Below are 144,179 nucleotides of genomic sequence, written 5' to 3'. Positions count from 1 at the left end.
CTTTAAGCTCTCAAAGCCTGCCTCCAGTGACATACTTCCTTCAGCAACTCTGCACTTCCTAAACAACCTCCCCAAAGTGCCATCAACTGAAAATCAAATAGTCACATGCCTGAGTTGATGGAGGGCATTTCTCATTCAAAACACCACGCCATAATAAAATATTCTGACAAAAGCAACTTAAATGAGGAAGGGTTTATTCAACTCATAATCCCAGGGTATAATGCATCAGTGTGGGGATATCAAGGCAGTAGGAATTTGGAGAACTAGCTATATTATATCCATAGTCAAAAACAAAGAGCCATCAATTAAAGCATGCATGCCAGTGCTCAGCTCATTTTCTTCACTCTTCAATATTTTAGAGTTCACTGGCCAGGGAACGGTGCCACCCAGAGTGGGGAGGTGTTCTCATCCCAATTAATATGAAATAATTCCCCACAGATATGTCTATAGGCCAACTCAATCTAGATTGTGAATTCCTTCCCAGGTGGTTCTAGAGTATGTCAAGTTGATAATTAAAAATTAACCAACAGATTTATTTAAGAACCAAGCTGTTGATATCTTCTCAGCTCACTTTGATCCTTATCAATAAACAGGTTAAGCTCTGTGTGTTTAAAATAAAATCTACTTTATTTACATTGAGTCATATCTTTGAGATTACAGATTTTGTATTTAAGATTGCTTAATGATATTTAAATAAAAGTTCTGAAGAGTAGTTTAAAGCTGGCAAAAATTTAAAATTTACATTATTGGGCAGATAGATTTCTCAGGGTTTAAGAGCACTAGCTGCTCTTCCATTGACCCTGGGTTCAACTCTCAGCATCCATGTGGTGGCTCACAATTGTCTGTTCCATGGGATCCGGTGTCATTTTCTGATCTCCAGAGGCACCATGCCTTCACTTGGTACACACGGATACCTGCAGGCAAAACGCATATATACACAAAATGAAATAAAATATTAAAAAAAAACTTCAGTATTTTTAAAATATAGATTTATGTATGACTGTGTATATACATTATTTACAAGTGTATATATTTTAAATTTTTTTATATAGTACCAAATTGGCATATAACACATATGTAAATTAAAGCTGTTAAATTAGCCCCAATTCTTTTTAGTCAACTATATAATTGGAGTTTAAAGGAAAAAGCTACAGCTCCAACAGTCCCAAGAGCCCTATGAGATTAACTTGACCGTAAGTTTCAAAATGCATTCAAAGAGCTGCTGAAGGAAAGAAAAAAGAAATTTAATTGATGTGGTGACATTAGGGGAAGCAATTAGCAGACCCAACACTCTGAAGTCTGTCTGTCTTGGGATAAAGACATGGCTTTTAAAGTTAAGTAAGTAATCAAAACAAGGCACAAGACATGTAGGCCTAGATAAGAGGTGGTCTATTTGACAGTTTTCTTATTTCTAGTTCTACAAGATGGTCCAAAGAAATCCCTGCTTTTAAAGAATTGACTGGTTCTTAGAAAATGTTTGATCCTATTCTTGGGCAAAAAATTGTCCTCATGGATAATTATCCTCATCTGGGAGATGGTCATGCTAAGTTCTACTGTTCTTAGAATCCAGGAATTGGCTCAGTGACTTACTTTTTGTCTTTTTAATGTTCCTTGAGTAATTAATATGTTTGCCTATATGGTACACAAGCATATCAAAAAAGGAGAGAGACACAAAAATAAGAATAGAGATGTCTGAGGCTTATTTTACTTTGAATATCTCATCACTCTAAATGAAAAGCAAATGATCTTTAGCAAAGAAAAACTTTCTAAATATTTGTTATAATAAGGTTCATATTTTTAACAATTTGGAAAATTTGAACTTATTGCTTTAAAAAAAAAACTTCAGGTCTGTTAACACATTTTACCTGTGCTTCAGATACTATTTCCTGTGTTTCATTAAAATATAAAGTTTTATTAAGTATAAAATATTTTCTAAATTTTATCAAGAAAAAAGGTAGACAAAAGGAAACTGTGAAGTAATAAAGGAGATACAAAATGTTTCAAATACAAAAGGAGGGGAGGGAGAAATGAGAAATAAGTAGCACGAAGTTTAGTTAAAAATCCATAGAGAAACATTATTTTATAAATCTATTTAAAACACACACAGTTTAAGTGGAGTCATTTCTCTTGGGGTGATACTGTTCCCCCATAAAAACTTGAGTGCAAGGCATGGGAAACATCCCCTTGTATTGTTGGTCAAAAAAGTCAAACTGACTCCCAAAAGCATAAAGTCTATTACCATTGCCCTTAGTTGTATCCCAGAACTTGAAGGCAAGACTCCATTGCTGAGATACCATATGCTTTGGACACAGGACCCAGAGGAATACAAATGAACTCACCTGGAAGCCTGAACCATGAAGACTAGCTCTCACTGTATTGGAAGATGTTCTGCAAGCTGCCATGGGAGAAAGGCAATCAGTAGTCCTAGCCAGCTGTAAAGCCTGAATCACAACAAATGGTCACGTTGGCAAGATAACACTAGCTGTGCCACGGTGGTACTTTTATTTTAGGATTAACCAACATCTGTTTAATTGGACTCAATATCTGTTCTATAGGAGTGAATTTGTGCCTGGTACTATAAACCTAACCACTGGCTGGAGAGGTCATGGGCCCTAGATGAGAACCTACTACTGTCACTTTCCTAAACTAATATAATTTCTAACTGAATTCTAAATACTTTTTGTCACACCCACAGGTAAGCATTGCTGTCATCTTCATCACAGAAGCTTCTTTTTGTAACAGATAGAGACTATTACACAGGCCTATAACTGGTCAAACTCAAAGAATAAACGAACATGAGGAACCCCAGAGATCCAGCAGGTGGTTTATAGCTGTAAGGGAAGGCAGGTGTTTAGCCATACCCCTTGGGCCCCTGGCTCTGTCCCAGCAACCACCTCACAGCCCCTTGCAGAGAGGTGTGTGGCCATCAGTCAAGCAGGAATAGCACCAAGCCCTCCCACATGCAAATAAGGTATCCCCAAGCTCTCAGAGAAAGGCAATGGGGAGTACCTGCTGTCAGACCCTGAACCACTCCAAAACCTGTATATAAGAATCCTATACAGGGCTGGAAAGAGGACTCCGACTGCTCTTCCGAAGGCCATGAGTTCAAACCCCAGCTCACAACCATCTATAAAGAGATCTGATGCCCTCTTCTGGGCTGTCTGAAGACAGCTATAGCAAGTGAGCAGGGCCAGAATGAGAAGAAAATGTTTCTTTTTTTCTTTTCTTTATTTTTGACTTAAGAAGGTTGTTTATATATATTCTTTACCTACATTTCAAATGATATCCCCTTTCCTGGATCACCCCTCCCGAAAAGTCCCATAAGCCCTCTTCCCTCCCCCTGTTCCCCAATCCACCCCTTCCCACTTCACTGTCCTGGTATTTCCCTACACTGTTGCACTGAGCCTTTCCTGGACCAGGGGCCTCTCCTTCCTTCTTCTTGGGCATCATTTGATATGTGAATTGTTTCTTGGGTATTCCTCACTTCTGGGCCAATATCAGCTTATCAGTGAGTGGATACCATGTGTGTTCTTTTGTGATTGAGTCCCCTCACTCAGGATGACATTCTTTAGTTCCACCCACTTGCCAAAGATTTTCATGAATTCATTGTTTATAATAGCTGAATAGTATTCCATTGTGTTTATATACCACAGTTTCTGTATCCATTCCCATGTTGAGGGACAACTGGGTTCTTTCCAGCTTCTGGCTATTATAAATAAGGTTGTTATGAACATAGTGCAGCATGTGTCCTTATTGCATGCCAGGGAATCCTCTGGATATATGCCCAGGAGTTGTATAGTAGGTTTTCCAGTAGTATCATGCCCAGGTTTCTGAGGAACTGCCAGACTGATTTCCAGAGTGGTTGTCCCAGCTGGTAATCACACCAGCAGTGAAGGAGTGCTCCTCTTTCTCCACATCCTTTCCAGCACCTGTTTTCTCCTGAGTTTTTGATCTTAGACATTCTGACTGGAGTGAAGTGAAATCTCAGGGTTGTTTTGATTTGCATTTCCCTGATGACTAAAGAATCTCAACAATAAAAGAACTTCTGGGGGAATCAGTATCCCTGACCTCAAACAGAATTACAGAACAATAGTGTTAAAAACTGCATGGTATTGGTACTGTGACAGGCAGGCAGATCAATGGAAAAGAATCAAAGACCCAGAAATGAATCCATACTCCTATGGTCACTTGATTTTCAACAAAGGAGTGGAAAACATCCAGTGGAAAAAAGATACCCTTTTCAACAAATGGTGCTGGTTCAACTGGAAGTCAACATGCAAAAGAATGCAAATTGATCCATTCTTATCTCCTTGCACTAAGCTCAACTCCAAGTGGATCTAGGACCTCCACATAAAGCCAGACACACTGAAGCTAATAGAAAAGCAACAGGGGAAGAGCCTTGAGCACATGGGCACAGGGGGAAATATCCTGAACAGAACACCAAAATCTTATGCTCTAAGATCAAGAATTGACAAATGGGACCTCATAAAATTACAAAGTTTCTGTAAGACAAAGGACAGTGTCAAAGGGACAAAACGACAACCAACAAATTGGGAAGAGATTTTTATCAAGCCTACATCTTACAGAGGGCTAATATCCAAGATATACAAAGAACTCAAGAAGGTAGACTCTAGACAGCCAAATAACCCTACTAAAAAGTGGGGTACAGAGCTAAACAAAGAATTTTCACTTGAGGAATATCGAATGGCTGAGAAGTGCCTAAAGAAGAAAAACTTTCTAAAGATAGTTACAATGTATTTACATATAATAAATGAATAAATCTATTTAAAAAAAGATCCTATCCAGATTGAAGGTTTGGGAGAACTACTCTGTTGTCTGAGAGCTTCTGTCTGTAACACTTGGGAAGCGGTCTGCTCTCCTGAAGCTCCACCTGAAGCTCTGCCTCACTCCCAACTCCTAGCAAGGAAACATGGAGCAACTGAGAGGGCATAGCTGTGGGAGACAGAGGTGGAGACAGAGGTGGAGCCAACTGTGGTAGCAGAAGAGGTTCAAACAGCTCCCCCTTCCTGCTTGCTCTCTCTCTCTCCCCCTCTCCCTCTCCCTCTCCTTCCCTCCCTCTCTCTCTCCCCCCTCCTTTGCTGGAACCTTGCTCCTGGCCAGGCCAGAGATCTCTGTGGAAAGCCTCTGGTACACATGCCCACAGATCACAGTCATGAAACAGGGAGAGTGAACTAGAAATGGTGCAAGGCTTTTAATCTCAAAGACTACTCCTGGTGACATACTTCCTTCAGCAAGGATACACCTTTTACACCTCCCCCAAAAGTACTACCAATTAAGGACCAAGTGTTCAAATATCCTGTGGGGGAACATTCAAAACCACTACAGAAGGAGACTCAGTTTTCCCTAAGGAAAAGCTCCATGACACATTACCTAATACTGAAAGGATAGTAAATAATACAGCCTAACTCTAATGACCCCAAGAAGTCAGAAGTTTAAAATGCTATCTCGCTTTGTTAGAAACTAGGTAAAAGGTCACATTGCAGAGCCCGCCCTTTGTTTAGAGCTAGCAGAAAGGCCTTGAATAGGTGACCCTGGCCCCACAAGTTAACTGTAAATGGGCTAAGCTTATCTTGCTTCTGTAAATTGCTTATGCCATTATCCCTATGCAGGAGGAGTTCATACACCTATAGACATTCAAGAAAATAGGAAACTAATTGGTCCACTGAGCACGGGCTCCGATAATTTAAACTGATTGATCTAAAAACTATGGAGTGGTACAAATCAATTGGCTCGCATTTCGCTGGCTCTCCATGCTAAGAAATGATTGGTTTGTGATTCGTGGACTTTGTCGTAAATTTATAAAAGCTGTTGCAATTGGCACTCATGGTCCACAGTCCTCTAACCCTTCATGGTGTACGGCTGTGGAACCCAGGATTCTGGAATAAAGAAATCCTCATGTTATTGCATCGAGACCATTTCTCGCGATTGATTTGGGTGTCGCCTTCTGAGGTGTGGGGTGCTAGGGCACCCTCGGTTTTTTGGGGGGGTCTTACAATACGAAGTATTCAGCCCTAAACCCATGTACATATAACTAAGCCTAAGTGGACTCAGTAGGTTTTGTGTATGTGTATATATACATTTACATATATGTACCTATATACATGATAATATAATAGGAGATTATAAAGTTTAATGGGAGCATAGAAGACACATGTATGAAATTTTTAAAAAATAAAATTTAAATTTTCAATTATATAAAATTTAAATATAAAAAAATTTTTGGGAAGAAAAGTTTAAGGAAAAAAATCAAATACTTTTAGATGACAAAGGATTATTCTAAAATGGAAGATTTATGAAAGTTACATCTTGTAAATAGTATGGGCTTGCAAGAACTTATTTAAAGAACAGATCTTTTATCTTTTGTCAAATAACTGCTTATAGTTTTTCCTGAGTTTATCAGGCTTCTAAGTACAAAAACCTATCTTTTTCAAGATTTATTTGTTATATAGCAGGTAAAATTTAAGCCACATTTTGTTCTTCAGTACTGATGGAACTGAAGTTTTGTTGTTCAATAGTTGTACTTGGAAGCTAAAAGCAACCCTCTATTTTGGCCTTTTCTCCCAGGTCTGCTAGGTCTCACATGTGATGGGACACCTGTAAAAGCATCTTATAGCTCTGGTAAGTCACGTGTCACCCTGATTAGTGAAACCATGGAAATCCCAGAGGTTGGATTCTCACCAGTGCACATTCTACAAAGAGAAAGTTCATCACAGAGGGAAATTTTCTCAGTGCTTCCAAAAGAAGCTACATGTTTAGTAAGATCCTGGTTTACCCCAGCAGATGGCACAACAGATAGATGGAGATGAAAGGAATCCCAGGAATTTTCATAAGTCCCTAAAATTTGTTAGCAGGAATCTAGAAAAGGCTAAGGCTAGCAGGTGGATTTTCCTGAGATGTCCACCATTTTGCATAGACTGTAATTGATGAGCTCTGGAGGCAAGGGCCTAAGAGACTAATCTTAGGATTAATTATTGCTATGTGTGTGTGTGTGTGTGTGTGTGTGTGTGTGTGTGTGTGTGAGAGAGAGAGAGAGAGAGAGAGAGAGAGAGAGAGAGAGAGAGAGAGAGAGAGAGAGAGAAGGGCCTAAGAGACTAATCTTAGGATTGATTCTTGCTATATATGTGCCTTTCCTGTCATTACTAATTTAATATAACAAATCCACCATATTATGCAGATTTGCTGCAGATCAATGAAGATATACTATCTTGTAGCAATGTGATATAGACAAATAAGTGATTTTTTAATTACTAACGATGATCCTATAAGAATTTCTAAGTTTATACTAATAAATATTGAACCCTTTATTATAATAAGGGCTGCAATTAACTCCATTTGTGATATAAAAACTGCAATTAGAACTTTGACAGTCTTCATGTGTCATGAGCTAATTGCACTAGATGGAAAGCAGGCATACAGATTTACAATTTTAGGAATACATACTTTTAGGCCATAAAACCATTAACAATTTATTGTAGGTGCAAGGACAGAAGTTAAAATATTGGCTGGGTTTATCTATACAAAACTTTAATACTAGTTTGCCTTTTGACATACCATGTTATCTTAGACATGAGAATTATAATTTTAGACTCTCAATGACTGTGGAGGCAGTGATAGATAATGAATGTCTAGTTAGATAACTACTCTTAATGGAAGCACACGTAAACACCTCTGTTGTAACTCCTAGTTCAATTCGTGATTCAAACATATGTCTGAACATGTTGTGAACTTTTGGAATACCTGTGGTTTCCAAAACCACAGGTTTCATTTGTGTAATCTAAAAAGGCACAAAAAGAACCTAGGAATGATGACATTAAAGAAGCAGAGGGAGAACAAAAGCATTATAGAGACGAGGAGTTGAGCATATGAGGAGAGACATAGAAGAGAGCAGAATTAATGATGTAGAAGGAGAATAGAGGAGAAGCAGAGGAGAAACAAAATAGAAGTGGAAGAGATAGCAGAAACTAGCAACACAGAGCATAAGAGAGATGGAGACAAAGAAGGAGCTGCAGAGAGAGCAGAGAGGGCAGGCAGGCTTTGTAACACAAGACAGGTTCTTTTTTCCCCCTAGGTCCATAATTTATTGTACAAATTGAGAATTACATGATAAGTTCACTTCAGCTTCTTCAGTCATGGGACTTAACAGATGAGGTCAGGCATTTCAAAATCCATTTATGTTGCTTTCACAGCTCGGGTTTTTGTAGGACTTAACCTGAATTAAAAGACTAATGAAGCAATGCCTTGGTATGTGGCCAGGCCACAATTCATTCTACCTGTGAGAGTATAAAAGTTGAAATATTTTTTAATACCACTGATCTAGAATTGGCCATTGGCTGGTTTGTGGACCAGCGATGACTTCACTCTTTGCCCAAATCACAAACTCTGCAGCCGATGTCCTTCAACAAACTGGGACAGGTTCTTTCTTAACAGCAAGTTTCTTCTTATTGACAAAGGCAGGGCATTTTTACTAACAGAAATAAAGGGTAGACACTTTTGCTTTCTGTGAGCAATAAAGGTTGAAGTTTATTTTCTATCCAGAATGAGTGAGTTCTCTCTGTGCTGGCACTTGGGGTTTAGTCCCACCCACAAAATATATCTATACCATACATAAGTATATGTGTGTGTGTGTGTGTGTGTGTAAGTATGTAAGTTGATGAGACAGACTGCTGGTCCTGACAAGTAAGTATGTGATAATAAATGTGTATGTATGAATATGTGTATACATGTATGGTGTTTTTGCATATTTGCTTGTATAAAAGTTTTTCCTTTTGTGAGTGTGGCTTTCTTCTGGTTCCATAAAGTTAGTTGCTCTAAATCTCCCTCCTGCCTGTCCAGGGAGAGGCCAAACTTCTGGGCAAGAGGGAAAGAATCCCTAGCAATTAATTCTTTATTTAATCCCCCGCTGTTAAGCAACAGGCTGTAATTCACCAGATATCTGCAGCTTCTGGTCTCAGAGTAACTTGGGTTAAGACAGAATTATCAACCACAGAGAATTATTTTTTTTTTTATGAATGGGGAAGGAAATTGAGGATGACTAAAGAAATTGGGAGGATGAATAATCACCATCAACTTTAGCATCATACATACAATGGGTACATAAAAACATGCCTCTGGTGTGGAAACAGGTTCCCAGAAGAAAGATAAACAACACTGTTATCTGATAAATCCAAAGAATATTAGTGTGGACAGTCATTTAAATAATTTTGCAGTGTCCAACATAATTCCATGTATTTCCAGCACTATCCCAAAAAGGAGTATGACCTGCACAGGCAGCCCATGTCAATAGGGGCAAGGCAAACTGAAGATATTTATATCCTCTTGTTTGTATTGACAAAAAGCAGTGTCTGGGAGAGAGTCAGAGCACGAAAAATATTCTAGAGGCTTATAATTACATATTCACTTAAAATCAAGAAAATCTTATTCTGATATCCTTCTTTCTGACAACTGAGACCCCCTGCAGCACACACACACACACACTGATCTTCTTTCATAGCACACACATAGTACACAATATAAATACTGATGTTGGTAGACAGAATCAGAACTACATAAGGTTGGCAGTTCTTGTTCCTTTGCTCTTCCAGGAATTTTGGAGTTTTGCTTAAGAAACCATTCTTAGAAACTGGGGAGCTGGAGCTGTGAATGAAGTTCTTGTAAGTGTGAAGAACTAAGGTTCAATACCATCATCCATGTCAAAGCTGTACCAGACTTCATCAACAGTCCCAGTGCTTCTCATTTCAGATTGGAAGGAGATCCAGACAAATCTCCAGAAGCACAAAGCACAGCAACACCACTGTGCACATGACTATTACTAATAAGGAGCTTTGCCTCAAACAAGGTTGAGGGTGAAGGCCATGCCAGAGGATATCCTCTCACCAACACATAATTATTATGTGACTCTTATGACACAAATGCACCTACACTTGCATATACATCATATGCAATAAAACCTTGCTTGTCACCTATACTGCCCTTTCCAGATGATAATATTAAATATGCTATACATTTTTTATTCGATATATTTTTTATTTACATATCAAATGATTTCCCCTTTTCTAGCCCCCCCACTCCCAGAAAGTCCCATAAGCCCCCTTCTTTCCCCCTGTCCTCCCACCCACCGCTTCCCACTTCCCTGTTCTGGTTTTGCGGAATACTGCTTCATTGAGACTTTCCAGAACAAGGGGCCACTCTTCCTTTCTTCTTGTACCTCATTTGATGTGTAGATTATGTTCTGGGTATTCCAGGTTTCTAGGTTAATATCCACTTATTAGTGAGTGCATGCCAAGTATCACCTTTTGAGTTTGGGTTACTTCACTTAGTATGATGTTCTCTAGCTCCATCCATTTGCCTAAGAATTTCATGAATTCATTGTTTCTAATGGCTGAATAGTACTCCATTGTGTAGATATACCACATTTTTTGCATCCACTCTTCTGTTGAGGGATACCTGGGTTCTTTCCAGCATCTGGCAATTATAAATAGGGCTGCTATGAACATAGTAAAGCATGTATCCTTATTACATGGTGGGGAATCCTCTGGGTATATGCCCAGGAGTGGTATAGCAGGATCTTCTGGAAGTGAGGTGCCCAGTTTTCAGAGGAACCACCAGACTGATTTCCAGAGTGGTTGTACCAATTTGCAACCCCACCAGCAGTGGAGGAGTGTTCCTCTTTCTCCACACCCTCTCCAACACCTGCTATCTCCTGAATTTTTAATCTTAGCCATTCTGACTGGTGTAAGGTGAAATCTCAGGGTTGTTTTGATTTGCATTTCCCTAATGACTAATGAAGTTGAGCATTTTTTGAGATGCTTCTCCGCCATCCGAAGTTCTTCAGGTGAGAATTCTTTGTTTAACTCTATACCCCACTTTTTAATAGGGTTGTTTGGTTTTCTGGAGTCTAACTTCTTGAGTTCTTTATATATATTGGATATTAGCCCTCTATCTGATGTAGGATTGGTGAAGATCTTTTCCCAATTTGTTGGTTGCTGATTTGTCCTCTTGATGGTGTCCTTTGCCTTACAGAAACTTTGTAATTTTATGAGGTCCCATTTGTCAATTCTTGCTCTTAGAGCTTACACTATTGGTGTCCTGTTCAGAAACTTTCTCCCTGTACCGATGTCCTCAAGGGTCTTCCCCAGTTTCTTTTCTATTAACTTCAGAGTGTCTGGCTTTATGTGGAGGTCCTTGATCCATTTGGATTTGAGCTTAGTACAAGGAGACAAGGATGGATCAACTCGCATTCTTCTGCATGCTGCCCTCCGGTTGAACCAGCACCATTTGTTGAAAAGGCTATCTTTTTTCCATTGGATGTTTTCAGCCTCTTTGTCGAGGATCAAGTGGCCATAGGTGTGTGGGTTCATTTCTGGATCTTCAATCCTGTTCCATTGATCCTCCTGCCTGTCACTGTACCAATACCATGCAGTTTTTAACACTATTGCTCTGTAGTATTGCTTGAGGTCAGGGATACTGATTCCCCCAGATTTTCTTTTGTTGCTGAGAATAGTTTTAGCTATCCTGGGTTTTTTGTTATTCAAGATGAATTTGTTAATTGCTCTTTCTAACTCTGTGAAGAATTGAGTTGGGATTTTGATGGGTATTGCATTGAATCTGTAGATTACTTTTGGCAAAATGGCCATTTTAACTATATTGATTCTACTTATCCATGAGCATGGGAGGTTTTCCCATTTTTTGAGGTCTTCTTCCATTTCCTTCTTCAGAGTCTTGAAGTTCTTGTCATACAGATCTTTCACATGTTTGGTAAGAGTCACCCCAAGATACTTTATACTGTTTGTGGCTATTGTGAAGGGGGTCATTTCCCTAATTTCTTTCTCAGCCTGCTTATCCTTTGAGTATAGGAAGGCCACTGATTTGCTTGAGTTGATTTTATAACCTGCCACTTTGCTGAAGTTGTTTATCAGCTGTAGGAGTTCTCTAGTTGAGTTTTTTGGGTCACTTAGGTAGACTATCATGTCATCTGCAAATAATGATAGTTTGACTTCTTCCTGTCCAATTTGTATCCCTTTGACCTCCTTATGTTGTCGAATTGCCTGAGCTAGTACCTCAAGTACAATATTGAAAAGATAAGGAGAAAGGGGGCAGCCCTGTCTAGTCCCTGATTTGAGTGGGATTGCTTCAAGTTTCTCTCCATTTAGTTTGATGCTGGCTACCGGTTTGCTGTTTATTGCTTTTACTATGTTTAGGTATGGGCCTTGAATCCTGTTCTTTCCAAGACTTTAAGCATGAAAGGATGCTGAATTTTGTCAAATGCTTTTTCAGCATCCAATGAAATGATCATGTGGTTTTTTTTTCTTTGAGTTTGTTTATGTAGTGGATTGCATTGATGGATTTCCATATATTGAAGCAACACTGCATCCCTGGGATAAAGCCTACTTGATCATGGTGGATGATCGTTTTGATGTGTTCTTGGATTCGGTTGGCAAGAATTTTATTGAGTATTTTTCCATCGATGTTCATAAGGGAAATTGGTCTGAAGTTCTCTTTCTTTGTTGGATCTTTGTGTGGTTTTGGTATCAGCGTAATTGTGGCTTCATAGAAGGAGTTGGGTAGTGTTCCTTCTGTTTCTATTTTGTGGAATAATTTGAAAAGTATTGGTGTTAACTCTTCTTTGAAGGTCTGATAGAATTCTGCACTGAAATCATCTGGTCCTGTGCTTTTTTTGGTTGGAAGACTTTCTATGACTCCTTCAATTTCTTTAGGCATTATGGGACTGTTTAGATGATCTATTTGGTCCTGATTTAATTTTGGTATTTGGTATCTGTCTAGGAAATTGTCCATTTCCTCCAGATTCTCCAGTTGTGTAGAGTACAGGCTCTTGTAGTAGGATCTGATGATTTTTTGGATTTCCTCAGTTTCCATTGTTATATCTCCCTTTTCATTTCTAAGTTTCTTAATTTGGATACTTTCTCTGTGCCCTTTGGTCAGTCTGGCTAAGGGTTTATCTATCTTGTTGATTTTCTCAAAGAACCAGCTCCTGGTTTTGTTGATTCTTTGTATGGTTCTCTTTGTTTCTACTTGATTGATTTCAGCCCTGAGTTTGATGATTTCCTGCCTTCTACTCCTCCTGGGTGAAATAGCTTCTTTTTGTTCCAGGGCTTTCAGGTATGTCATTAAGCTGGTAATGTATGCTCTCTCCATTTACTTTTTGGAGGCACTCAGGGCTATGAGTTTTCCTCTTAGCACTGCTTTCATTGTGTCCCATAGAATTGGGTATGTTGTGTCTTCATTTTCATTGTGTTTTAAAAAGTCTTTAATTTCTTTCTTTATTTCTTCCTTGACCAAGGTATCATTGAGTAGAATATTGTTCAATTTCCACGTGTATGTGGGTTTTCTGTTGTTTTTGTTGCTATTGAAGACCACTTTTACTCCATAGTGATCTGATAGGAGGCATGGGATTAGTTCGATCTTCTTATATTTGTTGAAGTCTGTCTTGTGACCAATTATATGTTCGATTTTGGAGAAGGTACCATGAGGTGCTGAGAAAAAGGTATATTCTTTTGCTTTAGGATAGAATGTTCTATATATATCTGTTAAATCTAATTGGTCCAAAGGTTCAATTAGTTTCATTATGTCCCTGTTTAGTTTCTGTTTTCCTGATCGGTCCATTGAGGAAAGTGCAGTGTTGAAGTCACCCACAATTATTGTGTTAGGTGCAATGTGTGCTTTGAGCTTTAATAAAGTTTCTTTTACAAAAGAGGGTGCCCTTGCATTTGGAGCATAGAAGTTCAGGATTGAGAGTTCTTCTTGTTGTATTTTTCCTTTGAACAACAAGAAGTGTCCCTCAGAGTCTCTTTTTTTTTTTTTTTGTCTTTTTTTTTTATTTGATATAATTTATTTACATTTCAAATGATTTCCCCTTTTCTAGCCCCCCCCCCACTCCCCGAAAGTCCCGTAAGCCCCCTTCTCTTCCCCTGTCCTCCCTCCCACCCCTTCCCAGTTCCCCGTTCTGGTTTTGCCAAATACTGTTTCACTGAGTCTTTCCAGAACCAGGGACCACTCCTGCTTTCTTCTTGTATCTCATTTGATGTGTGGATTATGTTTTGGGTATTCCAGTTTTCTAGGTTAATAACCACTTATTAGTGAGTGCATACCATGATTCACCTTTTGAGTCTGGGTTACCTCACTTAGTATGATGTTCTCTAGCTCCATCCATTTGCCTAAGAATTTCATGAATTCATTGTTTCTAATGGCTGAATAGTACTCCATTGTGTAGATATACCACATTTTTTGTATCCACTCTTCTGTTGAGGGATACCTGGGTTCTTTCCAGCATCTGGCAATTATAAATAGGGCTGCTATGAACATAGTAGAGCATGTATCCTTATTACATGGTGGGGAATCCTCTGGGTATATGCCCAGGAGTGGTATAGCAGGATCTTCTGGAAGTGAGGTGCCCAGTTTTCGGAGGAACCGCCAGACTGCTTTCCAGAGTGGTTGTACCAATTTGCAACCCCACCAGCAGTGGAGGAGTGTTCCTCTTTCTCCGCACCCTCTCCAACACCTGCTGTCTCCTGAATTTTTAATCATAGCCATTCTGACTGGTGTAAGATGAAATCTTAGGGTTGTTTTGATTTGCATTTCCCTAATGACTAATGAAGTGGAGCATTTTTTAAGATGCTTCTCCGCCATCCGAAGTTCTTCAGGTGAGAATTCTTTGTTTAACTCTGTACCCCATTTTTTAATAGGGTTGTTCGGTTTTCTGGAGTCTAACTTCTTGAGTTCTTTATATATATTGGATATTAGCCCTCTATCTGATGTAGGATTGGTGAAGATCTTTTCCCAATTTGTTGGTTGCCGATCTGTCCTCTTGATGGTGTCCTTTGCCTTACAGAAACTCTGTAACCTTATGAGGTCCCATTTGTCAATTCTTGCTCTTAGAGCATACGCTATTGGTGTTCTGTTCAGAAACTTTCTCCCTGTACCGATGTCCTCAAGGGTCTTCCCCAGTTTCTTTTCTATTAGCTTCAGAGTGTCTGGCTTTATGTGGAGGTCCTTGATCCATTTGGATTTGAGCTTAGTACAAGGAGACAAGGATGGATCAATTCGCATTCTTCTGCATGCTGACCTCCAGTTGAACCAGCACCATTTGTTGAAAAGGCTATCTTTTTTCCATTGGATGTTTTCAGCCTCTTTGTCGAGGATCAAGTGGCCATAGGTGTGTGGGTTCATTTCTGGATCTTCAATCCTGTTCCATTGATCCTCCTGCCTGTCACTGTACCAATACCATGCAGTTTTTAACACTATTGCTCTGTAGTATTGCTTGAGGTTAGGGATACTGATTCCCCCAGATTTTCTTTTGTTGCTGAGAATAGTTTTAGCTATCCTGGGTTTTTTGTTGTTCCAGATGAATTTGATAATTGCTCTTTCTAACTCTGTGAAGAATTGAGTTGGGATTTTGATGGGTATTGCATTGAATCTGTATAGTGCTTTAGGCAAAATGGCCATTTTAACTATATTGATTCTACTTATCCATGAGCATGGGAGGTTTTCCCATTTTTTGAGGTCTTCTTCCATTTCCTTCTTCAGAGTCTTGAAGTTCTTGCCATACAGATCTTTCGCATGTTTGGTAAGAGTCACCCCAAGATACTTTATACTGTTTATGGCTATTGTGAAGGGGGTCATTTCCCTAATTTCTTTCTCAGCCTGCTTATCCTTTGAGTATAGGAAGGCCACTGATTTGCTTGAGTTGATTTTGTAACCTGCCACTTTGCTGAAGTTGTTTATCAGCTGTAGGAGCTCTCTAGTGGAGTTCTTTGGGTCACTTAGGTAGACGATCATGTCGTCTGCAAATAATGATAGTTTGACTTCCTCCCTTCCAATTTGTATCCCTTTGACCTCCTTATGTTGTCGAATTGCCCGAGCTAGTACCTCAAGTACCATGTTGAAAAGATAAGGAGAAAGGGGGCAGCCTTGTCTGGTCCCTGATTTCAGTGGGATTGCTTCAAGTTTCTCTCCGTTTAGTTTGATGCTGGCTACCGGTTTGCTGTATATTGCTTTTATTATGTTTAGGTATGGGCCTTGAATTCCTGTTCTCTCCAAAACTTTAAGCATGAAAGGATGCTGAATTTTGTCAAATGCTTTTTCAGCATCCAATGAAATGACCATGTGGTTTTGTTCTTTGAGTTTGTTTATGTAGTGGATTGTATTGATGGATTTCCGTATATTGAACCAACCCTGCATTCCCGGGATAAAGCCTACTTGATCATGGTGGATGATCGTTTTGATGTGTTCTTGGATTCGGTTGGCAAGAATTTTGTTGAGTATTTTTGCATCGATGTTCATAAGGGAAATTGGTCTGAAGTTCTCTTTCTTTGTTGGATCTTTGTGTGGCTTTGGTATCAGCGTAATTGTGGCTTCGTAGAAGGAATTGGGTAGTGTTCCTTCTGTTTCTATTTTGTGGAATAGTTTGAAGAGTATTGGTGTTAACTCTTCTTTGAAGGTCTGGTAGAATTCTGCACTGAAACCATCTGGTCCTGTGCTTTTTTTGGTTGGAAGACTTTCTATGACTCCTTCTATTTCTTTAGGCTTTATGGGACTGTTTAGATGGTCTAGTTGGTCCTGATTTAATTTTGGTATTTGGTATCTGTCAAGGAAATTGTCCATTTCCTCCAGATTCTCCAGTTGTGTTGAGTACAGGCTCTTGTAGTAGGATCTGATGATTTTTTGGATTTCCTCAGTTTCCGTTGTTATGTCTCCCTTTTCATTTCTAAGTTTGTTAATTTGGATACTTTCTCTGTGCCCTTTTGTCAGTCTGGCTAAGGGTTTATCTATCTTGTTGATTTTCTCAAAGAACCAGCTCCTAGTTTTGTTGATTTTTTGTATGGTTCTCTTTGTTTCTACTTGATTGATTTCGGCCCTGAGTTTGATGATTTCCTGCCTTCTACTCCTCCTGGGCGAAATAGCTTCTTTTTGTTCCAGGGCTTTCAGGTGTGCCATTAAGCTGGTAATGTATGCTCTCTCCATTTTCTTTTTGGAGGCACTCAGGGCTATGAGTTTTCCTCTTAGCACTGCTTTCATTGTGTCCCATAGATTTGGGTATGTTGTGTTTTCATTTTCATTGTGTTCTAAAAAGTCTTTAATTTCTTTCTTTATTTCTTCCTTGACCAAGGTATCATTGAGTAGAGTATTGTTCAGTTTCCACGTGTATGTGGGCTTTCTGTTGTTTCTGTTGCTATTGAAGACCACTTTTACTCCATAGTGATCAGATAGGAGGCATGGGATTAGTTCGATCTTCTTATATTTGTTGAGGTCTGTCTTGTGACCAATTATATGGTCGATTTTGGAGAAGGTACCATGAGGTGCTGAGAAAAAGGTATATTCTTTTGTTTTAGGATAGAATGTTCTATATATATCTGTTAAATCTAATTGGTCCAAAGGTTCAGTTAGTTTCATTATGTCCCTGTTTAGTTTCTGTTTTCCTGATCGGTCCATTGAGGAAAGTGCAGTGTTGAAGTCGCCCACAATTATTGTGTTAGGTGCAATGTGTGCTTTGAGCTTTATTAAAGTTTCTTTTACAAAAGAGGGTGCCCTTACATTTGGAGCATAGAAGTTCAGGATTGAGAGTTCTTCTTGTTGTATTTTTCCTTTGACCAGCAAGAAGTGTCCCTCAGAGTCTCTTTTAATGACTTTGGGTTGAAAGTCAATTTTGTCTGATATTAAAATGGCTACTCCAGCTTGTTTCCTGAGACCATTTGCTTGTAAAATTGTCTTCCAGCCTTTTACTCTAAGGTAGTGTTTGTCTTTGACCCTTAGGTGTGTTTCCTGTAAGCAGCAAAATGTAGGGTACTGTTTACTTATCCAGTCAGTTAGTCTGTGTCTTTTTATTGGGGCATTGAGTCCATTGATATTAAGAGATATTAAGGAATAGTGATTGTTACTTCCTGTCATTTTTGACGTTATTTTTTAAATTTGATTGATTAACTTCTTTTGGGTTTGGTGAAAGGTTACTCTCTTGCTTTTTCCAGGGTGAAGTTTCCCTCCTTATATTGGTGTTTTCCTCCTATTATCCTTTGTAGGGCTGGGTTTGTGGATAGATATTGGGTAAACTTGGTTTTGTCATGGAATATCCTAGTTTCTCCATCTATGGTGATTGAGAATTTTGCTGGATATAGTAGTTTTGGCTGGCATTTGTGTTCTCTTAGAGTCTGCATGAGATCAGCCCAGGATCTTCTATCCTTCATAGTCTCAGGTGAAAAGTCTGCTGTGATTCTGATAGGTCTTCCTTTATATGTTACTTGGCCTTTTTCTCTTACTGCCTTTAATATTCTTTCTTTGTTTAGTACATTTGGTGTTTTGATTATTATGTGACGGGAAGAATTTCTGTTCTTGTCCAGTCTGTTTGGAGTTCTGTAGGCTTCTTGTATATTCATGGACACCTCTCTCTTTAGGTTAGGGAAGTTTTCTTCCATAATTTTATTGAAGATATTTTCTGGCCCTTTAAGTTGTAAATCTTCACTCTCATCTATGCCTATAATCCTTAGGTTTGGTCTTCTCATTGTGTCCTGTATTTCCTGGATATTTTGGGTTACAACGTTTTTGCTTTTTGCATTTTCTTTAACTGTTGAGTCCATGGTTTCTATGGTATCTTCAGCATCTGAGATTCTTTCTTCTATTTCTTGTATTCTGTTGTTGATATTTGCATCTATGTCCCCTGATTTCTTCCCAAGGCTATCTATCTCCAAAGTTGTCTCCCTTTGAGTTTTCTTAGTTGTTTCTACTTCTGATTTTAGATCCTGGATGGTTTTGCTTAGCTCCTTCACTTGCTTGTTTGTGCTTTCCTGTAATTCTTTAAGAGATTTTTGTGTTTCCTCTTTCATGACCTCAGCCTGTTGACCAAAGTTCTCCTGTATTTCTTTAAGTGTTTTTTGTGTTTCCTCATTATTGGCTTTTGTATTCTCCTGGATTTCTTTCAATGATTTTTGTGTTTCCCTTGCAAGGGCTTCTAACTTTTGATCCATTTTCTCCTGAATTTTTTTAAGTATGTCCTTCATGTGTTCCTGTACCAGCATCATGACCAGTGATTTTAAATCCAAATCTTGTTTTACTGGTGTGATGGGGTATCCAGGACATGCTGGTAAAGGAGAATTGGGTTCAGATGTTGCCATATTGCCTTGATTTCTGTTAGTGACGTTCCTGTGTCTCCCTTTTGCCATCTAGTTCTCACTGGTGTTAGTTGGTGTTGTCAATGCTGGACTCACCAGTGCAAGCTGCCCCTTCCCAGGTGGCCTCTGGTGCACAGCTTACCTCCTGCACTGCCTGGAGACAGGCTGTTCAGACCCTGAAGCAGACACCTGAAGGCTCCTGTTGGGGCCTGCTGGATTCACCGGAGCACACCGACTTCTCCCCGCTGGCCGCTCGGAAGCCCCACTTGCCTCTTTCAGGACCTGGAGATGTGGTGTTGCTGCTCAGGCTGATCTGGATCCAGAAGCGGAGAGGTCTGAAGGCTACCGCCAGAGGCCTCAGGGACCATAGAGAATTATAAAGTAAGAGTTGAGTTTTCTAGTGCTAATAAAGCACAGATATTGATAAGCTAAATTACAGAAAGATAGAGTTAAGTTGCCTCAGCCTTTAATGAAACATAGAGCAGTAATAATGAGATAAGGTTTTTAGCACAGAGTAATATGAAACCATTAAGTCTCAAGAACTTGATGAAGTGCAGAACAACAAGAGTTACGTACTAAAATGTAGCATAGACGGTTATAGAGAAAAGAAGCCAGAGGTTTTAAGCCACAGGTTACGCAAACAACAACAACAACAACAACAAAAAGTTCAGATTTTTAGAAGCAGCAACTTCAGCACACAGCATAGAGTTAACACAGAGAGTTAAAAGTCTGGAGATCTTTCGATCTGTGTGCCCTTCGCCTACACCAGGCAGAGGCTTTCAGCAAAATGTTACCCATAAGGATCTTAAACTCACCCTAAAAATAAGAAAAAAAGAAAAAAGAAGAAAAGAAAAAAGTCATTGGTGGACTTCCTGCTCTTCCAGAGGACCTAAGTTTGGTTTCCCAATACCTGAGTTGGGTAGCTCACAACTATTCTGTCCTCCAGAGGTTCTGACACCTTTATCCTTTGCAGTTACTTGCACTCACAAGCACATAGATACACAGACATACACACACACACACACACACACACACACACACACACAGACACACAGACAAACACACACATACGTGCCCACATTTAAAAGTAATAATCTTTAAAAGGTGTTTTTGCTTTTGTTTTTGTTATTTGGTTTTCCTGCATGATCTATTGCCAAAGAAAAAAATCCTGATAATAATACAGAACGAAAAGAACCAGCTCTGGCTGGTCTGGAATTTGCTAATAGTTAACCTGGCCTCAATCTCACAGAAATCTGACTCCCTCTGCCTTTGAAACTGAACTTCTGGGATTAAAGTTATCCACCCTCACAGATTGTGAACGTTCTCTGATTTTTTGAATGCTGGTACATTTCATATTTGTTAAGACTTAATTTGTAGTTGAAAAGATGTGCTATTTAAAAGGATGTCCCAAAGGTTGTGAAGAAAAAAACATATTCTGCAACTTTTGGATAAAATTTTCTGCAGTAATCTATTAAATTAATTTGACCATATTATCAAGATTTTTTGTTGATTTTCTAGTCTGGATTGTCAATCAGTCAATGAGTGTGGAGTTCTAAAGTCACTCACTGCTACTGTATTTGCTCCTGTCTATCCCATTGTGTCCAGTGGTGTAGTGTTGCTGCTTTTTTATGAAATAAGGTATAAATACACTTGGTAAATATGTTTATAATTATTATATGTCCTTGACTAACTTTTCCCTTTATTAATATGTACTTAGTAATTTCTTTATCCAACCTAATTTGAGCTTGGAGTTAGTTTTGCGATTCAAAGCTCTTACAATATAAACTTCCATTTTTTTTCTTTTAGTTTGTGAATGTCTTTGCCAGTGTGGTGAATTTCTTGGAAATTGCTCACAGTTGGATCTTAGTTTTTAATCTCATTAGATGGTACTCATTAGTTAAGATCATTCAGATTTAGTATTATTATTGGAAAGTGTGTGCTTGTTTCTTCTTTATCTTAGAAATTTTCTAGTTTATATTACTGAATAATATTTGTTGGTTTCCTAATTCCATATATTCTTCTATTGACATGCATTTGGTCCTGAGTTCACAGGCTTATGTATCTTTCTGTTCTGTGTACAACATTCCTTTAAATGTCTAGCAATTCTGGATTAGAGGTTACAGATTCCTTTACTTTATACCTATCACAAATGTCTTCATTTGTTCCTTAATTTTAAAGCTAACTTTTCTGGACAAGCTATATTATTTGGCAGTTAGTTTAAGGTCTTGCAATACTTTGGTCCATGCTCTCCCAGCCTTTGGGTTTTGTGATGAGAGGTTTGCTATTATGCCTTTGTGAGTTACTTGGCTCCTCTCTTTCAGCTTTCAGTTTGTTTGACATTTTAAACATAACATAGAATGTCTATTTTGGGTTCTAGATTCCTCTTGTACTTGGATGTTCATTTCTTTCTTATTATTTAAAACCTTTTCTTATAAATGTCATTGAAATTTGAAATCAGTTTTAAATCCCTTTACAGTCTGTTTATTGGTTCTCCATTCTGCACTGGAAATTTATAGGTTTGTTCTTATGCCTCAGATGGCTTAAATGTGGTTAGGTATGACAGTGCTACACCCCCTTTTCCTACCCACATATAATAATCTTGTCTTCAAACCACTGATATTCCTTCATCTACCTGGTCAACTATATAAGTGATGGTTTAATATTAGTGGTTCTCATCCTGTGGGCCATGACTCCTTTGTGATAAAGCAATCATTTCACAGGAGTTTGAAATACTACATTCTAGTTTATAACAATGGCAAACTTACAGTTATGAAGTAACAACAAAAATTATTATAAGACTGGGGGTTGCTACAACATGAGTAATTGTATTAAAGGATCACAGCATTAGCAAAGTTGAGAATCACTGGATATTTTTATTTGGTTTATTGAGCTTTTATTTTTGTACATTTTTTTCTACTTCTTTCATCTGTTCGAATCCTCTTGCAGGTCTCTGATCAGATTTTAAAAGTGCCCTTTGTAGTAATATTAAATATCCCTGCCTGGGGTTTCTAACCCATCTGTGGTTATTGAGTTCCAGGAAGAAAGACACAAACACACACACATACACACACACACACACACACACACATGCACACAGACATACACACACACAAACACACACACAGCCTTTATATATATATTTTTAATGTGCCTTAGGGAGGACAATATCAGGGCAACTGCCTACTCTCCATGCTGTTAGAATTTACCTTCCTAATCATAACCCAAGCTATTACTATGTTTCATCTGGGCTGCTCTTAGCTCCACATGGCCATGTTTTTATGGCTCAGCTAATGCATGGTGGCTCTCTTTTCTCCTCCCCTTCTATTCCATGGCGTCTTTTTCCTGCCTCTTCTCTCCTCCTGGTGCTCTCTCTCCATCTCTATCTCCTTATCCCAGACTGTCAGGGGCTTTATCCACCAATGAGAATAAGCTTGGAGGCAGGATCCCAGGGGCTATGTGTAGATTTCTTAGAGGCCTGCACTTAGCATTACAATAGACAGTAACAGACAAACACTCAACACTTAATTTTTCCCCTCTGGCACTTTAAGCAGTTCAGTGTCTTTGAATTAGTCATTGAAGGGGTATAAACTTGGGGAGGAAACCTGTGGCCCTGCTTTTGCCATTTCTTTTGTTGCTATGTCAGAATTTGCATTTATGTTCCATGAATATCTGGTTTCCCAAGTGGATCTTCTTTGTGAGTCAATTTCCCTTGAGGGCTCAACACATACTACTAATGAGGAGAAAAGGAATGCTGTAACAGCACCACTGGTATTGTGGGGTATCCACCTGAGAAGTCATAGGTTTAAGTTAATAGAAAATCTTTATTAGCCAGCTAGAGACTACACAGGGTGTTCAGGATCCCTGTGTAGCCCTGAGAATTTCTTGGGGTGAGCTTTCAAACACAAAAATCATGTTCTGGGTTGACAAAACAGTTCTGCAAAAATCAGAAACTCCAAGAATCCAACAGCAAAGTTAGTTTAAAGTCTATCCCAGACCTATAGACTTTGCTAAATTAGGTCTTCATTTTTGTTTTGGCAGGTGGTACTCTCTAGGTGCAGAGTTTTCAGGCCTGAATGTTTCTTCAATCATGAAGTCAGTTGTGCTAAGGTCTGGGTGCCTACTAAGGTCTGGGGACTTGTATACTACCAAAATACATGAGACATAGGCATATAATAAAAACAACTACAATACCACCAATAACCAGAGAAAAGTGGCAAAACTGTAGAAATAAGTATGAACTTAAAAATTTACAAAGCTACAATGAAAAAATTAAACGAGAGGGCAGTCGGGGCTGGAGAAATAATTCAACAGTTAAGACCATGTATTGCTCTTGTGGAGGATCTGAGTTTGGTTCCTCCAGCATCCACATGCATGTTCACAACCACCACCAACTGCAGTTCCAGGGGATCTGAGTCTTCTTCTGGCATCTACAGGCTACTGCTAACACGTAGATATGTGATCTCCCACAAGCACACATATGTCACATGAAAATGAGGGTTGGAGGACCAGTGAGAGTAAAAAAAGTAAGATTCAATAACGAAAATGGAGAAGAGAACCAAGAAAGAGTTAGTGTTCAGTTATAAGGAGAGGAAGAGGAATAAAAAGAAAAACAAGATTTTTGAAAGTAACACTTTAAAGTACAGTAATATATATATATATTAAAAAATACTAAAACATTCTTGGGGGAAAAAACAAAGAATTAGACAGAAGTTTGTTTATGAAGTATCTAATATTGCACTCTACCATGTTGGTGGTGTGTGTAAGGGCCAGTGGATCATAAGTAGAATCAATTGTAGCTTTTATCAGTTCCCACCATGCAGGATAGTGCTATATTTTGGCTGAAAGTGTACGCTATTAGGCTCTGGCCATATTGATGTTAGAAGTACCCCTTCTTCGTATACTAGTTTAAGGGTTCGAAAATTACTGAAGGAAGACCCCAGACTCAGACACTATACAAAGACAAAGAACATTTATTCTGAAGACACAACCAGCATGTGGGGGTCAAGCATTCTCCAAAATGGTGATCCCAGACAAAGGCACACTAGTCTTTTGCTAGGAAACTGGGGGAATTCTTGATGGTTTGGAAATCTAAAATTTCACTGGTGGGTTCTGGGGAGTGGGTCACAGGTGGTCAGAGTTCTGCATTCCTATGTCATGAACATTTAATCATAGGATGAGATAATGCTGCCCAACAGAGAAGTCCCATCCTGAAACAAGATATTTCCCCATTTTTGTGATTATCCCTAGGCTGTTCTTTGGGAAGGGGTTTTGTGAACTTGTTTCTGGGTTTTATGGTCTATTCCTGGAGCTGGTGCATAAGGCCTAGTTGTTAGCATTCCTCCTAGGCTCTACCTAGCATTTACCTGGCAATAGCCAGGTAGGCCTGGCTTAGTATAAAAGGGGCTGTTTGCCTCCTCATTGCTCTCTTATTCTCTCTGACTCTTTTCTGTCCCTGACCCTTCTTTCTCTCCCCATTTCCCTCCTTCCTCTCACGCCACTTGTTCCTGGTCAGCTTCTCCTCTTGTCTTGTCTGTCTGTCTGCCTGTCTGCCTGTCTCTTTTTCTCTGTCTTTACTCCCTTCTCATCTTCTTTCCTGTGTCCTAAATAAACTCTATTCTAATCTATCTACACTATACCCATCACGTGGCTGGTACCTCCAGGGGAAGGTGTTGTGTTTAATAAAAAGATAAGGAAGAAAGAATATGTTTGGTGAAGGTACAGTATGATATGGGGAGGGGCGTGTCTCTGCAGGTCCATGCTGAGTGGGGCACCCCTTTCCTCCTGAGGTACCAGCCACACTGATAGTATAGTATAGAATAGAGTTTATTTGGGGCACAGAGTAGGGAGTTGAGAGAAAGGGAGAGAAGAAGAAAGAAGAAGAAGGCGGAGGCAGATGAAGAAGAAGGAAGAAGGAGAAGTAGAAGGAGAAGAAGAAGGAGGAGGAGAAGGAGAAGGAGAAGGAGGGGAGGAGGAGGAGGAAGAAGAAGAAGAGGAAGAAGAAGAGGAATGAGGAGGAGAAGTCAGCCATGAGCACATAGAGAGAGAAGGGGAAGGAGATTGGGGAGAAAGGGGAAAGACTGTAAGGGAGTAGAAGCAAGAGGAGAAGAAACTGGAGCAAGAGAGAGAAGGAGACAAACATCCCCTTGTATAGTAAGTCAGGCATACCTGGATGTTGCCAGGTAACTGCAGGGCAGAGTCTAGATAAAATGCCAACAATTTCCCATTTTGGCGTTAATTAAAAAATAAAAATTAGAAAGAGGTGACGGTGAAGCAGTAATAGGATCATTTAGATCTTTAGCTATTTCCTACTGACATTGGCGTGATATGTCTTTCGCAAACCTAAGAAAATGCGTATGGGAATGTTGGTCCAGCTTTAGCAGAGTTGGCTGTTGTCTTGTTCTCCAAGGTCTGTAGAACCATTTGTGAATAGATAGAAAGGAGCATGTCCAGTAGTAGAAGTGTCTGTGAAAGGAGATTGGAGCTTCTTTGGAGCTGTTCTGGCTATATACTAAATGCCTGCACATGACAGAATGCTGAAACACACACACACACAGACACACACACACAGACACAAACACATATGTAGAGGATAAAGTTAGGGAAGTTTGGGAGGAAAACTATTTCTTAGGTGAAGCATTAAAACCTTTAGGTCTTAGTGGTTATGGTGAGGGGAGTCCTACTCTCAAGGCTTAGGAAAGGAATCCCACCCTCTGGTATAAGTAGCAAGTGAGAACTTAGGGTATTGATTGGCAAGTATACTCATCTGCATGGAGTCTATTTGGTTCATGAGAGGTTAGGTCTAAGTGGGCTTCCTGTAGTTTATAAGTTTACAAAAGAAATAAATTTGTTAACATGTACAGTCTTTAAGATGAGCTTAGAGAAGACAAAAATATTTTGTGGAGCAGAAGGAGCAAGAAGGGCTCTTTTCTTCTGTCTTGGAGACTAAATATATTACATTTAGCAAAATGGGAAAAAGCCTTAAGTCCATAGTTGTAGTGGGAAATAATAGAAAATGGCATCATCTCACATTATACCCAGATACCCTCAGGCCCCAGTGACCCACGGCCTCCATGGCCAGCTCTATGCATCATGTTTCTCTTGCTCAGATTCTGCTTACATTCCCAGCCCTCCACCACTGTGGTCAGCAGTCCCAAATCCCAGTAACCCGGTAAGACCTCTAGAGTAACCCGGTAAAAACTCTAAAGGCATGTAATTTATAAGTCAGATTTATGTCAGTAAATTCTCACCCCACAAAATGCCCATACAATTTACTCAGAGCCAATTGATATTGCTATAAATTGCCAAACTAGATAAGACAAATTTCCCTGTAATTATCTGTCCCTTAATCCATAGCTACCTGTGGCTATTTAAAGCCATGCGGAATCTGGATTGTCTTTCTCTTCCTCCATCTTCCTTCTTTCCTCTCCTCCTCTCTTCCTGTCCCTGTCTCTGAAACCATTAGCTCCACCTCCCTTTTCCCTGTCCAATCACAGGCTTCTTGTATGAATATTTAAGTTAATCTGGGGAACATTCTGCTGCACACAGTTAAAAGACTACCAAGGGAAACTTATATTTGAGCATCGTAGCTTATCGTGTAGATTCCACACAAGAAACACTTTAAGTTTATCTTAAGGGCAATCAAAGGAAACCTATATTTGAACTTGTGATTAGTTGGATTGTATAGTGGAATATTTCATTAGGGTGATGCTAATTTATAAGAACTATACTGATTAATGTTAGGAGAATGGCATAGCAAGAAGAAGAAATTTAGTCACTGGAAACAGTTTAGCTAAAGAAGTAGCAGAAGGTTACATCTGTGAAAGCTTACATCTGAACTTGTGTATTCTTTATCTTGAAGCCTGTAGTACATCTGGCAGTCTTAGCTAGGTAACAAACTTATTAATGAACAAATATAGTGGTGGATTACCTTAGTGTATGAAGCTAGGTCTGTTTTCTAGCTATCAAGTTCCAGTTACCTCAGCTGTCAATGTAGTTAGAAATCTGGGAAGATTAAATGGTAATTTAGGAATCAAGTATGAATACAGATGACAGAGGTTGGTTTCTAGGCCACTGCGGTATCCATCACAACTTGGGTGGAGTCAGTTTGGCTGTCAGACCCAGAAGATGAAAGCTTTGCCTTTTTTTCTTGTGGAGTAGATCTCTGTGATATGAGAAATGATGCACCTTGACTTGGCAATGAGACATTTGACTCTCAGGGTGTCTTGTTTGTCCACTGTACAGCTCTGGCAGTGGGCAAGGCAATGGAGTGGCATTTCTCAGTGGTTATCATACCACAATCCAGGAAGTCTTGTCACTGTGCCCATTATCTTCTTGGAGACCTTGACAGATAACTGTTAGTCTTTGGGAATCTCTGTCTTTCATAAGCATAAACATTTAGCAGATTTTTGGCAAGATTGAGAGCAGTATCTACTGAGCATATCTGAGTTAAACAGCCTGTGTTTGTTTGTTTGTTTTAATTGTTTGAGAATGTATCTAGCAAATAGATAGCACAGTATAACTTAATGACAGTAGTAAACACAAGGCTAAACCTGCATAAGGCAGTGATCTTTAACCTTTATACTGTTTAGAAATCTGGCCTTGTGGCTATGTATCAGCAGAGAAAAACGCGTGAAGAGACAAACACAAAGAGATAAAGGGCTGAGTTTTGTCTAGAGTACACTTAGCTTAGAGTTGATGTGGACCAGGATGTTAACATATCAGGGCTGACAGTGGTGGCCACAGCTGTGAAGCCCCTTGGCTAAACTGAGTACTGGCCAAGGACAGAGTGTGCCCAGGTTGGTTTAGGCCCGTGCCATGGGCTGAGTGGGCAGGCGTGCATGCAGGCCCAATTCCCAGGGAGCTGACAGTGGCCTGCAGACCTGGCACTGGGTGGCAGCTCTGGTAGAACCAGTGCAAGCGAACAGGGTGGGGTGAGAGCTGGTGTCACAGGAATGTTCTCCTAGATTTCTAGCAACTCTGCTCAGGCAGTGTGAGAGAATTCCTGACCAGGCTGCTGGCAGTAGTGGCTGGTGACTGCTGGAAGGCAGACAGAGCAGGAGTGGGTGGGGCAGATGGTTAAGGGAAAGCAGCAACTCAGCAGAACAGGGGCCCAGGGAGAACCCTGAAGCACATCAGTGGAGTGGGGGTAAGATCTGCTTGTCCTTGTGGAAGAATCAAGAGGCAGGGTGGCGCCAGGCTCACAGGGCCAAGCTTCCTCCTCCCCATCAGAACATAGAAGCACAGGGAATGGGGGCAGGGTGATGGCTGCTTTTCCTGTGGGAGTGGCAGAGCCAAAGGGGCTTCAAACTAGGAGCAGAACAAGAGCATAGCAGGTGTTAAGAGAATGGGAGGGAGGAGGAAAAAGCCCATGGATCACCAGTGAGAGAATTGTTTTTAAAGTTTCAGTTAAGTGGTCATGTAGAGACACTGCTTGCTGGGTACTGTGCTTTAGACCTAGAGACATCCCAGTAAGTAGGGACAAGGTGGTGAAGACCAACTCTTTTGGTGAGAACAGAGTTATTAAAATGTTCCTACTGGGGTCCCGAGGACAAAATTAATAACAACCAAACCATACCGTGTCATTGCTCAGATGTTAATGGCTGTATGTGAAGGATTCACAGGAAAAACTGGTTTATCTAAGCTTAGGATTTTTTCTATGGCAGCAAGAGAAACCCACTTCAGATGAGATCAAGTGTGTTCAGGGATCGGCCCCCTCCCCCCCCCAGAGGGAGGGATCATGTAAACTGATTCTTATAAGGGGAAGGGGTCACCCAAGAGTTAGGGTTCCTAGAGCAAGCATCAGTGAAAAGACCAGTCATAAGGACTGATTGTCTCCATCCTCAAGAACAGCACAGAGGGTGGCTGTGAGCTCAATGGCCCTCTCTTGGGAGCAGGAGACATTTATAGTGACCAGAGATGGGAAGGAGCTTACCAGTTCTCCAAAGTTTGGGTAGATAAGTCTGGGGGAGGGTGTAAACCTTCGAATTTCTAAATCTAATGTTGTGTTTTATGAAAAGATAGGAAGAAGGAATATGGAATGAGGGGAGGGGGTGCCTCTGTGGGCTCATGCTGAGACATCTCTTCCCCCTGAGGGACCAGCCACATGACAGTATAGCATAGAATAGAGTTTATTCAGGGCATGGGGAGGTAGAGGAGAGGGAGAGGAGAGGAGGTCAACCATGTGTGCACATGGAGAGAATTGGGGAGGGGAATGAGGAGGAAAGAGACATATTGAATCAGGCACATTTAGCTGTTGCCAGGTAACTATGGGGCGGAGCCTATACAAAATGTCAACCAAAGGGATGCCTCAGCATGGGTCTGCAGAGGCACTCCCTTCCACCTCATCATACCTGGCACCACAAAACATATCCTGGTTCTATCTTTTTATATAACACCAAAAACTATTTCCTCATGGTCTGATCCTGGTGCTGGTGCCTTGTGGACAATCAGGCCTGGTCCTGAAATGGAGACAAATGAGATTTATATTGTCCTTTCATTAGGAGCTACTTTGTCTTTGAAAGGCTTTGCAGCCTGTAGGAGAGGCAAGTTGCCACTCTGTCCAGCACTCCCCAACTCTACTCAGGGGTGGCAAACATTCATGCTGATGTTTGACCATGTGGCTGAATGCACCAGACACTGGGGGAAGTAAACACAGCACAGACTTCTGAATTTGAGGGCAAGGCCCAATAAAACTGGGCACTGATGTCTTCCCTGCTCCACACATTTCTGATCCTATCTAGCAATAAGAAAATGGTATGTGCAAATTGAGCAATTGGCTAGACCTGGGATCAGAAATCACAGACCCACCTGACAACAAATGGAACATAGTGGGAATGCAGTTCTATGGCTGTGGAAGCACACATAGGCAGCACACATAGTTTTATATCCATAGTAATTTCAAGCAATAGGGCTTTCTACCACGCTAAGAAGGTAAGGCCCCTTTCCAATCTGAGTTTCCTTCTGCATCAACACTCATCCTTTCTATAACTGCCTTTTGCATCCTTCACCTGCCCAGAGATTGGCACATTGCCCTCTGCCTCCATGACTTACGACTGTTCCTTGTTTCAGGTCCCAGAGTAGCTCAGAATCAAATAGGTCCTCTCTCAAGACAGTGCTAGACTTTGAAGTATGGGAAATACTAGAATGGCTTGTTTCTTTTCTTATTCACTCATCTTCACTTCTTTTTCCTTTTTTGAGAGCTCTATTTATGTAACCATAGCTGGCATGGGACTTTTTCTATAGACTAGGCTGGCCTTGAACTCGGTAGAGATACACATTAGCAGAATTTTAACATAGCCATTGTATCTGGCTTGAATTCAGGAGTGAGAACATCAGGCCTGGAAGTAGCCTTTCTGTCAGGGATTGTTATCTGAGATTTTATGGGGCTGTCCTTTTAAAGGATTCTAAGTGCTCTTGCATAACTTAGAAGTGCCTGGTACTGGAAGACAATTTTACAAGCAAATGGTCTCAGGAAACAAGCCGGAGTAGCCATTCTAATATCAGATAAAGTTGACTTTCAACCTAAAGTCATCAAAAGAGACGCTAAGGGACACTTCTTGTTGTTCAAAGGAAAAATACAACAAGAAGAACTCTCAATCCTGAACATATATGCTCCAAATGCAAAGGCACCCTCATTCATAAAAGAAACTTTACTAAAGCATAAGCACATATTGCACCTAACACAATAATTGTGGGTGACTTCAACACTTCACTTTCCTCAATGGACCGATCAGGAAAACAGAAACTGATCAGGGACACAGTGAAACTAATTGAAGCTGTGGAACAATTAGATTTAACAGATATATATATATATATAGAACATTTCGCCCTAAAGCAAAAGAATATACCTTTTTCTCAGCACCTCATGGTACCTTCTCCAAAATTGACCATATAATGTGAGGTCACAAGACAGACCTCAGCAAATATAAGAAGATCAAACTAATCCCATGCCTCCTATCAGATCACTATGGAGTAAAAATGGTCTTCAATAGCAACAAAAACAACAGAAAGCCCACATACATATAGACACTGAACAATACTCTGCTCAATGATAACTTGGTCAACGAAGAAATAAAAAAAGAAATCAAATACTTTTTAGAATTTAATGAAAATGAAGACACAACATACCCAACTCTATGTGACACAATGAAAGTAGTGCTAAGAGGAAAACTCATAGCCCTGAGTGCCTCCAAAAAGAAAATGGAGAGAGCATACACTAGCAGCTTAAGGACACACCTGAAAGCCCTGAAGCAAAATGAAGTTAATTTACCCAGGAGGAGAAGAAGGCAGGAAATCATCAAACCCAGGGCTGAAATCAATCAAGTAGAAACTAATAGAACCATACAAAGAATCAAGAAAACAAGGAGCTGGTTCTTTGACAAAATCAACAAAATAGATAAACCCTTAGCCAGACTAACCAAAGGGCACAAGACTGTATCCAGATTAATAAAATTAGAAAAGAAAAGGGAGATATAACAACGTAAATTGAGGAAATTAAAAAAAATCATCAGATCTTACTACCAAAGCCTATACTCAACACAACTGGTGAATCTGGAGGAAATGGACAATTTCCTAAACAGATACCAAACAGGTATCAAATAGATCAGGACAAACTAGATCATCTAAACAGACCCATAACCCCTAAATAAATAGAAGGGTCATAGAAAGTCTCCCAACCAAAAAAAGCACGGGACCCGATGGCTTCAGTGCAGAATTCTATCAGACCTTCAAAGAAGACCTAACACCAGTACTCTTCAAACTATTCCACAAAATAGAAACAGAAGAAACACTACCCAACTCGTTCTATGAAGCTACAATTACACTGATACCTAAACCACACAAAGATCCAACAAAGAAAGAGAACTTCAGGCCAATTTCCCTTAGGAATATCGATGCAAAAATACTCAATAAAATTCTTGCCAACCGAATCCAAGAACACATCAAAAGGATCATCCACCACGATCAAGTGGGCTTCATCCCAGGGATACAGGGATGGTTGAATATAATGGAATCCATCAATGCAATCCACTACATAAACAAACTCAAAGAAAAAAACCATATGATCATTTCATTAGATGCTGAAAAATCACGTGACAAAATTCAGCATCCTTTCATGCTAAAAGTCTTGGAAAGAACAGGAATTCAAGGTCCATACCTGAACATAGTTAAAGCAATATAGAGCAAACCGGTAGCCAATATCAAAGTAAATGGAGAGAAACTTGAAGCAATCCCACTAAAATTAGGGACTAGACAAGACTGCCCTCTCTCTTCATATCTTTTCAATATAGTACTTGAAGTTCTAGCTAGAGCAATTAGACAACATAAAGAGGACAAGGGGATACCAATTGGAAAGGAAGAAGTAAAATTATCACTATTTGCAGATGACATGATAGTATACTTAAGTGACCCAAAAAACTCCACCAGATGACTCCTACAGCTGATAAACAACTTCAGCAAAGTGGCTGGTTATAAAACCAACTCAAGCAAATCAGTTGCCTTCCTATACTCAGGTTCGCACCCCTTTCCTTTTCCACAAACAACATCTTTTGCATCAGATCTCTTGTGTGCTTTAGTTTCTCAGGATATGTTACAGAAGAAGGAGAAGGAGGAGAAGGAGCAGGAGGAAGAGGATGAGGAGAAGAAGAGGAAGAGGAAGGAAGAGGAGGAGAAGATCAATCAGCATAAAGGTCTAGAAAATATTTCAAATGAAATAATAAATGAAACATCTTGTAAAGGAAAGAAGGTGCCTGTTAATTTACCAGAAGCATCAAAAATACCAAACAGACTGGGAAACGTCCCTTTGCCATGTAATAATCAAAACACATAACAATCAAGTTAAAGAAATACAAAATAATTAATCAGAAAAAAATAACAATCTAAACAAAACATAAAATTGTAATGTATGAAATCAGAAGTATTAGAATCACATCCATCTTCAATTTTTAAGTATTTAATTCATTACTTGTACAATGTTCTCCCTGCATGTATTCCTGCCGGCCAGAAGAGGGCACCAGATCCAATTACATATGGTTATGAGCCACAATGTGGTTGCTAAGAATTGACCTCCTGACCTGTGTAAGAACAGCCAGAGCTCTTAACCTCTGAGCCATCTTTCCAGCCATATTCCTGACTTCTTAATTTAAATTATAAAAGACAACAGGGTCTGTACACAGATGCTGCATAGTCACATACACACACACACACACACACACAAAAAAAAAAAAAAAAAAAAAAAAAAAAAAAAAAAACATGCTTCTAAAGGAAAGCAACTGGTCCAGATGTTTTGGGCAGATTCAGAATCAGTCATGATGGTGAAGTTATTCAGAGGTCACCAACTGATTTAGCCAGTAAGAAGCACAACTAGAAACTTGACAGGTGGACACATCTGGCTGATGCTTCCCATCCATTCCCAGAGAGGACCCACCACCCATGCGCCCACTGCTCAGCTGCATGTTCCTCTCCATTTTGGGCAGATATCCTGTGCTCACCATGTCTTGATTTCAGAGCTTCCTTGAGGCAGAGACTTGAAATACCATGATTGGTGGATACTTCTGTGATTCCCATGCAACTTGGAGAGACAAAATGGGTTAGGGATGAAAGACTGTGTAAGGGGGAATGGAGAGATGGGAGAAAGAAGACTTTAAATAAATAAATGATAAATGTGGAAAATGACCAAATAGTCCATTCCACTGAATCACACAATTTCTCCAAGTTCACTGTGCTTACGTTGGCACTGTGAATTAAGCCTATGTAAGAAAAGGTCAGAAGTTATCCATCCTATGAAGTTAAATTTAAAAAATATTGTGATTGTGTTGTTCTTTTTGGTTTTGTTTTTCTTTTTTTCTTTTTTTTTTTTTTTTGTTTTTTTGTTTTTTGAGAACTTAATTTTTATTCTCCACTTTGCCTTCAGGATCCTATAGACTTCAAATTTAGAATTTACCTGGGAAGGGAATATTTACTTCTCCTCTTTTAAAAAAAACACAAACAGCCAGACAGTGGTGGTGCTTGCCTTTAATCCCAAAACCCAGGAGGCAGATTTCAAAGGATCTCTGTGAGTGAGGACAGCCTGGTCTACAAAATGAGTTCCAGGACAGCCAGGGCTGCACAGAGAAACCCTGTTTTCAAAGTGAAGCTCCAATGTCAGAGGATCTGACAAAACACCAATGAACATATAATAATAATAATAATAATAATAATAATAATAATAATAATAATAATAATAAATTTTAAAAGGCAACAAACAAACAAACCACCAAACCAGCAAACCACCAAATAACTAGGCCTGTGGTGGTGCATGCCTTTAATTCTAGCACTTTCAAAGTATAGCAGGGGATCTCTGTGAGTTCGAGGTCAGCCTGGTCTACAAGGTCCTGCTGAGAGCTGCCCAGCCTGGTGGTAGTGTCAGAGTCACAGAGCAGGATTCTGGAGATAGCTTTAGAGTCTGGGGGTCTCAGGGCTTTCTAGCTCCCTAACTGTACTGAAATGCTGACACAACTTCTAAATCATCCTAAAACTTTCTCCTTCTTTCTGAGGGTGAAAGTCTGCTGGCTTAGGTGATTGACACCTGTAGCCTAGCAGGGGAGGACTGAGCAATGTGTGCTTTGTTCTACCTCAGCAGGAAGTGTCTCAGCCTGCTAGTTGGAAGTCACAGGAGGAAAAAGTGACACTTAGAGAAGTTATTACAGAGTGTATTACTAAGTTGTAAAAAGTTTCCTATAAATGAACCAAAGTGCAGAAAGGGGAGAAAGTGCAGAAAGGGGAAAATTCTAGCCTAAGTGACAAAAGATTTAAAAAAATCTACCCCTAAGTGGGGTAGGGGAAAAAAATTCTACTCTGTCTCTCATCTCTTTGTCCTTAGTACTTATATACATTTTTTTCAGAAGAAATGATCACGTTACATATTTCATCACAAGTTCACACAAAAAATCATATTATAAATTGAAATAGAAGTTTACAATAGAGAATAATTACATGACTTTCCATTAGTATTATTATCTAGCTAAAAGGCTATCACCTCTCTAGGCTCCACAGGATGAGTGAGGCTTTAAAACCCTAACTAAGCTATTAGTGAAGGTTTGTAGAGATAAACCCAGTCAATATTTTATCTTCTGTCCTAGCACCTATAATAAATCCTAGTTCCCATTTTATAACCTTTGGTTAATTGTTGTAAAATTAAGTATGAACTTAAAATTTTACAAAGCTACAATGAAAAAATTAAATGAGAGGGCAGTTGGGGCTGGAGAAATAATTCCACAGTTAAGACCATGTACTGCTCTTGTGGAGGATCTGAGTTTGGTTCCTCCAGCATCCACATGCATGTTCACAACCACCATCAACTGCAGTTCCAGGGGATCTGAGTCTTCTTCTGGCATCTACAGGCTACTGCTAACACGTAGATATGTGATCTCCCACAAGCACACATATGTCACATGAAAATGTGGGTTGGAGGAGCAGTGAGAGTAAAAAAAGTAAGATTCAAAAATTTAAGTATATAATACTTAAATATTCTTGGGGGAAAAAACAAAGAATTAGAGAGAAGTTTGTTTATGAAGTATCTAATATTGCACTCTACCATGTTTGTGGTGTGTGTAAGGGCCAGTGGACAATAAGTAGAATCAATTGTAGCTTTTAGAAATGATGTGCTCTTAATCCCAAAAATTATTGTAAAATGTAGAGCAGGATTTATAGACATTTGCTCCATAAAGAGAATAGGTCTTGTAGTCGAGTGCACCAAATCTTACTTAAACCTTTTGTCTTATGATAAATATCTAAAACCAAAAAAAAAAAAGAAAAACAAACAAACAAAAAACAAAAAACAATACTCCTCTCAGGGCCACATCAGTATACATAATGAAAATGAATGTTGTACCAAGAAGAAGGTGCATTGCACAAAATTACTACATAAGAACAGTGGAGCAAAATCATACCAGCACCTTTACATTGTACTTGAACATCTGAAAGAGAAACAAGGTAAGCAATCACTCCACAAACAAGGAGTTGACATTAAGAAATTATCAAATTGATGGCTAAAATCTATAGAGTAGGAAGAGAATCCCCAAAATAAATGAAACAAAGAGTTGGCTCTTTGAGCAAATCAACAAGATAGACAAACCATTATTAAATCTAACTAATAGATAAGAGAATAGCCAAAATATCCAATATATACAAAGAACTCAAGAAGTTGGACCCCAGGGAACCAAATAACCCTATTAAAAAATGGGGTTCAGATCTTAACAAAGAATTTTCACCTGAAGAAATTCTGATGGCCTAGAGGCACCAGCCTCTTTATCCACCAATGAGAATGAACTTGAGGCAGGATCCCAGGGGCTATGTGTTGATGTCTTAGAGGCCTGCACTTAGCATTACAATAGATAGTAACAGACAAAAACTCAACACTTAATTTTTTCCCCTCTGGCACTTTAAGCAGTTCAGTGTCTTTGAATTAGTTATTGAAGGGGTATAAACTTGGGGAGGAAACCTGTGGCCCTGCTTTTGCCATTTCTTTTGTTGCTAAGTCAGAATTTGGTTTTTTGATTTGGTATTTACTGAAAGTTATCTTTTGTTTTTTTGTTTCTTTGTTTTGGCGTTTTGAGACAGGGTATCTCTGTATAGCCCTGGCTGTCCTAGAACTCACTTTGTAAACCAGGCAAAGTTATCTTAAAGAAAATAAGTTACTATGTTTTAGCAAAATTAAAAACAAAACAAAAATGAAACCACACTTCACATCTCTTCCTATTACTAGTAAGAACAAGATGGGGGAGGTGGTGTCCAGCACAGCGCATATGTCTCACAATGTATAAGCCTGAGCACATAAATTCAATCCCTGAGAGAAAAAAAGAATGACCTTCTGAAAGGTATAGGTGCCTTTCTGATAGCCAAAGGTCTGCCATGGCACCTGTGTGTGTGTATGTGTGTGCGTGTGCCTGCAAGTACACTGTCCCCTGTCCCCATCAGATTTTTTGTTTGTTTGTTTTTAAACCAGGGTCTAAAGAAATGGACTTGCAGGGAGTGGGGACCAGAAAAGGGCAAAGGGGAAATCATTTGCAATGTAAATAAAAAATATATCAATAAAAAAATGCTAAAAAAAGAGGAAAAAAAAGATACAAGCAAGATCTAAAAAAAAAAAAAAAAAAAAAAAAAAAAAAAAAAAAACTGGGCCAGAAACAGAAAGCACGTTTCTATGAAGCAGACATAATTACACAAAATCATGAGTTTACTTTTATATTCTGAAATTTAACAAGCCACTGTCAAAAGTGAGGTGCTTTATGAATCAGACAAAATAAAACCATAATATTCCAATATATTTCTTAAAAATGTGTGTGTGTGTGTGTGTTTGTGTGTATGTGTGTGTGTGTGTGTATTAGATAGATAGTAATTTGATTAGTAGATAGGAAGGTTATACATATACTCTTCTATGAAGCTAAAAAATGCATGGAAAACAAGGAGAAATAAGGTAGATAAAAACATTTATATCTATGCATTAACTGAGAGGTAAATAACTTTGAAAGCATCACATGTGTTTTACCAAGTGAAAAAGAAAAAAACTTTTTGACTATACTAGTAACATGTTTAAATTTAATGATAAAAATTCACATGACTCAAACACTATACTTCACTAAAAGTACTTTGATAGTCTTATAATTCTTAAAAATACAGACAATTCAAATAAAATTCTTTTTTAAAAAGATTTATTTATTTATTATATGTAAGAACACTGTAGCTGCCTTCAGACACTCCAGAAGAGGGTGTCAGATCTCATTATGGATGGTTGTGGGCCACCATGTGGTTGTTGGGACTTGAAATCAGGACCTTCGGAAGAGCAGTCAGTGCTCTTAACTGCTGAGCCATGTCAACAGACCATCAAATAAAATACTAATAAACAAAATTAAAAATGTAAAAGCAAAGGTTTCCTATGAAGAGGAGGTGGTATTAATGGGGCATTTGAATATTGGTTCCTAGTTTGTGACACCAGGTGGGTAGGATTAGAAGGTATGGCCTTGCTGGAGGAAGTATGTCTCTTGGGTGGGCTTTGAGGTTTCAAAAGCTCCCTGTCATCATTATCTCAAAGTTAAGGTTTTCTCTCTCATCTATCTGCTGCTCCCCTTCTACTTTCTGGCTCCTCTTTATGGTTGGAGGTGGGTGCTTTCAGTTTTTCCTGCTAACATGCCTGTCTACTGCCATGTTGTGATATATTCTTATCCTTCTAGATCCACAATCCCAAAACAAACCCTTCTTTTTATAAGTTGCATTGGTTGTGACAAGACAGTAGTTAATGTCATTATTTATAGTCAATCACAATAAATGGAAATTTAACTTCAAAATTACATTAAATAAATAAAATAAATTACATATATACAATGTTAGCTAAAAACTGACAACTCATTTTCCCAGACCAAAAACAAAGAACTCAAATACAAAATAAATGGGAGGGCAACTCAATAATCAGGTAACAAAACCAAATACTGAAGGTTGGTTTTTTGTTTTGTTTTGTTTTCGAGACAGGGTTTCTCTGTGTAGCCATGAGTGTCCTGGAACTCACTCTGTAGACCAGGCTGGCCTTGAACTCAGAAATCTGCTTGCCTCTGCCTCCCAAATGCTGGGATTAAAGGTGTGCACCAGAACTTCCCGGCTACTGAAGGGTTTCTTTGCTCTCTTTTCAAGACACTAATCCAAAAACCTAAATGGTTACATATCCTCATATTTAACATTAAAATAGGAACGCATGCTTATAAAACCCGTAGAGTGCTAGAGTTTGTGTAATTTTAAGGTAATTATTGTAATGATTAATACTGATGAAGCTGTGAAAGGAAGCTCATAAACCACTAAGTGACTGTAGACAAATCAGTTAACCTCACTGTACATGAATTATAAATGAACATGGTACACAGGAAGTTCTAATGCCTTCTCACCCAACGGTTAGGAAGGATTTTCAGAATTTAAAAGGACCATGTGTATCCAAAAATTACAGTATAGAGACTAAGACAGGAAATGCTTACCTGAAGGTTTAGATTAATTTTTACCAAATATGAAAAAAAAAATACAGAAGAACATCTAAGACATCCTTCAATTACATACCTAATTGTTGTAAGACAGCTGTTTTTACTTGTGCAAAAAGGATTTCTGTCTGCAAAAAGTTGCTCATAAGCTTCTTTTGCAGAATGATACTTCCTCTAAAGAACAGACAAAGAAATTTAGAAAAATAAAATAAATATAAAAGCATTACAATATTAAGAATTATATAATACTTATTATGCTTTGGAACATTAAAAAAAACTAGCTAAAAGTAAGAAATTCTGATTATATTTCTGATAATTCTTTTTAACACCAGATAGATTCAATTAGGCATTTCCACTGTACATAATGCTAGTAATAACACCCACTGTAACAATGTATCATTAAAATATGACCCTTTAAGCATTTGCCAACACCCAATAGCTGAAATCATCTCAACTCATTTAATAATGTAAATTACCTCAATTTTACTCAATAATATTAATGACAGCAGAGTACTCTCCATCCAAATGTATAATTTGTCTGCTTAGCAAGTTCCCCAGAAACTTCATAATATAGACCCCCACCAAAAAATCTATAATAAAAATCACAGGTTCAAAAGTAATTAAAATTCGGTTATAAACACAATCTTCCCAGAATATAAAACATTATGAAATATTTATCATCTATAAATTTAAATAATAATAATAATAATAATAAAGAATGCCATAATTATAGTATTCAATGCTTACAATATTTTCAAGATACATAGGCGAATTTCTAAATGCAACCATTTACTCATAATACTGTCCACAAAGTTTTAACATGCTGCAAAGCTGTTACCACAAAAGTAATAAGGTTTAAAACACCTTCAAAGCAAAAATGTAGAAACCTTGCAAACATTGCTTTTAAATTACATTTCATAGAACAATATGTTGCAGTGGCTTTTATTCTTATTACTACTACCATGTAACTGCCTGGATAAAATAAATCTAGAGACTGTAGGGAGAAATAAAAAACTGGCTATATGAGCCACAGTTAAATCATGCACCTTACGATCTGACATCAACACATTCAATATTAAAGGTAATGTCTAATCAACCTATTGACTCATTCTACGTAACAAATGAAATTAATAAGCAGCATTGGAAACAACTAAGGAGCTAAATTATATAAATACATTATGAGGGAGCATTTTAGAGAACTGTGCACTGAGATTATATTAGTACTTCTTAACTATACTTCTGTTCATGAACTCAACTAATCCCTAAGACATTAATCTAATCTAGTCTACAAAAGTTAAAAGTCAAGTAGGATAAGGGCTAACATATTTAATCTAATTCCTTCAACCAAAATGATATTGTTGAACAGCTAACACATAACAGAAATGGTTGGGGCTACAAAGTAGCATGAAGACCAGAGACAGAAATAGAAAATATGGCCGGGCAGTGGTGGTGCACGCCTTTAATCCCAGCACTCTGGGAGGCAGAGGCAGGAGGATTTCTGAGTTCGAGGCCAGCCTGGTCTACAGATTGAGTTCCAGAACAGTAGGGGCTATACATAGAAACCCTGTCTCAAAAAAACCAAATATAAACAAACAAACAAACAAACAAATAAGAAATAGAAAATACGTCATGTTGTAAAAACAAGAAATACAAAACAGTGACATGCTTGGAAGTGTTTGCATCATAGAAAGAAACATGAAGTTGGCTTTTGCCTCATACCATGTACAAAACAATGATAACTGCATTAAAGGTTTAGTAATAAGAAATAAATACAAAGAAAAAATTGCAGGGGAATTCTTCCTTGAAATGGGAGTTCACTGAACATGGCAAATCAGCACCAATCACAAGTGAGAATAGAAAGTTGACAAAACAACTATAACCTTTGCCTGAGGATGCTAAGGTGGAAGGATAGTAAGCTGAAGGCAAACAATCAAAATAAATAAAACTTTAGAAAGAAAGCTAAGTGCCTATTGCTTTTGAAGAAGACTGTGGTTCTAGTCTCTGCACACATGCCAGGTGGTTTACAACTTCCCATCAATCCAAGGACACTTGCAAGCATGTGTACAAAAAGTCAGGCAGGCAGGCAGGCAGACAGACAGACAGACAGACAGATAGACACACTCAGATACACGGTGATTGATAAAAAAAAATCATTTAAAAACATCGTATTATAATAAGCATCTACAAGAGAATAAAGCATTCACCACCACAAAAGAAATAATAAATGCAACTACTAGAAATACCAAATCAAGTTTATAGGCAAGTCATAGGTGATTCTTCTCTGGATATATCAAGTTTCTTTTGTATCAACTCATGAAGCAACATTCTGACTAAACTTATGAGTATATATGTCTCTGACAATTCCCAAAATTGTATTAAATTCCCTGCACACACTTAATTTCATTGGTTAATGGTTATAAGTGATACTGTATAATTCTTTTTCACTTGGGTAAATTAAAATACTTACCTGGGTTTCATATAAGTGGGCAATGTGAAACTGAACTATAAAGAATGATAGAAAACAATAACAGGTCACTAATAGTACAGCAAGGTTTGGGGCAAATTAGGCAAGAACAAAATTAAAGAATACAAGCATAGCCTATATTACACAGATTTAAGTAATAGGAGAATAAATGTTAATTAATTTAATAAAAAAAAGTACAACCATAATGAAGAACAAATAGGATAATAAACCATATTAATCATTGTTGATCATCAAAAATGTGTTATTAATACTATTAACAGATATGGCAAATGAGTATATACTTTATATAAAGTTTAAAATGACAACATTAAGTAAATAGGGTGTACTGGCTAGTTAGGTGTGTCAACTTGACACAGGCTGGAGTTATCACAGAGAAAGGAGCTTCAGTTGGGGAAGTGCCTCCATGAGATCCAGCTGTGGGGCATTTTCTCAATTAGTGATCAAGTGGGGAGGGCCCATCATGGGTGGTGCCATCCCTGGGCTGGTGATCTTGGCTTCTATAAGAGAGCAGACTGAGCAAGCCAGGGGAAGCAAGCCAGTAAGGAACATCCCTCCATGGCCTCTGCATCAGCTCCTGATTCCTAACCTGCTTGAGTTCCAGTCCTGGCTTTCTTTAATGATGAACAGCAACATGGAAGTGTAAGCTGAATAAACCCTTTCCTCCCCAACTTGCTTCTTGGTCATGATGTTTGTGCAGGAATAGAAACCCTGACTAAGACAAATTGGTACCAGCATAGTGGGGTATTCCTGTGACAACCTGACCATGTTTTAGGGAGGACTATGGAAGGACTTTGGAACTTTCAGCTAGATGATCCATTCAATATTAAGAGCTCAGTGGAAAGTTCTGTAGGAGCTTGGAAGACAATGTTAAGAACAGTGCAGAAGATGGAGGCCTGGCTTGTGAAATTTCAGAGGGAAGATTAAAGACTCTTACAGTGGCCATGTTTTTGTTTTTTTTTGTTTTTTTTTTGTTTGTTTTTTTTTGTTTTTGTTTTTTTTGCGAAGATTCTGTGGTTTTGGTCAGCTGGGGCTTAAGAATCAGCTGTGATTAACAAGACACCAGAACCACTAAAGCAACCCTTTGTATTACTGGGACTATTGATGCTGGTTAGCTGGAGCTAAGAAATTAGCGGTGATTAAGAAGAGACCAGCATCACTGAGGTGAAATCTTCTTGGAAGTGTTTTCTGAGAACACAGAGTGTGTTCCAGAGATAGCCACAGTTGTATTTTGTGCTGTGGCTGGACTTGGTACTGTGTAAGAAGATGGTACTGGTTTTGAAGGCATGAAGGGGTCATGAAGAGCAGTTAAGGCTCTTGGCACAGTTAGAGGCCATGGAAGGCCATTGGTGAAGGTGCAGCCTCAGTTGCAATTGATGGCCCAGGACTTGAAGGAGTCATGCATAGGAGCAGAGGCTTGTCACCTTGAAGAGAGCCTATGAGAGGCTATTGGTGAAGCCTAATTACAGTAGAAGTCAACAGTGTTTTGGAGATGCCAGTGCCATGAGATGACCACCAAGAACAGCAGCAGCAGTGGAGTACAGGCAGCTGGAGCCTAGAAGACAAGCTGTGTGCTACTACAAAGGGCAGAGCTGGAGAAGTGACCCATGCCCTTGGAGGAGCCAGGAAGATTGTGAGTTGGATCCCAGACATTGAACCATTGGAGTTTGAGTTTTGCTTTTGGTTGTGATTGTGCCCTGAGATATTTCCCCCTTGAAGGAAGAAAGTATTTTAGTGGAGCCCACAGTTAAAAGACTTTGAATTTTTAAAGGACTTTGAATTTTAAAGATATTGGACATTTTAAGGTGATTGAACTTTTAATATGTAAAGCCTGTGGAACTTTTAAAGTAATTTAATCTTGGGGATGAATAAGAAAATATTGGTTGATGCTTAATAGTGATGTGTTTGTGTGTCAAGTTGACAAGAGGTCAATCGTACTGGCTAGTTTTATGTGTCAACTTGACACAGGCTGGAGTTATCACAGAGAAAGGAGCTTCAACTGGGGAAGTGCCTCCATGAGATCCAGCTGTGGGGCATTTTCTCAATTAGTGATCAAGTGGGGAGGGCCCCTTGTGGGTGGTATCACCTTTGGGCTGGTGCTCTTGGGTTCTATAAGAGAGCAGGCTGAGCAAGCCAGGGGAAGCAAGCCAGTAAGAAACATCCCTTCCGGATTAGGGTACACCCGAGGGTTGAGTGTTCTAACACGAGTATTAGCTGGAGAGGCAAATCTTAGCTCCAGAAAAGGTTGGCCAGATCCCTTCTGCAGTTAAGATTCCCTCCAGCCAGCCGAAGCACCTTACTGATTTAGCCGCTGGTGTTTGTTAAAGGTGTGCAATCTGATAGCTGGGAGCGTGGAACTGTTTGGTCTAGTGGCCCAGAGGCAACCCACGTGGCAAGCCATAGCTCTGTCTCAGGTGATGAAGCCCATGAGTCTCAGGATGCACAGCGGCGGGCGTCACCAGGACATTCAGTAATTTTAGTAAAACATGAAGTTCTTTTTTTTCCTGGATCCACAACACTGTCCCAAGCCCAAAAAAACCAATAAATGATATTGTACTATAGTGCATCATTAAGTTGTACCTGCTTATGTCAGCAAATTGACTCTAACAAATGATTCTTTGTTATATCTAAGCCTGATTATGTTGTTCCATGGTTATTGATCCATCTGTCCACCATGTAAGCCATTTAATTGAGGACCAGCTTATAAAAGTCCTTAGAGCCTTGCAGTACACTTCTATTTTGCATAGCCCATTTGTTTATCAGCTGCCTCACATAAGGGGAATGCATTCTGTATGTCCAGTTGTTGCTTCAGTTGTCTCAGATTTAGTACATCTGTATGTTTCCAAACAATAAGAACATAATTTTGATGATGTTGAGACAAATTATGAACACTTCCTTGTTCACCTGCTAAATGCAATATGGAACAAAGGCTAACAAACTATACCACATTTTCTGGGAAGACTAAGTTTAGTATACTAGAAAGGATTCAGAAGTGTAGAGCTAGTCTCAATTCTACAAAATGAGAGAATTGCCTGAAGGGAGAAGAGATTCCTTAAAAATAAAGCAATGGGGGTACAGAAAATTACTATTAATATTTTGGCATGTTCGTGGATTAAAAAACATAACCAAAGCTAACATGTGTTCACCATTTCTTATGTTAACTGGCCTTGTACTAAAGGTTTTACAAAGGGAAATTATAAAAGACCTACTAGAAATCTGCATTTATTATCTTATTCCACAGGGGAAGAAATGGAAACCTAGAGGTGTTGCTTACTTAAGGTCTATGAGATTGTAGTGCTCAGGAAGTGAACTTAAGACTATATAGTGCTGCATCCCTTATCTCAGGTGTCTGGTTGCACCAACTCCCACATCTGTGGTCTCAAAGAGCCCTAAAGTTTCTAAACACAGTTTCTCACTTAGGGCTTTATTGCTGTGCCATGACCATGGCAGTTCCTTTATATTTTAGTTAAATAATTTTACTACATCCATATGTATCCAAAAGGAATTCATTGTAGTCATAATTTATCATTCTAATTATACACACATACAATTTGCTTCTAATAAGCTGTTTGAAACAGTGCTCAGGAATACAACAGAGCAGCCCCTCATGTGTCACTTTCAGGTAATTAAATCTATTCATGCTTTCTATTTTTTTAATTTATTGATATATTTATTTACATTTCAAATGATTTCCCCTTTTCTGGACCCCCACTCCCCGAAAGTCCCATCAGTCCCTTTCCCTCCCCCTGTTTTCCCACCCAACCTTTCCCACTTCCCTGTTCTGGTTTTGCTGAATACTGTTTCACTGAGTCTTTCCAGAACAAGGGGCCACTCCTCCGTTCTTCTTGTACCTCATTTGATGTGTGGATTATGTTTTGGGTATTCCAGTTTTCTAGGTTAATATCCACTTATTAGTGAGTGCATACCATGATTCACCTTTTGAGTCTGGGTTACCTCACTTAGTATGATGTTCTCTAGCTCCATCCATTTGCCTAAGAATTTCATGAATTCATTGTTTCTAATGGCTGAATAGTAATCCATTGTGTAGATATACCACATTTTTTTGCATCCACTCTTCTGTTGAGGGATACCTGGGTTCTTTCCAGCATCTGGCAATTATAAATAGGGCTGCTATGAACATAGTAGAGCATGTATCCTTATTACATGGTTGGGAATCCTCTGGGTATATGCCCAGGAGTGGTATAGCAGGATCTTCTGGAAGTGAGGTGCCCAGTTTTCAGAGGTGCCGCCAGAATGCTTTCCAGAGTGATTGTACCAATTTGCAACCCCACCAGCAGTGGAGGAGTGTTCCTCTTTCTCCACATCCTCGCCAACATCTGCTGTCTCCTGAATTTTTAATCTTAGCCATTCTGACTGGTGTAAGGTGAAATCTCAGGGTTGTTTTGATTTGCATTTCCCTAATGACTAATGAAGTTGAGCATTTTTTTAAGGTGTTTCTCTGCCATCTGAAGTTCTTCAGGTGAGAATTCTTTGTTTAATTCTGTACCCCATTTTTTAATAGGGTTGTTTGGTTTTCTGGAGTCTAACTTCTTGAGTTCTTTATATATATTGGATATTAGCCCTCTATCTGATGTAGGATTGGTGAAGATCTTTTCCCAATTTGTTGGTTGCCGATTTGTGCTTTTGATGGTGTCCTTTGCCTTACAGAAACTTTGTAATTTTATGAGGTCCCATTTGTCAATTCTTGATCTTAGAGCATATGCTATTGGTGTTCTGTTCAGAAACTTTCTCCCTATACTGATGTCCTCAAGGGTCTTCCCCAGTTTCTTTTCTATTAGCTTCAGAGTATCTGGCTTTATGTGGAGGTCCTTGATCCATTTGGATTTGAGCTTAGTACAAGGAGACAAGGATGGATCAATTCGCATTCTTCTGCATGCTGACCTCCAGTTGAACCAGCACCATTTGTTGAAAAGGCTATCTTTTTTCCATTGGATGTTTTCAGCCCCTTTGTCGAGGATCAAGTGGCCATAGGTGTGTGGGTTCATTTCTGGATCTTCAATCCTGTTCCACTGATCTGCCTGCCGGTCACTGTACCAATACCATGCAATTTTTAACACTATTGCTCTGTATTGCTTGAGGTCAGGGATACTGATTCCCCCAGAATTTCTTTCGTTGCTGAGAATAGTTTAAGCTATCCTGGGTTTTTTGTTATTCCAGATGAACTTGAGAATTGCTCTTTCTAACTCTGTGAAGAATTGAGTTGGGATTTTGATGGGTATTGCATTGAATCTGCATATTGCTTTTGGCAAAATGGCCATTTTAACTATATTGATCCTGCAGATCCATGAGCATGGGAGGTTTTCCCATTTTTTGAGGTCTTCTTCCATTTCCTTCTTCAGAGTCTTGAAGTTCTTGTCATACAGATCTTTCAGATGTTTGGTAAGAGTCACCCCAAGGTACTTTATACTGTTTGTGGCTATTGTGAAGGGGGTCATTTCCCTAATTTCTTTCTCAGCCTGCTTAGCCTTTGAGTATAGGAAGGCCACTGATTTGCTTGAGTTGATTTTATAACCTGCTACTTTGCTGAAGTTGTTTATCAGCTGTAGGAGTTCTCTAGTGGAGTTTTTTGGGTCACTTAGGTAGACTATCATGTCATCTGCAAATAATGATAGTTTGACTTCTTCCTTTCCAATTTGTATCCCTTTGACCTCCTTATGTTGTCTAATTGCCCGAGCTAGTACCTCTAGTACAATATTGAAAAGATAAGGAGAAAGGGGGCAGCCCTGTCTAGTCCCTGATTTTAGTGGGATTGCTTCAAGTTTCTCTCCATTTAGTTTGATGCTGGCTACCGGTTTGCTGTATATTGCTTTTACTATGTTTAGGTATGGGCCTTGAATTCCTGTTCTTTCCAAGACTTTAAGCATGAAAGGATGCTGAATTTTGTCAAATGCTTTTTCAGCATCCAATGAAATGACCATGTGGTTTTTTTCTTTGAGTTTGTTTATGTAGTGGATTGCATTGATGGATTTCCATATATTGAACCAACCCTGCATCCCTGGGATAAAGCCTGCTTGATCATGGTGGATGATCGTTTTGATGTGTTCTTGGATTCGGTTGGCAAGAATTTTATTGATTATTTTTGCATCGATGTTCATAAGGGAGATTGGTCTGAAGTTTTCTTTCTTTGTTGGATCTTTGTGTGGTTTTGGTATCAGCGTAATTGTGGCTTTGTAGAAGGAACTGGGTAGGGTTCCTTCTGATTCTATTTTGTGGAATAGTTTGAAGAGTATTGGTGTTAGGTCTTCTTTGGAGGTCTGATAGAATTCTGCACTGAAACCATCTGGTCCTGTGCTTTTTTTGGTTGGAAGACTTTCTATGACCCCTTCTATTTCTTTAGGGGTTATGGGACTATTTAGATGATCTATTCGGTCCTGATTTAATTTTGGTATTTGGTATCTGTCTAGGAAATTGTCCATTTCCTCCAGATTCTCCAGTTGTGTTGAGAATAGGCATTTGTAGTAGAATCTGATGACTTTTGGATTTCCTCAGTTTCTGTTGTAATATCTCCCTTTTCATTTCTAATTTGGTTAATTTGGATACTTTCTCTGTGCCCTTTGGTCAGTCTGGCTAAGGGTTTATCTATCTTGTTGATTTTCTCAAAGAACCAGCTCCTGGATTTGTTGATTCTTTGTATGGTTCTTTTTGTTTCCACTTGATTGATTTCAGCCATGAGTTTGATGATTTCCTGTCTTCTACTCCTCCTGGGTGACTTGGCTTCTTTTTGTTCCAGGACTTTCAGGTGTGTCGTTAAGCTGCTAGTGTATGCTCTCTCCATTTTCCTTTTGGAGGCACTCAGGGCTATGAGTTTTCCTCTTAGCACTGCTTTCATTGTGTCCCAAAGATTTTGGTATGTTGTGCCTTCATTTTCATTAAATTCTAAAACGTCTCTGATTTCTTTCTTTATTTCTTCTTTGGCCAAGGTGTCATTGAGTAGAGTATTGTTCAGCCTCCATGTGTATGTGGGCTTTTTGTTGTTTTTGTTGCTATTGAAAACCACTCTTACACCATAGTCATCTGATAGGAGACATGAGAGTAGTTCAATCTTCTTGTATTTGTTGAGGTCTGTCTTGTGACCAATTATATGGTCGATTTTGGAGAAGGTACCATGAGGTGCTGAGAAAAAGGTATATTCTTTTGCTTTTGGGTGAAATGTTCTATAGATATCAGTCAAATCCAATTGGTCCAAAGCTTCAATTAATTTTACTGTGTCCCTGTTTAGTTTCTGTTTTCCTGATCGGTCCATTGAGGAGAGTGGAGGGTTGAAGTCCCCCACAATTATTGTGTTAGGTAAAATGTGTGCTTTGAGCTTTAGTAAAGTTTCTTTTACGAATGAGGGTGCCCTTGCATTTGGCGCATAGATGTTCAGAATTGAAAGTTCTTCTTGGTGGATTTTTCCTTTGACCAGCAAGAAGTGTCCCTTAGTGTCTCTTTTGATGACTTTAGGTTGAAAGTCAATTTTATCTGATATTAGAATGGCTACTCCGGCTCGTTTCCCGAGACCATTGGCTTGTAAAGTTGTCTTCCAGCCTTTTACTCTAAGGTAGTTTTTGTCTTTGACATTTAGGTGTGTTTCTTGTATGCAGCAAAATGTAGGGTCTTGTTTCCTTATCCAGTCTGTTAGTCTATGTCTTTTTATTGGGGAATTGAGTCCATTGATGTTAAGAGATATTAAGGAATAGAGATTATTACTTCCTGTCATTTTTGATGTTATTTTTATATTTGAGTGATTATCTTCTTTTGGGTTTGATGAAGGAAGGTTACTATCTTACTTTTTCCAGGGTGTAGTTTCCCTCCTTGTATTGGAGTTTTCCTCCTATTATTCTTTGTAGAGCTGGGTTTGTGGAAAGATATTGTGTAAATTTGGTTTTGTCATGGAATGTCTTGGTTTCTCCATCTTTTGTGATTGAGAGTTTTGCTGGGTATAGTAGTCTTGGCTGACATTTGTGTTCTCTTAGAGTCTGCATGAGATCTGCCCAGGATCTTCTAGCTTTCATGTTCTCTGGTGAGAAGTCTGGTGTGATTCTGATAGGTCTTCCTTTATATGTTACTTGGCCTTTTTCTCTTACTGCCTTTAATATTCTTTCTTTGTTTAGTGTATTTGGGGTTTTAATTATTATGTGGCGAGAGGTATTTCTGCTCAGATCCAGTCTGTTTGGAGTTCTGTAGGCTTCTTGTATATTCATAGGCATCTCTATCTTTAAGTTGGGAAAGTTTTCTTCCATAATTTTGTTACAGATATTTGCTGGCCCTTTCAGTTGTAAATCTTCACTCTCATCTATACCTATAATCCTTAGGTTTGGTCTTCTCATTGTATCCTGGATTTCCTGGATGTTCTGGGATACAATGCTTTCTATTTAATTTAATGATTTTTTTCCTTTTTTAAATATGATATATTTTTATTTATATTTTAAGTGATTTTTCCTTTCCTTAATACCCCATCCCCGAAAGTTCCATAAACCCTCTTCCCTCCCTCTGTTCCCCAATCCACCCCTTCCCACTTCCCTGTCTTTGTATTCCCCTACACTGCTGCACTGAGCCTTTCCAGGACCAGGAGCCACTCCTTCCTTCTTCTTGGACATCATTTGACCGGCAGACTGATTTTTGAGAGCAGTAGTACCAGCTTGCAACACCACCAGCAGGGGAGGAGTGTTCCTCTTCATCCACATCATAGCCAGCACCTCTTTTTTCCAGAGTTTTTGATCTTAGCCATTCTAACTGGTGTGAGGTGAAATCTCAGAGTTGTTTTGATTTGCATTTCCCTGATGACTAAGGATGTTCTACATTTCTTTAGGTCCTTCTCAGGCATTTGATATTCCTCTGGTGAAAATTCTTTTTTTAGCTCTGTACCCCATTTTTTAAGGAGGATATTTGGCTCTTGTGAGTCTAACGTCTTGAGTTTCTTGTATATATTGGATGTTAGCCCTCTGTGGGGTGTAGTGTTGGTAAAGATCTTTTCCCAATTTGTTGGTTACCATTTTATCCTTTTGACAATGTCCTGTGTCTTACAGAGACTTTGTAATTTTATGAGGTCCCATTTGTCAATTCTTGATCTTAGAACATAATCTGTTGGTGTTCTGTTCAGGAAATTTTTCCATGTGCTCATCTCTTCAAGGGTTTTTGCCAGTTTCTTTTCTATTAGTTTCAGTGTGTCTAGTTTTATGTGGAGGTTCTTGATCCACTTGGACTGGAGCTTAGTACAAGGAGATAAGAATGGATCAATTTGCATTCTTGTGCATGCTGACCTCCAGTTGAACCTGCACCATTTGTTGAAAAGGCTATCTTTTATGCACTGGATGGTTGTAGCACCTTTGTCAAAGATCAAGTGACCATAATTCTGGGGGTTCATTTCTGGGTCTTCAGTTATATTTGATTGATCTACTTGCCTGTCACTGTACCAATACCATGCAGTTTTTAACACAATTGCTTTCTAGAATTGCTTGAGGTCCATATACTGATTTCCCCAGAAGTTCTTTTACTATTGAGAATAGTTTTAGCTATCCTGGATTTTTTGTTATTCCAGATGAACTTGAGAATTGCCCTTTCTAAGTCTATGAAGAATTGAGTTGGGATTTTGATGGGGATTGCATTGAATCTGTCGATTGCTTTTGGCAAGATGGCCATTTTTACTATACTAATCCTGGAATTCAAGAACATGGAAGATTTTTCCATCTTCTGAGGTCTTTTTTGATTTCTTTTGTCAAAGACTTTAAGTTCCTGTCATACAGATCTCTCACTTGTTTAGTGAGAGTCACACTAAGATACTTTATATTGTTTGTGGCTATTGTGAAGGGTGTCATTTCCTTAATTTCTTTCTCAGCCTCTTTATCCTTTGAATATAGGAAGGGTACTGATTTGCTTGAGTTCATTTTATATCCAGACACTTTGCTGAAGTTGTTTATCAGCTGTAGGATTTCTCTGGTGGAGTTTTTTGGGTTGCTCAAGTATACTATCATATCATCTGCAAATAGTGATAGTTTGGCTTCTTCCTTACAATTTTTATCCCTTTGAGCTCCTTTTCTTATCTAATTGCTCTGGCTAGAACTTCAAGCACTATATTGAATAGATATTGAGTGAGAGAGGGCAGCCTTGTTTAGTCCGTGATTTTAGTGGGATTCAAGTTTCTCTCCATTTGATGTTGGCTACTGCTTTGCCATATATTGCTTTTATTGTGTTTAGGTATGGGTCTTGAATTCCTGTTCTTTCCAAGACCTTTGATATGGAAGGATGCTGAATTTTATCAAATGCTTTGTCAGCATCTAATGAAATGACCATGTGGAAAATACAAATATATTTTTCCACAGAATACAGAAATCCAATCTAGATCCCAGACAGACTTATTCAATCCTTCCACCATAACCCATCTATGAAAACCCTCACAAAATAAAAAAGACAAAAAATAATAGGATTATACAAAGCTTATTCTCTCCTTCACATAATATTTCTAATGTTTTTCCAAGATTATTTAGACTTTTTGCTATAACTAACATGGTTCTTCTAAAAAAGCCTAAGAAATCTAAGAACACTCCTCTGACAATTAGATCTTGCCTAAACAATCCTTAAGGTATAGTCCCTGGACAATCCTCAGATTTAAAATTACTAAGATAGGATTATTTTATCGGGTCAGCTGTTCTAAATGTAATCTAACTGTGTTGATACTACTTAAATTAACAATTATCCAATTGCTTTGCTATTACAAAGACCTTCTTATGTCATGCTTCCTGTAGATTTAAAAGATGATGTTTAATTTGATAATATGGCTTTACAAAAGCTTAAAAGAGTCAATGAGCTAATTGGACCAAAGAGTTTGGCTACAACTTTAGTTTGAGACATTAGTGCTTTGATAGCCATCCTTATCTCACTTACAGTTTTAATAGTTGGACTAGTCTCAGGTATAAACACTACCCATTTTGTAGATGATTTACATAAAAATATCTCTTTAATACATATGAGAAAACAATTATAGATAAAAAGTTAAAAATAAAACTTGATACTTTAGAAAATAAAGTTTTACATTTGGACAAAATATAGATAATATTAAAGTTCAACTTCTACCAAGTGCCATGTCAGCTTTTGGTATATATGTGTAATACCATTACCTTATAATAAAAGACACAATTAAAATATTACTAAAAAAGATTTGTTAGAAATTTCGAAAGACAATGATATCACTTATGAAATGGGTCAAGTACAAGCCAAATCTCGGCTATGAAAAAAGAAATGTTAGATCTGCTGACATAGAGGTTTAGGCTCAGTCTATTAGCCTTGGTTTATGGTGTTTAAACCCTGCTAGTTGGCTATATTAGATCATTGCTGTCACTGTGGCTACAGTAATTATTCTTTTCCTTATTTTTCCAGTGATCTTCCAACTAATCTTTTCCTCTATCTTTACAGCCAAAAGAAAAATTTATAAGCTTCAATTAAAAATAAAAAAAGAGAGATTACACACCGACCCCAGTAAGTCTGTGTGACAAGATTCACAGACTGAGACATTATACTTCAAAAGAAGGAGGTCTCCTGGTGCCAATTGTGGAAGTCTCAGCCAGAACAAAGATATTGAGTCATAGTTCTCATGGCAATTTTTCTGTTTTGTTTTCTTTCATTCCTTTTCTTAGTTACAGGTTCCTGATAGCTTAGACCATGATCTTAAGCAAGAATAATAGATCACCAACATGACCTTATCTCCAGGGAAACCAATGCTTTATTTGCAATTTGTTTACAAAATTATTATGATAGATAAAATCTTTTGCAACAATAAAATTTCAAATGACTACTTGTGAATCATCAGAGGTGGTTTTTGATATATGGTAAAGAAAGCCTTAATTAAAAACATTAAAATAGTTTAAATATATGCTTTAAAGATTTATTTAAAAAATCACACATTTGATGTTAAACAATAATTAACCACAGAGTCTGGAAAGTTGGTTCAGCAGTTAAGAACACTGACCATAAAGATTTATTAACAGGGAGACTCAACAACCTTCTGTGTACAACACACCAGGAGAGAGTGCTTTCCCAGCAGCACTTTAACTTCTGAGTGCAGAGGTGAGATCTCCACCATCTCTCTAAAGGGGACCAGCTAGGAGCACCCAGGACCTAAGATCAGTGGAGCAGCTAGGCTGGAAGTGTTCCTACCACCATTTGAACCAGGGAGCTGAGAAACTCAAAAGCCTTCTGTGCATAGCCCACCAGGAGAGACAGAGATCTCACAGCAGTGCTTACACTTTTGAGTTCAGAGGAGTAAGGAAAGAGGCTTACAGGCCCACAGGAGGAATAAGCTCCAGCCAGAGATAACAATACCAAATAGCCCCAGATGGCAAAAGGTAAGCACAATAACCCTACCAACAGAAACAAAGGCCACATTGCCATATCAGAACCCAGTTCTCCCACCACAGCAAGTGCCGGATACCCCAACACATCAGAAAATCAAGAGTTGGATTTAAAATCACATCTCAAGATGCTGATAGAAGGCTTCAAGAAAGACTTGAATAGCTCCCTTAAAGAAATGCAGGAGATCATGGGTCAACAGGCAGAAGCCCTTAAAGAGGAAACACAAAAATCCCTTAAAGAATTACAGGAAAATACAAACAATCAAGTGAAGGAACTGAACAAAACCATCAAAGATCTAAAACTGGAAGTAGAAACAATAAAGAAATCACAAAGTGAGACATCTCTGGAAATTGAAAACCTTGGAAAGAATCCAGGAGTCATAGATGCAAGCATCAACAACAGAATACAAGAGATAGAAGAAAGAGCCTCAGGTGCTCAAGGTACCATAGAAAACATTGAATCAACAGTCAAAGAAAATGCAAAATGCATAAAGCTGGTAACTTAAAACATCCAGGAACTCCAGGACACAATGAGAAGACCAAACCTAAGGATTATAGGTATTGATGAGAGTGAGGATTTACAACTTAAAGGCCCATTAAATGTCTTCAACAAAATGGTATTAAAAAAAAAAGCTTCCTTAACCTAGAGAAAGAGATGCCCATGAACATAGAAGAAGCCTTCAGAACTTCAAACAGACTGAAACAGAATGGAATATCCTGCCAGCACATAATAATCAAAACACCAAATTCAGTAAACAAAGAAAGAATATTAAAAGCAGTAAGGGAAAAAGGGCAAGAAACTTATAAAGGCAGACCTATCAGAATGACACCAGATTTCTCACTAGAAACCATGAAAGCTAGAAGATCCTGGGTAGACCCCATACAGACCCTAAGAGAACACAAATGCCAGCCCAGGTTACTGTACTCTGCAAAACTCTCAATCACCATACAAGACATTCCATGGCAAATCCAAATTTAAGCACTATTTTTGACTAATCCAGCCCTACAGAACGTAATAGAGGGCAAACTCCAACACAAGGAGGGAAATGACACCCAAGAAAAACCAAGAAATTAAACGTCTCACAACAAACCTAAGGGAAGAGAATCACAAATACATAATACTACCTCTAACAATAAAAATAACAGGAACCAACAATCATTGGCCCTTAATATCTCTCAACCTCAATGGACAGAATTACCCAATAAAAAAACATAGGCTAACAGATACCAGGTAAACAGGACCCAGCATTTTGTTGCATATATGAAGCATGCCTCAGTGACAAAGACAGACATGACCTCAGAACAAAAGGCTTGGTAAAACAGTCTGAAGAATAAGCTGGAGTAGCCATTCTAATTTTCAAAAGAAAGAAAAAAAAAGACTTTCAGCCAAAAGTTATCAACAGAGATAGAGCAGGACACTTCATAGTCATCTAAGTAAAAATCCAACAAGCTGAAGTCTCAATTCTGAACATGTATGCTTCAAATGCAAGGGAACTCACATTTGTAAAGGAAATGTTACCAAAGCTCAAAACATGCATTGAACCTCACACGATAATAGTGTGAGACTTCAATATCCAGCTCTTACCAATGAACAGATCATGGAAACAAAAACCAAGCAGGGACACAGTGAAAGTAACAAAGTTTGAAACAAATGGTTTTTAACAGATATTTACAGAACATTTCAACCTAAATCCAAAAAATATACCTTCTTCTCAACACCTCTTGGTACTTTCCCCAAGACTGACCATGTAATTGGACACCAAACAAGCCTAAAGAATTTTGAAATAATCCCATGCATTCTATCAGATCATCATAGACTTAAGCTGTTCTTTCATAACAACAAAACAACAGTAAGCCCACATATTCATGGAAACTGAACAATGCTCTGCTCAAAGATAACTTGGTCAGGTAAGAAATAAAGACTTTATTAAATTAGAGACTTTCTAGAATTTAGTGAAAATGAAGGCATAGTATACTCAAATTTATGGGACACAATTAAAGCACTGCTAAGAGAAAATTTCATACTACCAAGTGCCTTCATAAAGGAATTGGAGAGATCCTACACTAGCAACTTAATTGTACATCTGAAAGTTCAACAACAAAAAGAAGCAAACACACGAAAGAGAAGTACATGGCAGGAAATAATCAAAATCAGAGCTGAAATCAACCAATTAGAAACAAAGGCAATAATATAATCAACAAAAGTAGCAACTCATTTTTTGAGAAAATCAACAAGACAGATAAACTCTCCGCCAGACTAACTAGAGGGCACAGAGATTGTATCCAAATTAATAAAATCAGAAGTGGAAAGTGAGATATAACACCAGAAACTGAGGAAATTCAAAAATCACCAGATCTTACTGCAAAAGGCTATATTCAACACAACTGGAAAATCTGGACGAAATGGATGGATTTATAGACAGATACCATGTACCAAAGTTAAATCAAGATCAGGTAAACTCTCAAAACAGTCCTATTACCCCTAAGGAAATAGAAGAATTTATTTAAAAACCTCCCACCCCCCCAAAGCCCAGGGGCAGATAATTTTAGTGCAGAATTCTATAAGACATAATACCAATACTCCTTAAATTATTCCCCCAAATAGGAGCAGAAGGAACACTATGTAATTTGTTCTATGAAGCCACAATTACTCTGATACCTAAAGCCCACAAACACCCAACAAAGAATGATAACTTCTGGCCAGTTTCACTGATGAATATTTATGCAAAAATCCTCAATAAAAATTTCACTAGCCAAATCTAAGAACACATCAAAACGATCATTTACCACCATCAAGTAGGCTTCATCCTAGCGATGTGGGGATAGTTCAGTGTAGGAAAATTCATCCACATAATGCACTATATAAACAAACACAAGGAAAAAAGTCACGTGATCATCTCATTAGATGCCTTAAAAAAACCTTCAACAAAATACATACCCCTTTATGATAAAAGTCTTGGAGAGATCAGGAATTCATAGCACATAATTAACATGATAAAAGCAACATATATCCAACCAGCAGCCAACATAAAATTAAATGGAGAGTAATTGGAAGTAATCCCACTAAAATCAGGGACTAGAAATGGCTGCCCACTCTCAACCCTATCTATTCAATATAGCACTTGTAGTTCTAGCTAGAGCAATTAGACAATGAACAGAGATCAAAGAGATACAAATTGGAATGAAATGAGTGAAAGCATCCCTATTTGCAGATTATCTGAGAGTATACATAACCAATCCCCAAAATTCCGCTAGAGCATTCCTATAGCTGTTAAACTTCTTTACCAATGTGGCTCGATATAAAATGAACTTTAAAAAAATCAGTAGCCTTCCTTTATACAAATGATAAACAGGATGAGAAAGAAATTAGGCCAATAACACCCTTCTCAATAGCCACAAATAACATAAAATACCCTGGGGTAACTCTTACAACACAAGTAAAGGATCTGTATGATAAGAACTTCAAATCCCTGAAAAAAAATCAGAAATGTAAAGATGTTCCTTGCTTATTGATTGGTAGGATTAGCATAGTGAAAATAGCCACCTTACAAAAAGCAATCTATAGATTCAATGCAATCACCATAAAAATTCCAACACAGTTCATCACAGGCATGGAAAAGCAATTCTCAACTTCATATGGAAAAAAAATCCAGGTTAGCCAAAATAACTCTCAACAATAAAATGTTTTCTGGGGGAATCACCATAGCTCATTGTAAAGTATGCTACATAGCAATAGTGATAAAGACTGCTTGATATTGCTATGGAGATAGACTGGTGATTCAAAGGAACAGAACTGAAGACCCAGAAATAAACTCAAATCTATGAATACTTGATCTTTGACAAAGAAGCCAAAAAACTTAGAGTGGAAAAATGAAAACAATTTCATTAAATGGTGCTGATATAACTGGTAGTCTTGTATGTAGAAGAATTAAAATAGATCCATGATTATCACCTTGCTTAAGAAGAAGGAAGACCAAACATGGATGCTTCAATCCTACACAGATGGGTAAAAAAACTAATCATGGTAAGCAGAGGGAAGGAGGGACCTTTGTGGGAGAGGGGAGGTAGAGGCGAAAGGGGAAACAGGTTGAGGTGTGTGTGTGGGGGGGAACAGGAGAGATGACTAGAGGGCCAGGAGATTAAATGGAAATAAGCAGCCTCTGGGGGTGTGTGTGGGAGGTTGGGGGACCCTCTTGAATGTACCTGAGACCCGGAAGGTGAGAGACTCTCAGAACTCAATAGGGTTGACCTTAGTCAAAATGCAAAATAGTCAAAATGTGAGGAGAGGGAACTCAAAGAGCCCACCTCCAGTAGACAGACAGGGCCTCAAGTCCGGAGAAGGGCTCAAGAACAAAGGGCACAAATTTCTGACTCAGAATTGTTCCTGTCTAAAAGAAATTCCAGGAAAAAAATGAATAAGAGACTGAAGGAAAGCTGACTGGGCCAACTCAGGATCCATCTCATGGTCAGAGCGTGGATGGGCACCAAGGCATGACTCTATTACTGATGCTGTGATGTGCTTATAGACAAGAGCCTAGCTGAGAGGCCTTTTACCAGCTGACTGAGACAGATGCAGATACTTACACCCAACCATTGTACTGAAGTCAAGGACCCTGATGGATGAATTAGAGGAAGGATTGAAGAAGCTGAAACTGACTGTCTCTTCATAGGAAGAGCAGCAGCCTCAAGTAACCCAGACCCAGAGACTGAGCCACCAACCAGGCACCAATAGAGATGGTCCAAGGTCCCTGGCTCATACATAGCAGAAGACTGCTTGGTCTGATCCCAGTGGTAGAAATATTGCCGAATCCACAAGAGACTTGAGGCCTCAGGCAGGGAAAGGGAATGCCTTATGTGGGGTGAGGGAGAGAGAGCATCCTCTCAGCTGTAAGAGGGAAGAAGAAAGGGACGAGGAACTGTGTTATGGGGGCCTGGGAGGTGGCAATGGCTGGAATACAAATAAATAAAATAATTAAAAATATAAGGGACCCAGTCATTTGAGAATATTCATGGATAGGATAGAAAGGGTTTTGGTGGTATGAGTAAAATGATCTCTGGTGTCTGAGATTAGAACTAACTAATGTGGCTACAAGTCCTATTAAATGTGACTTGCACTAAGAATAAAAGAACAGATAATATGTGGGTAAACAGCATGTTCTCATATTGATTTCATAGCAGTAACTCAATCATCAGCCATTAGTGGATATGGAAGATGTGAGGACAACAGAAGGATGTGCAAGTTCATTTATAAAGGAAGAATATGTGTATGGGTCCCTTGGCTGAACAGTATGTCACTACTCTCCAATAAATGATTTTGTTATATTTAAAGATTTATTTATTTATATGTAAGTACACTGTTTCTGTCTTCACATACCCCAGAAGAGGGCATCAGATCTCATTACAGATGGTTATGAGCCACCATGTGGTTGCTGGGATTTGAACTCAAGACCTTTGGAAGAGCAGTCAGTCCTCTTAACAGCTGAGCCATCTCTCCAGCCCCAATAAATGATTTTATGCCAAAATCAAACAAGAGGCAGGCATGGTTGTACACACCTGTAATTTCAGGTGCCTTAGAGGCTCAGGTAGGATGCATACATATGCAAGACACACTTGGGCTTCAAAGTGAGCTCATGCTTGGTCCTGACAGGAGCTATAATGGGACAAGCTGATATACTAGCAGGTGATCATCCTAAAATGGCCTGCTTCGGATTATTATATAATCTGCAACAGGTGGGACCTCATGAAGCAAGGCTGTGAGGGACTAATTTTAGGAAAGATTCCTGCTATTAATACGCTTTTCCTGTTATTATTAAACACATATAATAGTCAATAGGTAATGGTACACCCCTTTGGAGCAGATCTCTGCAGATCCATAAAGATGTACTGTCTTAGAGTGATGCTATGTAGACAAATAGATGACTTAAGTTTTAATCATTATCCTATAAGAATTCCTAAAATTATATCTGTGATTATTAAGCTCTTTAATAGTGGAACTTCTATTAGATCATTTTCTGATAGTCAATGAGAGCTCTGCTATTCTCCCCACTTTCTCCAGTTAATTGCTCTTAGATGGCAACCAGATTTTCTCCTACTCAGAGAACATTCCAAGAAGTTGTAAAACAATTAACCAAAAGTCATAAAAAGGGAACTAGGATTTATTATAGGTGCTAGGACAGAAGATAAAATATTGATTGTGTTTATCTATGTAAAACTTCACTAATAACTTAGTTATGGTTTTAAACTTTCAAGGAACTTGTGAAATGTGGGAAGCTGTCCTGAGCTATTCGGACTTATGCTTACTCATGGCCCTAAGGTGGTGGCTGCTAAAATATGAGAACAATTAACTAGAGCCTTCCCCATGAGCTATCGGTGCAAGAAGATTCCCGAGAATACCACAAGAAGTTCCTGCCCTAACCGTGGAATGTACCTGCTGGCGTTAACTCCGGGTGTCCTCTCCAGATGACCAGATGACCTCCTCGCTTGCTTCCTGCTTCGACCCCTAGGGGTGTCTCTGCCCTTCCCTCCTTTGTCTGGTGTGAAGGTTATTTCCTTCTCTGTAAACCTTAAAACCCACTTACCTCCCCGACATTAAACGAAGCCATGACACAACCCAGACTGACTCTGTCTTTGTTAGCGTGCTTGGCTTCCTTTCTCTCTTCCCCCCATTTTTGACCCTCAGGTAGTGCCCCTTCGGGACCCAGGAATAACTGGACCTGCTGGACGGGTCAGTGAAAGACAAGTGATAGATGTTTATGTAGAAAATTACTCCTAATCGATATGCATGTAAACATTCTCTGTTGTACCTTCTATTTCAATTTATGACTTGATTTTTTTTATGTGAACTTGTGATGGACTTTGTAACATGTGATTTTATGTTCTGAAAGATGTTTAAGGGCTGAGGACAAGAGAAGTCAGACCAGAAGAATTTAGGTGAGAGGAACACAGGTGAGAAGATCAGAGCTGAGGGAAGAACTGAAGAGAAGCTTTGAGTCCGAAGAGAACAAGATCAGAAGGAGAATGCAGAGTGGAATAACTTAGAAACTACAGGTAACATTAAAAAAAAAAAAAAACCCTAAGAGAACTCTGTGTAGAATGCAGAGGGAAGGAGGGAAAGAGAAGATGCTGCAGAGAGCACAAGGTCCCATGGTAAGGAGAAGGCAGTCTTAGTCTTATTAAAAGGACGAAAGCTTTTTTCTTATAACATGGATTTAATTCATTTAGCATTAAAAGGGTGACAGCCTTTTCTCTCTCAATGCAATAAGTATTGGATTTCATTTTCATCCAAAATGAGTGAGTTCTTTGTGCACTGGTGCCTGGTCTTTTGCTCCATATGCTTATGTAAGTATGCAATTGTAAGAAGGCATGTAAAGTGGACCCAGCTGAATTTGTGTGGAAATGTGTAAATGGAAATTCTGTATGTTTGAAGTTGTGTATGAATTTATGTGAGATTATGCATGTTCACTTATGTAAAAGTTTTTCTTTCTGCAAGTGTTATTCTCTTCTCCTGGTTCAATAGAAGTTTATTGCTCCTAACTTCCCCTTTACCTGACAAGCAAGAGGTATCTGGACAATAGGGAAAAGTACTCTAGCAACTAATCCTTTACTTGATCTCCTGCTGTTTTAGGATGAGGTGCTAAGTGCCTGAGACTGCAGTCTCCAGCTTCAGAGGAACACAGGAGACAGGTCAGCTACATTAGCACAGTAACTTAGATTTAGATAAACTTTTTATTATAAAGTAACCCTAAATGTTCTATAAGACAACGTCTTACCCCCCCCCCTGAAGCTATTTCCCCCTCTAATGCCTCAAGAAGGACTTACAAGTAAGAAGAAACACTTCCCAGCCAGGGCTGCCTCCCAGCATGGACCCACTGAGACCCTGAAGAAAATGACAAATAAAAAGAATCTGTGGGTAAATCTCACTGGTAAATGTTTGTGTGACATGTAGATGCCCTGGTTCTTTTCCTCATACTGGAAAGTAATTAAATAAGTATAAATATAGAATTAACAGGATACAAGTATGTGCATATATGATCAGTGTTTAATCACAGAGAAATTTTCATTCTCTCAACTTGATGAGTCAGTACCTCTTTAAATTATATATATATATATATATATATATATATATATATATATATATATATATATATATATATATATATATATATATATATATATATATATACATATATATATATATGCAGACATATAGTCTGTTTTAAAAAAATTAAAATGATATGTCAGAAAAAACTATTGAGAAACTAGGTATGGTAGTTCATATCTGTAGTTCTATCACTGAGGGAGCTGACAGTAGGTAAAGTAAGCTGAGGATGGTAAATGCAGGCTAGACTGGGCTCCATAGAGAAAATATTGTCTCAATAAAGGAAGAAAACAAACAAGCAAAAGTACAAAGCAATCCTTGTTGGGGGAAGAAGGGAAGACTGGGTCCACTATTTGTAGAGATCAAAGTTTTTGTGTGAAAAGCAAATCAAACTCACAAGGCAAACTTACACCTGTTCCCAAACCTAAAGACCACAAGGTATTATAACACATTTCTATTTAGAAGGAAAGCATTTTTCATTTCACTAATTCACATATAATCCTTTAACATTTCTTTTTAACCTTTTGTTAGTGTGCATGTAAATTCACAGTGTTCATTTGGTCATATTTACATACATTGTTGCTACTGTCTCACTACCATTGCCTCTTCTTTGATGCCCAATTCTCCTCTTATTGGTGAGTCTCCTTTACTCCACAGCCCACACTGTTCTTTTGTTATCATTTACATGTTTAGGGATAGATGGTGGGTGTCTGGAATAGGAGGATCATGTGGGGATTGCTAGGTGAGAGGTAGTAGTGGGGAGAAATAAGAGACAGTTAAAATTCAGAGATATTTGAGGGGTAGTATGTAAAGCTAATACAGTAGAAACCCCCTAGTATATACATAGATATAGATATGAAGGCAACCTAAATGAAATACCTAAAGAGTGAGTTTGTGTTACATATCATTGAGTTCTTGGCCTCAATGGATCCCCAAATGACCCAGGGTGTTTCTAAGACTACAGATTGTCCTCTATGAACTGACAGAAAGATCCTGAGCTGAAGACAACACCTGTACAACTTATTGAACATGGAGCTATCAAGCTGGTCACTACATTAGAGCCTTCACCCATATGTTCTAGAATCTTTCATACAAGAAACTCTAGCCACTATCAACAGAGAAATGTAAACATGAAACCATCCTAAAGCCTTTTATCTACAGTAGAGTATGACCTGCAAGGTATGGTAAAACAAAGGCAGCACAGAACTTGTCGGAGTCCACTCCAGGAGATGGAAACAATATCTGACACTAATTGGGTGACTAAGAACCTGAGACTACATAGTCTAGGAACCTATAGTATAATCTAATAATAATAGTCTCAAACAAAAAAGGAAAAAAGTGTACTGGTAAAATTACCCTTAATGGGAAGAAAATAATCTCAGAAAGTAGAGGGGGAGGGGGATCTCGGAGGGAGAGAGGATGGGGAGGGGAAAAGGGGGCCAGTCCAGATACAGGAGGAGATGGGGGAGAAGAACAGAGGGTGAGGAATTTGAGAGGAGGTGTGTAGCAGTGGGGGAGGGGAATCTGGGGGTAGCCACTAGAAAGCCCCAGATGCCAGGGACCCAAGAGGTTCTGAGGACCTAACAGGGAGAACATTAGCCAAAATCCTCCACAAAGTTGAAATAGAACCTGTAGAGACCATATCCAGTGAACAGGTACAGCCCCAGGTTGAGGGATGGAGTACCCACCCAAATCAAAAATATTAATCCAGTATGCCTCCTGTAACAAGGAAATGCAAGGACAAAGAGTGGAGCAGGGACTGAAGGAACCGCTATCTAGAGACTGCCTCACCTTGGGATTCATCCCATCAGCAGGCATCAAACCCAGACACTATTGCTGATGCCAAGAAGTGCTTGCTGACAGGAGCCTGATACAACACCTGACAGTCCTCTGAGAAGCTCTGCCAGAGCCTGACCAATACAGATGTTGATGCATGCAGCCAAACATTGGACTGAGCACTGGGACCCCAATGGAGAAGCTGGGACAAGGACTGAAGGAGCAGCTTTGCAACCCCATAGGAAAAACAACAATGTGAACCAACCAGACACCCAGAGCTCCCAGGGACTAAATCACCAGTCAAAGAACAGACGTGGCAGGCTTTATGGCTCCAGAGGCATATGCAGAAGAGGATTGCCTTATCTGGCATCAATGGGAGGGGAGCCCTCTTGTTCCTGTGGAGGCTAGATGACCCAGGGTAGGGTAATGATATGGAATTGAGGCAGAAGTGAGCTGGTGGGGGGGTAGGAGAGCACCCTCATAGAGGCAGGGGAGTGGGAGAAGATAGGGCTTTTGTGGAGGGGAAACTGGGAAGGGGGATAATGTACGAAATGAAAATAAATAAATAACCAAAATAAATTATGCCTACTGATATTCCACTATAGTTATTGATCTCTGGCTTGTTCATTCACTATCAAAAAAGCCTCCATCTGCAGCAAATGGAAACTTTACAGAGAACCACAGCTAGCCATTATGCAGAGAGTAAGAGACCTTGAAACATTCATCACTCAATAGGATGTCTTCATCAAATCCCTCCCCTCAGAGTTCAGGAAATTACATGAAAAAGGAGGCAGAAAGCAAGACCCTCTAAATGAACATGCGCAAAGCTCACAAGAACTCACAGAGACTGAAGCTGTATGCCTGGGGACTGCACAGGTCTGGACCAGTTCCAGTGTTGTGTTTTTATAGGATTCCTTAGCATGTGAGTAATTGGGTCTCTGACTCTTGGGCTATTTTCATTCTCTTGGTCTGAGTTGTGTTCAATTTGACTGTTTTTGCTTTTTCTCATATTATTTTGTCATATTTAGAAAAAAGAAAAAAATAACAAATGAAAGAATGTAAACCTAAGTATCAGGGTAAAGGTTAACAAAAGAACTGTCAATTATACATTCAAGAAGGGATATCCAGTTTAATGGAATAGCACTGGGTAGATTAATCACCCCAGGGAAGATCTCATATATAGGAGAATTTGACCAACAAATAATTGACTCAATATTCAGTTGAGGATTGTATGTGTGTGTGTGTGTGTGTGTGTGTGTGTGTGTGTGTGTGTGTGTGTGTGTTTACAGGTGCACCCATGAGTGTGCAGGAATGCATGCAAATGCTTTATTTGTTAAACAGTTTGAGGGTTTTTTTCCTCTTTTGTTGAAAATTAGAAAAATGTTGTCTAGGCCACATTAATATTTTTATGTCTTCTGAAACCTCTTGATCTAAACCCCCAAACATATGAGCCTTTGGGGGACATTTTTATTCGAATCACCAAAGTGCTGCTTTGTTTCATAGGTTTTTGTCCTTTTGATATACTGGGCTTTTGACTTGTTTTTTGAGAAAGAACTTAAAAGTTGGGTGCACTAGGAAGAGAAGATACAGTACAAATGTGGGGTAGGGGAAGAATATGCTCAGATCTTGATTGAATTTAAAATTTGTTTTAAAGGGTAAAAATAAAAAAAGGTAAAAATTTAAGTTAATAGAAAGTTTTATGTTTTGTGGTTGTTCTCTGATAGCTTGATTTTTTTTTTTATTTTTCTGCATCAGTAAGGCTGTATGTTTGCTTTTCTTTTTGAGACAAGGTATCAGTAACTGCTCCCAACTTGATCCTGAAATCTTGGAGGGGGTTCTTCCTTCCTTCACTTCCAGAGTACCTTAGAACACAGTCTTGTGCTACAGCATCCTGCTTCATGTGTGGTTTTATTATTTTGCACTTGGGGACAATTTCTGTGAAAAAATAGTTGAGATGAGCGCCTCATCTTTGTAAAGGTCTCCCCGACTGATAGTTTTCATTGGGCATGGGAGGGGCTATGCACTGAATAAAAGAGGTGGATCTGCTGATTTCAGTCAATTATGGGCTATCATTGTGCTAATTTCTGAAGTAGTTGAGTGAAGATACCTGGCATCTGCGTGTCTACAGGACTCATTCATGCTGAGGGAACATGGGGTAATTTAAGGCCCACCAATCAGGGCCTCCCTAAACCAAAGTTATAGGGAATACTTGAGGGAGAGAGTCTTGAAGGGATATCTGGGGCTGTGAGGTTTTCAGATTTCTTAACAGAGCAGGTAGAAAAGTAGTCCCTCAGATGGAGGCTACTTGGCATTACCTCCGATGGAGGAAAATTCTTGTTGGTTGTTTTGAAGCTTTTGTCAGGAAGAAGAGAATGTTTGCCAACAGAAATTGTCTCTCAGGAGTCTGCTAGGCATAAGATGTTTGTACTTTCTGATCTCCATGGGGAAATCACTCAGTACGGGTTCAGTTCAGAGAACATTCCTAACATTTACAGATCTGTGAAGGGACAGAAATGATATAAGCACTAGGCTTGCCTATACAAACTCCTGACCCCCCCCCCCCACCTCCGCCCCAGACCCCAAGCACATTTAACTTGTTCTGATTGTTCCTCACAGAGAACCTACCTCAGAAGTGGAGTGAAGAGGCAATGTTCCTCCAGGAAGAGACCATGTGCCTTGATTCAGATGCTCCTCCAGGTACAACAAACCAGAGCAGTCAGTGCCCATCAACTGCTCAAGAAAATGGGTGGGGCAAATGAGGTCAGAATGGAGTGTGCTAGTACAGGAAGTATTTCATAAAGTAGGTGTGGTTCCTGAATATTCCCATCTAAAGGAGCATCTTCCTCATGTCCAGGCACCATAATTCAATGCCCTCCTAAGCAATCATTCATCTAAACAAATGATGTAGCTCCCATTCTCAAACACTTTTCAGTCTCTTACTTCAATGAATGGTCCATTTGGGGATCATTCTAAGAAACTAAACATTTTTAGTTTATTAAGAAGAAACCTTCAAACTTGAAAAGACTTCCATATATCTCCTTGTTTCAAAGGCCTAAGAACTGGAACCGGGTGTCTCTTTGATAATTATTTTTATGACAATAATATTGATGAGTATCCATATGACCTAGAGTCCCTCACTGGCTTTGCATATCCTTTCCTAAATTAGGAAGTTTCCTTTACTAGTTGTGACCAACTAGATTCAGTGCTGCTTGGGTTTTCCACACCCAGCTGTGACAGGGTGTGTGTGTGTGTGTGTGTGTGTGTGAGAGAGAGAGAGAGAGAGAGAGAGAGAGAGAGAGAGAGAGAGAGAGAGAGAGAGAGAGAGAGAAGGAGGGACAGAGGGAGGGACAGGGAGGGAGGGAGAAGGAGGGAGAAGAAAGGAGGAAAGAAGGAAGGAAGGGAGGAAGGAAGAAGGAAGGAAGGAAGGAAGGTAGGAAGGAAGGAAGGAAGGAAGGAAGGAAGGAAGGAAGGAAGGAAGGAAGGAAGGAAGGAAGTCCTCAAGGAGAAGTCATTCAGATTGAATACAGCTCAGGTGTATCTGGGTGCTATGTCTGAAGTACATGGTATCTTTGTCAATATGTACTTACCTTCCACCTCTGGTCTGCAAGCCAGGGACAACAATAGCCTATAATGTTTTGGTAGTCTCTTTGAACAACCCTGACAAACAATTCAAAAGATGGTATCTAATGTTAGATAGATAGTCCATGGCTCTTGGGCGTTCTTTGTCCAGATGAGAAAATTTCATTTATTCTCTATATGTATGTGTATGCATATTTGTATGTGCATATGTATATGCATATATATATATACATATACATATATATATACATATATATATATATATATATATATAGTAGTTATCTGTAGTTAGATAAGTAATATGATTTTTTGTAACTTTTTCAAGTATCCTTATATTTATGTTACCCTCTGTGATAGTTTGAATATGTTTGGCCAAGGGAGTGGGACTATTAGGAGGTGTGGCCTTGTTGGAGTAGGTGTGTCACTGTGATGTAGGCTTTAAGACCCTCATTCTAGCTGCTTATAAGCCTGTCTTCCATTAGCAGTCTTCAGATGAAAATGTAGAATGCTCAGCTCCTCTTGCACCATGCCTGCCTGGATGCTCCCACCTTCATAATAATGAACTGAATCTTTGAGCCTGTAAGCAAGCCACATGTCATTGTTGTACTTTAGAAGACTTGCCTTGGTCATGGTGTCTGTTCACAGCAGTAAAACCCTAACTAAGATCCATTCCTTTCTCTTTGGTCTGTATTTATTTCCATTTGCTTCTCTAATCAGAACATTTACCCCACTTATTCTATTTCTCTAATCAGGTATCTTACACCCCACTATTCTTTTTAACTGCTCCTTTATGCTACCCCAACCCTGTGCAATGGTCTCTTTTTAATTTTCTTTTTTCATGCAGTTATATCAGGTTGTATACTCTTTTCTGAAGCTTTAAAGCTAGGAGCCTCTGATGGGAGAGAATGTGCAAGGTTTGCTTTTGTGGGTTTGGATTTCCTCACTGAATAGGATCTTTTCTAGTTTTAGTCGTTTACCTGCAAAGATCATGATTTCATATCTCTTTACATCTGAGTGGTATTCCATACTGTATATGTACTTCTCATTATCCATCTGTCAGTTGAAGGGCATTCAGGATGTTCCTAATTCCTGACTATTTGTGAATACAGTAGCTAAAACACAGCTGTGGAGTAGGATGCCAAGTCCTTTGGACATATGTCAGCAAAGCAACAGTATGGCTGAGTCATATAGTAGATTTGTGATTAGCTTTCTGAGAATTCTCTATATGGATTTTCAGACTGGCCAAACCAGTTTGCAATCCCACCGACAGTGAATGGAAGCCTGACATACTTATCATTTGTTGTCAATTTTCTTGATTTTAGGTATTCTGACTGTGGTAAGATGAAATCCCAAAGTAGTTTTAATTTGCATTGTCTTAATTTCTAAGGGTATTGAGTACTCTTGAGATATTTCCTAGGTATTTTTATTTCTTCTTTCAAAATCTTTCTGTTCAGTTCTATAGCACACTTTAATTGGGTTGCTTGAGTTTTTGACATTGATTTTTGAGTTCTTAATATATTCTGTATACTAATGTTCTATCAGATGTGTAACTGTCAAAGACACTTTCCCACTTCTTCATTCCTTTGTTTTCTTAAAACAAATGTTTCTTAATGAAAACTAGTTCCACTTATCCATTATTAACCTTAATTCCTGGGCAAATGGAATCTTATTCTGGAAATAATATTCTATATCTATATCATGTAAGGTACTGCCTATGTTTTCTTCTTACAGTGTCAGTGTTTCAGGTTTCACATTTGTGTCTTTGATTCACATGGAGCTAGTTTTTGTGCAAGGTGATAGGTATGGATCTAATTTCATTCTTCTGCATGTGGATAATACAGTTTTCAAAGAACCATTTATTGAATATGCTTTCTTTTCTCCAGAGTATGTTTTTTTGGCATCTTTGTCAAATTTTAAATGGCTGACGTTATGTGTATTCATATTTGAATCTTTGATTTATAACATTAAAATACAAAACTACCGTCTAGTTACTTGTGTTCCTCTTTCAAAACATAATTTCTTTCAAAGTTCTTATTTCCTCCAACTTAAAACAGAAAAAATTAAAGAATAAAATCACAGTCTTGTTTTTGTTTCCTGTGTGCCTTAGGTACTTTTCTGTTGCTGTGATAAAATGCCATGACTAAGGCAACTTGTGCAAGAAAGGATTTAATGAGCTTACACTTCTAAAGACTTAGAGCCTATGCTTGTGGGGACAGCATGGAAGTAGGCATGGCACCTGGAGAAGCAAGTTGAAAACTCATATCTTGAACCACAAGCCTAAAGCAGAGAGAATGAACTTGAATTTGCTTGAGTCTTTAAGTTCTCAAAGCTTGCCTCCAGTGACATACTTCCTTCAGCAACTCTGCACTTCCTAAACAACCTCCCCAAAGTGCCATCAACTGAAAATCAAATAGTCACATGCCTGAGTTGATGGAGGGCATTTCTCATTCAAAACACTACGCCATAATAAAATATTCTGACAAAAGCAACTTAAATGAGGTAGGGTTTATTCAACTCATAATCCCAGGGTATAATGCATCAGTGTGGGGATATCAAGGCAGTAGGAACTTGGAGAACTAGCTATATTATATCCATAGTCAAAAACAAAGAGCCATCAATTAAAGCATGCATGCCAGTGCTCAGCTCATTTTCTTCACTCTTCAATATTTTAGAGTTCACTGGCCAGGGAACGGTGCCACCCAGAGTGGGGAGGTGTTCTCATCCCAATTAATATGAAATAATTCCCCACAGATATGTCTATAGGCCAACTCAATCTAGATTGTGAATTCCTTCCCAGGTGGTTCTAGAGTATGTCAAGTTGATAATTAAAAATTAACCAACAGATTTATTTAAGAACCACGCTGTTGATATCTTCTCAGCCCACTTTGATCCTTATCAATAAACAGGTTAAGCTCTGTGTGTTTAAAATAAAATCTACTTTATTTACATTGAGTCATATCTTTGAGATTACAGATTTTGTATTTAAGATTGCTTAATGATATTTAAATAAAAGTTCTGAAGAGTAGTTTAAAGCTGGCAAAAATTTAAAATTTACATTATTGGGCAGATAGATTTCTCAGGGTTTAAGAGCACTAGCTGCTCTTCCATTGACCCTGGGTTCAACTCTCAGCATCCATGTGGTGGCTCACAATTGTCTGTTCCATGGGATCCGGTGTCATTTTCTGATCTCCAGAGGCACCATGCCTTCACTTGGTACACACGGATACCTGCAGGCAAAACGCATATATACACAAAATGAAATAAAATATTAAAAAAAAACTTCAGTATTTTTAAAATATAGATTTATGTATGACTGTGTATATACATTATTTACAAGTGTATATATTTTAAATTTTTTATATAGTACCAAATTGGCATATAACACATATGTAAATTAAAGCTGTTAAATTAGCCCCAATTCTTTTTAGTCAACTATATAATTGGAGTTTAAAGGAAAAAGCTACAGCTCCAACAGTCCCAAGAGCCCTATGAGATTAACTTGACCGTAAGTTTCAAAATGCATTCAAAGAGCTGCTGAAGGAAAGAAAAAAGAAATTTAATTGATGTGGTGACATTAGGGGAAGCAATTAGCAGACCCAACACTCTGAAGTCTGTCTGTCTTGAGATAAAGACATGGCTTTTAAAGTTAAGTAAGTAATCAAAACAAGGCACAAGACATGCAGGCCTAGATAAGAGGTGGTCTATTTGACAGTTTTCTTATTTCTAGTTCTACAAGATGGTCCAAAGAAATCCCTGCTTTTAAAGAATTGACTGGTTCTTAGAAAATGTTTGATCCTATTCTTGGGCAAAAAATTGTCCTCATGGATAATTATCCTCATCTGGGAGATGGTCATGCTAAGTTCTACTGTTCTTAGAATCCAGGAATTGGCTCAGTGACTTACTTTTTGTCTTTTTAATGTTCCTTGAGTAATTAATATGTTTGCCTATATGGTACACAAGCATATCAAAAAAGGAGAGAGACACAAAAATAAGAATAGAGATGTCTGAGGCTTATTTTACTTTGAATATCTCATCACTCTAAATGAAAAGCAAATGATCTTTAGCAAAGAAAAACTTTCTAAATATTTGTTATAATAAGGTTCATATTTTTAACAATTTGGAAAATTTGAACTTATTGCTTTAAAAAAAAAACTTCAGGTCTGTTAACACATTTTACCTGTGCTTCAGATACTATTTCCTGTGTTTCATTAAAATATAAAGTTTTATTAAGTATAAAATATTTTCTAAATTTTATCAAGAAAAAAGGTAGACAAAAGGAAACTGTGAAGTAATAAAGGAGATACAAAATGTTTCAAATACAAAAGGAGGGGAGGGAGAAATGAGAAATAAGTAGCACTAAGTGTAGTTAAAAATCCATAGAGAAACATTATTTTATAAATCTATTTAAAACACACACAGTTTAAGTGGAGTCATTTCTCTTGGGATGATACTGTTCCCCCATAAAAACTTGAGTGCAAGGCATGGGAAACATCCCCTTGTATTGTTGGTCAAAAAAGTCAAACTGACTCCCAAAAGCATAAAGTCTATTACCATTGCCCTTAGTTGTATCCCAGAACTTGAAGGCAAGACTCCATTGCTGAGATACCATATGCTTTGGACACAGGACCCAGAGGAATACAAATGAACTCACCTGGAAGCCTGAACCATGAAGACTAGCTCTCACTGTATTGGAAGATGTTCTGCAAGCTGCCATGGGAGAAAGGCAATCAGTAGTCCTAGCCAGCTGTAAAGCCTGAATCACAACAAATGGTCACGTTGGCAAGATAACACTAGCTGTGCCACGGTGGTACTTTTATTTTAGGATTAACCAACATCTGTTTAATTGGACTCAATATCTGTTCTATAGGAGTGAATTTGTGCCTGGTACTATAAACCTAACCACTGGCTGGAGAGGTCATGGGCCCTAGATGAGAACCTACTACTGTCACTTTCCTAAACTAATATAATTTCTAACTGAATTCTAAATACTTTTTGTCACACCCACAGGTAAGCATTGCTGTCATCTTCATCACAGAAGCTTCTTTTTGTAACAGATAGAGACTATTACACAGGCCTATAACTGGTCAAACTCAAAGAATAAACGAACATGAGGAACCCCAGAGATCCAGCAGGTGGTTTACAGCTGTAAGGGAAGGCAGGTCTTTAGCCATACCCCTTGGGCCCCTGGCTCTGTCCCAGCAACCACCTCAGAGCCCCTTGCAGAGAGGTGTGTGGCCATCAGTCAAGCAGAAATAGCACCAAGCCCTCCCACATGCAAATAAGGTATCCCCAAGCTCTCAGAGGAAGGCAATGGGGAGTACCTGCTGTCAGACCCTGAACCACTCCAAAACCTATATAAGAATCCTATACAGGGCTGGAAAGAGGACTCCGACTGATCTTCGAAGGCCATGAGTTCAAACCCCAGCTCACAACCATCTATAAAGAGATCTGATGCCCTCTTCTGGGCTGTCTGAAGACAGCTATAGCAAGTGAGCAGGGCCAGAATGAGAAGAAAATGTTTCTTTTTTTCTTTTCTTTATTTTTGACTTAAGAAGGTTGTTTATATATATTCTTTACCTACATTTCAAATGATATCCCCTTTCCTGGATCACCCCTCCTGAAAAGTCCCATAAGCCCTCTTCCCTCCCCCTGTTCCCCAATCCACCCCTTCCCTCTTCACTGTCCTGGTATTTCCCTACACTGTTGCACTGAGCCTTTCCCGGACCAGGGGCCTCTCCTTCCTTCTTCTTGGGCATCATTTGATATGTGAATTGTTTCTTGGGTATTCCTCACTTCTGGGCTAATATCAGCTTATCAGTGAGTGGATACCATGTGTGTTCTTTTGTGATTGAGTCCCCTCACTCAGGATGACATTCTTTAGTTCCACCCACTTGCCAAAGATTTTCATGAATTCATTGTTTATAATAGCTGAATAGTATTCCATTGTGTTTATATACCACAGTTTCTGTATCCATTCCCATGTTGAGGGACAACTGGGTTCTTTCCAGTTTCTGGCTATTATAAATAAGGTTGTTATGAACATAGTGCAGCATGTGTCCTTATTGCATGCCAGGGAATCCTCTGGATATATGCCCAGGAGTTGTATAGTAGGTTTTCCAGTAGTATCATGCCCAGGTTTCTGAGGAACTGCCAGACTGATTTCCAGAGTGGTTGTCCCAGCTGGTAATCACACCAGCAGTGAAGGAGTGCTCCTCTTTCTCCACATCCTTTCCAGCACCTGTTTTCTCCTGAGTTTTTGATCTTAGACATTCTGACTGGTGTGAAGTGAAATCTCAGGGTTGTTTTGATTTGCATTTCCCTGATGACTAAAGAATCTCAACAATAAAAGAACTTCTGGGGGAATCAGTATCCCTGACCTCAAGCAGAATTACAGAACAATAGTGTTAAAAACTGCATGGTATTGGTACTGTGACAGGCAGGCAGATCAATGGAAAAGAATCAAAGACCCAGAAATGAATCCATACTCCTATGGTCACTTGATTTTCAACAAAGGAGTGGAAAACATCCAGTGGAAAAAAGATAACCTTTTCAACAAATGGTGCTGGTTCAACTGGAAGTCAACATGCAAAAGAATGCAAATTGATCCATTCTTATCTCCTTGCACTAAGCTCAACTCCAAGTGGATCTAGGACCTCCACATAAAGCCAGACACACTGAAGCTAATAGAAAAGCAACAGGGGAAGAGCCTTGAGCACATGGGCACAGGGGGAAATATCCTGAACAGAACACCAAAATCTTATGCTCTAAGATCAAGAATTGACAAATGGGACCTCATAAAATTACAAAGTTTCTGTAAGACAAAGGACAGTGTCAAAGGGACAAAATGACAACCAACAAATTGGGAAGAGATTTTTATCAAGCCTACATCTTACAGAGGGCTAATATCCAAGATATACAAAGAACTCAAGAAGGTAGACTCTAGACAGCCAAATAACCCTACTAAAAAGTGGGGTACAGAGCTAAACAAAGAATTTTCACTTGAGGAATATCGAATGGCTGAGAAGTGCCTAAAGAAGAAAAACTTTCTAAAGATAGTTACAATGTATTTACATATAATAAATGAATAAATCTATTTAAAAAAAGATCCTATCCAGATTAAAGGTTTGGGAGAACTACTCTGTTGTCTGAGAGCTTCTGTCTGCAACACTTGGGAAGCGGTCTGCTCTCCTGAAGCTCCACCTGAAGCTCTGCCTCACTCCCAACTCCTAGCAAGGAGACATGGAGCAACTGAGAGGGCAGAGCTGTGGGAGACAGAGGTGGAGACAGAGGTGGAGCCAACTGTGGTAGCAGAAGAGGTTGAAACAGCTCCCCCTTCCTGCTTGCTCTCTCTCTCTCTCTCCCTCTCCCTCTCCCTCTCCTTCCCTCCCTCTCTCTCTCCCCCCTCCTTTGCTGGAACCTTGCTCCTGGCCAGGCCAGAGATCTCTGTGGAAAGCCTCTGGTACACATGCCCACAGATCACAGTCATGAAACAGGGAGAGTGAACTAGAAATGGTGCAAGGCTTTTAATCTCAAAGACTACTCCTGGTGACATACTTCCTTCAGCAAGGATACACCTTTTACACCTCCCCCAAAAGTACTACCAATTAAGGACCAAGTGTTCAAATATCCTGTGGGGGAACATTCAAAACCACTACAGAAGGAGACTCAGTTTTCCCTAAGGAAAAGCTCCATGACACATTACCTAATACTGAAAGGATAGTAAATAATACAGCCTAACTCTAATGACCCCAAGAAGTCAGAAGTTTAAAATGCTATCTCGCTTTGTTAAAAACTAGGTAAAAGGTCACATTGCAGAGCCCGCCCTTTGTTTAGAGCTAGCAGAAAGGCCTTGAATAGGTGACCCTGGCCCCACAAGTTAACTGTAAATGGGCTAAGCTTATCTTGCTTCTGTAAATTGCTTATGCCATTATCCCTATGCAGGAGGAGTTCATGCACCTATAGACATTCAAGAAAATAGGAAACTAATTGGTCCACTGAGCACGGGCTCCGATAATTTAAACTGATTGATCTAAAAACTATGGAGTGGTACAAATCAATTGGCTCGCATTTCGCTGGCTCTCCATGCTAAGAAATGATTGGTTTGTGATTCGTGGGCTTTGTCGTAAATTTATAAAAGCTGTTGCAATTGGCACTCATGGTCCACAGTCCTCTAACCCTTCACGGTGTACGGCTGTGGAACCCAGGATTCTGGAATAAAGAAATCCTCATGTTATTGCATCGAGACCATTTCTCGCGATTGATTTGGGTGTCGCCTTCTGAGGTGTGGGGTGCTAGGGCACCCTCGGTTTTTTGGGGGGGTCTTACAATACGAAGTATTCAGCCCTAAACCCATGTACATATAACTAAGCCTAAGTGGACTCAGTAGGTTTTGTGTATGTGTATATATACATTTACATATATGTACCTATATACATGATAATATAATAGGAGATTATAAAGTTTAATGGGAGCATAGAAGACACATGTATGAAATTTTTAAAAAATAAAATTTAAATTTTCAATTATATAAAATTTAAATATAAAAAAATTTTTGGGAAGAAAAGTTTAAGGAAAAAAATCAAATACTTTTAGATGACAAAGGATTATTCTAAAATGGAAGATTTATGAAAGTTACAACTTATAAATAGTATGGGCTTGCAAGAACTTATTTAAAGAACAGATCTTTTATCTTTTGTCAAATAACTGCTTATAGTTTTTCCTGAGTTTATCAGGCTTCTAAGTACAAAAACCTATCTTTTTCAAGATTTATTTGTTATATAGCAGGTAAAATTTAAGCCACATTTTGTTCTTCAGTACTGATGGAACTGAAGTTTTGTTGTTCAATAGTTGTACTTGGAAGCTAAAAGCAACCCTCTATTTTGGCCTTTTCTCCCAGGTCTGCTAGGTCTCACATGTGATGGGACACCTGTAAAAGCATCTTATAGCTCTGGTAAGTCACGTGTCACCCTGATTAGTGAAACCATGGAAATCCCAGAGGTTGGATTCTCACCAGTGCACATTCTACAAAGAGAAAGTTCATCACAGAGGGAAATTTTCTCAGTGCTTCCAAAAGAAGCTACATGTTTAGTAAGATCCTGGTTTACCCCAGCAGATGGCACAACAGATAGATGGAGATGAAAGGAATCCCAGGAATTTTCATAAGTCCCTAAAATTTGTTAGCAGGAATCTAGAAAAGGCTAAGGCTAGCAGGTGGATTTTCCTGAGATGTCCACCATTTTGCATAGACTGTAATTGATGAGCTCTGGAGGCAAGGGCCTAAGAGACTAATCTTAGGATTAATTATTGCTATGTGTGTGTGTGTGTGTGTGTGTGTGTGTGTGTGTGTGTGAGAGAGAGAGAGAGAGAGAGAGAGAGAGAGAGAGAGAGAGAGAGAGAAGGGCCTAAGAGACTAATCTTAGGATTGATTCTTGCTATATATGTGCCTTTCCTGTCATTACTAATTTAATATAACAAATCCACCATATTATGCAGATTTGCTGCAGATCAATGAAGATATACTATCTTGTAGCAATGTGATATAGACAAATAAGTGATTTTTTAATTACTAACGATGATCCTATAAGAATTTCTAAGTTTATACTAATAAATATTGAACCCTTTATTATAATAAGGGCTGCAATTAACACCATTTGTGATATAAAAACTGCAATTAGAACTTTGACAGTCTTCATGTGTCATGAGCTAATTGCACTAGATGGAAAGCAGGCATACAGATTTACAATTTTAGGAATACATACTTTTAGGCCATAAAACCATTAACAATTTATTGTAGGTGCAAGGACAGAAGTTAAAATATTGGCTGGGTTTATCTATACAAAACTTTAATACTAGTTTGCCTTTTGACATACCATGTTATCTTAGACATGAGAATTATAATTTTAGACTCTCAATGACTGTGGAGGCAGTGATAGATAATGAATGTCTAGTTAGATAACTACTCTTAATGGAAGCACACGTAAACACCTCTGTTGTAACTCCTAGTTCAATTCGTGATTCAAACATATGTCTGAACATGTTGTGAACTTTTGGAATACCTGTGGTTTCCAAAACCACAGGTTTCATTTGTGTAATCTAAAAAGGCACAAAAAGAACCTAGGAATGATGACATTAAAGAAGCAGAGGGAGAACAAAAGCATTATAGAGACGAGGAGTTGAGCATATGAGGAGAGACATAGAAGAGAGCAGAATTAATGATGTAGAAGGAGAATAGAGGAGAAGCAGAGGAGAAACAAAATAGAAGTGGAAGAGATAGCAGAAACTAGCAACACAGAGCATAAGAGAGATGGAGACAAAGAAGGAGCTGCAGAGAGAGCAGAGAGGGCAGGCAGGCTTTGTAACACAAGACAGGTTCTTTTTTCCCCCTAGGTCCATAATTTATTGTACAAATTGAGAATTACATGATAAGTTCACTTCAGCTTCTTCAGTCATGGGACTTAACAGATGAGGTCAGGCATTTCAAAATCCATTTATGTTGCTTTCACAGCTCGGGTTTTTGTAGGACTTAACCTGAATTAAAAGACTAATGAAGCAATGCCTTGGTATGTGGCCAGGCCACAATTCATTCTACCTGTGAGAGTATAAAAGTTGAAATATTTTTTAATACCACTGATCTAGAATTGGCCATTGGCTGGTTTGTGGACCAGCGATGACTTCACTCTTTGCCCAAATCACAAACTCTGCAGCCGATGTCCTTCAACAAACTGGGACAGGTTCTTTCTTAACAGCAAGTTTCTTCTTATTGACAAAGGCAGGGCATTTTTACTAACAGAAATAAAGGGTAGACACTTTTGCTTTCTGTGAGCAATAAAGGTTGAAGTTTATTTTCTATCCAGAATGAGTGAGTTCTCTCTGTGCTGGCACTTGGGGTTTAGTCCCACCCACAAAATATATCTATACCATACATAAGTATGTGTGTGTGTGTGTGTGTGTGTAAGTATGTAAGTTGATGAGACAGACTGCTGGTCCTGACAAGTAAGTATGTGATAATAAATGTGTATGTATGAATATGTGTATACATGTATGGTGTTTATGCATATTTGCTTGTATAAAAGTTTTTTCTTTTGTGAGTGTGGCTTTCTTCTGGTTCCATAAAGTTAGTTGCTCTAAATCTCCCTCCTGCCTGTCCAGGGAGAGGCCAAACTTCTGGGCAAGAGGGAAAGAATCCCTAGCAATTAATTCTTTATTTAACCCCCCGCTGTTAAACAACAGGCTGTAATTCACCAGATATCTGCAGCTTCTGGTCTCAGAGTAACTTGGGTTAAGACAGAATTATCAACCACAGAGAATTATTTTTTTTTTATGAATGGGGAAGGAAATTGAGGATGACTAAAGAAATTGGGAGGATGAATAATCACCATCAACTTTAGCATCATACATACAATGGGTACATAAAAACATGCCTCTGGTGTGGAAACAGGTTCCCAGAAGAAAGATAAACAACACTGTTATCTGATAAATCCAAAGAATATTAGTGTGGACAGTCATTTAAATAATTTTGCAGTGTCCAACATAATTCCATGTATTTCCAGCACTATCCCAAAAAGGAGTATGACCTGCACAGGCAGCCCATGTCAATAGGGGCAAGGCAAACTGAAGATATTTATATCCTCTTGTTTGTATTGACAAAAAGCAGTGTCTGGGAGAGAGTCAGAGCACGAAAAATATTCTAGAGGCTTATAATTACATATTCACTTAAAATCAAGAAAATCTTATTCTGATATCCTTCTTTCTGACAACTGAGACCCCCTGCAGCACACACACACACACGCTGATCTTCTTTCATAGCACACACATAGTACACAATATAAATACTGATGTTGGTAGACAGAATCAGAACTACATAAGGTTGGCAGTTCTTGTTCCTTTGCTCTTCCAGGAATTTTGGAGTTTTGCTTAAGAAACCATTCTTAGAAACTGGGGAGCTGGAGCTGTGAATGAAGTTCTTGTAAGTGTGAAGAACTAAGGTTCAATACCATCATCCATGTCAAAGCTGTACTAGACTTCATCAACAGTCCCAGTGCTTCTCATTTCAGATTGGAAGGAGATCCAGACAAATCTCCAGAAGCACAAAGCACAGCAACACCACTGTGCACATGACTATTACTAATAAGGAGCTTTGCCTCAAACAAGGTTGAGGGTGAAGGCCATGCCAGAGGATATCCTCTCACCAACACATAATTATTATGTGACTCTTATGACACAAATGCACCTACACTTGCATATACATCATATGCAATAAAACCTTGCTTGGCACCTATACTGCCCTTTCCAGATGATAATATTAAATATGCTATACATTTTTTATTCGATATATTTTTATTTACATATCAAATGATTTCCCCTTTCCTAGCCCCCCCACTCCCAGAAAGTCCCATAAGCCCCCTTCTTTCCCCCTGTCCTCCCACCCACCGCTTCCCACTTCCCTGTTCTGGTTTTGCCGAATACTGCTTCATTGAGACTTTCCAGAACAAGGGGCCACTCTTCCTTTCTTCTTGTACCTCATTTGATGTGTAGATTATGTTTTGGGTATTCCAGGTTTCTAGGTTAATATCCACTTATTAGTGAGTGCATGCCAAGTATCACCTTTTGAGTTTGGGTTACCTCACTTAGTATGATGTTCTCTAGCTCCATCCATTTGCCTAAGAATTTCATGAATTCATTGTTTCTAATGGCTGAATAGTACTCCATTGTGTAGATATACCACATTTTTTGCATCCACTCTTCTGTTGAGGGATACCTGGGTTCTTTCCAGCATCTGGCAATTATAAATAGGGCTGCTATGAACATAGTAGAGCATGTATCCTTATTACATGGTGGGGAATCCTCTGGGTATATGCCCAGGAGTGGTATAGCAGGATCTTCTGGAAGTGAGGTGCCCAGTTTTCAGAGGAACCACCAGACTGATTTCCAGAGTGGTTGTACCAATTTGCAACCCCACCAGCAGTGGAGGAGTGTTCCTCTTTCTCCACACCCTCTCCAACACCTGCTATCTCCTGAATTTTTAATCTTAGCCATTCTGACTGGTGTAAGGTGAAATCTCAGGGTTGTTTTGATTTGCATTTCCCTAATGACTAATGAAGTTGAGCATTTTTTGAGATGCTTCTCCGCCATCCGAAGTTCTTCAGGTGAGAATTCTTTGTTTAACTCTGTACCCCACTTTTTAATAGGGTTGTTTGGTTTTCTGGAGTCTAACTTCTTGAGTTCTTTATATATATTGGATATTAGCCCTCTATCTGATGTAGGATTGGTGAAGATCTTTTCCCAATTTGTTGGTTGCCGATTTGTCCTCTTGATGGTGTCCTTTGCCTTACAGAAACTTTGTAATTTTATGAGGTCCCATTTGTCAATTCTTGCTCTTAGAGCTTACACTATTGGTGTCCTCTTCAGAAACTTTCTCCCTGTACCGATGTCCTCAAGGGTCTTCCCCAGTTTCTTTTCTATTAACTTCAGAGTGTCTGGCTTTATGTGGAGGTCCTTGATCCATTTGGATTTGAGCTTAGTACAAGGAGACAAGGATGGATCAATTCGCATTCTTCTGCATGCTGACCTCCAGTTGAACCAGCACCATTTGTTGAAAAGGCTATCTTTTCTCCATTGGATGTTTTCAGCCTCTTTGTCGAGGATCAAGTGGCCATAGGGGTGTGGGTTCATTTCTGGATCTTCAACCCTGTTCCATTGATCCTCCTGCCTGTCACTGTACCAATACCATGCAGTTTTTAACACTATTGCTCTGTAGTATTGCTTGAGGTCAGGGATACTGATTCCCCCAGACTTTCTTTTGTTGCTGAGAATAGTTTTAGCTATCCTGGGTTTTGTTATTCCAGATGAATTTGTTAATTGCTCTTTCTAACTCTGTGAAGAATTGAGTTGGGATTTTGATGGGTATTGCATTGAATCTGTAGATTACTTTTGGCAAAATGGCCATTTTAACTATATTGATTCTACTTATCCATGAGCATGGGGGGTTTTCCCATTTTTTGAGGTCTTCTTCCATTTCCTTCTTCAGAGTCTTGAAGTTCTTGTCATACAGATCTTTCACATGTTTGGTAAGAGTCACCCCAAGATACTTTATACTGTTTGTGGCTATTGTGAAGGGGGTCATTTCCCTAATTTCTTTCTCAGCCTGCTTATCCTTTGAGTATAGGAAGGCCACTGATTTTCTTGAGTTGATTTTATAACCTGCCACTTTGCTGAAGTTGTTTATCAGCTGTAGGAGTTCTCTAGTGGAGTTTTTTGGGTCACTTAGGTAGACTATCATGTCATCTGCAAATAATGATAGTTTGACTTCTTCCTGTCCAATTTGTATCCCTTTGACCTCCTTATGTTGTCGAATTGCCCGATCTATGTACCTCAAGTACAATATTGAAAAGATAAGGAGAAAGGGGGCAGCCCTGTCTAGTCCCTGATTTGAGTGGGATTGCTTCAAGTTTCTCTCCATTTAGTTTGATGGTGGCAACCGGTTTGCTGTTTATTGCTTTTACTATGTTTAGGTATGGGCCTTGAATTCCTGTTCTTTCCAAGACTTTAAGCATGAAAGGATGCTGAATTTTGTCAAATGCTTTTTCAGCATCCAATGAAATGACCATGTGGTTTTTTTTCTTTGAGTTTGTTTATGTAGTGGATTGTATTGATGGATTTCCATATATTGAACCAACCCTGCATCCCTGGGATAAAGCCTACTTGATCATGGTGGATGATCGTTTTGATGTGTTCTTGGATTCGGTTGGCAAGAATTTTATTGAGTATTTTTGCATCGATGTTCATAAGGGAAATTGGTCTGAAGTTCTCTTTCTTTGTTGGATCTTTGTGTGGTTTTGGTATCAGCGTAATTGTGGCTTCATAGAAGGAGTTGGGTAGTGTTCCTTCTGTTTCTATTTTGTGGAATAATTTGAAGAGTATTGGTGTTAACTCTTCTTTGAAGGTCTGATAGAATTCTGCACTGAAACCATCTGGTCCTGTGCTTTTATTGGTTGGAAGACTTTCTATGACTCCTTCAAATTCTTTAGGCATTATGGGACTGTTTAGATGATCTATTTGGTCCTGATTTAATTTTGGTATTTGGTATCTGTCTAGGAAATTGTCCATTTCCTCCAGATTCTCCAGTTGTGTTGAGTACAGGCTCTTGTAGTAGGATCTGATGATTTTTTGGATTTCCTCAGTTTCCATTGTTATATCTCCCTTTTCATTTCTAAGTTTGTTAATTTGGATACTTTCTCTGTGCCCTTTGGTCAGTATGGCTAAGGGTTTATCTATCTTGTTGATTTTCTCAAAGAACCAGCTCCTGGTTTTGTTGATTCTTTGTATGGTTCTCTTTGTTTCTACTTGATTGATTTCAGCCCTGAGTTTGATGATTTCCTGCCTTCTACTCCTCCTGGGTGAAATAGCTTCTTTTTGTTCCAGGGCTTTCAGGTGTGTCATTAAGCTGGTAATGTATGCTCTCTCCATTTTCTTTTTGGAGGCACTCAGGGCTATGAGTTTTCCTCTTAGCACTGCTTTCATTGTGTCCCATAGAATTGGGTATGTTGTGTCTTCATTTTCATTGTGTTTTAAAAAGTCTTTAATTTCTTTCTTTATTTCTTCCTTGACCAAGGTATCATTGAGTAGAATATTGTTCAATTTCCACGTGTATGTGGGTTTTCTGTTGTTTTTGTTGCTATTGAAGACCACTTTTACTCCATAGTGATCTGATAGGAGGCATGGGATTAGTTCGATCTTCTTATATTTGTTGAAGTCTGTCTTGTGACCAATTATATGGTCGATTTTGGAGGAGGTACCATGAGGTGCTGAGAAAAAGGTATATTCTTTTGCTTTAGGATAGAATGTTCTATATATATCTGTTAAATCTAATTGGTCCAAAGGTTCAATTAGTTTCATTATGTCCCTGTTTAGTTTCTGTTTTCCTGATCGGTCCATTGAGGAAAGTGCAGTGTTGAAGTCACTCACAATTATTGTGTTAGGTGCAATGTGTGCTTTGAGCTTTAATAAAGTTTCTTTTACAAAAGAGGGTGCCCTTGCATTTGGAGCATAGAAGTTCAGGATTGAGAGTTCTTCTTGTTGTATTTTTCCTTTGAACAACAAGAAGTGTCCCTCAGCGTCTCTTTTAATGACTTTGGGTTGAAAGTCAATTTTGTCTGATATTAAAATGGCTACTCCAGCTTGTTTCCTGAGACCATTTGCTTGTAAAATTGTCTTCCAGCCTTTTACTCTAAGGTAGTGTTTGTCTTTGACCCTTAGGTGTGTTTCCTGTAAGCAGCAAAATGTAGGGTACTGTTTACTTCTCCAGTCAGTTAGTCTGTGTCTTTTTATTGGGGCATTGAGTCCATTGATATTAAGAGATATTAAGGAATAGTGATTGTTACTTCCTGTCATTTTTGACATTATTTTTTAAATTTGATTGATTAACTTCTTTTGGGTTTGGTGAAAGGTTACTCTCTTGCTTTTTCCAGGGTGAAGTTTCCCTCCTTATATTGGTGTTTTCCTCCTATTATCCTTTGTAGGGCTGGGTTTGTGGATAGATATCGGGTAAACTTGGTTTTGTCATGGAATATCCTAGTTTCTCCATCTATGGTGATTGAGAGTTTTGCTGGATATAGTAGTTTTGGCTGGCATTTGTGTTCTCTTAGAGTCTGCATGAGATCAGCCCAGGATCTTCTATCCTTCATAGTCTCAGGTGAAAAGTCTGCTGTGATTCTGATAGGTCTTCCTTTATATGTTACTTGGCCTTTTTCTCTTACTGCCTTTAATATTCTTTCTTTGTTTAGTACATTTGGTGTTTTGATTATTATGTGACGGGAAGCATTTCTGTTCTGGTCCAGTCTGTTTGGAGTTCTGTAGGCTTCTTGTATATTCATGGACATCTCTCTCTTTAGGTTAGGGAAGTTTTCTTCCATAATTTTATTGAAGATATTTTCTGGCCCTTTAAGTTGTAAATCTTCACTCTCATCTATGCCTATAATCCTTAGGTTTGGTCTTCTCATTGTGTCCTGGATTTCCTGGATATTTTGAGTTACAAGCTTTTTGCTTTTTGCATTTTCTTTAACTGTTGAGTCCATGGTTTCTATGGTATCTTCAGCATCTGAGATTCTTTCTTCTATTTCTTGTATTCTGTTGTTGATATTTGCATCTATGTCCCCTGATTTCTTCCCAAGGCTTTCTATCTCCAAAGTTGTCTCCCTTTGAGTTTTCTTAGTTGTTTCTACTTCTGATTTTAGATCCTGGATGGTTTTGCTTAGCTCCTTCACTTGCTTGTTTGTGCTTTCCTGTAATTCTTTAAGAGATTTTTGTGTTTCCTCTTTCATGACCTCAGCCTGTTGACCAAAGTTCTCCTGTATTTCTTTAAGTGTTTTTTGTGTTTCCTCATTATTGGCTTTTGTATTCTCCTGGATTTCTTTCAATGATTTTTGTGTTTCCCTTGCAAGGGCTTCTAACTTTTGATCCATTTTCTCCTGAATTTCTTTAAGTATGTCCTTCATGTGTTCCTGTACCAGCATCATGACCAGTGATTTTAAATCCAAATCTTGTTTTACTGGTGTGATGGGGTATACAGGACATGCTGGTAAAGGAGAATTGGGTTCAGATGTTGCCATATTGCCTTGATTTCTGTTAGTGACGTTCCTGTGTCTCCCTTTTGCCATCTAGTTCTCACTGGTGTTAGTTGGTGTTGTCAATGCTGGACTCACCAGTGCAAGCTGCCCCTTCCCAGGTGGCCTCTGGTGCACAGCTTACCTCCTGCACTGCCTGGAGACAGGCTGTTCAGAACCCGAAGCAGACACCTGAAGGCTCCTGTTGGGGCCTGCTGGATTCACCGGAGCACACCGACTTCTCCCCGCTGGCCGCTCAGAAGCCCCACTTGCCTCTTTCAGGACCTGGAGATGTGGTGTTGCTGCTCAGGCTGATCTGGATCCAGAAGCGGAGAGGTCTGAAGGCTACCGCCAGAGGCCTCAGGGACCACAGAGAATTATAAAGTAAGAGTTGAGTTTTCTAGTGCTAATAAAGCACAGATATTGATAAGCTAAATTACAGAAATATAGAGTTAAGTTCCCTCAGCCTTTAATGAAACATAGAGCAGTAATAATGAGATAAGGTTTTTAGCACAGAGTAATATGAAACCATTAAGTCTCAAGAACTTGATGAAGTGCAGAACAACAAGAGTTATGTACTAAAATGTATCATAGACGGTTATAGAGAAAAGAAGCCAGAGGTTTTAAGCCACAGGTTACGCAAACAACAACAACAACAACAACAAAAAGTTCAGATTTTTAGAAGCAGCAACTTCAGCACACAGCATAGAGTTAACACAGAGAGTTAAAAGTCTGGAGATCTTTCGATTTGTGTGCCCTTCGCCTACACCAGGCAGAGGCTTTCAGCAAAATGTTACCCATAAGGATCTTAAACTCACCCTAAAAATAAGAAAAAAAGAAAAAAGAAGAAAAGAAAAAAGTCATTGGTGGACTTCCTGCTCTTCCAGAGGACCTAAGTTTGGTTTCCCAATACCTGAGTTGGGTAGCTCACAACTATTCTGTCCTCCAGAGGTTCTGACACCTTTATCCTTTGCAGTTACTTGCACTCACAAGCACATAGATACACAGACATACATACACACACACACACAGACACACAGACACACAGACAAACACACACATATGTGCCCACATTTAAAAATAATAATCTTTAAAAGGTGTTTTTGCTTTTGTTTTTGTTATTTGGTTTTCCTGCATGATCTATTGCCAAAGAAAAAAATCCTGATAATAATACAGAACGAAAAGAACCAGCTCTGGCTGGTCTGGAATTTGCTAATAGTTAACCTGGCCTCAATCTCACAGAAATCTGACTCCCTCTGCCTTTGAAACTGAACTTCTGGGATTAAAGTTATCCACCCTCACAGATTGTGAACGTTCTCTGATTTTTTGAATGCTGGTACATTTCATATTTGTTAAGACTTAATTTGTAGTTGAAAAGATGTGCTATTTAAAAGGATGTCCCAAAGGTTGTGAAGAAAAAAACATATTCTGCAACTTTTGGATAAAATTTTCTGCAGTAATCTATTAAATTAATTTGACCATATTATCAAGATTTTTTGTTGATTTTCTAGTCTGGATTGTCAATCAGTCAATGAGTGTGGAGTTCTAAAGTCACTCACTGCTACTGTATTTGCTCCTGTCTATCCCATTGTGTCCAGTGGTGTAGTGTTGCTGCTTTTTTATGAAATAAGGTATAAATACACTTGGTAAATATGTTTATAATTATTATATGTCCTTGACTAACTTTTCCCTTTATTAATATGTACTTAGTAATTTCTTTATCCAACCTAATTTGAGCTTGGAGTTAGTTTTGCGATTCAAAGCTCTTACGATATAAACTTCCATTTTTTTTCTTTTAGTTTGTGAATGTCTTTGCCAGTGTGGTGAATTTCTTGGAAATTGCTCACAGTTGGATCTTAGTTTTTAATCTCATTAGATGGTACTCATTAGTTAAGATCATTCAGATTTAGTATTATTATTGGAAAGTGTGTGCTTGTTTCTTCTTTATCTTAGAAATTTTCTAGTTTATATTACTGAATAATATTTGTTGGTTTCCTAATTCCATATATTCTTCTATTGACATGCATTTGGTCCTGAGTTCACAGGCTTATGTATCTTTCTGTTCTGTGTACAACATTCTTTTAAATGTCTAGCAATTCTGGATTAGAGGTTACAGATTCCTTTACTTTATACCTATCACAAATGTCTTCATTTGTTCCTTAATTTTAAAGCTAACTTTTCTGGACAAGCTATATTATTTGGCAGTTAGTTTAAGGTCTTGCAATACTTTGGTCCATGCTCTCCCAGCCTTTGGGTTTTCTGATGAGAGGTTTGCTATTATGCCTTTGTGAGTTACTTGGCTCCTCTCTTTCAGCTTTCAGTATTCTTTGTTATTTTGTTTGACATTTTAAACATAACATAGAATGTCTATTTTGGGTTCTAGATTCCTCTTGTACTTGGATGTTCATTTCTTTCTTATTATTTAAAACCTTTTCTTATAAATGTCATTGAAATTTGAAATCAGTTTTAAATCCCTTTACAGTCTGTTTATTGGTTCTCCATTCTGCACTGGAAATTTATAGGTTTGGTCTTATGCCTCAGATGGCTTAAATGTGGTTAGGTATGACAGTGCTACATCCCCTTTTCCTACCCACATATAATAATCTTGTCTTCAAACAACTGATATTCCTTCATCTACCTGGTCAACTATATAAGTGATGGTTTAATATTAGTGGTTCTCATCCTGTGGGCCATGACTCCTTTGTGATAAAGCAATCATTTCACAGGAGTCACATTTCAGATACCCAACATACTACATTCTAGTTTTTAACAATGGCAAACTTACAGTTATGAAGTAACAACAAAAATTATTATAAGACTGGGGGTTGCTACAACATGAGTAATTGTATTAAAGGATCACAGCATTAGCAAAGTTGAGAATCACTGGATATTTTTATTTGGTTTATTGAGCTTTTATTTTTGTACATTTTTTTCTACTTCTTTCATCTGTTCGAATCCTCTTGCAGGTCTCTGATCAGATTTTAAAAGTGCCCTTTGTAGTAATATTAAATATCCCTGCCTGGGGTTTCTAACCCATCTGCGGTTATTGAGTTCCAGGAAGAAAGACACAAACACACACACACACACACACACACACACACGCACACAGACATACACACACACAAACACACACACAGCCTTTATATATATTTTTTTAATGTGCCTTAGGGAGGACAATATCAGGGCAACTGCCTACTCTCCATGCTGTTAGAATTTACCTTCCTAATCATAACCCAAGCTATTACTATGTTTCATCTGGGCTGCTCTTAGCTCCACATGGCCATGTTTTTTATGGCTCAGCTAATGCATGGTGGCTCTCTTTTCTCCTCCCCTTCTATTCCATGGTGTCTTTTTCCTGCCTCTTCTCTCCTCCTGGTGCTCTCTCTCCATCTCTATCTCCTTATCCCAGACTGTCCGGGGCTTTATCCACCAATGAGAATTAGCTTGGAGGCAGGATCCCAGGGGCTATGTGTAGATGTCTTAGAGGCCTGCACTTAGCATTACAATAGACAGTAACAGACAAAAACTCAACACTTAATTTTTCCCCTCTGGGACATTAAGCAGTTCAGTGTCTTTGAATTAGTCATTGAAGGGGTATAAACTTGGGGAGGAAACCTGTGGCCCTGCTTTTGCCATTTCTTTTGTTGCTATGTCAGAATTTGCATTTATGTTCCATGAATATCTGGTTTCCCAAGTGGATCTTCTTTGTGAGTCAATTTCCCTTGAGGGCTCAACACATACTACTAATTAGGAGAAAAGGAATGCTGTAACAGCACCACTGGTATTGTGGGGTATCCACCTGAGAAGTCAAAGGTTTAAGTTAATAGAAAATCTTTATTAGCCAGCTAGAGACTACACAGGGTGTTCAGGATCCCTGTGTAGCCCTGGGAATTTCTTGGGGTGAGCTTTCAAACACAAAAATCATGTTCTGGGTTGACAAAACAGTTCTGCAAAAATCAGAAACTCCAAGAATCCAACAGCAAAGTTAGTTTAAAGTCTATCCCAGACCTATAGACTTTGCTAAATTAGGTCTTCATTTTTGTTTTGGCAGGTGGTACTCTCTAGGTGCAGAGTTTTCAGGCCTGAATGTTTCTTCAATCATGAAGTCAGTTGTGCTAAGGTCTGGGTGCCTACTAAGGTCTGGGGACTTGTATACTACCAAAATACATGAGACATAGGCATATAATAAAAACAACTACAATACCACCAATAACCAGAGAAAAGTGGCAAAACTGTAGAATTAAGTATGAACTTAAAAATTTACAAAGCTACAATGAAAAAATTAAATGAGAGGGCAGTTGGGGCTGGAGAAATAATTCAACAGTTAAGACCATGTACTGCTCTTGTGGAGGATCTGAGTTTGGTTCCTCCAGCATCCACATGCATGTTCACAACCACCATCAATTGCAGTTCCAGGGGATCTGAGTCTTCTTCTGGCATCTACAGGCTACTGCTAACACGTAGATATGTGATCTCCCACAAGCACACATATGTCACATGAAAATGAGGGTTGGAGGACCAGTGAGAGTAAAAAAAGTAAGATTCAATAATGAAAATGTAGAAGAGAACCAAGAAAGAGTTAGTGTTCAGTTATAAGGAGAGGAAGAGGAATAAAAAGAAAAACAGGATTTTTGAAAGTAACACTTTAAAGTACAGTAATATATATATATTAAAAAATACTAAAACATTCTTGGGGGAAAAAACAAAGAATTAGAGAGAAGTTTGTTTAAGATGTATCTAATATTGCACTCTACCATGTTGGTGGTGTGTGTAAGTGCCAGTGGATCATAAGTAGAATCAATTGTAGCTTTTATCAGTTCCCACCATGCAGGATAGTGCTATATTTTGGCTGAAAGACAGATGAAAGTGTACGCTATTAGGCTCTGGCCATATTGATGTTAGAAGTACCCCTTCTTCGTATACTAGTGTAAGGTTTCGAAAATTACTGAAGGAAGACCCCAGACTCAGACACTATACAAAGACAAAGAACATTTATTCTGAAGACACAACCAGCATGTGGGGGTCAAGCATTCTACAAAATGGTGATCCCAGACAAAGGCACACTAGTCTTTTGCTAGGAAACTGGGGGAATTCTTGATGGTTTGGAAATCTAAAATTTCACTGGTGGGTTCTGGGGAGTGGGTCACAGGTGGTCAGAGTTCTGCATTCCTATGTCATGAACATTTAATCATAGGATGAGATAATGCTGCCCAACAGAGAAGTCCCATCCTGAAACAAGATATTTCCCCATTTTTGTGATTATCCCTAGGCTGTTCTTTGGGAAGGGGTTTTGTGAACTTGTTTCTGGGTTTTATGGTCTATTCCTGGAGCTGGTGCATAAGGCCTAGTTGTTAGCATTCCTCCTAGGCTCTACCTAGCATTTACCTGGCAATAGCTAGGTAGGCCTGGCTTAGTATAAAAGGGGCTGTTTGCCTCCTCATTGCTCTCTTATTCTCTCTGACTCTTTTCTGTCCCTGACCCTTCTTTCTCTCCCCATTTCCCTCCTTCCTCTCACACCACTTGTTCCTGGTCAGCTTCTCCTCTTGTCTTGTCTGTCTGTCTGCCTGTCTGCCTGTCTCTTTTTCTCTGTCTTTACTCCCTTCTCATCTTCTTTCCTGTGTCCTAAATAAACTCTATTCTAATCTATCTACACTATACCCATCACATGGCTGGTACCTCCAGGGGAAGGTATTGTGTTTAATAAAAAGATAAGGAAGAAAGAATATGTTTGGTGAAGGTACAGTATGATATGGGGAGGGGCGTGTCTCTGCAGGTCCATGCTGAGTGGGGCACCCCTTCCCTCCTGAGGTACCAGCCACACTGATAGTATAGTATAGAATAGAGTTTATTTGGGGCACAGAGTAGGGAGTTGAGAGAAAGGGAGAGAAGAAGAAAGAAGAAGAAGGAGGAGGAGGAGGAAGAAGAAGGAAGAAGGAGACGTAGAAGGAGAAGAAGAAGAGGGAGGAGAAGGAGAAGGAGAAGGAGGGGAGGAGGAGGAGGAAGAAGAAGAAGAGGAAGAAGAAGAGGAAGGAGGAGGACAAGACAGCCATGAGCACATGGAAAGAGAGGGGGAAGGAGATTGGGGAGAAAGGGGAAAGACTGTAAGGGAGTAGAAGCAAGAGGAGAAGAAACTGGAGCAAGAGAGAGGAGGGGACAAGCATCCCCTTGTATAGTAAGTCAGGCATACCTGGATGTTGCCAGGTAACTGCGGGGCAGAGTCTAGATAAAATGCCAACAATTTCCCATTTTGGCGTTAATTAAAAAATAAAAATTAGAAAGAGGTGACGGTGAAGCAGTAATAGGATCATTTAGATCTTTAGCTATTTCCTACTGACATTGGCGTGATATGTCTTTCGCAAACCTAAGAAAATGCGTATGGGAATGTTGGTCCAGCTTTAGCAGAGTTGGCTGTTGTCTTGTTGTCCAAGGTCTGTAGAACCATTTGTGAATAGATAGAAAGGAGTATGTCCAGTAGTAGAAGTGTCTGTGAAAGGAGATTGGAGCTTCTTTGGAGCTGTTCTGGCTATAGTAAATGCCTGCACATGACAGGATGCTGAAACACACACACACACACACACACACACACACACACACACACACACACAGACACACACACACAGACACAAACACATATGTAGAGGATAAAGTTAGGGAAGTTTGGGAGGAAAACTATTTCTTAGGTGAAGCATTAAAACCTTTAGGTCTTAGTGGTTATGGTGAGGGGAGTCCTACTCTCAAGGCTTAGGAAAGGAATCCCACCCTCTGGTATAAGTAGCAAGTGAGAACTTAGGGTATTGATTGGCAAGTATACTCATCTGCATGGAGTCTATTTGGTTCATGAGAGTTTAGGTCTAAGTGGGCTTCCTGTAGTTTATAAGTTTACAAAAGAAATAAATTTGTTAACATGTACAGTCTTTAAGATGAGCTTAGAGAAGACAAAAACATTTTGTGGAGCAGAAGGGACAAGAAGGGTTCTTTTCTTCTGTCTTGGAGACTAAATATATTACATTTAGCAAAATGAGAAAAAGCCTTAAGTCCATAGTTGTAGTGGGAAATAATAAAAAATGGCATCATCTCACATTATACCCAGATACCCTCAGGCCCCAGTGACCCACGGCCTCCATGGCCAGCTCTATGCATCATGTTTCTCTTGCTCAGATTCTGCTTACATTCCCAGCCCTCCACCCCTGTGGTCAGCAGTCCCAAATCCCAGTAACCCGGTAAGATCTGTAGAGTAACCCGGTAAAAACTCTAAAGGCTTGTAATTTATAAGTCAGATTTATGTCAGTAAATTCTCACCCCACAAAATGCCCATACAATTTACTCAGAGCCAATTGATATTGCTATAAATTGCCAAACTAGATAAGACAAATTTCCCTGTAATTATCTGTCCCTTAATCCATAGCTACCTGTGGCTATTTAAAGCCATGCGGAATCTGGATTGTCTTTCTCTTCCTCCATCTTCCTTCTTTCCTCTCCTCCTCTCTTCCTGTCCCTGTCTCTGAAACCATTAGCTCCACCTCCCTTTTCCCTGTCCAATCACAGGCTTCTTGTATGAATATTTAAGTTAATCTGGGGAACATTCTGCTGCACACAGTTAAAAGACTACCAAGGGAAACTTATATTTGAGCATTGTAGCTTATCGTGTAGATTCCACACAAGAAACACTTTAAGTTTATCTTAAGGGCAATCAAAGGAAACCTATATTTGAACTTGTGATTAGTTGGATTGTATAGTGGAATATTTCATTAGGGTGATGCTAATTTATAAGAACTATACTGATTAATGTTAAGAGAATGGCATAGCAAGAAGAAGAAATTTAGTCACTGGAAACAGTTTAGCTAAGGAAGTAGCAGAAGGTTACATCTGTGAAAGCTTACATCTGAACTTGTGTATTCTTTATCTTGAAGCCTGTAGTAAATCTGGCAGTCTTAGCTAGGTAACGAACTTATTAATGAACAAATATAGTGGTGGATTACCTTAGTGTATGAAGCTAGGTCTGTTTTCTAGCTATCAAGTTCCAGTTACCTCAGCTGTCAATGTAGTTAGAAATCTGGGAAGATTAAATGGTAATTTAGGAATCAAGTATGAATACAGATGACAGAGGTTGGTTTCTAGGCCACTGCGGTATCCATCACAACTTGGGTGGAGTCAGTTTGACTGTCAGACCCAGAAGATGAAAGCTTTGCCTTTTTTTCTTGTGGAGTAGATCTCTGTGATATGAGAAATGATGCACCTTGACTTGGCAATGAGACATTTGACTCTCAGGGTGTCTTGTTTGTCCACTGTACAGCTCTGGCAGTGGGCAAGGCAATGGAGTGGCATTTCTCAGTGGTTATCATACCACAATCCAGGAAGTCTTGTCACTGTGCCCATTATCTTCTTGGAGACCTTGACAGATAACTGTTAGTCTTTGGGAATCTCTGTCTTTCATAAGCGTAAACATTTAGCAGATTTTTGGCAAGATTGAGAGCAGTATCTACTGAGCATATCTGAGTTAAACAGCCTGTGTTTGTTTGTTTGTTTGAATTGTTTGAGAATGTATCTAGCAAATAGATAGCACAGTATAACTTAATGACAGTAGTAAACACAAGGCTAGACCTGCATAAGGCAGTGATCTTTAACCTTTATACTGTTTAGAAATCTGGCCTTGTGGCTATGTATCAGCAGAGAAAAACGCGTGAAGAGACAAACACAAAGAGATAAAGGGCTGAGTTTTGTCTAGTGTACACTTAGCTTAGAGTTGATGTGGACCAGGATGTTAACATATCAGGGCTGACAGTGGTGGCCACAGCTGTGAAGCCCCTTGGCTAAACTGAGTACTGGCCATGGACAGAGTGTGCCCAGGTTGGTTTAGGCCCGTGCCATGGGCTGAGTGCGCAGGCGTGCATGCAGGCCCAATTCCCAGGGAGCTGACAGTGGCCTGCAGACCTGGCACTGGGTGGCAGCTCTGGTAGAACCAGTGCAAGCGAACAGGGTGGGGTGAGAGATGGTGTCACAGGAATGTTCTCCTAGATTTCTAGCAACTCTGCTCAGGCAGTGTGAGAGAATTCCTGACCAGGCTGCTGGCAGTAGTGGCTGGTGACTGCTGGAAGGCAGACAGAGCAGGAGGGGGTGGGGCAGATGGTTAAGGGAAAGCAGCAACTCAGCAGAACAGGGGCCCAGGGAGAACCCTGAAGCACAGCAGTGGAGTGGGGGTAAGATCTGCTTGTCCTTGTGGAAGAATCAAGAGGCAGGGTGGCGCCAGGCTCACAGGGCCAAGCTTCCTCCTCCCCATCAGAACATAGAAGCACAGGGAATGGGGGCAGGGTGATGGCTGCTTTTCCTGTGGGAGTGGCAGAGCCAAAGGGGCTTCAAACTAGGAGCAGAACAAGAGCACAGCAGGTGTTAAGAGAATGGGAGGGAGGAGGAAAAAGCCTATGGATCACCAGTGAGAGAATTGTTTTTAAAGTTTCAGTTAAGTGGCCATGTAGAGACACTGCTTGCTGGGTACTGTGCTTTAGACCTAGAGACATCCCAGTAAGTAGGGACAAGGTGGTGAAGACCAACTCTTTGGGTGAGAACAGAGTTATTAAAATGTTCCTACTGGGGTCCCGAGGACAAAATTAATAACAACCAAACCATACCGTGTCATTGCTCAGATGTTAATGGCTGTATGTGAAGGATTCACAGGAAAAACTGGTTTATCTAAGCTTAGGATTTTTTCTATGGCAGCAAGAGAAACCCCCTTCAGATGAGATCAAGTGTGTTCAGGGATCGCCCCCCCCCCCAGAGGGAGGGATCATGTAAACTGATTCTTAGAAAGGGAAGGGGTCACCCAAGAGTTAGGGTTCCTAGAGCAAGCATCAGTGAAAAGACCAGTCATAACGACTGAGTGTCTCCATCCTCAAGAACAGCACAGAGGGTGGCTGTGAGCTCAATGGCCCTCTCTTGGGAGCAGGAGATATTTATAGTGACCAGAGATGGGAAGGAGCTTACCAGTTCTCCAAAGTTTGGGTAGATAAGTCTGGGGGAGGGTGTAAACCTTCGAATTTCTAAATCTAATGTTGTGTTTTATGAAAAGATAAGGAAGAAGGAATATGGAATGAGGGGAGGGGGTGCCTCTGTGGGCTCATGCTGAGACATCTCTTCCCCCTGAGGGACCAGCCACATGACAGTATAGCATAGAATAGAGTTTATTCAGGGCATGGGGAGGGAGAGGAGAGGGAGAGGAGAGGAGGTCAACCATGTGTGCACATGGAGAGAATTGGGGAGGGGAATGAGGAGGAAAGGGACATATTGAATCAGGCACATTTAGCTGTTGCCAGGTAACTGTGGGGCGGAGCCTAGACAAAATGTCAACCAAAGGGATGCCTCAGCATGGGTCTGCAGAGGCACTCCCTTCCACCTCATCATACCTGGCACCACAAAACATATCCTGGTTCTCTCTTTTTATATAACACCCAAAACTATTTCCTCATGGTCTGATCCTGGTGCTGGTGCCTTGTGGACAATCAGGCCTGGTCCTGAAATGGAGACAAATGAGATTTATATTGTCCTTTCATTAGGAGCTACTTTGTCTTTGAAAGGCTTTGCAGCCTGTAGGAGAGGCAAGTTGCCACTCTGTCCAGCACTCCCCAACTCTACTCAGGGGTAGCAAACATTCATGCTGATGTTTGACCATGTGGCTGAATGCACCAGACACTGGGGGAAGTAAACACAGCACAGACTTCTGAATTTGAGGGCAAGGCCCAATAAAACTGGGCACTGATGTCTTCCCTGCTCCACACTTTTCTGATCCTATCAAGCAATAAGAAAATGGTATGTGCAAATTGAGCAATTGGCTAGACCTAGGATCAGAAATCACAGACCCACCTGACAACAAATGGAACATAGTGGGAATGCAATTCTATGGCTGTGGAAGCACACATAGGCAGCACACATAGTTTTGTATCCATAGTAATTTCAAGCAATAGGGCTTTCCACCACGCTAAGAAGGTAAGGCCCCTTTCCAATCTGAGTTTCCTTCTGCATCAACACTCATCCTTTCTATAACTGCCTTTTGCATCCTTCACCTGCCCAGAGATTGGCACATTGCCCTCTGCCTCCATGACTTATGACTGTTCCTTGTTTCAGGTCCCAGAGTAGCTCAGAATCAAATAGGTCCTCTCTCAAGACAGTGCTAGACTTTGAAGTATGGGAAATACTAGAATGGCTTGTTTCTTTTCTTATTCACTCATCTTCACTTCTTTTTCCTTTTTTGAGAGCTCTATTTATGTAACCATAGCTGGCATGGGACTTTTTCTATAGACTAGGCTGGCCTTGAACTCGGTAGAGATACACAGTAGCGGAATTTTAACATAGCCATTGTATCTGGCTTGAATTCAGGAGTGAGAACATCAGGCCTGGAAGTAGCCTTTCTGTCAGAGATTGTTATCTGAGATTTTATGGGGCTGTCCTTTTAAAGGATTCTAAGAGCTCTTGCATAACTTAGAAGTGCCTGGCACTGGAAGACAATTTTACAAGCAAATGGTCTCAGGAAACAAGCCGGAGTAGCCATTCTAATATCAGATAAAGTTGACTTTCAACCTAAAGTCATCAAAAGAGACGCTAAGGGACACTTCTTGTTGTTCAAAGGAAAAATACAACAAGAAGAATTCTCAATCCTGAACATATATGCTCCAAACGTAAAGGCACCCTCATTCATTAAAGAAACTTTACTAAAGCTCAAAGCACACATTGCACCTAACACAATAATTGTGGGTGACTTCAACACTTCACTTTCCTCAATGGACCGATCAGGAAAACAGAAACTGAACAGGGACACAGTGAAACTAATTGAAGCTGTGGAACAATTAGATTTAACAGATATATATATATATATAGAACATTTTGCCCTAAAGCAAAAGAATATACCTTTTTCTCAGCACCTCATGGTACCTTCTCCAAAATTGACCATATAATGTGAGGTCACAAGACAGACCTCAGCAAATATAAGAAGATCAAACTAATCCCATGCCTCCTATCAGATCACTATGGAGTAAAAATGGTCTTCAATAGCAACAAAAACAACAGAAAGCCCACATACATATAGACACTGAACAATACTCTGCTCAATGATAACTTGGTCAACGAAGAAATAAAAAAAGAAATCAAATACTTTTTAGAATTTAATGAAAATGAAGACACAACATACCCAACTCTGTGACACAATAAAAGTAGTGCTAAGAGGAAAACTCATAGCCCTGAGTGCCTCCAAAAAGAAAATGGAGAGAGCATACACTAGCAGCTTAAGGACACACCTGAAATCCCTGAAGCAAAATGAAGTTAATTTACCCAGGAGGAGAAGAAGGCAGGAAATCATCAAATCCAGGGCTGAAATCAATCAAGTAGAAACTAAGAGAACCATACAAAGAATCAAGAAAACAAGGAGCTGGTTCTTTGACAAAATCAACAAAATAGATAAACCCTTAGCCAGACTAACCAAAGGGCACAAGACTGTATCCAGATTAATAAAATTAGAAAAGAAAAGGGAGATATAACAACGTAAATTGAGGAAATTAAAAAAAATCATCAGATCTTACTACCAAAGCCTATACTCAACACAACTGGTGAATCTGGAGGAAATGGACAATTTCCTAAACAGATACCAAACAGGTATCAAATAGATCAGGACCAACTAGATCATCTAAACAGACCCATAACCCCTAAATAAATAGAAGGGTCATAGAAAGTCTCCCAACCAAAAAAAGCACGGGACCCGATGGCTTCAGTGCAGAATTCTATCAGACCTTCAAAGAAGACCTAACACCAGTACTCTTCAAACTATTCCACAAAATAGAAACAGAAGAAACACTACCCAACTCGTTCCATGAAGCTACATTTACACTGATACCAAAACCACACAAAGATCCAACAAAGAAAGAGAACTTCAGGCCAATTTCCCTTAGGAATATCGATGCAAAAATACTCAATAAAATTCTTGCCAACCGAATCCAAGAACACATCAAAAGGATCATCCACCACGATCAAGTGGGCTTCATCCCAGGGATACAGGGATGGTTGAATATAATGAAATCCATCAATGCAATCCACTACATAAACAAACTCAAAGAAAAAAAACATATGATCATTTCATTAGATGCTGAAAAATCACGTGACAAAATTCAGCATCCTTTCATGCTAAAAGTCTTGGAAAGAACAGGAATTCAAGGTCCATACCTGAACATAGTTAAAGCAATATAGAGCAAACCAGTAGCCAATATCAAAGTAAATGGAGAGAAACTTGAAGCAATCCCACTAAAATTAGGGACTAGACAAGACTGCCCTCTCTCTTCATATCTTTTCAATATAGTACTTGAAGTTCTAGCTAGAGCAATTAGACAACATAAAGAGGACAAGGGGATACCAATTGGAAAGGAAGAAGTAAAATTATCACTATTTGCAGATGACATGATAGTATACTTAAGTGACCCAAAAAACTCCACCAGATGACTCCTACAGCTGATAAACAACTTCAGCAAAGTGGCTGGTTATAAAACCAACTCAAGCAAATCAGTTGCCTTCCTATACTCAGGTTCGCACCCCTTTCCTTTTCCACAAACAACATCTTTTGCATCAGATCTCTTGTGTGCTTTAGTTTCTCAGGATATGTTACAGAAGAAGGAGAAGGAGGAGAAGGAGGAGGAGGAAGAGGATGAGGAGAAGAAGAGGAAGAGGAAGGAGGAGGAGGAGAAGATCAATCAGCATAAAGGTCTAGAAAATATTTCAAATGAAATAATAAATGAAACATCTTGTAAAGGAAAGAAGGTGCCTGTAAATTTACCAGAAGCATCAAAAATACCAAACAGACTGGGAAACGTCCCTTTGCCATGTAATAATCAAAACACATAACAATCAAGTTAAAGAAATACAAAATAATTAATCAGAAAAAAATAACAATCTAAACAAAACATAAAATTGTAATGTATGAAATCAGAAGTATTAGAATCACATCCATCTTCAATTTTTAAGTATTTAATTCATTACTTGTACAATGTTCTCCCTGTATGTATTCCTGCCGGCCAGAAGAGGGCACCAGATCCAATTACATATGGTTATGAGCCACAATGTGGTTGCTAAGAATTGACCTCCTGACCTGTGTAAGAACAGCCAGAGCTCTTAACCTCTGAGCCATCTTTCCAGCCATATTCCTGACTTCTTAATTTAAATTATAAAAGACAACAGGGTCTGTACACAGATGCTGCATAGTCACATACACACACACACACACACACACACACACACAAAAACAAAAACAAAAAACAAAAAACATGCTTCTAAAGGAAAGCAACTGGTCCAGATGTTTTGGGCAGATTCAGAATCAGTCATGATGGTGAAGTTATTCAGAGGTCACCAACTGATTTAGCCAGTAAGAAGCACAACTAGAAACTTGACAGGTGGACACATCTGGCTGATGCTTCCCATCCATTCCCAGAGAGGACCCACCACCCATGCGCCCACTGCTCACCTGCATGTTCCTCTCCATTTTGGGCAGATATCCTGTGCTCACCATGTCTTGATTTCAAAGCTTCCTTGAGGCAGAGACTTGAAATACCATGATTGGTGGATACTTCTGTGATTCCCATGCACCTTGGAGAGACAAAATGGGTTAGGGATGAAAGACTGTGTAAGGGGGAATGGAGAGATGGGAGAAAGAAGACTTTAAATAAATAAATGATAAATGTGGAAAATGACCAAATAGTCCATTCCACTGAATCACACGATTTCTCCAAGTTCACTGTGCTTACGTTGGCACTGTGAACTAAGCCTATGTAAGAAAAGGTCAGAAGTTATCCATCCTGTGAAGTTAAATTTAAAAAATATTGTGATTGTGTTGTTGTTTTTGGTTTTCTTTTTCTTTTTCTTTTTCTTTTTTTTTTGTTTTTTGTTTTTTGTTTTTTGTTTTTTTGAGAACTTAATTTTTATTTTCCACTTTGCCTTCAGGATCCTATAGACTTCAAATGTAGAATTTACCTGGGAAGGGAAAATTTACTTCTCCTCTTTTAAAAAAAACACAAACAGCCAAACAGTGGTGGTGCTTGCCTTTAATCCCAAAACCCAGGAGGCAGATTTCAAAGGATCTCTGTGAGTGAGGACAGCCTGGTCTACAAAATGAGTTCCAGGACAGCCAGGGCTGCACAGAGAAACCCTGTTTTCAAAGTGAAGCTCCAATGTCAGAGGATCTGACAAAACACCGATGAACATAAAATAATAATAATAATAATAATAATAATAATAATAATAATAATAATAATAATAATAATAATAAATTTTAAAAGGCAACAAACCACCAAACCACCAAACCAGCAAACCACCAAATAACTAGGCCTGTGGTGGTGCATGCCTTTAATTCTAGCACTTTCAAAGTATAGCAGGGGATCTCTGTGAGTTCGAGGTCAGCCTGGTGTACAAGGTCCTGCTGCTCAGAGCTGCCCAGCCTGGTGGTAGTGTCAGGGTCACAGAGCAGGATTCTGGAGATAGCTTTAGAGTCTGGGGGTCTCAGGGCTTTCTAGCTCCCTAACTGTACTGAAATGCTGACACAACTTCTAAATCATCCTAAAACTTTCTCCTTCTTTCTGAGGGTGAAAGACTGCTGGCTTAGGTGATTGACACCTGTAGCCTAGCAGGGGAGGACTGAGCAATGTGTGCTTTGTTCTACCTCAGCAGGAAGTGTCTCAGCCTGCTAGTTGGAAGTCACAGGAGGAAAAAGTGACACTTAGAGAAGTTATTACAGAGTGTATTACTAAGTTGTAAAAAGTTTCCTATAAATTAACCAAAGTGCAGAAAGGGGAGAAAGTGCAGAAAGGGGAAAATTCTAGCCTAAGTGACAAAAGATTAAAAAAAATCTACCCCTAAGTGGGGTAGGGAGAAAAAATTCTACTCTGTCTCTCATCTCTTTGTCCTTAGTACTTATATACATTTTTTTCAGAAGAAATGATCACGTTACATATTTCATCAAAGTTCACACAAAAAATCATATTATAAATTGAAATAGAAGTTTACAATAGAGAATAATTACATGACTTTCCATTAGTATTATTATCTAGCTAAAAGGCTATCACCTCTCTAGGCTCCACAGGATGAGTGAGGCTTTAAAACCATAACTAAGCTATTAGTGAAGGTTTGTAGAGATAAACCCAGTCAATATTTTATTTTCTGTCCTAGCACCTATAATAAATCCTAGTTCCCATTTTATAACCTTTGGTTAATTGTTGTAGAATTAAGTATGAACTTAAAATTTTACAAAGCTACAATGAAAAAATTAAATGAGAGGGCAGTTGGGGCTGGAGAAATAATTCAACAGTTAAGACCATGTTCTGCTCTTGTGGAGGATCTGAGTTTGGTTCCTCCAGCATCCACATGCATGTTCACAACCACGATCAACTGCAGTTCCAGGGGATCTGAGTCTTCTTCTGGCATCTACAGGCTACTGCTAACACGTAGATATGTGATCTCCCACAAGCACACATATGTCACATGAAAATGTGGGTTGGAGGAGCAGCGAGAGTAAAAAAAGTAAGATTCAAAAATTTAAGTATATAATACTTAAATATTCTTGGGGGAAAAAACAAAGAATTAGAGAGAAGTTTGTTTATGAAGTATCTAATATTGCACTCTACCATGTTTGTGGTGTGTGTAACATCTGGAAGAGAAACAAGGTAAGCAATCACTCCACAAACAAGGAGTTGACATTAAGAAATTATCAAATTGATGGCTAAAATCTATAGAGTAGGAAGAGAATCCCCAAAATAAATGAAACAAAGAGGTGGCTCTTTGAGCAAATCAACAAGATAGACAAACCATTATTAAATCTAACTAATAGATAAGAGAATAGCCAAAATATCCAATATATACAAAGAACTCAAGAAGTTGGACCCCAGGGAACCAAATAACTCTATTAAAAAATGAGGTTCAGATCTTAACAAAGAATTTTCACCTGAAGAAATTCTGATGGCCTAGAGGCACCAGCCTCTTTATCCACCAATGAGAATGAACTTGAGGCAGGATCCCAGGGGCTATGTGTTGATGTCTTAGAGGCCTGCACTTAGCATTACAATAGACAGTAACAGACAAAACCTCAACACTTCATTTTTTCCTCTCTGGCACATTAAGCAGTTCAGTGTCTTTGAATTAGTCATTGAAGGGGTATAAACTTGGGGAGGAAACCTGTGGCCCTGCTTTTGCCATTTCTTTTGTTGCTATGTCAGACTTTGCATTTATGTTCCATGAATATCTGGTTTCCTAAGTGGATCTTCTTTGTGAGTCAATTTCCCTTGAGGGCTCAACACATACTACTATTTAGGAAAAAAGGAATGCTGTAACAGCACCACTGGTATTGTGGGGTATCCATCTGAGAAGTCATAGGTTTAAGTTAATAGAAAATCTTTATTAGCCAGCTAGAGAATACACAGGGTGTTCAGGATCCCTGTGTAGCCCTGAGAATTTCCTGTGGTGAGCTTTCAAACACAAAAATCAGTTGTGCAAAAGCAGTTGACAAAACAGTTCTGCAAAAATCAGAAACTCCAAGAATCCAACAGCAAAGTTAGTACATTTAAAGGCTATCTCAGAACTATAGACTTTGCTAAATTAGGTCTTCATTTGTGTTTTGGCAGGTGGTACTTTCTAGGTGCAGAGTTTTCAGGACTGAATGTTTCTTCAATCATTAAGTCAGTTGTGCTAAGGTCTGGGTGCCTACTAAGGTCTGGGGACCTTGTATACTACCAAAATACATGAGACATAGGCATAAAATAAAAACAACTACAATACCACCAATAACCAGAGAAAAGAGGTAAAATTGTAGAATTAAGTATGAACTTAAAATTTTACAAATCTACAATGAAAAAATTAAATGAGAGGGCAGTCGGGGCTGGAGAAATAATTCAACAGTTAAGACCATGTACTGCTATTGTGGAGAATCTGAGTTTGGTTCCTCCAGCATCCACATGCATGTTCACAATCACGATCAACTGCAGTTCCAGGGAATCTGAGTCTTCTTCTGGCATCTACAGGCTACTGCTAACACATAGATAAGTGATCTCCCACAAGCACACATATGTCACATGAAAATGAGGGTTGGAGGAGCAATGAGAGTAAAAAAAGTAAGATTCAATAACAAAAATGGAGAAGAGAACCAAAAAAGATTTAGTATTCAGTTATAAGGAGAACTGACAATAAAATTTTATTTCTCTTTGGAGGAAGAGGAAGAAAAAGAAAAACAAGATTTTTGAAAGTAACTCTTTAAAATACAGTAATATATATATATATGTGTGTGTGTGTGTGTGTGTGTGTGTGTGTATATATATATATACATATATATATATATATAACTAAAAAATACTAAAACATTCTTGGGGGAAAAACAAAGAATTAGAGAGAAGTTTGTTTATGAAGTATCTAGTATTGCACTCTACCAGGTTGGTGGTGTGTGTAAGGGCCAGTGGATCATAAGTACATTTTCCATCAGAATGCAATGATTCTACATAGACTTAAAGAAAAATTCCTCAACATATCAATTGAACTGTCAGAAGGACAAATTAAAGAGACTTCAAGGCTCCTGGGCATGTTGGGCACAGTCCCAGCTCATTAATCCACAGAGGCAGCATGAGTCTCCTGCTCAGTTTTGCTCTGGCTCCTCCCAGTGAATATATTGAAGGATTCAAGGTGTATGTTCTGTACAATGCTTGGGTGTCTTTCCTTTCCAGGTTACTTTCTCACTAAGGCTCTGTTTTTAGTCGTTTCTGGGAGCCCCATTGCCTCCAGAATTCACCTGGGTCAAGCATGTCTCCACCGTTGTCAGAGCTTTCATCTTCTGCCTGGTTCAGAGTCCATTGAACCCTTCTCCTGGAAGTGGCTCCTACTTCGTGAGGACCCCAAAGTGTCTCTGAACTCTCAGCCATTGGCTCCTCTCCATTTGTCTCTCTAGAGCCTTTCTGTCACCTCTCTTCTTCAAGTGCAGCTTCATCCAGCAGTGTGGCTCTGCTGGGGTTCCCAGGCCCACAGCACCAAGGTTGCTGACAAGAGTGATGACTCAAGGCCTCAAAATTATCCATTGCCCAGGCCCATGCCTGTTCTCGGGTCATGTTTGGAGGCATGTGGGGCTCTGGGTGCTCCTTCCTTCCACGCAGCTCTTCCTTCCAAGCAGCTCTTCCAAGAGTGATGCAGAAGTCATAGCTTCAGCTTCTCAAACAAGTAGCAGAGTTTAGCAGGTGACTTTCTCCAGATTACAATCTGAGAAAATTTGAAAAGATAATTAATAATATTTATCTGTTAAATTCTATCCTGTATATTTCTCATTGTAATATGTATGTAATATATTTACCTCAGGACTGGTGGCAGATTTAGGCTACATGTTACTAGTATCAACAGGTGAGGCTGCTAAATCTATAGAGATAAATTTATCAAATGCATTCAACTGATATCTGTTTTATGATAGCTGCCTTGTGTATTTTGTCTGTCTTAAAAGACAGAATGGCATTTCAATGACTGTGGATGTAGCTCAATGGCAAACACAGAGGAAGAGACATTCTTATCATCACCTCAGGGATCCTTCTCCAGTATTGACCATATAATTGATCCCAAATCAACAGATACCAGAAAATTGAAATGACACCTTGTACCTTGTCAGATCACCATGGGTTAAAGCTGCCCTGTAACAAAAGCAGAAACAACAGAGAGTCTACACAACTCTCTGCTCACTGATCTGTGGGTCAGGGAAGAAATAAAGGAAGAAATTAAGTTCTTTCTAGAATGCAACTAAAATGAAGGCACATTTATGAGACACAATGAAAATAGTCCCAAGTTCATAGTACAATGCCTACATAAAGAAAGCAGAAAGTTCCCATATCGACAAGATATAAATCATATTAGTCAGGATTCTCTAGAGTCACAGAGCTTATGGGATATCTCTATAAATGAAGGTAATTAATTGTAATGACTTACAGTCTGCAATCCAAACAACCCAACAATTGGCAACTGTGAATGGGAAGTCCAATAGTGTAGTAGTTCCAGCTGATATTCTGTATAAGCTGGAATCCTGAAGAGGTAGGTTCCAACAAACACATGTGCTGGCAAGTCAGTGCAAGCTGGCAGAGAGTGAGTCCTCCTTCTCCCATTGTCCACATATTGGCCTCCATCAGAATGTATGGTTCAGATTAAAGGTGTGTGCAAACAGGTTTGGATCTGGAACTTGCTTTGTCCCAGGTTGACTTTGAACTCAGAGATCTGATTGTCTAAGTCTCCCAGGATTAAAGGCATGGACTTCTTTGCCTGGGGCTAAGCTTTGCATAGCCACTCTGCTTCAAGATCTCCCTGCTAAGATCTAGATCAGAAGCTTGTGCCATCCGGCCTCAAGATCTGGGTCACAGGTGTGGCCTCTACTTCTGGGTTATCCTTCATTCCACACATAGTCAAGTTGACAGCCAGGAATAGTCATCACAATAAAACACCTGAAAGCTCTAGGAAAAAACAGAAGAATCAAGCACCCCAAAGAGGAGTAGAAGGCAGGAAATAATCAAAATTGGGGCTGAAAGGAATCAGTTAGAAAAAAAGAAAACAATGCAAATAATGAACCAAACTAAGTGCTGGTTCTTTGAGAAAATCAAAAAAAAAAAAAATAGACAAACCTTAGTCAAATTACCAAAGAGATAGAGAGACAAAATCCAAAATTAAAAGGGAGGCCTGAGAGCTGACAGTGAGGAAGGTAAAAGAATCATTAGGTCTTACTGCAAAAACCTGTACTCTATAAAATTGGAAAATCTTAACAAAATGGACGATGTTCTAGAGAGATACTACAAACCACATTTAAATCATGATCAGACAAACACTTTATTTTTTTTAATATTTTTATTTTCTATATTCTTTGTTTGCATTCCAAATGATTTCCCCTTTCCCAGATTCCCCCCTCCCCATATGTTCCATAAACCTTCTTCTCTCCATCCTTTCTCCAATCACCTCCCTCCTTTTTCTCTGTCTTATATTCCCTTCCCATGCTAGATCAATCATTTCCAGGATCAGGACCCTCTCCATACTTCTTCATGGGAGTCATTTGTTATGCAATTTGTGCCCTGGGTATTCAGGGCTTCTGGGCTAATTAATATCTACTTATCAGAGATTGCATTCCATGTGTATTCTTTTGTGATTGGGTTACCTCACTTAGGATGATATCTGAAAGACTTATTGGAAAATCGCTCTACCCAACACACACACACACACACACACACACACAATCATATTTTGAGACAAGGTCTCCCTTTGCAGTCCTTGCTTGTCCCAGAATTATTAAATAGAACAGACTAAACTTTAACTCAGGGACCTCCCTGCTTCCAGTGTGCTAGGATTAAAGGTGTGCACAAGCATGCCTGGCTCTGGAAATCCTTATTTAATTATAAACCCTAGAGGCTTTTGGCTGTTCCTCAAGAACCATCCATGAGCCCGATTTGTTGGATCCTGCAGTCAACCTTACACGGTAACACCTGAAATGAGGGTGTCTAAAGGGAAATGTTTTGTTCTTCCCTGGAACTGATATCCTGTCATCACTTGGTGGTCAACTCAGAAGATCTAATATCAGATTGTTCCTATCTTGTAATTGTTACCTGAAGATCACTTACAGCCCATGTCCCCCAACATGTACCCAGGATTCTACTCTGCCCTCTTCTGGAAAACAATATAGAAAATCCTAGTGGCTGGGCCGCTCTTTAGTCCCTACCAATCCTGTTAAGGTCCACACCCCACCACTAATGAAGTTCCACCCACAAGGAAATTCCCCTGAATTGATTAGTGATCACTTCCTACTCCAGATTTGAATCCTGACTCTGCCCCTTATATACAATTGCACAGGTAGTAGAGAGGAACAATTTTAATTGTTTACACTTTACATCAGAATCCAATGACTCTACATAGATTTAAGTAAAAATTCCTTCACATATCAATTGAACTGTCAGAAGGACAAAATAAAGAGACTCCAAAGCTCCTGGGCATGTGGGGCACAGTCCCAGCTGAGAAGTCCACAGAGGCAGCATAAGTCTCTTGCTCAGTTTTGCTCTGTATCCTCCCAGTGAATATACTAAAGGATTCTAGGTGTATGTTCTGTAAAATGCTTGGGTGTCTTTCCTTTCCAGGTTCCTCTCTCTGTAAGGCTCTGTTTTTAGTCATTTCTGGGAGCCCCATTCGCTCCAGAATTCATCTGGAACAAGCATGTCTCCACCACTGTTGGAGCTGTCATCTTCTGCCTGGTTCAGAGTCCATTGAACCTTCTCCTGGAAGTGGCTCCTACTTCTTGAGGACCCCAAAGTCTCTCTGAACTCTCAGCCATTGGCTCTTCTCCATGTGGCTCTCTAAAACATTTCTGTCCCCTCGCTTCTCCAAATGCAGCTTCATTCACCAGCGTGGCTATGCTTGGGTTCACAGGCCCACAGCACCAGGACTGCTGGCAGGAAGGATGACTCAGGGCCTCAAAATTAACCATTTCCCAGGCCCATGTCTGTTCTTGGGTCATGTCTGGAGGCATGTCGGTCTCTGGGTGGTCCTTCCTTCCACGTGCATCTTCTAAGTGTGATGCAATCAAAGCCATGGCTTCTGTCTCCTGAATAAATATCATAGTTTAGCATGTGATGTTTTCAAATTATACTATAATCTGAGAGACGTGGAAAATATTTTATATATTTACTCAAGGAATAAGAGAGGGGGAGGGGCAAGCAGCCCCTTTTATAGTGTGCCAGACCTACCTGACTATTGCCAGGTAACAGTGGGGAGGGGTATAGCTCAGGTAACTGTGGGGTGGAGCTTAGACAGAATCCTAACAAGGGGGAGGTGCCTCGGGGCGTGGCTGTAAGGGAAGGCCTTGGTTATCTTAACTGGTGTGGGAAGACCCACCCACTGTGGGCAGCACCATTCCCTGGCTAGGAGAACCATGAGCTGGAATAAACCTGTTCTCCTGATAGAGTGTTTGATCAAAGCAACAGCTGTGATTAAGATACTTGTGAATTGACCTTTATCCATTCAAGGCCACTAGGAGAGGTAATGTTGTGGTTTTTTTAAAGAAATTATTTTTTATTAGATATTTTCTTTATTTACATTTCAAATGTTGTCCCCTTTCCTCGTTTCCCCTCTGAAAACCCTCTATGCCATTCTCCCTCCCCATGCTCACTAACTCACCCACTCCTGCTTCCCTGGCATGGTATTCCCTTACCCTGGGACAATGAGCCTTCCCTTCATGGGTCCAAGGGCCTCTCCTCTCATGGATGACCAACCAGGCCATCCTCTGTTACCCATGTGGCTGGAACCATGGTTCCTTGCACGTGCACTATGGGCCCTCATTGGCAGAAATTCTACCTCTTATCAGCAGGGAAGAAGCTATAAAAGACTGATCAAAACCCTTCAGCATCTGAAGAAGACATCAGGACCATGCTGGTAAGGAACAGGAACTTACAGCAGAAAAATAAGGATGTGGAAACTAAGGTGTCAGAACTAACAAATGAAAGAAGACAGTGAGCAGAAAAGGAACAGAAATTCCTCCTAATCTGAGGTAAATATAACTAACAGGAAACAAGAAAATCTCATGATACATAAATATGGAGGGATCTGGGTGACGTGAAAATAACCTATAAGAGGCCACAACACATGTGCCATGGGCATTTGGAGTATCTTTTGTTCTTCATATTTTATTTCCACTTGAATATCTTTTTTCTTCCTTGATAAACTGTTTCCATTTTTTTCACTATCCACGTTTTCCTGGCCTAATTGATTGCAGAAAACAAAGTCCTATAAATTCAGCAGGTACCCTCCAATCTCAGCTATACATCTATAAGAACATGGTATCAATTATTCTGACTAGTTCTGTTGCAGTAGTGGTATAAAATTAGAACCAAATAGGACACTGTTCTAATCTTAAACATTTCAAAAGGAGACCTGAAAGATTCCAAATGCTTCCAGTGGTTCAACTCCAGTCTCAAACAGATCTAAGAATATTTATAGAAATTAAAACATTATCCAGACCAATTGCTTTCTGGTTGGTTTTAAGGTCTGATGCCCCAGTATGAAATGCAGGCTCACTATTGTAATTCTGACCAAGAACCCATGATTGCAGAGGTTCCAGGTCCCAGTAGTGAATCTGCTATTAATATTCTACTAAATCAGAATAGTAGTAAATAGCGCTCTAAATTCATATCTATATCTATACATTAGAGCAGCTCCCAGTAGTCATTGGAGATGTTTCTTTGTATAGTGGATCGTGGTCAACACAGAAACTCAGCTAAAAGTACAGAGAGTAAGTGTTACAGGAGTACTTAGCCCAAAAAGGATATCTTATATCACTTCTACTGCCCAATGTAAAGAAGCTTCCTAGAAGAGATGGCAGAAAGATTGGAATAGCAGGGAGGTCCAGGAGGACCAGAGAGAAACTTCTTCTTCTGTATAAATCGAATTGCAACATTCCTGAATCTCAGCAGGATTGAATCTCTGTGGCTGTCTGCACACGACTTTCAAGAGAATAAACCAGTCAACACTCAACCCCTGAAGAGTTATTGACAGTTGTTCAGAGCTTTTTTTGTGTCTAACCATTTTTTTTAGCATAGTCTTTCATGTCTCTTTTTGTAGAATCGTATCATTTGCAAATAAAAACAAGTTATTTATATCCCTTTTATTATTTCTATTGTTTCATTGCTGTGTCTAGAATTTCATGCATTATGTTGAACATGACTGTTGGAATTTAAAAACAAACAAACAAATGTACACACTTGTCTTGTTCCTGATTGTTTTGTTTTATTTTTCAGACAGTCTTTCTATTATGTCACTCTGACTGTTCTGGAACTCACTACATGGACAAGACTGGCCTTGAACTCAGAGAGATCCACCTGTTCTACTTCCCAAGTATTGGGATTGGTCCTGATTTCAAAAGAAGTACGTTAGCTTTTCCTTATTCAGTATAGTGTTGCCTGCAGACCTGTCATGCACAGACTTTACTATGTTGAGGTTTGTTTCTTCTCTTTCTAGTTTATTCAGTGTTTGATTCATGAAAGGATGGTCATTTTCAAATGCCTTTATGCATCTATTGAAACAATGTTGATTTTTTTTTTTTTTGGTTCTTGATTCTGTTTATATGCATTTTTACATTTATCATTTTTTTTATTCTTTGCACTATCCTTGCATTCTTAGAATAAATACAATTTTACCAGGACATAAATAATGACTCTTAATTTCAGTGTTACCTGGGGCTGGTGAGATGGCTCAGTGGCTAAGAGCACTGACTGCTTTTCCAGAGGTCCTGAGTTCAATTCCCAGCAATCACATGGTGGCTCACAACCATCTGTAATGGGATATGATGATGCCCTCTGCTGGTGTGTCTAAGAGAGGGACAGTGTACTCATACACATTAAATAAATAAATCTTTAAAAAAAAAATTTCAGTGTTACCTATTGTAATATCCCTCTTTCATCTCTAATTCCATTAACTTGGGTTTCTTTCTCTCTCTTCATAACTAAATTTGTTAAGAGTTTCTCATTTATCTCTTAAAAACAACTGTTTTCAACAATTCTTCATATTATTCATTTAGTTCACAATTTTACTCTGATTTTTATTCTTTCTTTTTCTAAGTATAGAATAGAATTTTTTAGGGCATGATGGGGGGAGTCAAGAGTGTAGTAGAAGCAGAAAAAGGGAGAGAGAATAGAGAAGTAGAGGAGTAGAGGCTGGCCATGAGCATGTGGGAAGGGGATGGGAAGGGGGAAGAGAAGCAGAGAGAGAGCAAGAGAACAAGAGAGGGGCAAGATAGCTTTTATTCTTTCTTTAGTAATTTTGTGATTTTTGTGTTTGACTTGTTCTTGATCATTATGTTATTTAGTTAAGACCTCTTTAAATTTTCCACTTACTTCTTTTTATTCACAGTTATTTATTTATTTTTACAACAGGGTCGCTCTACTTAGTTCTGGCTGGTCTGGAATTTACTAATAGTTAACCTAGCCTCAATCTCACAGAAATCTGACTGCCTCTGCCTTTGACACTGAACTTCTGGGATTAAAGTTATGCACCCTCACAGATTGTGAACGTTCTCTGATTTTTTGAATGCTGGTACATTTTATATTTGATAAGACTTAATTTGTAGTTGAAAAGATGTGCTATTTAAAAGGATGTCCCAAAGGTCGTGAAGAAAAAAAACATATTCTGCAACTTTTGGATAAAATTTTCTGCAGTAATCTATTAAATTAATTTGACTATATTATCAAGATTTTTTGTTGATTTTCTACTCTGGATTGTCAATCAGGCAATGAGTGTGGAGTTCTAAAGTCACCCACTGCTACTGTATTTAGTCCTGTCTATCCCATTGTGTCCAGTGTTGTAGTGTTGCTGCTTTTTTATGAAATGAGGTATAAATACACTTGGTAAATATGTTTATAATTATTATATGTCCTTGACTAACTTTTCCCTTTATTAATATGTACTTAGTAATTTCTTTATCCAACCTAATTTGAGCTTGGAGTTAGTTTTGCGATTCAAAGCTCCTACGATATAAACTTCCATTTTTTTCTTTCAGTTTGTGAATGTCATTGCCAATGTGGTGAATTACTTGGAAATTGCTCACAGTTGGATCTTAGTTTTTAATCTCATTAGATGGTACTCATTAGATAAGATCATTCAGATTTAGTATTATTATTGGAAAGTGTGTGCTTGTTTCTTCTTTATCTTAGAAATTTTCTAGTTTATATTACTGAATAATATTTGTTGGTTTCCTAATTCCATATATTCTTCTATTGACATGCATTTGGTCCTGAGTTCACAGGCTTATGTATCTTTCTGTTCTGTGTACAACATTCCTTTAAATGTCTAGCAATTCTGGATTAGAGGTTACAGATTCCTTTACTTTATACCTATCACAAATGTCTTCATTTGTTCCTTAATTTTAAAGCTAACTTTTCTGGACAAGCTATATTATTTGGCAGTTAGTTTAAGGTCTTGCAATACTTTGGTTCATGCTCTCCCAGCCTTTGGGTTTTGTGATGAGAGGTTTGCTATTATGCCTTTGTGAGTTACTTGGCTCCTCTCTTTCAGGTTTCTGTATACTTTGTTATTTTGTTTGACATTTTAAACATAACATAGAATGTCTGTTTTGGGTTCTAGATTCCTCTTGTACTTGGATGTTCATTTCTTTCTTATTATTTAAACCCTTTTCTTATAAATGTCATTGAAATTTGAAATCAGTTTTAAATCCCTTTACAGTCTGTTTATTGGTTCTCCATTCTGCACTGGAAATTTATAGGTTTGGTCTTATGCCTCAGATGGCTTAAATGTGGTTAGGTATGACAGTGCTACATCCTCTTTTCCTACCCACATATAGTAATCTTGTCTTCAAACCACTGATATTCCTTCATCTACCTGGTCAACTACATAAGTGATGGTTTAATATTAGTGGTTCTCATCCTGTGGGCCATGAGTCCTTTGTGATAAAGCAATCATTTCACAGGAGTCACATTTCAGATATCCAACATACTACATTCTAGTTTATAACAATGGCAAACTTACAGTTATGAAGTAACAACAAAAATAATTATAAGACTGGGGGTTGCTACAACATGAGTAACTGTATTAAAGGATCACAGCATTAGCAAAGTTGAGAATCACTGGATATTTTTATTTGGTTTATTGAGCTTTTATTTTTGTACATTTTTTTCTACTTCTTTCATCTGTTCAAATCCTCTTGCAGGTCTCTGATCAGATTTTAAAAGTGCCCTTTGTAGTAATATTAACTATCCCAGCCTGGGGTTTCTAACCCTTCTGCGGTTATTGAGTTCCAGGAAGAAAGACACACACACACACACAAACACACACACACACGCACACGCACACGCACACGCACACACACATATACACACACACACACTCACAAACACACACACAGCCTTTATATATATATATATATTTTTAATGTGCCGTAGGGAGCACAATATCAGGGCAACTGCCTACTCTCCATGCTGTTAGAATTTACCTTCCTAATCATAACCCAAGCTATTACTATGTTTCATCTGGGCTGCTCTTAGCTTCCACATGGCCATGTTTTTTATAGCTCAGCTAATGCATGGTGGCTCTCTTTTCTCCTCCCCTTCTATTCCATGGTGTCTTTTTCCTGCCTCTTCTCTCCTCCTGGTGCTCTCTCTCCATTTCCATCTCCTTTTCCCAGACTGTCAGGGGCTTTATCCACCAATGAGAATTAGCTTGGAGGCAGGATCCCAGGGGCTATGTGTAGATGTCTTAGAGGCCTGCACTTAGCATTACAATAGACAGTAACAGACAAAAACACAACACTTTATTTTTCCCCTCTGGGACATTAAGCAGTTCAGTGTCTTTGAATTAGTCACTGAAGGGGTATAAACTTGGGGAGGAATCCTGTGGCCCTGCTTTTGCCATTTCTTTTGTTGCTATGTCAGAATTTGCATTTATGTTCCATGAATATCTGGTTTCCCAAGTGGATCTTCTTTGTGAGTCAATTTCCCTTGAGGGCTCAACACATACTACTAATTAGGAGAAAAGGAATGCTGTAACAGCACCACTGGTATTGTTCGGACCTGAGAAGTCATAGGTTTAAGTTAATAGAAAATCTTTATTAGCCAGCTAGAGACTACACAGGGTGTTCAGGATCCCTGTGTAGCCCTGAGAATTTCTTGGGGTGAGCTTTCAAACACAAAAATCATGTTCTGGGTTGACAAAACAGTTCTGCAAAAATCAGAAACTCCAAGAATCCAACAGCAAAGTGGGTTTAAAGTCTATCCCAGACCTATAGACTTTGCTAAATTAGGTCTTCATTTGTGTTTTGGCAGGTGGTACTCTCTAGGTGCAGAGTTTTCAGGCCTGAATGTTTCTTCAATCAGGAAGTCAGTTGTGCTAAGGTCTGGGTGCCTACTAAGGTCTGGGGACTTGTATACTACCAAAATACATGAGACAAAGGCATATAATAAAAACAACTACAATACCACCAATAACCAGAGAAAAGTAGCAAAACTGTAGAATTAAGTATGAACTTAAAAATTTACAAAGCTATAATGAAAAAATTAAATGAGAGGGCAGTTGGGGCTGGAGAAATAATTCAACAGTTAAGACCATGTACTGCTCTTGTGGAGGATCTGAGTTTGGTTCCTCCAGCATCCACATGCATGTTCACAACCACCATCAATTGCAGTTCCAGGGGATCTGAGTCTTCTTCTGGCATCTACAGGCTACTGCTAACACGTAGATATGTGATCTCCCACAAGCACACATATGTCACATGAAAATGAGGGTTGGAGGACCAGTGAGAGTAAAAAAAGTAAGATTCAATAACGAAAATGGAGAAGAGAACCCAGAAAGAGTTAGTGTTCAGTTATAAGGAGACGAAGAGGAATAAAAAGAAAAACAAGATTTTTGAAAGTAACACTTTAAAGTACAGTAATATATATATATATATATATATATTAAAAAATACTAAAACATTCTTGGGGGAAAAAACGAAGAATTAGAGAGAAGTTTGTTTATTAAGTATCTAATATTGCACTCTACCATGTTGGTGGTGTGTGTAAGTGCCAGTGGATCATAAGTAGAATCAATTGTAGCTTTTATCAGTTCCCACCATGCAGGATAGTGCTATATTTTGGCTGAAAGACAGATGAAAGTGTACGCTATTAGGCTCTGGCCATATTGATGTTAGAAGTACCCCTTCTTTGTATACTAGTGTAAGGGTTCGGAAATTACTGAAGGAAGACCCCAGACTCAGATACTATACAAAGACAAAGAACATTTATTCTGAAGACACAACCAGCATGTGGGGGTCAAGCATTCTCCAAAATGGTGATGCCAGACAAAGGCACACTAGTCTTTTGCTAGGAAACTGGGGGAATTCTTGATGGTTTGGAAATCTAAAATTTCATTGGTAGGGTCTGGCGAGTGGGTCACAGGTGGTCAGAGTTCTGCATTCTTATGTCATGAACATTTAATCATAGGATGAGATAATGCTGCCCAACAGAGAAGTCCCATCCTGAAACAAGATATTTCCCATTTTTGTGATTATCCCTAGGCTGTTCTTTGGAAAGGGGTTTTGTGAACTTGTTTCTGGGTTTTATGGTCTATTCCTGGAGCTGGTGCATAAGGCCTAGTTGTTAGCATTCCTCCTAGGCTCTACCTAGCATTTACCTGGCAATAGCCAGGTAGGCCTGGCTTAGTATAAAAGGGGCTGTTTGCCTCCTCATTGCTCTCTTATTCTCTCTGACTCTTTTCTGTCCCTGACCCTTCTTTCTCTCCCCATTTCCCTCCTTCCTCTCACACCACTTGTTCCTGGTCAGCTTCTCCTCTTGTCTTGTCTGTCTGTCTGCCTGTCTGCCTGTCTCTTTTTCTCTGTCTTTACTCCCTTCTCATCTTCTTTCCTGTGTCCTAAATAAACTCTATTCTAATCTATCTACACTATACCCATCACATGGCTGGTACCTCCAGGGGAAGGTGTTGTGTTTAATAAAAAGATAAGGAAGAAAGAATATGTTTGGTGAAGGTACAGTATGATATGGGGAGGGGCGTGTCTCTGCAGGTCCATGCTGAGTGGGGCACTCCTTTCCTCCTGAGGTACCAGCCACACTGATAGTATAGTATAGAATAGAGTTTATTTGGGGCACAGAGTAGGGAGTTGAGAGAAAGGGAGAGAAGAAGAAAGAAGAAGAAGGAGGAGGTGGAGGAAGAAGAAGGAAGAAGGAGAAGTAGAAAAAGAAGAAGAAGGAGGAGAAGGAGAAGGAGAAGGAGAAGGAGATGAGGAGGATGAGGAAGAAGAAGAGGAAAAAGAAGAGAAAGGAGGAGGAAAAGACAGCCATGAGCACATGGAGAGAGAGGGGGAAGGAGATTGGGGAGAAAGGGGAAAGACTGTAAGGGAGTAGAAGCAAGAGGAGAAGAAACTGGAGCAAGAGAGAGAAGGAGACAAACATCCCCTTGTACAGTAAGTCAGGCATACCTGGATGTTGCCAGGTAACTGCAGGGCAGAGTCTAGATAAAATGCCAACAATTTCCCATTTTGGTGTTAATTAAAAAATAAAAATTAGAAAGAGGTGACGGTGAAGCAGTAATAGGATCATTTAGATCTTTAGCTATTTCCTACTTACAATGGCGTGATATGTCTTTCGCAAACCTAAGAAAATGTGTATGGGAATGTTGGTCCAGCTTTAGCAGAGTTGGCTGTTGTCTTGTTCTCCAAGGTCTGTAGAACCATTTGTGAATAGATAGAAAGGAGCATGTCCAGTAGTAGAAGTGTCTGTGAAAGGAGATTGGAGCTTCTTTGGAGCTGTTCTGGCTATGGTAAATGCCTGCACATGACAGGTTGCTGAAACACACACACAAACACACACACACACACACAGACACACACACTCAGACACAAACACGTATGTAGAGGATGAAGTTAGGGAAGTTTGGGAGGAAAACTATTTCTTAGGTGAAGCATTAAAACCTTTAGGTCTTAGTGGTTATGGTGAGGGTAGTTCTACTCTCAAGGCACAGGAAAGGAATCCCACCCTCTGGTATACGTAGCAAGTGAGAACTTAGGGTATTGATTGGCAAGTATACTCATCTGCATGGAGTCTATTTGGTTCATGAGAGGTTAGGTCTAAGTGGGCTTCCTGTAGTTTATAAGTTTACAAAAGAAATAAATTTGTTAACATGTACAGTCTTTAAGATGAGCTTAGAGAAGACAAAAACATTTTGTGGAGCAGAAGGAGCAAGAAGGGCTCTTTCCTTCTGTCTTGGAGACTAAATATATTACATTTAGCAAAATGGGAAAAAGCCTTAAGTCCATAGTTGTAGTGGGAAATAATAAAAAATGGCACCATCTCACATTATACCCAGATACCCTCAGGCCCCAGTGACCCACGGCCTCCATGGCCAGCTCTATGCATCATGTTTCTCTTGCTCAGATTCTGCTTACATTCCCAGCCCTCCACCCCTGTGGTCAGCAGTCCCAAATCCCAGTAACCCGGTAAGATCTCTAGAGTAACCCGGTAATAACTCTAAAGGCATGTAATTTATAAGTCAGATTTATGTCAGTAAATTCTCACCCCACAAAATGCCCATACAATTTACTCAGAGCCAATTGATATTGCTATAAATTGCCAAACTAGATAAGACAAATTTCCCTGTAATTATCTGTCCCTTAATCCATAGCTACCTGTGGCTATTTAAAGCCATGCGGAATCTGGATTGTCTTTCTCTTCCTCCATCTTCCTTCTTTCCTCTCCTCCTCTCTTCCTGTCCCTGTCTCTGAAACCATTAGCTCCACCTCCCTTTTCCCTGTCCAATCACAGGCTTCTTGTATGAATATTTAAGTTAATCTGGGGAACATTCTGCAGCACACAGTTAAAAGACTACTAAGGGAAACTTATATTTGAGCATGGTAGCTTATAGTGTAGATTCCACACAAGAAACACTTTAAGTTTATCTTAAGGGCAATCAAAGGAAACCTATATTTGAACTTGTGATTAGTTGGATTGTAGAGTGGAATATTTCATTAGAGTGATGCTAATTTATAAGACCTATACTGATTAATGTTAGGAGAATGGCATAGCAAGAAGAAGAAATTTAGTCACTGGAAACAGTTTAGCTAAAGAAGTAGCAGAAGGTTACATCTGTGAAAGCTTACATCAGAACTTGTGTATTCTTTATCTTGAAGCCTGTAGTAAATCTGGCAGTCTTAGCTAGGTAAGAAACTTATTAATGAACAAATATAGTGGTGGATTACCTTAGTGTATGAAGCTAGGTCTGTTTTCTAGCTGTCAAGTTCCAGTTACCTCAGCTGTCAGTGTAGTTAGAAATCTGGGAAGAATAAATGGTAATTTAGGAATCAAGTATGAATACAGATGACAGAGGTTGGTTTCTAGGCCACTGCGGTATCCATCACAACTTGGGTAAAGTCAGTTTGGCTGTCAGACCCAGAAGATGAAAGCTTTGCCTTTTTTTCTTGTGGAGTAGATCTCTCTGATATGAGAAATGATGCACCTTGACTTGGCAATGAGACATTTGACTCTCAGGGTGTCTTGTTTGTCCACTGTACAGCTCTGGCAGTGGGCAAGGCAATGGAGTGGCATTTCTCAGTGGTTATCATACCATAATCAAGGAAGTCTTGTCACTGTGCCCATTATCTTCTTGGAGACCTTGACAGATAACTGTTAGGCTTTGGGAATCTCTGTCTTTCATAAGCATAAACATTTAGCAGATTTTTGGCAAGATTGAGAGCAGTATCTACTGAGCATATCTGAGTTAAACAGCCTTTGTTTGTTTGTTTGTTTGAATTGTTTGAGAATGTATCTAGCAAATAGATAGCAGAGTATAACTTAATGACAGTAGTAAACACAAGGCTAAACCTGCATAAGGCAGTGATCTTTAACCTTTATACTGTTTAGAAATCTGGCCTTGTGGCTATGTATCAGCAGAGAAAAACACGTGAAGAGACAAACACAAAGAGATAAAGGGCTGAGTTTTGTCTAGAGTACACTTAGCTTAGAGTTGATGTGGACCAGGATGTTAACATATCAGGGCTGACAGTGGTGGCTGCAGCTGTGAAGCCCCTTGGCTAAACTGAGTACTGGCCATGGACAGAGTGTGCCCAGGTTGGTTTAGGCCCGTGCCATGGGCTGAGTGGGCAGGTGTGCATGCAGGCCCAATTCCCAGGGAGCTGACAGTGGCCTGCAGACCTGGCACTGGGTGGCAGCTCAGGTCGAACCAGTGCAAGCGAACAGGGTGGGGTGAGAGCTGGTGTCACAGGAATGTTCTCCTAGACTCCTAGCAACTCTGCTCAGGCAGTGTGAGAGAATTCCTGACCAGGCTGCTGGCAGCTGTGGCTGTTGACTGCTGGAAGGCAGACAGAGCAGGAGGGGGTTGGGGCAGATGGTTAAGGGAAAGCAGCAACTCAGGAGAACAGGGGCCCAGGCAGAACCCTGAAGCACAGCAGTGGAGTGGGGGTAAGATCTGCTTGTCCTTGTGGAAGAATCAAGGGGCAGGGTGGCGCCAGGCTCACAGGGTCAAGCTTCCTCCTCCCCATCAGAACATAGAAGCACAGGGAATGGGGGCAGGGTGATGGCTGCTTTTCCTGTGGGAGTGGCAGAGCCAAAGGGGCTTCAAACTAGGAGCAGAACAAGAGCACAGCAGGTTTTAAGAGAATGGGAGGGAGGAGGAAAAAGCCTATGGATCACCAGTGAGAGAGTTGTTTTTAAAGTTTCAGTTAAGTGGCCATGTAGAGACACTGCTTGCTGGGTACTGTGCTTTAGACCTGGAGACATCCCAGTAAGTAGGGACAAGGTGGTGAAGACCAACTCTTTGGGTGAGAACAGAGTTATTAAAATGTTCCTACTGGGGTCCCGAGGACAAAATTAATAACAACCAAACCATACTAGGTCATCGCAGCCCTATTTATAATTGCCAGATGCTGGAAAGAACCCAGGTATCCCTCAACAGAAGAGTGGATGCAAAAAATATGGTATATCTACACAATGGAGTACTATTCAGCCATTAGAAACAATGAATTCATGAAATTCTTAGGTAAATGAATGGAGCTAGAGAACATCATACTAAGTGAGGTAACCAGACTCAAAAGGTGAATCATGGTATGCACTCACTAATAAGTGGTTATTAACCTAGAAAACTGGAATACCCAAAACATAATCCACACATCAAATGAGATACAAGAAGAAAGGAGGAGTGGTCCCTGGTTCTGGAAAGACTCAGTGAAACAGTATTGGGCAAAACCAGAACGGGGAACTGGGAAGGGGTGAAAGGGAGGACAGGGGAAGAGAAGGGGGCTTACAGGACTTTCGGGGAGTCGGGGGGGGGGCTAGAAAAGGGGAAAACATTTGAAATGTAAATAAATTATATCGAATAAAAAAAATTAAAAAAAAAAAAGTTTAGCGTTTGATTAGTGTGCAGCAAAGGGACTTTTCCCCAATCTGTTTGGTATTTTTGATACTTATTTTACACTAACAGGCACCTTATTTAGTTTAGGAAAGTTTTCATTTATGATTTTATTGGAAATGTTTTCTAGACATTTATGCTGATTGATCTTCATGCTAATCCTCACCCTTTTATTCTCCTTCTGAGGTGTTCCCTGTGGCTGTGCAGCTTGAATGGATCTCTGTGACCTGCTCTGAGCTCTGCTGTTGTGTGCTGTGAGAGGACTTCAAGGAAGCTCTGAAATCCACACATGGTGAGCACAGGATCACTGCCCACAATGGGGAGGAACATGAGGACGAGCAGTGGAAGCTGGAGTGGTCGGTCCACTATAGGGTTGGATCAGAACCATCAGCCAGATCTGACTTCCTGTGAGGTTTCTACGGGTGCTACTTACTTCATAGTTCTTACTTCATTATCTCTGAATAAATTTAGTATCATGGCTGATTGTAATTTTGTCCAAAAAATCTGGACCAGTTGCTTTTTTGTAGCAGCATTGGTGGTTTCTGTGAATATGCAACACCTGTGTCCAGACCTTTTTGTCTTTTATAATATACATTAAGAAGGCAGGAATAGGCCTGGAGAGATGGCTCAGAGGTTAACAGCTCTGGCTGTTCCAACACAGGTCAGGAGTTCAATTCTTAGCAACAATATGGTGGCTCATAACCATAGGAAATGGAATCTTTTGCCCTCTTCTGCCTTGCAGGAATACATGCAGAGAGAATATTGTATAAGTAATGAATTAATTCCTTAAAAATAAGACAATGGGTATGAATCTAATAATTCTGATATGTTTAGTGTTTTGATTATTAGGTGGCCAAGGGGCTTTTTCTCACTCTGTTTGGTATTGTTGATGCTTCTTGTACCTTATCAGGCACCTTCTTTAGTTTAAGAAAATTTTCATTTATGATTTTATTGGAAATGTTTTCTTCTGCTTCTTCTTATCCTCCTTCTCCTCCTTTTCCTCCTCCTCCTCTTACTCCTTCTTCTCCTTCTCCTCCTCTTTTTCCTCCTCCTTCTTCCTTTTTCCAATCGTTTGTGTTTTTGCCTTCTCATAAGTTGCAGTACTCTTTGTGGGTTAGTACCAGGAAAGTTTATAATACAGATTTTTGACCACCGTATCTATTTTTTTTCTTTTTTAATTAGATATATTCTTTATTTACATTTCAAATTTTGTCTGCTGTCCTTGATTCCCCCTCTCCTGAAAATCTATTAAGCCATTTCCCTTCCCCAATCAACCATCTCCCGCTCCTCTGTCCTGGTAATCCTCTACACTGTGGCATCAAGTCTTTCCAGGGCCAAGGGCCTCTCCTCCTTTTGGTGTCTCTAACAAGACTGTCCTCTGCTGCCAATGTGTTTGGAGACATGAGTAATTCCATGTGTACTCTTTGGTTGATGATTTTGTCCCTGGGAGTTCTGGGAGTACTGGGTAAATCATTGCTGTTCCTTTTGTGGCACTGCAAACCCCTTCAGCTCCTTGGATCCTTTCTCTAACTCCCCATTGCAGACAAGTGATATCTCACAGTTATTAACAGGAACTATACAAAATAGTCTGTCCGACTCTAGTGCTTTAAATCTTATTATGAATACCAAGTCTTTTGTGTCTTTTACTTGGTACGTTTATAATTCAAGTATGGTAAAAAATAAATAAATAATATTTACCAAAATAAGGTGGCTTTAATTATTGTTTCTTCCCAATGATTGAAATGGAATGAAAAATAAGATGGCTGATGATACTCAGTAGTCCTGGCCCTTCTCCTTTTTAGAAAATGTGCTTTCAGACAGCTTTTTAAGATGATAAAAGGGGGACCTTGAACTCCAACTATGTAGGATCAGAGTAGAAGACATAGTAGCATATATATATATTTATATATATATATATGTAAATCCTTCTTCATTAAGACCGTTAAATGTTAACACCAAATGATACAATAGGTTTAATAAATATATCCACATTGTATTGTCAGAACATTAATTCAGCAGTGGGGAATAAACAATTTTTATTCCCTCTTTCTAAGTTTCAATGACACCACATTTTAAAAATATCATAGTTTATCAAAGGATAATGGTCAAATTATTGTTTATTTATTTATTTAATGTATGTGGGCATAATATCCCTGTCTTCAGACACAGAAGAAGAGGGCAGAGGATCCCATGACAGATCATAGTGATCCACCTTGTGGTTTCTGGGAATTGAACTCAGAACCTCTTGAAGAGCAGCCAGCACTCTTAAATGCTGAGCCTTCTCTCCAGCCCTGAAGTATATTCTAGACATCAAAAACAATTTACTCAGGAAATCTTTAGACAAATTCACATGACCTAACTAGTTATTCCCCCTACAAATTATAGAAATACTGGCCACCCATGTCCTCTCATTTCATAGAGTTTTAATAACATTTAAAAAGGCTTTCTGTGATTATATTAATTCAAGGGCATTTAAGATATGAAAATGGTTGTTGTTCAATTTAGACAATAAGTCAGAAGCCCTATGCTGATCTTTCTATCTTAGTATATTTATTGGTTTTTAGTGAGGCCTTTTGGGAAATAAATATTGTTTAAATTATTAAAGTGTTTTTGTCTATATAAATATTTACACATGCATATTTCATTTTCAAAGCACACAGATAACTTTCTTTCATTGAGTGAAGACAATGTCGAATATGAATAGCAAACTCAGGTCTAGGAAAACAAAAATCTTTAAAATTAATTTAGAACCCTAAAGGATAGTGACCTTGTTTTATACTAGCATTGGAACAGGGTTCATAGAGATATCACTGTGACCAGATCTGTATGTTTACAAACATCAGGTACTTAAAAGTAGACATTACAATTTAAATACATATATCATCAAGTTACCCATTACAAATAAAGATTCAGAGACATAATATCATTTTATTTTTATTTTGCCTGTGGGGATTTATTGATTAAATATAGTTTGGTCAATACATATTCATTTTTAATTTTATTTATTATGAATAAAATTAACTTAGTCAAAGTTAACCAGTTTACTTTACTTGTAATCTATTTGGTATTAAGAAAAAGATATGAAGAATAAATCATGATTCCATGTGAATATTCTATACAAAAGTAACAAAAGACAAATTTCATTAAGCCATGAATTTATGTTTATTTGCTTGCCTAAGATTCTTTTTCCATAATTTTGATTGATTTTCTTGTGAAAACTTCACATAAAGATCTTTAGTAAACATAGTTTTAGTTTGGACAGAAAGTAAACCATACATAGCTGCAGCAGAAGAGTACTGAAGGCCATTTTATCTCAGAAGAAAATTAGCTACATGACAGTGAGACCCAGCATAGGGTAGCACAATTATTCTTTGCTGGCAGCAGTCTGTCTATCCTTGGCAACTTATCCCTTGTTTATCTGTTTGAATTTGTGAATATCAAAGTCATCACTTCCTTTGTTAGAATGCTAGTTTGGAAGTGGTATAGATAAACTTTTAGGTTCTTTAGAGAAACCATTGAATAAATAAGGTAGAAGCTATCAGAATAAGAACAGAACAAACCACTAAGATATAAAATGAATAACTTATAGGTCTGATATTTTATACAATATGGATCCTATTGACTCAGTGAGACCACCAAGAATAATGATGGAGACCATTTTGTGTTGTACCATTTGGTTATATTTACTAAATCTATGGTGAAGACACCTGGCCCATGCAATACTTATGATATTATTACCAAAGATGGGCACCAAGTCCCATGATTTTGTCCATCTTATGAAATTGAGAACAACAAAAACTGTATTGTTTTCTGTTGTATGTAAACTGGGTCCCATAATAATGTAAAGATATTTCCTTTCTGGGAATTCTAGGTTCCTGGATAACTCATTTTCCACCCTCATTGGAGCAGGAAAGATTTTGATATTATGAAAAAGAGGACTAGGAAGGCAGATGAGCAAAAAGATAGGAGCTGAGTTCACACAGCACAACCAACAAATCCTCTGACCTGATCCTGAGACTTACCCTAACCCTGACATTTGTTCTTTTTGTAATAGGGATTCTATTTATTCAGTGAAACCATCAAGAATAATGATGGCCACATTAACCCTAAACCTGAGCCTAATCCTGGGACTTATCCTAAATCTCTAATCCTATATTAACTCCTTAATTTCCTAAGCATCGCAACTCTGACAACCCTTGTCCTGATTCTAGCCATAATAGTCTAATCCCCTAACCCTAACTCTAACTCTGTTTACTTTGGGGAATATTTCTTAATTATACCTTTGGGAGTAAAAGCCCTTTCTTAATCTTGATCTTTTGAGATGTTGAGATCCACCTTTGATCTAGGCTGTAGATGCTTTTTGCAACCTACAAGTGGAAAGGTCATTTTTGTTTTTTCTATTTGTACTACTTTATTTTACAAAACAAAGGTGATTTGTTTTATTATTTTGTTTTAAAACTCACATTGGAAGTACTTATTTCTTAAGTATTCTGGTATATAAGGAAGATCAGCTGTAATATCCTGCTACATGAAATAAAAAAGATCTGATATTTCTAGCTTTCCTTCGCTGACAGACTTTATTGGGACATTCTATTAACTACCCTTTCTATATACATAGAAAGACTCACTTTCTCTACGATTTGATATAGGCTTATCTCTAAAATCTGTTCTAATCCAACTGTGTTCTTTCTTTCCTTTGCCATGGATGAAAATGTGCTGACTAGTAATAGTACTCAACAGTGATCCCCTTAAGTTTCTGGCTTTTCTCCTGTGGTATTTGGCTACCTATCATCTGTTGAAGGAAGCTTCAGTTTTCCTGATCTCAGCATTTAGCCATAAACAAAACTCTTCAGTTGTTTTTTGTTTGTTTCTTTGTTATTTCTTGCTTTTTTTAGAGACAGGTTTTCTCTGTATGGCCCTGGCTTTCCTGGAAGTCACTCTGTATACCAGGCTGGATAGAAACTCAGAAATTCACCTGCCTCTGCTTATCAAGAGCTTGGATTACAGGCATGTACCACCACTGCCTGGGTAAAACTCTTGCCATTACAACTCCATCTTTAATGTTAATACCCTGGGTCAAGCATTGGGTCATCCATTAGTCGGTCAGAGAGATACCACCAATGCATATTGAGTAATAGTCATTGCCAGCTATTCTTCTTGAATATGGGAAGAAGACAACTGCTTTGAGAAAAGCTAAGGCAATGTCAGAAGTCAGGTCCTGGTAACATCTTGGTTCACAGAGGGAAAGAACAGGCAGCTAACTGGCCAGAGCTGGAATGGTGTGTCCTCCCACAGGACTGGGTAGGGTAAGATTTGTCTTGGAATCTTCTTTCAGTTGCTAATGGAGTGCAATCCACTCCTGAAATCTGGAAAAGGGCAGGCCTAGACCAGAAGCACACTTTAACCTGAGGAGCGGTTAGACTCCCTGGCCAATCAAGTCTGCTGGCAGAGTCAGACAAAGAGGTGAGATCTTCCGGGAGGCTTTCTGTGTCTTCACTGTGGCTGTGCAGCTTGAACTGTTCTCTGCATCCTGCTTTGAACTCTACTGTTGGGTGCTGTGAGGGGACCTCAGGGAAGCTCTGAAATCAAGACCTCATGAGCACAGGATATCTGCCCACAATGGGGAGGAACACACTGCTGAGCTGTATGCACTGGGTTGGTGGGTCGTCTATGGAGCTGGATGGGAAACATCAGCGAGATGTGACTACATGTGAGGTTTCTAGATGTGCTTCTTACTTGTTAATTCAGACAATGACCTCTTAATAACTTCAGTATCATTGCTGATTATAATTCTGTCCAAAACATCTAGACCAGTTGCTTTGTTGTAGGTCCATGGGTTGTTTCTGGGACTATGCAGCACCTGTGCCCAGATCTGTGTGTCTTTTATAATATACATTAATATGGCAGGAATAGGCCTTGACAGACAGCTCAGAGATTAAGAACTCTGGCTGTTCTTATACAGTTCATGAGAGTTCAATTCTTGGCAATCACATGGTGGCTCACAACTATATGAATGTGATCTGGTGCCCTCTTCTGGTCTCTAGGAATACCTGCAGGGAAAACATTGTATAAGTAATTAATTGATTCCTTAAAAAAAGAAGGCAGTTTTGAATCTAATAGTTCTGATTTCATACATTACAACTTTTTGTTTAGTTTATTTAATGTTTTTCTGCTGTAGTCTTTTTATATTTCTTTAATACATATGTGTAGTGTTTTGATTATTATGTGGCAAAGGGACTCTTTCCCTATCTGATTTGTATTTTTGATGCTTGTGGTTCACTAACATGCACCTTCTTTATTTTTTTTAATTCAATATCTTTTTTATTTACATTTCAAATGATTTCCCATTTTTGAGATCCCCACTCCCCGAAAGTCCCATCAGCCCCCTTCCCTTCCCCTGTTTTTCCACCCAACCCTTCCCACTTCTCTGTTCTGGTTTTGCCCTATACTGCTTCACCGAGTCTTTCCAGAACAAGGGGTCACTCCTCCGTTCTTCTTGTACATCATTCGATGTGTGGATTATGTTTTGGGTATTCCAGTTTTCTAGGTTAATATACACTTATTAGTGAGTGCATTCCATGATTCATCTTTTGAGTCTGGGTTACCTCACTTAGTATGTTCTCCAGCTCCATTCATTTGCCTAAGAATTTCATGAATTCATTGTTTCTAATGGCTGAATAGTACTCCATTGTGTAGATATACCACATTTTTTGCATCCAATCTTCTGTTGAGGGATACCTGGGTTCTTTCCAGCTTCTGATAATTATAAATCAGTCTGCTATGAACATAATGGAACATGTATCCTTATTACATGCTGGGGAATCTTCTGGGTATATGTCCAGGAGTGGTATAGCATTATCTTCTGGAAGTGAGGTGCCCAGTTTTCGGAGGAACCGCCAGACTGATTTCCAGAGTGGTTGAACCAATTTGCAACCCGACCAGGAGTGTAGGAGTTTTCCTCTTTCTCCACATCCTTGCCAACATCTGCTTTCTCCTGAATTTTTAATCTTAGCCATTCTGATTGGTGTAATGTGAAATCTCAGCATTGTTTTGATTTGCATTTCCCTAATGACTAATGAAGTTGAGCATTTTTTAAGATGCTTTCCGCCATCCGAAGTTCTTCAGGTGAAAATTCTTTGTTTATCTCTGTACTCCATTTTTTAATAGGGTTATTTTGTTTTCTGGGGTCTAACTTCTTGAGTTCTTTATATATATTGGACATTAGCCCTCTATCTGATGTAAGGTTGGTGAAGATCTTTTCCCAATTTGTTGGTTACCGATTTGTCCCTTTGATGGTGTCCTTTGCCTTACAGAAACTTTGTAATTTTATGAGGTCCCATTTGTCAATTCTTGATCTTAGAGCATAAGCTATTGGTGTTCTGTTCAGGAACTTTCCCCATGTACCAATGTCCTCAAGGGTCTTCCCCAGTTTCAAACACAATAGATGGAGAAACCAAGACATTCCATGACAAAACCAAATTTACACTCCTTCTTTAGTTTGGGAAAGTTTTCATTTATAGTTTCCTTTGAAATATTTTCTAGACCTTTATGCGGATTGACCTTCTTCTTCTTCTTCTTCTTCTTCTTCTTCTTCTTCTTCTTCTTCTTCTTCTTCTTCTTCTTCTTCTTCTTCTTCTTCTTCTTCTTCTTCTTCCTCCTCCTCCTTCTCCTCCTCCTTCTTCTCCTCCTCCTCCTCTTCTTCTTCTTCCTCCTCTTCCTCTTCCTTCTCCTCTTCCTCCTCCTCCTCTTCCTCCTCCTCCTCTTCCTTGTCCTCCTCCTCCTTGTCTTCCTCTTCCTCCTCCTCTTCTTCTTCTTCCACCTCCTCTTCATCCTTCTCCTCTTCCTCCTCCTCCTCCTCCTGGTCGTCCTTCTCCTCCTCCTCTTCTTCTTCTTTTTTCTATTTGTCTAACGTGTCCTGAGAAGTGACTTATTTTCCTGGATGATATTCCTTATCTTTCTATGTTGGTGTCTAGGCATCAGCGTTTGTGGTGAGTATAGGTCTAAGTACTGGTTTCTCAGTTTGTGTTGTTTGGCTTAGTGTTTATTCCTGGGTTATTGTTTGCTGTCTAGATTTTCAGAGAGTGTTGAGTGAGTGATGCCCTTTTGCTGACCTGTTTGGTATTTATATTCAAGAGGGAATGCTAGCTAATTTTGAAAGCTAGGAGAGGAGGTGGGCAGTAAGAGATAATCCACAATGAGAAATAATCAGGAAAGAGGTGAATCAGCCAACATTTCAGCATTTCGGAACTACAGTTATTTGAAGGATACTCTGTTGAGGGTGTGCTCTCATCAGAATGGCTGGTTGCTATGTCTGTGTGAAATAGTGTTTAAGGTTGTTGTGGGAAGGTACTTCCACTGAGGGTGATGATATTCATAAGCAAATGGGCCTGGGCTGGATGAGAGAGCTACCTGAGCATGGGACACTGTCCAAGCAGGAGAGCAAGCCAGGAGACAATGTTGCCCATGCTTTTACCTTCAGTTTGTAGCTTCAGTTTCTACTCTAAGCTCCCAAAGTGATGAACTGTGACATGACTGAAGAATCATTCACAGCAAATGATTATTACTTGAGATGCTTTTGCTCAGAGGATTCCATCTCAGCAGCAGAGTAACAACTTAGAGCAACAACCAGAAAAAAAGAAAATGCACAAATGAATTATCAACATGGGATTTTGCTACTAGACAGAATCTGTGTTCTCTTTTGAAGGAATGTAGAGATTATCAGAAATTGAGATGGCAAAATTTCTAGAAAGCTGTTCATGGATCTTAAACAGTTGTTCTCATAGGACTTAGGAGAATGGAGTGTTAACAGAACACAAACAAAGGAAATTGAAATCATAGCATTTCAGAGGAAAATAGACAGTGTAAATTTTAGTGCATTCCTGAAATGCACAGATCTCTTATCTCATTAATTCTTACAGAATGTGTATATAGTTGGATATATATATATATATATATATGGAGACTGTGTAAAATTACATATATTCATGTTATGATAAGGACACATAGCAGTAAAATAACTTCTAATTACATTCTGCTACACTTAAATAACAGGGTCTTGATGAGCTGCCATCAGAGAGCTTTCCTTCTGTAATAGGAACAAATACAAAACCCTTAGGCAATCAATTTTTAGAATGTGAAAGTATTTGGAACACACATTTATATGTGGGATAAAATCCCCTGCCTCAGGACTCAGGGAACACTGGGGAAGTATAGGTAGATGAATTATCCGTGCTAGAGGGGATGGAGAACAACCACTGTGGAAAACAGGACTTGTAAAACAAGAAAGAAAAATGCACATGTGAAATTAAAGAGACTGTGGCAGCATACACAGGGCCTGCATGGTTCTGTTCAAAATGGGGTCTCAATATTGAGAGGGGAATGGAACTGCACCCCCCTTCCCATCCAGTTGATGGCCATTTACACAAATCAATATTTATTGTTTTTATAATTATAAAATGCTTTATGAAATGAAGGATGACACCATATTTGGCATCTATCCCATGAAGTTGAGGATGCCATCCTATGTGTAGAAATCATTTTCTGAGCAGATGATTGAAAAAGGAGACAGTAAAGTTCCTGTCTATATTAAAAATGATTTAACAAAATTGCTTTTAAGTATGATTTACAAGAATCTCTTTTTTAGGTGATGTGGTAAATAATAGGACATTCACAGGGTGTTCAAACTATCTTAAGGGCAAACCACTTGCCCAGAATCAGATGGGAAACACAATACAAAGTTAAAGACACTGTTGGTTGTTCTTTGTCTAATAATGCTTTCCAGGAGACTTTTATATTTGGTTTTTATGTTCATTTCTTTTGTTTTGTATTTTGTTGTTGTTGTTGATTTTACCTCAAAGTTCTGTTTATGTTTATTGTGGCTCATAATTTTGTGTTTTTATGTAATTTCTTTTTTAATTTTTATTTATTTATTTATTTATTTATTTTTGGTTTTCTTGGTTTTGGTTTTTTCGAGACAGGGTTTCTCTGTATAGCCCTGGCTGTCCTGGAACTCATTCTGTAGACCAGGCTTGCCTCGAACTCAGAAATCCACCTGCCTTTGCCTCCCAGAGTGCTGGGATTACAGGGGTGCTCCACCACAGCCCGGCTTTTATGGAATTTCTTTTTGTGAATTTGTGTTTGTCTTTGGGATTCTGAGACATTTTTCTTTATCTTCTTTTCATCTATTTCTCCTTAATTTTGTCCTATTACAGGATTTTTTTTAAAATTTCTACTACTACTACTAATTATAATTATAATAATAATGATAACTTAGAAATTTAGTTTATAACAAGAAAAAGAATGAAAGGGTATGGAGTGAGTTGAATAATCTCTTTTGTTTTTGTCAATTTGCATATATGATTGAACTACCAAAAACACCTTTAAAAGGAAAACTGTCACAGAGAATGTGGCCATGCTTAATCGAGCAATCAAAACACACATGTGAGATTTTTTTTTTCCCTAACGGACTACTGAAAATTCCTTCTATGTAGTCAGAAATCAGTCTGACTTTAAAATTGCACTTGCTAGGGAGAATGAAAACTCATCATATAACATAGGGTTATTAAAGTGCTGTCACAGGGAGTGATTTGTGTCAAATGCCATCTTTTGTTTTCTTTAAATCTGCAGCATTTTCAGTCTTATTTGACATTTTAATTGGAATTCTGATACATCACTATTGCATTTAACACAGTTTCCTTGTTTTTGCCATTTGATTTTGCTATTTCCTCTCTATTACCATTACCTGACCTTCCTGTTCTGTTGCAGTCATCGGAAAGATATCATGTTGATATAATGGAGAATTTTTCCTTAATTTAAAATTAATCATTTTATTTGTTTACATCTCAGGTGATCACCCTTCCCCTGTGTCCCCTCCACAGACACCCCATCCCATCCCACTGTTCTTTTTCCCTCCACCCACTCACCCACTCCCACCTCACTGCTCTAGTCCGGCCGTACACTGGGGCATCGAGCCTCCCTAGGACAAAGGCCTCCCTTCTACTGATGTCAGATAAGGCCATCCTCTGCTACATATGCAGCTGGACCCATGGGCACCTCCCTGTGCACTCTTTGGATGGTGGTTTAGTCCCTGGGAGTTCTGTGTGGCCTGGTTAGAAGATATTGCTCTTCCTATGGGGTTGGAATCCCCTACAGCTCCTTCAGTCCTCCCCCTGACTCTTCTGATGTGGTCTTGCATTTGTTCAGACAGGAACAGTTCTGGTATAAAGTTTTGATATGGATGGGTGGCCCCGCCCCTCCATGGGCACCTTTGCCTATCTATTGTTAGTGGTCTCTATGGGTTTGGTCTCCTCTTTTTTGGATATTTTGGTGACATAATTTCCCTTGGAACCTGGGAACTTCTCACTTCCCTGGTTTCTGGGACTTTCTAGAGGCAAACATCTCTCCTGGGGAATTTGCCATCCTCCAGTGCTACATACTTATATTTCCTGACACTGTATTTCTCTCCTGTCTCACCCATTAGCTGATCCTGCCCTCCCTATTTGTATGTATGTATATATATATATATATATATATATATATATATATATATATATATATATATATATATGTATATATGTATATATATATGTATATATATCTATATATAATTGCAAATATAGCTGAATATCTGAATTGAATTTATATATTTAAATTAATTATATTTAAATATTAAACAATATATTGTTAAAATATATATACATAGTATAGGTAGATTGATATACTATAGTGAATACATAGTATACATTATATATATATATATATATATATATATATATATATATATATATATATATATATATATATATATATATATATATATACACACTATAGTGAGTGAATGCTATTTGTTGTGCTCTAAAACATATATATATATATATATACTCAACAATTATTTATCAAGAGAAACCTCACAGAAGCAGGGAAAGGAGGATGCAATAGGAAATTTCAGGAAGGGGAAACCAGGAAAGGAGAAAACATTTGAAATGAAAATAAGGACAATAGCCAATAAAAAAAGTCATTTAAAAATGACTTAAAATACTGGGTGGTGGTGGTGGTACATGCCTTTAATCCCCACAGTTGGAAGGCAGAGGCAGGCAATTTCTGAGTTCAAGTCCAGCCTGGTCTACAGAATAAGTTCCAGGACAGCCAGGGCTACACAGAGAAACCCTCTCTTGGGGGGAAAAAATAAAAAAATCCTGTCTCGAAAAACCAAACCAAAACCAAAACCAAAAACAAAAACAAAAACAAACCAGTTGTATAGTCTCCTACTGAGTACAGACAATGCTGTCCTCTGCTACATGTGTTCCTGGGGCCAAGCACCAGCCCATGTGTGCTCTTCAGTTGACAGCTTCGTCTCTCTGAGCTCCCAGGGTTCTGCGTTACTTGATACTGTTGGTCTTCTTAAGGGATTGGCTTCCCATACCTATCCTTCCATCCTTCCCCTAACTCTCCATTAGGATCCATGACCCGAGTCCAATGGTTGGCTGTGAGTATCTGCATCTGTCTCAGTAAGTCACTAGTGTTGCCTCTCAGAGAACCGCCATGCTCGGCTCCTGTCTGCATGTACATACATGTTTTTCCATCTCAAATGTCTGTCACCCACTGTAGTCTGTCCCATGTGGCCGAACTATGGTTTCCTCAATTAGAAAATGAGGGTATCAGGCACACCAGGCCTTATTGTTGGTTGTGACTCTGTAATGACAGTTTGAGCAGGTTGTTATACCCGTGTTTTGCTATAAGCATGTTCACACTGGCTGGTTGTACATCACAGTTGTCCCCATGATGGTTTTGAGACAGATTTCTAAACAAACCTGGTGAACATGTGAATCTCAGCATTCTCAGGTCTAACTGCCCTGCTTAGCACACTATTCATCCATGGCGTGTTTTTAAGGCCGTCCTCCATCCGCTAAATGCTACTTACTGTCACTATTCCTAAGCTTGGTAAGTCTTTCACATCACAAATTCTACTCTTATACATCTCAGTTTAATATGGCAGTGCTCCCCAGTATATGAGAGGTCTTTTAACTGCTCTACAAAATTAATTGCACGTGGATCTTACATCTAAGTGGTCAATGCTGAGGGCAGGACTTGTAGAAGATTCCAGAGAAACCAGCCCTGTCAAATTTGCAGACCTCTCCATCGCATTTCTTCAAGCAAGCCCCTGGTCCAAGTATTTTGAGCAGATTCAGCCCTGATAGTGAAGTTATTCAGAGGTCACGGCCTGATCTAGCAAGGGAGGAGCACCACAAGGGACCTCACAGGTGCAAACATCTGGCTACACCTGGCGGACAATTCCCATGCAGCTCTAGGGAGGACCAACCACCACTGCTGCCACTGCTCATATGTCTGCTCCTCCTTACTATGGGCAGCGACTCTGTGCTCAGGTTGTCTCAAAAATGGAGCTTACCTGAAGTTCCCTTATAGCACCTCAATGTTATTAAGATCATTTTCCATGTAACTCTCCAATTTTAACAAAATTTTCTAATTCTCTATTTAATTTAGAAATATGTTGATGTTTATCCTTTTAGAAGTATCCCTTTCCTTTTTTAATCTTCAACTTTCATACTTTTTTTCTATGTATTTCTTCAATTTTATCAGGAATATATTCCATGAAAATCTTCCCTTTCATCTCAAAATTTTTCTATGTTCTTGGCCATTTAGTAAAGAAAAAATTGTCTAAGTTTTTTAGGATTATTTTCCAACAAATTATTTAATTTTAAAACTCTTTTCCCTATATTTCTTCAATTTTGTCAAAAATGGTTTCTATGTAATCTCTCAATTTTATCACAAAATGCTTCTATTTTATTTTTAAGTCATTTAAGTAATTTTTATGCCTACCATTTATCTGTATTATTTTTCAATTAAAACCTTCAATATTTCATGTTCTACTTCATTTTTCCACAAATATTTTCAGTGATGTTTCTACTACCTTTTTAAAATAATTTAGACATATTTTATATGTCTAACATTTTATCTGTATTATTATTCTAATATCTTCATTTTTTAATACATTTCCTATATATTACTTCAGTTGTATTAGAAATGTTTTCCTTCAAAATCTTCAATTTTATCAAAAGTTTTCTAGGTTCTTAGACAATGTTCTAGGTATATTTTCTATGTTTACTATTTTATTATTATTATTTTCCAACAAATTCTTCAATTTTAACACTCACAAATATATCTATCTTCACTATTACTATTAATATTAGTTAAGAGAAACTTTAATTTTATCAGAAAATATTTCTATTTAATTTTTCAATTATTTAGAGATGTTTTATGTACACAGTATTATCTGAATAATTTCCCATGAAAATCTTCAATATAACACTACTTTTCTATATATTTCTTTGATTTTATCAGAAATATTTTCCATAAAATCATAAATTTTATAAGAAAATATTTTGAGGTCCTTCATTTTGTAAAGATAATGTATCTTTTTACCATTATTATTTTCCAACAGATTCTTCAAATTTAACACTTCATTTTTCAAATTTTTCCTAAACTTGAATTTGCCTACACATTAAGTTTTCTTTGTCAAGTTTTTATGTGTATTTATTTTCAATGCCAAATCTCAATGTGAAAGAAATTTTCTGTATATTTCTTCAATTTTGTAAGAAATATTTTCCATGAAAGCCATCAATTTGATTAGAATTTTTTACATGGTTTGTCAGTTAGTTTTGATATATTATCTATGTTTATAATTTCATGTGTATTATTGTACAACAAATTTTTCAATTTTAACACACATATTTATGTATTTCTTCAAATTCAGTGAAAATGTCACATTGGCATCACTGTCAGTCACACAGTTACCGCTGGTGCCGCCCCGATGTCACGCCGACCCCGCCCCTCACCCCTCTCTCTCTCAGGCCAGGGCGGGAGCCTTGTTGGAGCCCCTCTTTGCCATCTGGAAACCACTGTACCTGCCCCGTGATGTCACACAAGCCCTGGCCCCTCCCCGCATCTATCAGTCACAGCACCAGGTGGACACCAGGTGGCAGCACTATCTGTCACCCAGTGACTGCTGTCCCTCTCCCTGAGGTCACTCTGATTCCTGGTCCCGCCCCTCGTCCATCTTTCTCAGCCAGGGGTATGTGCCACATTAGCGTCCCTGTCCATCAAAATGCGACCTCAGGTCCTTCCCCTGATGTCACCAAACCCTGCCCCTTGTCCAGCCTCAGGAATAACGTCATTTCCTGTCTTTTATTTTATGAAGGAAAGTGGGCCTGGAGTTTGAAGGTGAGTGTGGGTCCATGGTGCAGCAGAGGCAGGAGGGAGGTGAGTGTGCACTTTTAGCGACTGCTGGGGTTGCCGGAGCTTTCCAGGTACTGAATGGGGGGTGGGGGGACCACATTCGCATGCACAATCGGATGAAGATAGTGCTCCATGCTGCGGGTGTCTGTGAGCTCTGGAGTAACTCTGCGCTATCCTCCTGTTGTCTCCACAGACGCGGTCTGTGACTGTGGAGAGGCCTGGCAAGTCCCAGGCTTTCAGCTCTGGAAAGTTTACAGTGGGGCAGAGTGCAAACTCTCTCTGTGTTCCTCTGGGCGGGGACAGTGACCAGGCAAGGCTCAGGCTTCCTGCTCTGGAGAGCTTACAGTGGGGCGGAGTGCAAACCCTCTCTGTGCTCCTCCAGTTGGGGGACAGTGGCCGGACAAGGCGCGGGCTTCCCGCTCTGGAAAGTTTGCAGCAGGGCAGAGTGTAAACCCTCTCTGTGCTCCTCCATGCAGGGACAGTGGCCAGGCAAGGCGCGGGCTTCCAGCTCTGGAAAGTTTGCAGCAGGGCACAGTGCAAACCCTCTCTGTGCTCCTCCCATGCGGGGACAGTGGCCAGGCAAGGCTCAGGCTTCCTGCTCTGGAGAGTTTACAGTGGGGCGGAGTGCAAACCCTCTCTGTGCTCCTCCAGGCAGGGACAGTATCCAGGCAAGGAGTGGGCTTCCCGCTCTGGAAAGTTTGCAGCTGGGCGGAGTGCAAACCTTCTCTGTGCTCCTCCAGGCAGGGACAGTGGCCAGGCAAGGCGCGGGCTTCCTGCTCTGGAAAGTTTGCAGCGGGGCGGAGTGCAAACCCTCTCTGTGCTCCTCCAGGCAGGGACAGTATCCAGGCAAGGCTCAGGCTTCCTGCTCTGGAAAGTTTGCAGCGGGGCGGAGTGCAAACCTTCTCTGTGCTCCTCCAGGCAGGGACAGTGGCTAGGCAAGGCGCGGGCTTCCCGCCCTGGAAAGTTTGCAGCCTGGCGGAGTGCAAAACCTCTCTGTGCTCCTCCAGACAGGGACAGTGGCTGGGCAAGGCGCGGGCTTCCCGCTCTGGAAAGTTTGCAGCGGGGTGGAGTGCAAACCCACTCTGTGCTCCTCCAGGCTGGGACAGTGGCTGGGCAAGGCGCAGGCTTCCCGCCCTGGAAAGTTTGCAGGTGGGCGGAGTGCAAACACTCTCTGTGCTCCAGGAGGGGACAGTGGCCTCCTGGCACGACCGACCCTCCTGTGGGGACAGAAGACGAGCCTGGCCGACATTGATGTCTGGGCTGTGGTCCGGCCCTTGCTTCTGCTTGTAAGCTGGTGAGACAGGTAGGGAATTCACAGGCCAATAAACTGAGTCCAGTTCCTTAACGCGACAGGCCAGGCTGTGAAATAACAAAGACCTGGTAGAGTTTACTGAGGTCTGGGCTTACTCTTTCCCAAGGAGCATAAAAGATCATGTTGGAGCTGGTTGGGGTCCAGGGCTGTGGGATGGGTGTGGCTAGGTCCCAGGCTAACTTGTTTTTGTGTTCTTTAGTTATGTTAATTATTTCTGTTGTCTTTTTTTGTATTACTTTACTTTAGATGTTTAGTGTTTGATTCGTATGCAGCAAAGGGACTTTTCCCCAATCTGTTTGGTATTTTTGATGCTTATTTTACACTAACAGGCACCTTATTTAGTTTAGGAAAGTTTTCATTTATGATTTTATTGGAAATGTTTTCTAGACATTTATGCTGATTGATCTTCATGCTAATCCTCACTCTTTTATTCTCCTTCTGAGGTGTTCCCTGTGGCTGTGCAGCTTGAATGGATCTCTGTGACCTGCTCTGAGCTCTGCTGTTGTGTGCTGTGAGAGGACTTCAGGGAAGCTCTGAAATCCACACATGGTGAGCACAGGATCACTGCCCACAATGGGGAGGAACATGAGGACGAGCAGTGGAAGCTGGAGTGGTCGGTCCACTATAGGGTTGGATCAGAACCATCAGCCAGATCTGACTTCCTGTGAGGTTTCTAGGGATGCTACTTACTTCATAGTTCTTACTTCATTATCTCTGAATAATTTCAGTATCATGGCTGATTGTAATTTTGTCCAAAACATCTGGACCAGTTACTTTTATGTAGCTGCATGGGTAGTTTCTGTGAATATGCAACACCTGTGTCCAGACCTTTTTGTCTTTTATAATATACATTAAGAAGGCAGGAATAGGCCTGGAGAGATGGCTCAGAGGTTAACAGCTCTGGCTGTTCCAACACAGGTCAGGAGTTCAATTCTTAGCAACAACATGGTGGCTCATAACCATAGGAAATGGAATCTTTTGCCCACTTCTGCTCTGCAGGAATACATGCAGAGAGAATAATGTATAAGTAATGAATTAATTCCTTAAAAATAAGACAATAGGTATGAATCTAATAATTCTGATATGTTTAGTGTTTTGATTATTAGGTGGCCAAGGGGCTTTTTCTCACTCTGTTTGGTATTGTTGATGCTTCTTGTACCTTACCAGGCACCTTCTTTAGTTTAAGAAAATTTTCATTTATGATTTTATTGGAAATGTTTTCCAGACCTTTATCATCATCAACAACTTCTTCTTCTTCTTCTTCTTCTTCTTCTTCTTCTTCTTCTTCTTCTTCTTCTTCTTCTTCTTCTTCTTCTTCTTCTTCTTCTTCTTCTTCTTCTTCTTCTTCTTCTTCTTCTTCTTCTTCTGCTTCTGCTTCTGCTTCTTCTGTTTCTTCTGTTTCTTCTTCTCCTCCTTCTCCTCTTTTTCCTCCTCCTCCTCTTACTCCTTCTTCTCCTTCTCCTCCTCTTTCTCCTCTTCCTCCTTCTTCCTTTTTCCAATCGTTTGTGTTTTTGCCTTCTCATGAGTTGCAGAATTCTTTGTAGGTTAGTACCAGGAAAGTTTATAATACAGATTTTTGACCACCGTATCTATTATTTTTTTCTTTTTTAATTAGATATATTCTTTATTTACATTTCAAATTTTGTCTGCTGTCCTTGATTCCCCCTCTCCTGAAAATCTATTAAGCCATTTCCCTTCCCCAATCAACCATCTCCCGCTCCTCTGTCCTGGTAATCCTCTACACTGTGGCATCAAGTCTTTCCAGGGCCAAGGGCCTCTCCTCCTTTTGGTGTCTCTAACAAGACCGTCCTCTGCTGCCAATGTGTTTGGAGACATGAGTAATTCCATGTGTACTCTTTGGTTGATGATTTTGTCCCTGGGAGCTCTGGGAATACTGGGTAAATCATTGCTGTTCCTTTTGTGGCACTGCAAACCCCTTCAGCTCCTTGGATCCTTTCTCTAACTCCCCATTGCAGACAAGTGATATCTCACAGTTATTAACAGGAACTATACAAAATAGTCTGTCCGACTCTAGTGCTTTAAATCTTATTATGAATACCAAGTCTTTTGTGTCTTTTACTTGGTACCTTTATAATTCAAGTATGGTAAAAAATAATACATAATATTTACCAAAATAAGGTGGCTTTAATTATTCTTTCTTCCCAATGATTGAAATGGAATGAAAAATAAGATGGCTGATGATACTCAGTAGTCCTGGCCATTGTCCTTTCTAGAAAATGTGCTTTCAGACAGCTTTTTAAGATGATAAAAGGGTGACCTTGAACTCCAACTATGTAGGACCAGAGTAGAAGACATAGTAGTATATATATATATATATATATATATATATATATATATATATATATATATATATATATATCCTTCTTCAATAAGACCGTTAAATTTAACACCAAATGATACAATAGATGTAATAAATAAATTCACATTGTATTGTCAGAACATTAATTCAGCAGTGGGGAATAAAAAATTTTTATTCCCTCTTTCTAAGTTTCAATGACACCACATTTTAAAAATATCATAGTTTATCAAAGGATAATCGTAAAATTATTGTTTTTCCCTAAAGAAAATTAACAAAGCATTTCTACATTTTAAAAAAGATTTATTTATTTATTTCATGTATGTGAGCATAATATCCCTGTCTTCAGACACAGAAGAAGAGGGCAGAGGATCCCATGACAGATGGTAGTGATCCACCTTGTGGTTGCTGGGAATTGAACTCAGAACCTCTTGAAGAGCAGCCAGCGCTCCTAAATGCTGAGCCTTCCCTCCAGCCCTGAAGTATATTCTAGACATCAAAAACAATTTACTCAGGAAATCTTTAGACAAATTCACATTGACCTAACTAGTTATTGCCCCTACAAATTATAGAAATACTGGCCACCCATGTCCTCTCATTTCATAGAGTTTTAATAACATTTAGAAAGGCCTTCTCTGATTATATTAATTCAAGGGAGTTGAAGATATTAAAGTGGTTGTTGTTTAATTTAGACAATAAGTCAGAAGCCCTGTGCTGATCTTTCTATCTTAGTATATTTATTGGTTTTAGTGAAGCCTTTTGGGAAATAAATATTGTTTAAATTATTGAAGTGTTTTTGTCTATATAAATATTTACACATGTATATTTCATTTTCAAAGCACACATATAACTTTTTTACATTGAGTGAAAACAAAGTCTAATATGAATAGCAAACTCAGGTCTAGGAAAACAAAAATCTTTACAATTAATTTAGAACCCTAAGGGATAGTGACCTTGTTTTATACTAGCATTGGGATAGGGTTCATAGAGATATCACTGTGACCAGATCTGTATGTTTACAAACATCAGGTACTTAAAAGTAGACATTACAATTTAAATACATCTATCATGAAGTTACCCATTACAAATAAAGATTCAGAGACATAATATCATTTTATATTTATTTTGCCTGTGGGGATTTATTGATTAAATATAGTCTGGTCAATTCATATTAGTTTTTAAGTTTTATTTATTATGAATAAAATTAACTTAGTCAAAGTTAACCAGTTAACTTTACTTGTAATCTATTTGGTATTAAGAAAAAGATATGAAGAATAAATCATGATTCCATGTGAATATTCTATACATAAGTAACAAAAGACAAATTTCATTAAGCCATGATTTTATGTTTATTTGCTTGCCTAAGATTTTTTTCCATAATTTTGATTGATTGTCTTGTGAAAACTTCACATAAAAATCTTTAGTAAACATAGTTTTAGTTTGGACAGAAAGTAAACCATACATATCTGCAGCAGAAGAGTACTGAAGGCCGTTTTATCTCAGAGGAAAATTAGCTACATGACAGTGAGACCCAGCATAGGGTAGGACAATTATTCTTTGCTGGCAGCAGTCTGTCTTGCCCTTGGCAACTTATCCCTTGTTTATCTGTTTGAATTTGTGAATATCAAAGTCATTACTTCCTTTGTTAGAATGCTAGTTTGCTAGTGGTATAGATAAACTTTTAGGTTCTTTAGAGAAATCATTGAATGAATAAGATAGAAGCTATCAGAATAAGAACAGAACAAAACATCAAGATATAAAATGAATAACTTATTGGTCTGATATTTTGTACAATAGGGATCCTATTGACTCAGTGAGACCACCAAGAATAATGATGGAGACCATTTTGTGTTGTACCATTTGGTTATATTTACTAAATCTATGGTGAAGACACCTGGCCCATGCAATATTTATGATATTATTACCAAAGAGGTGCACCAAGTCTCATGATTTTGTCCATCTTGTGAAATTGAGAACAACAAAAACTATATTGTTTTCTGTTGTATGTAAACTGGGTCCCATAATAATGTAAAGATATTTCCCTTCTGGGAATTCTAGGTTCCTGGATCACTCATTTTCCACCTTCATTGGGGCAGGAAAGATTTTGATATGATGAAAAAGAGGACTAGGAAGGCAGATGAGCAAAAAGATAGGAGCTGAGTTCACACAGCACAACCAACAAATCCTCTGACCTGATCCTGAGACTTACCCTAACCCTGACATTTCTTCTTTTGTAATAGGGATTCTATTGATTCAGTGAAACCATCAAGAATAATGATGGCTACATTAACCCTAAACCTGAGCCTAATCCTGGGCCTTATCCTAAATCTCTAATCCTATATTAACTCCTTAATTTTCTAAGCATCCCAACCCTGACAACCCTTGTCCTGATTCTAGTCATAACACTCTAATCCCCTAACCCTAACTCTAACCCTGTTTACTGTGGGGAATATTTCTTAATTATACCTTTGGGAGTAAAAGCCCTTTCTTAATCTTGATCTTTTGAGATGTTGAGATCCACCTTTGATCTAGGCTGTAGATGCTTTTTGCAACCTACAAGTGGAAAGGTACTACTTTATTTTACAAAACAAAGGTGATTTGTTTTATTATTTTGTTTTAAAACTCACATTGGAAGTACTTATTTCTTTAGTATTCTGGTATATGATGAAGATCACCTGTAATATCCTGCTACATGAAATAAAAAGGATCTGATATTTCTAGCTTTCCTTCGCTGACAGACTTTATTAAACTGTAAAACTATATTTTATAAAACTATAAAAGACATTCTATTAACGACCCTTTCTATATACATAGAAAGACTCATTTTCTCTATGATTTGATATAGGCTTATCTCTAAAATCTGTTCTAATCCAACTGTGTTCTTTCTTTCCTTTGCCATGGATGAAAATGTGCTGACTAGTAATAGTGCTCAAAAGAGATCCCCTTATGTTTCTTGCTTTTCTCCTGTGGTTGTTGGCTACCTATCCTCTGTTGAAGGAAGCTTCAGTTTTCCTGATCTCAGCATTTAGCCATAAACAAAACTCTTCATTTGTTTTTTGTTTCTTTCTTATTTCTTGGTATTTTTTTAAGGATAGGTTTTTTCTGTATGGCCCTTGCTTTCCTGGATGTCACTCTGTATACCAGGATGGCTTGGAACTCAGAAATTCACCTGCCTCTGCTTGTCAAGAGCGAGGATTATAGGTGTGTACCACCACTGCCTGGGTAAAACTCTTGTCATTACAACTCCATCTTTAATGTTAATACCCTGGGTCAAGCATTGGGTCATCCATTAGTCGGTCAGAGAGATACTACCATTGCATATTGAGTAATAGTCATTGCCAGCTATTCTTCTTGAATATGGGAAGAAGACAACTGCTTTGAAAAAAGCTCAGGCAATGTCAGAAATCAGGTCCTGGTAACATCTTGGTTCACAGAGGGAAAGAACAGGCAGCTAACTGGCCAGAGCTGGAATGGTGTGTCCTACCACAGGACTGGGTAGGGTAAGATTTGTCTTGGAATCTTCTTTCAGTTGCTAATGGAGTGCAATCCACTCCTGAAATCTGAAAAAGGGCAGACCTAGACCAGAAGCACACATTAGCCTGAGGAGGGGTAAGACTCCCTGGCCAATCAAGTCTGCTGGCAGAGTCAGACAAAGAGGTGAGATCTTCCGGGAGGCTTTCTGTGTCTTCACTGTGGCTGTGCAGCTTGAACTGTTCTCCGCATGCTGCTTTGAGCTCTACTGTTGGGTGCTGTGAGGGGACTTCAGGGAAGCTCTGAAATCAAGACCTCATGAGCACAGGATATCTGCCTATAATGGGGAGGAACACACTGCTGAGCTGTATGCACTGGGTTGGGGGGTCCTCTATGGAGCTGGATGGGAAACATCAATGAGATGTGACTACATGTGAGGTTTCTAGATGTGCTTCTTACTTGTTAGTTCAGACAATGACTTCTTAAAAACTTCAGTATCATTGCTGATTGTAATTCTGTCCAAAACATCTGGACCAGTTGCTTTGTTGTAGGTGCATGGGTGGTTTCTGGGACTATGCAGCGCCTGTGCCCAGATCTGTGTGTCTTTTATAATATACATTAATATGGCAGGAATAGGCCTTGACAGACAACTCAGAGGTTAAGAACTCTGGCTGTTCTTAAACAGGTCATGAGAGTTCAATTCTTAGCAATCACCTGGTGGCTCACATCTATATGTAATGTGATCTGTTGCCCTCTTCTGGTCTGTAGGAATACCTGCAGAGAAAACATTGTATAAGTAATTAATTGATTCCTTAAAAAAAGAAGGCAGTTTTGAATCTAATAGTTCTGATTTCATACATTACAACTTTTTGTTTAGTTTATTTAATACTTTTCTGCTGTAGTTTTTTTATATTTCTTTAATACATATGTGTAGTGTTTTGATTATTATGTGGCAAAGGGACTCTTTCCCTATCTGTTTTGTATTTTTGATGCTTGTTGTTCACTAACACGCACCTTCTTTATTTTTTTTTAATTCGATATATTTTTTATTTACATTTCAAATAATTTCCCATTTTCTAGACCCCCACTTCCCCAAAGCCCCATCAGCCCTCTTCCCTCCCCCTGTTTTCCCACCCAACCCTTCCCACTTCCCTGTTCTGGTTTTGCCCTATACTGCTTCACTGAGTCTTTCCAGAACAAGGGGCCACTCCTCCGTTCTTCTTGTACATCATTTGATGTGTGGATTATGTTTTGGGTATTCCAATTTTCTAGGTTAATATCCACTTATTAGTGAGTGCATACCATGATTCACCTTTTGAGTCTGGGTTACCTCACTCAATATAATGTTCTCCATCTCCATCCATTTGCCTACGAATTTCATGAATTCATTGTTTCTAATGGCTGAATAGTACTCCATTGTGTAGATATACCTCATTTTTTGCATCCACTCTTCTGTTGAGGGATACCTGGGTTCTTTCCAGCTTTTGGCAATTATAAATATGTCTGCAATGAACATAGTGGAACATGTATCCTTATTACATGCTTTGGGATCTTCTGGGTATATGTCCAGGTGTGGTATATCATTATCTTCTGGAATTGAGGCGTCCAGTTTTCGGAAGAACCGCCAGACTGATTTCCAGAGTTGTTGAACCAATTTGCAACCCGACCAGCAGTGTAGGAGTGTTCCTCTTTCTCCACATCCTCGCCAACATCTGCTGTCTCCTGAATTTTTAATCTTAGCCATTCTGATTGGTGTAATGTGAAATCTCAGGGTTGTTTTGATTTGCATTTCCCTAATGACTAATGAAGCTGACCATTTTTTAAGATGCTTTCCGCCATCCGAACTTCTTCAGGTGAAAATTCTTTGTTTAACTCTGTACTCCATTTTTTAATAGGGTTATTTG

At 39.1% G+C, this 144,179-nt stretch overlaps 1 long non-coding RNA gene across 1 annotated transcript in view; it reads left to right on the top strand.

The window, feature by feature from the left end:
* The first annotated feature begins 136,390 nt into the window (after nucleotides 1-136,390).
* Nucleotides 136,391-144,179, top strand: part of LOC127675283 (uncharacterized) — a 14,862-nt gene continuing 7,073 nt past the window's right edge. The window contains exons 1-2 of the long non-coding RNA XR_007975467.1: nucleotides 136,391-136,478; nucleotides 136,931-137,036. This is a non-coding gene — a long non-coding RNA (uncharacterized LOC127675283). The remainder of the gene's footprint in view (nucleotides 136,479-136,930; nucleotides 137,037-144,179) is intronic.

The sequence above is a fragment of the Apodemus sylvaticus genome, chromosome X, assembly GCF_947179515.1.
Source record: "Apodemus sylvaticus chromosome X, mApoSyl1.1, whole genome shotgun sequence".
NCBI lineage: Eukaryota > Metazoa > Chordata > Mammalia > Rodentia > Muridae > Apodemus > Apodemus sylvaticus.
The sequence above is the reverse complement of the archived record's forward strand: the minus strand, read 5'-3'. Positions and strand labels throughout refer to the sequence as shown.